The sequence below is a fragment of the Botryllus schlosseri genome, chromosome 1 (assembly GCF_051294905.1).
Source record: "Botryllus schlosseri isolate E-star chromosome 1, Bs_hap1, whole genome shotgun sequence".
Lineage (NCBI taxonomy): Eukaryota > Metazoa > Chordata > Ascidiacea > Stolidobranchia > Styelidae > Botryllus > Botryllus schlosseri.
Window position 1 is genome coordinate 11,921,079 of NC_137236.1, and position 134,826 is coordinate 12,055,904.

General features: G+C 40.1%; 2 protein-coding genes across 2 annotated transcripts; one reads left to right on the top strand and one right to left on the bottom strand.

Annotated features, from left to right (window-relative positions):
* Positions 1 to 30,523: 30,523 nt before the first annotated feature.
* On the top strand, positions 30,524 to 31,634 carry LOC145438751 (uncharacterized). Its single transcript, XM_080316107.1, has 2 exons — positions 30,524 to 31,035; positions 31,377 to 31,634. The coding sequence occupies exons 1-2, from the start codon at positions 30,739 to 30,741 to the stop codon at positions 31,632 to 31,634; spliced, it is 555 nt and encodes a 184-aa protein (XP_080172233.1). The 5' UTR covers positions 30,524 to 30,738.
* Positions 31,635 to 56,306: 24,672 nt separating this feature from the next.
* On the bottom strand, positions 56,307 to 121,254 carry LOC145441975 (uncharacterized). Its single transcript, XM_080319939.1, has 12 exons — positions 120,939 to 121,254; positions 120,650 to 120,757; positions 108,598 to 109,992; positions 88,016 to 88,329; positions 86,448 to 86,552; positions 82,734 to 82,835; positions 81,407 to 81,556; positions 66,549 to 66,626; positions 66,201 to 66,368; positions 65,739 to 65,934; positions 62,104 to 62,155; positions 56,307 to 57,456 (listed from the first exon to the last, which is right to left on the bottom strand). Exons 1-12 carry the CDS (start codon positions 121,009 to 121,011, stop codon positions 57,411 to 57,413), a joined length of 2,787 nt encoding a protein of 928 aa, XP_080176065.1. The 5' UTR covers positions 121,012 to 121,254; the 3' UTR covers positions 56,307 to 57,410.
* Positions 121,255 to 134,826: the final 13,572 nt, after the last annotated feature.

Sequence of the window (134,826 nt, forward strand, 5' to 3'; positions counted from 1 at the left end):
ATCGGTCAATGTAATCGGGAATTGCATATATATTGGTATCTATTTTTATCCTTTCTCTGCTCACGTAATCAGATTGACCGGTTGAGCCTAGTGAGTTGTGTTTGAAAAGGTAGGACCACTCAATATTAATTAAACATCTTCGGGCGTATACCCGTTGGCGGGAACGAAACAGCACTTTGTCAGGCTTCTCAAAACACTTAGGTCTTGAGCTCCCATAGGGTGATAAACCGATCACCCGTCCTGTTGTTCGCTTCTGCCACGAAATCAGGATCACCGTTTAGTGAGCCAGCGTGGAGCGCGAAAATTTTCGATAATTCAAAATAAAATATGTCAATGAGATCGGGAATTGCGTACATGCTAACTTGTCCTCTCTGCTCACGTAATCAGATTTACCGGTAGAGCTGAGTGAGGTGTCTTGGAAACTGTATAGGACCCGTAAATAATAATTAAATATATTCTGACAGGCGGACCCGTTGGTTCGACTTCGTTACATGATGTTATTTCGTGACCTCCAGTCTGCTATATCAAAAAATATAGAATCGCCCAAACGTACTAACCTATAACATACACACGATTTCAAATTGGTAGTTCTTCACCGGCATATAATTCTTCCCTGCGGTATGGTAGCCTATTTGTCTCGTGAGGTTCAGATTGTCATTTAGGCGCCTATGGTCAATTATACCTATATGTATTTTGTATATACATAACGAAGTTTATGGTCAGCGTAAGGGCAGTCCTTTTCGGCCAAGGTTTTCTCGCTGTCGATCGTTCTGGCACACTTCTTGGAGTCGCATGTTACATGACCTAAAACTTCATATGTCTTCGTGCGTCGTGGCGCGGTAATGGCCAACGACGATATGCCCACTTCTATAAATCTTGCGTATTTTATCTTGGTGGAAGAGTACCCAATAAGTAAGGTACTTGGAAACTTGAAATCGGGCGCAGGGCGACAATTGTTTGAAAAAGTTGCATAAAACTTCATAAAATACTCTATAATGTATGCTAATTCACTAAATAATTTTTGGCCCCCTTCGAGCTCGCTCCCCCCTATTGGGGGGCTCGAGGTGCGGCAGTTTCGGTCTTATCAATACCTATATCTATACCAATATCTGTAGGTACTGCTCGCTCAACTGGAAAGTTAGGGCACATTGCATTGAAACAGCAGTGACGTAACCTTAGCAGTCTACTCGCAACTTTCTTGCAATCCTAATTGAAAACTCCAACCAAGCAAGAGTATTTTATAAATTTTCTTTTTCATAAATCGATTTTTCAATATTCTTGTGGGGGCCGCAAAAAGGCTTGCTGGGGGCCGCATGCGGCCCTCAGGGCCGCGGTTGGGAATCACTGGCCTATATAGTAATTCACAAAGTTTTCTATTGCTACTGAAGTGTGGAAAACGGTTTAGCATGGCTGAATTATCTAGTTATAACGCGGCACGCATAGAACACCGATGTAAATAGGCTAACTATTTAAGGTGGTGACTGTGTACTAAGGCCTTAAGGCCTTGCGGGTTGCGGCCCCTCGTCATCATCCTAGTCCGTACCGGATTTTCACTGGTGTGACGAATAAATGATTGATTGATTATTTTGTGTTGTGATTGTCAGGTTTCCATAGCAATGTAATTGAAATTGTAATTGAGCAAAATGTTCATCAAATTACAATTACAATTACACAAAATAGAACTGCTTCAATTACAATTACAATTAAACTACATGAAAAATGTAATTTTTACATTCAGCTCAATTACAAATTACAATTGATCCAACTTTGCTCCGTATCATAGCAAGGGCCCCACAGGGGCCTGGTTGCCCATCCAACAAGTCGCTTCTGAAGAAATTCGGTGTGCTAAACATGCGGAAACTAGAAATCGCCAAGTTTATGAATCAGTTACACTGCGGTCGTTGTCCCAAATATTTCAATAACTTTTTTTAGCTCGGTATCTAAAGCGCACAAGTAGCCTACAACACACACGCGTCCACGTCGTCCAACTATCATATGACGACCGAAAATGTGCCGGACCTGATGTGTGGAACAGTATACCACTGGCCAGCCGACAGTCGACGAGCATGTCCACATTCAAGTCGAAATACAACCATTTACTACTAAATGCATACTAGTCTATCCTCAAGATTACCGGACCACGACTGACCTATCGATCTCGCCTTCCATGACATGCCACCCCATTTCTTGTTGCTTGCTTTTTCTATACTATCTTCTTTACTTTTCATTCAGTGTGCATGCCTCCTCTTTACATCGCCTGGGCCAAGGTGGTTGTCTGATTCCATAGACTACTCCAAGTCGCTTCGACAACTTCCTATCTTTTCATTGTATCGCATTTTTGTGGTGTATTGAACTGGTAAAAATTGCTAATAAACCAATGATGATGATGATGATGATGCAAAATAAATCAATGAAATTATGTTTAAGACAATAATAAATTATGTTGATCTCACAAAAGAATGTGAAAGAGGCAAGATGAGTACAATATTCCCTATGCTGAAACTCATTTAAAGGTAACATGCTACTGCCAGAATTGTGTGTTCTGAAGTTTGACCAGAGGCAGAATCAACATAGCTATAAGCCGATCGTTGCTCACATATTCAAAATTACATCCTATTCTAAGAATCAGCGCAACCTTCATTCATCCCCTATTTTGACGAATTGATTCTGTATGGCCAGTTTATAAAATCTCAGTAAGGTTTCTAACGCCTGTGAGTGGATGTATCATAAAAATGTGCCGACCTATGTGTTGGTTTGAATCTACCATAAGATTAGTCCGACCATGGTTTCTCTGAAAAACACTGTCGGAGAGCGTTAGGATGCTTTAATGTAGGGGTGTGCAACAATCAGGTGCGGGACTATGACAGAAAAGACTTGTGAGGCCAACCCCTACGCGCCAGGATATATTATGTTTTGGGCAGCATATCGATAGGCGAAGTACGGTGCCAAAAAATTGCCGGCGATGAAATCAAAATGACCGTCGCTGGTTGGCTAATACCTTCGATATTGATACGTCCATTCGTCAAAATGGTTGGTACGGAATAGTCAATAGTCTGAGTAGAAAGTCAGTACAAATGCGACCCGTGCCCAAATAACACACTTTAATTTGAAATCGCGTGAGTCAGACATGCTTCATAGAGCTGCATTGCGTACGACTGCTGTCTGCGCATTCTCTATATCGTATATACAATACGATTTATATAACGTATAGCCTACATGCCCGTAAAATGTAGCCTAGTTATTTTAAAAATGCATACGATTGGATGTGTGAGGCTTGGGTCGCGAGATGCCACTAAAACTCGGATTCGGGTCTCAGTCAAAATGGTTTAAGAACGACGGATTCATATAATCGTATAAAAGCCTGCGTTTGACTTATAAGTACGGCCCGCGAATCAATTCAGATGTTGAATGCGACCCGCCAGCTGAAAAGTTTGCTGAAAAGTGCGCTGTACACCGGTAGGTAACTTGACGCTACAACTCTGAGTGAGTGTTCCAGATTTGCATTAGTGAGGGGTGTTCTGTGTTTGTTGTTGATGAAGTTGATGTCCGAAAGGCTGATTCACAACGTTAAGTTGAATCAAACACGCTTGCAACCTTTATAGCTGCTGCGCATGCGCATACACCACTGTACTTTTCCGTGTCAACAAGGCACTAATACTTTGCTGAAGCCTGATGGGCTTTGAGGTGGAGGTCATTTTGCAACGTTACAATTTCAATCTCACACTGTTCAGCATCCAAATATGACAGATTCCATGATACCGGACAGCAGCAACGATTACAGAAAATTGGAAACATGGCACTAAACTGCGTTGAGTATAAGAGAAACAAACTGTGTCAAAAGATGCAATACGTAATGGACATAGAGATATTGAAAATTTGCTAGTACTTCACGGCTATATGCTACCGAATATAGTTTAGGGTTGCCATACGTCCGGAGTTTCTCGGACATGTCCGGAATTTCACTGTTCAAACTAGCGTCCGGGAGGAATTTCTAAAATATGCCAAATGTCCGGAATTTTGAAGACTTGACGTAGGCTCATAATTTTTTCGTAAATTAACATGAAAACATTATGTTTGGGAATATTTCTGCTGGTGTATGATATTTTTCTTCGCGCTGCGCGCGATTTACCATCACATTTATTGATTTTAATATGGGGATTACCACCCTCGCAAAAAGTGCAATAAAATATAAACAAAAACAACCTTTATTTACTGGAATAAGCCTAATTGTAATCGCAATTATAGGAGAACGGTATATTCCTAGAGATCTTTATGGCCGTTTAAATGGTTAATTCAATCATAGTCGTTTACAGCACTGTACAGTGCTGTAAACGACTATGATTCAATGATATATAGTGGTTCCAAACTTGGCGGTCGTTTGATTTTATTCTGGGGTTCGCGAATATGTTGAAATGCGAAATAGCCCGCGAGTAAGTCTGGGCGAAGGTGGTGACTTCTTTTAGTAATCAGCTCGTCAAATTTTGATCCGGGCCACGGAACATTTTCAAATTAGAGATTGAGTCGCGACCATAAAATGTTGGAAACCACTGGATGTGGGGTGCGCACCGGCGTAAGGCTGGTAAACAATCTTATCGGTGGGACAGGAACATGACTTAACGATGTATGTACAATGACGCTCCCTGTATTTTCGAACTCATCATCCTCCACCAGCTCTACCGCTAATTCTGGTCATGTGGGCGGATAGTATAGTAACTATTGTAACTATATAGTAATATATGGAACAACCAATTTTATTGACAGAATTCATTCAAAAAGTTTTTCGACCAAATGCATATAGAAACCATATTCATATAGCCCCCCCCCCTTGAAAGTTGCATCGATTACCCTATGGAGGGCTCAAAATCATTGTTTATTTGGGTGGGAAGGGGCTGAAAAAGGGGGTTTCGGTCCCGGTTGCCCAACACACAGTCACATGCATACTCCTGAACCGGATCGTAACCACCTCTGGTATATGAGCAAAGCTTTACTAGTGTGACGTCATAACTAATTTTGAAATCCTCTAGTGGGCGCTAAAGAATGTCCGGAATTTGTGTCACAGAAATATGGTAACCCTAATATAGTTATGTTGTTTACTACTTTGGCATTGTCCTGGACGTCGAGCTACCATGAAGTAACTCCCGTCGCTCGTTGGTCAAAACCGTGGACATTGATATGCCCGGTCGCCGAAATAGTCGGCATTGTTCCGTTCTTGCAATTTGAGAAGACAGTAGTACAAATGCAAAATAAATGTGACCCGCTGATGAAATTAACGCACTTCAATTTGAAATCACACGCGCCTGATATGCTTCATAGGCCTGGAGCTGAATTGCGCACCACTGTTATCTGGGCTTTCTCTATATCGTAGTCTATGTGCTCGTAAAATCGCAGCATATTAATCATAAAAATGCATTCTATTATGTGTCGCGAGATGCCACTACAGCTACACTCAGACTTGCGTCGAGGCTCAAGAACCACTGGCCTATACGTCATGTCACTCGCCCAGCCGATCATATCAGACTCGTTTACTAGGATTGTCTTCTAACTCTTCATTAGATTAAAACTAATTCACAGGTAATATAAAAGCACGGTAACGACTAATTGCCTACAGAGAACAATAAGATTAAAAGGTAAAGGTTTACAGCAAAAACCTGAAACTTGAATAAAGAACTAAACATACCCGTCAGTATTCGTGAATCCACGGATGGTTAATGATTTCATCGATTGTAAGCCGCGATTTTTCGTCTTTGCATAACATTCCTGTTATAAGATCCATGTATGCATCGGACATATCGTACCCACGACGATGGCGAAGATCGCATCCCATAATGTCTTCCGGACTTTCGAACGGGTCCGTACCTTCCACGATGATGTACAACAACACTCCTAGGCCCCATAGATCAGTGCTCTTCAACCGGGGTGGTCGTACACCCTAGGGTGTACCAGAATTTGCAAAGGGTGTACCACTCGGATGGGGTGTACAGGGGTGTACCAGATCCTAATTACAATGAGCCGATGGCTAGCTATCTCAAAGGCAGGTCTATTCGTCAGTACAGGTTGACGCACAGGTTAATGAGCAATATGGTGCGATGTTTATCTCAAGTGTAAAACTGAGCACCGCTAGATTGTGATGTCATAAGCAAATATTTCTCCTATTCATTTAGCCGTCTGCAATTCACCAATGGTTCCGTTCGGTGTTGGAAAGGATGTAGTTAACATGGGTTCAGCTAGCTAGAGATTTCTCTTTTAGTGATTCTTGGGGAAACCGCCGCGACAGCTCAGACTTCTTGAATCGGTGCGTCCTTCTCGACGTTAATAAATAGTGCAATGCACATTAGGGCTGTTCAAAAATAACTTTTTTCTTCGGATTCCAGCCATTCACTGATTAAATTGTCAGGTTACCCTAAAAAACGCTGCACACCAAATTTGGTTCGATTCTAACAAGTATAGGACTCCGCAGATCCAATTAAAATTTTTAATTTATTATGGAAAATTAAAAAAAAAATTCCCAATTTTCCTGCCAACCCCATGAAATTGTTGAGCTGTCTTCAAAGACGTTGCAAAACAAATTTGAGTCAATTCCGACCAGTAGAAGCGGAGTTATGAGAGTTTTTCGTTGATAAATCGCGGATTATCCACCAATCAAGGATAATCCGAGAAATTTCAACGAAAAACTCCAATAACTCCGCTTCTACTGGTCGGAATTGACTCAAATTTGTTTTGCAACGTCTTTTAAGACATCTCAACAATTTCATGGGGTTGGCAGAAAAATTTGGAAATTTTTTTTTTAAATTTTCCATAATAAATTAAATTTTTTAATTGGATCTGCGGAGGCCTTTACTGGTTGGAATCGAGTGAAATTTGGTGAGCAAGGTTTTCTACTGCAACCTGACGATTTAAGAGGTGATCGGCTTGAATCGGGAAAAAAAAGTTATTTTTGAACAGCCCTAATGCACGTAAATGAACTGACGTAGCCAGCCAGGGTCGAGGCAGCTTCCTTGTTGAGATCGAAATCCTATTGTTTTAAAACGCCGATTTTATGTCCAATATTTCGCCATACATTTGCAATTTAGTATTTTGTTATTAGTGGTGCAAATTAGCGACAAACGACAGTGTATAGCGACATGCGATCTGAGGTTACTGACATCTCTTGCAGCCCGTGTGCTACTGTCGACTTTGTGTGGGGCAGGCTTGATACGCAGTAGGCTGGTGTGCCTGCTATCTTCGCTGGTCTGAATTACCGCTTCTGCAGCTGGTAGCTTTACCTACTCTCTCATCGTTCGTAATGTCATGCTGTTTTGGGGCTGACACGAAATAAATTTTAATTTGCGTGGCGGGCGTCCTAACTGGCTGCAAATAGACTCTGAATCCCGTACTTGATTTGAGCTATTAATAAAACATAGAGATCAGAATAGGTGTGTCAAGGGTCGAGATATCAAAATATGGGAAATATCTGAATCATCTGAAGTTGCCAGAATTGCAGATCAGACTCGGAAATTTTGATTCGTGAAAATAATCCGTCGTCGCGGAGGTGGTGTACCTATCAGAGATGAGCGGATTTGAAATTTCTATGTCCTAATCCAATCCAAATCCGAACCTTCAAATCCAAATCCAAATCCAAATCCAGACCTTTTTCATATTCAAGTCCATGTCCAATCCTAATCCGATTCCAACTGGTAATTCAGAAAAAATACTAATTTATGCAATGGAGGGATTCGAAAATTTTCTTTCACAACCAACGATTCACTTGATTCAATATAACTTAGTAACCATGAGTACATTAATAACTGATCTGAATAAAGTTTGTCGCCATTCGCCACACGACATTTCAATCTCCCAGAAAATAGGTAATTCCAATCCAAATCCTAATCCGTTCTGAAAAAAATGTCTAATCCAAATCCGACAAAATTTCATCAATCCTGTTTTTTCAAAACCTAATCCTAATCCATGCTCATCTCTGGTACCTATTCGTTCGCGAAATGGAGTGATTGACAGCCGCTAATGCCTGGCCAGGGCATTGGCGAATAGTGAATACGTAGAGTATTACCCGGAGATCTCGAACTCGCGAATTAACAGCGCAGCGGAACTCGCTGAAATTTTATAATAGCGTTTGAATGTGGACGTTTTATAACGTCAGTTCTCCAACACGAGTAATATTGTGTGATCCAGGTATTGTCATGCTTTAGGCGTGTACTTAACTATATTGGTAAATTTGAAAGAGATTACAGAGGTTACCGTGTTCACGTGGTTGTTTGCCCCAATTTAAATAAACATGGACATGCGTAAGTTCTTCACGAAGCCCAGCGTAAGTGAAAGTGATAATTCTATTGAATCACGCAAGCCAGGCAATGTTGGTGAAACATATACTGAGACAAATGCAGAACAGTGTCCTGAAAGTATCATCAGCAACTTGCAGCAGCAGAGATCTGATTCAACGAAAACCATTCGAAAGAAAATGTCCGGTGCCGCCAAGAAACGCAAATGGAATGATGATTACATCCGGTATGGATTTTATCGCACAAAAGAAGAAATGCTGAACCCTTATCCGCCAGCACGCTGTTTGTTTTGTCCTGTCGTCCTTAGTAATAGTAACCTGGCAGAGATGAGCGGATTTGAAATTTCTATGTCCTAATCCAATCCAAATCCGAACCTTCAAATCCAAATCCTAATCCATACCTTTTTCATATTCAAGTCCATGTCCAATCCTAATCCGATTCTAACTGATAATTCAGAAAAAATACTAATTTATGCAATGGAGGGATTCGAAAATTTTCTTTCACAACCAACGATTCACTTGATTCAATATAACTTAGTAACCATGAGTACATTAATAACTGATCTGAATAAAGTTTGTCGCCATTCGCCACACGACATTTCAATCTCCCAGAAAATAGGTAAATCCAATCCAAATCCTAATCCGTTCTGAAAAAAATGTCTAATCCAAATCCGACAAAATTTCACAAATCCTGTTTTTTCAAAACCTAATCCTAATCCATGCTCATCTCTGTAACCTGGCTCCGCGGCATCTAAACAAACATTTAAAAACACAACATCCTAGTCACCAAAACAAATCAAATGCATTTTTTGAGGAATCTCTGCGTCATCAACAGAAGCAAGTTTCTTGCTTTGAAAACGAAGTAAAAGGAGTGAAAAAATAATTAGCGATCGTTTCCCTAAAAATGACTCATGTTCTACTGAAGAAAAAGCGGCCATACACAGAGTTGGAATCCGTAGTTCTTCCTTGTCTTGAAATCGCAGCTGACCATTTGCATGGAGGTGAAAAAGCTCTCAGGAAAGTAAGAGCCGTTCCATTATCAGACACTACAGTTAAACGGAGAAGCGATGATATTTCTCAGGATTTGCTGAAACAACTAGTTGTAAAGCTTAAGGATGCCACTGCCTATCAGAGATGAGCGGATTTGAAATTTCTATGTCCTAATCCAATCCAAATCCGAACCTTCAAATCCAAAACCTAATCCATAACTTTTTCATATTCAAGTCCATGTCCAATCCTAATCCGATTCCAACTGGAAATTCAGAAAAAATACTAATTTATGCAATGGAGGGATTCGAAAAATATCTTTCACAACCAACGATTCACTTGATTCAAGATAACTTAGTAACCATAAGTACATTAATAACTGATCGGAATATAGTTTGTCGCCATTCGCCACACGACATTTCAATCTCCCAGAAAATAGGTAAATCCAATCCTAATCCGTTCCGAAAAAAATGTCTAATCCAAATCCAGTCCAAATCCGACAAAATTTCACAAATCCTGTTTTTTCAAAACCTAATCCTAATCCATGCTCATCTCTGCTGCCTATGGCATACAGCTTGATGAAACGACAGATATTTCAGATGAAGCGCAATTGATTGTATATTGTAGGTTCGCTGATGCAGAAGCAGAAACTATTGTCGAACATTTTTTGTGCTGTGTAAAAGTTGGAGTTCGTACCACAGCTCAAGCCATCTTTGGTACGTTGAATAAATTCGTTGTGGAACATACTCTCGATTGGAAAAAGTGTAGATCAGTCACTACTGACGGAGCAGCAGCCATGCAAGGTCGTACAAATGGAGTTGTTCAGAAAATTAAACAAGTCGCACCGGATTGTGTGTCAAATCACTGCATGATACATCGAGAGGCACTTGTAGTAAAGAAATTAAACCAAGAAAAAAAGGTGGAATGTCCTCTGGAGATTGTTTTTCATGATGTTGTCAAAATTGTAAATTTTATTCGTTCACATTCCAAGACACATAGAATGTTTTCAGATCTTTGCAAAGACATGGGAAAAGAAGTAATAAGGTTGTTATACCATACCGAGGTACGCTGGTTGTCCAGAGGAAAGGTCTTAAAGCGAGTATTTCAACTGCGGAAAGAGGTGCATTTTTTCCTGGTTCAAAAAGGGCATGTATTGGCTGCTAAATTTGAAGATATCTTTTGGGTTGCAAATCTGTCCTATTTAACTGCAATTTTAGAGACCACCAATCAGTTGAATTTATCAATGCAAGGCAGAGGATTTGATGTATTTGAGGTTGCCAGCAAAGTTAAAGCTTTTAAATGTAAGTTGAAGTTATGGCAGAACAATGTTTCAAAATGTGATTATTCAGATTTTGAATGTTTGAACAATTTCATCAAGAACAGGAATTGGGAAACCGATAACCCAAGCCTTGAATTAAAAGTAAAGTCCACCGTACATCAGCATCTCGATGTGCTGCAGCAGAATTTTGAAGCTTATTTTCCAGAGGACGAATATTTGGATCTTGACTCTCTATTGTGGATCGTGCAACCTTTCACAAATGAAAGGTTGGATTTGGGCAACTTGACCGGGGAAGTTATTGAACTACGATCAGATTTGGTTCAAAAGGCAAAGTTCAAACAGCTCAAAAGCTACACTGATTTCTGGGTATCACTTCTTAAAATTCCTGAGTATCAAAATCTGAGTCAAAAAGCGATTACGATTCTTGTTCGCATGCCTACGACATATCTTTGCGAGCAAGGATTTTCGGCACTAGTTCAAATTAAATCGAAAAAAAGAAATTGCATCAAGGATGTCGATATGCTTATGAGAGGAGCACTCGAAAAAAGGCTACTGCCTAACTTCGCGCAGCTGGCGTACGAAATACAGCAGCAACGGTCGCATTGAATGTCTGGCATTATTTTGTAATTTTGTATTTGAATGCACATTGGTCCATAAATTCGTTCGTTATATAATCATTTTCGTCAATTACAAACGCCACAAGATTGCGAGTAGTCTTTTAATGAGATCCTTTCGACTAGCTAGGCAATTTCGATAAAAAAAACATGTACAACAAATGTATTTAAAAGTGACATAACAGACATGTGTCGTTACGCTTTATCGATATATTAGATAATACGGTAATCTCGAGTCCTAATTAGTATTTAGCAGCTCCTATAGCTTGCTAATCCTTATGATAATTAGGCCCTTTACCGACTTGGGTGTTTTATATGAACAGGGGTGTACGAGTTTGGAGAAAACGTTAAAAGGGTGTACCACGTCAAAAAAGGTTGAAGAGCACTGCCATAGATCGAGGCGAGGTCCATGGTAGGAATGTTCCGTATACCATTCTGGAGGGTAATACATCAGTGTCCCGGAGTAATGATGTTCCCGGGGTGTCTGAAATAGGGAATAACAATTGATTAATATACGATTCAATGTCAGAAGTGTCTATGGAAGTTAACAATTGAAGCCCGCGATAAAATACCAACGCTGGCGCGAGGTGTCTTCACGAAATATGGACATGATAACAAATTTATTCCTGGATTTTGAAATATCAAATTAGCTTTTGTTTGGCTTGATGATAAATCGTCGGCCACGTACCTGCAACCTCATACCGCACCCAAAATCAATCAGCTTTGACGCAAAAGTGCGCGGATCCAGAAGTACATTTTCCGGCTTGATATCACGATGGACTACCCCGGATTCGTGACAGTGTGAAACTGCTAGAGCGACCTGATGGAAGACGCTTCGTGCGGTATCCTCTGAGAATTCGCCGCAGTCGCACTGCGACTGCCGAATATCGACAGCGCGGTTCGGTCTTTCCATCACGAGCACGAATTCGTCTTTTTCATCAAACCATTCAATCATACCGATGATTCCTGCAAAATTAGATGATAAGAATGGATCTGTAAGCAGTTACTTCAAGTTATTACTAGGACCTCTAGGCATAATCGAGAACCTTTAGTCATTCGATTTGAGTCGCGAGTATTAAGAAGAATAGTGTGACATTACCATGGAGTTGGTCAGTAAGCCGAACGAAGAACCGTTATTCTATCAAGTACTGAAGTAGGTTATTATTACTACAACTAAACTCGAGCGGTACTTATTCACTTGTTCTTCTACTTCACAGTTTTGAGTTTTTTTCGGTTAAACTAGGCCGAGAAAACCTAGCTTTTCTCACTACGTGTAAATCGGTTCTTTTATTTCTATTTTAGTCATAAATTACTTCAACTTGAGTACCAACTACGCATGCACATGCATGATCATTGATCACCTTCCTACAAGACGGTGATAAAGTTATTAGTAGCGCAATCTCGTTTATGTTGGTATCAAAAGATTCGGCACGAATCCAAGCGATAAAAATGTAGTAACGTACTTTCAATACGCAGTCTAGAGATCATCATAATTTACATATTGTTCCATATCGATCTCAGCTCAAGCGGCAAGTCATGAGAATCCTGGCTAATCATCAGATGGAACGTGATCAAATCCAAATCCGTAAGATTTTCGTTATCTGCTTCCACTTGAAGTAGGTTTGACGTGTCTCGGAAATCGATTGGTCTATGATCGTAATCGAGTAAAATGTACAACCGTACTTCTAGTAGAAGGGCTTCGCATAGACACATTGAAATACACCCGAGAATTTTCGGCTGACACTCGTCATAAGTTATCATCAGCATCTAGTAGAGAATTGGAAAGAACATGGTATATCAACAATCAACTTTTATTACTACACGAGTATGGCTACTCCTGTATACTCTGCTGAATAGGTAGGCTTACAATCAAGGATATCCTCGCTATCACACGTATAACTGCAGCATATCGACCGTAATAAACATCAATAACTAACCTGGATGTTTCGACACAGACGCTTTGTGAAGAAGCTCGAATTCTATCGGTACCGTGCAGCCTGAAAATTGAACCCATTGAGGTACGTTGAACTTGGGTATAAATTTTAAGGCAACGGCCTTGCCGTCTGATTTCCGAGTCGCTGCAGAAATAAATGAGACGTTAGATTGATCAAATCATGTGTGAGATATTTCATTGTAAGATGTAAATTGTGAGATGCCGCAGTATTTATTGTGGGGATTCCTAGACGTACGGAACTTTGAACAATTGAATAAAAATTCATATTGTGATATATATCAATAGATTCGGCTGGATATCGTCAGGGTAATCGTCAGTAAGTAGCTGACTCTGGCAAGAGTATTGAAAGGAAAATCTTATGCATAAAAATTTGAGTCATTTAGGCGAATATTTTAAATTATTTACAAAGTCAAATATTTCAAAATAACCGTACGCCAACACAAATGAATAATGCTCTGAAAGATAACCTAATTTCGTTAAATCGAATGTTGGAAAAGATAACTCACCAGCGTGGACCGTGCCGCCCCCACCCGACCCAATTTCTTCTCTCTCGTCGTACAATGCCGTCCAAGGTACGCGTTCCAACATGACATCAGGTGGTATGACGGCAGGATTCAGCTCTACATGCGGCGTACGTAGTAGGCGCCTGGTGCGACGTACCACCTTTTTCTCCCTCTTCCGAACTGCCGGCGAATTTTCGCTATTCGAATCCTCAGAACTGCTGCTCATGATCAGCATTTTTCGGGGTCTGTTCACGTCGCGCGAATTACTGAGATCTGACGACAATTTCCTTTTCATGACGCAAGTTTGTATAGTCAGTAAAACGATCTAATGGTGATTATGTCTGCAAACCACATAAATTTTGTTTCGATTAGCATATACGGCATATTCCTAATATTTAATAATCAGCGGTGCAATTACCTTCATGCGCTCTAGACCAGTGGTTCTCAACCTTTTTGAGCTCGCGGACCGGTAAAAATTTCAAAAAATAGTCGGCGGACCGGTGGATCTTCAAAAATTGAATAAACCCGAATTGCAATTGCGATAAAAGCATGCAACCATTTTTGGCAATGCTACTAGAGAGTGACATTTGAGGGATTAATTTGTGTTCATCACGGCATTCATGAAATTCTGTGGTAGTGTGCCGAAGGCCTCGGATTAACCGAGTACACCAGGGGATCCCAACCCTTTTATGGTCGCAACCTCAAGACACCTAATACCGTTTTGAAAATGTCCCGCGACCTCACCTCTCAATTTGGCGTGCTGACTACAAAAAATGGTGACCACTCCCCCCGCCCAAACCTACTCCTGGTCTATACGGAAAGCTGACGACCATGTGCGTGTCAATCTCGTTCTCCGTCCCAGACTATATACCAATACATCGTTGTTTTGGAACTATTTCTATCTATATCGAATCAAAGAAGTCGAATACTGCTACGTGAAATTCTGCGTCGCGCGAAATGCAGACAACAATCTATAAGTTGCTCGGCCACGCTCAAGGTTTGTTCTATTAACTCTGGTTCTGCAACTTTTACTAAAACTTCACGAAACGGTCGCTTCGCAATCTTTTGTATGACTCACGGCGCCTTACCAAATTAACGCAAACACCCATAAACGGTGGTCTTGGTCGCCAAAGGGCGATCAATTTAATTTCTGGGAAAGAATTCTTCAGACCCCTCTTACCGCATTCGGTAATTTCAATACTACCCTTTCGCGAAGTCTTTCAGGGAGTACATTTTGTCAATAATACAGTAATTAATTTGTTGAAGCGTGTAGTTATTTCGTAAACCCAGGTAATGATTGTGGCTAATCGAATAATATTGGAGTCGCTAACACGTACCAGACTGAAATAAAGAAAAAATCATTTTGCAATTCGCATTTTAACACTGGGAGAATTATTTCCCCCCGCGGATCGCATTTACACCGTGCGCGGCTTAGATAAGGACTATTCCGTGACGACTATTTCAGTGCCTGAACAGATCAATACCGACGGTTCCGGCCAACATGCCGCCAGTGATATTTTCCAGCGCACTTCTCGTGAAGTCGTTTGTTGGCAAAACCGCTCTATGTCGTAGTGTGTCGTGGCGCGGAAACGTTCAGCGCGGAAATGCCGATAATGCAGTCACTCTTTACGCGTTCCTATAGATTAAAGTATTTCAACGGCCTTAAGCGATGCTCGCATAATTGCGAATGCAGGAAGATTCTTAAGATTTCAATTCTGTAAATCTATGCGTATTTTGTTCCTGGGTGGGAATACGCACAATAAAATTGAGAAATGCGTAGTGAAACTAACGCGCGCAAGGCGAAACTCAAATTTAAAATTGAATAATTTAGCACTAAAATATTCTACTTTATCTTGATTAATGATATTATTTCGGCTCCCCTTGAGTTTGATTTAACAATAATTTGCCTGAATTTTTTTAAATTCAAAAATTTAGTTTTTTTTTTCCGGATGGTTTGAATTTTTCGGAACATTTCTCGCAGACCCCAAACGAACCTCGGGACCCAGTTTGAGAACCACTATGTTAACACATAGCACTATCGGTCACTTGTAAGGAAAACTACCATCCCATTGATTTCTAGCCTCACGACATTTGAATTTTAATAGAGGTGACCAGATGCCAACCTTACGTTAGAGTGAGTGGCGTTTTAGTATGACCCTTCGACTGAGCCGATACCTTGTTTGCCAAGTTCGCATTTTTCAGAGGTCGGTTTTTTCTATGTTGCAAAATGAACTAGAATATTCAGAAATGAACTGCCGATAGCACCCGGTTTAATGGCATTCTTGCAATGGTCATTGGTATTCAAATCCTGTCCCCGAGACTACGTAGAGTAGGTAAACGGACCCGTTGGGGTCGTGACCCCTAGGTGGGGAGCCCCGGGAATACCCAAGCTTGAATATTTTTCTTCGATTCGATAATGTCGAGAGAAGAAGCGTTTCGGAGTCGGGACAAACACATTTGCTCATTTCCCACTACAACCAAACGTACTACGAAATGCGTAGTACGAATAAAATGGGGATGTTTTTATTCAGTTTTAAATGTGATGTGTTGATCCTTTTATCCATTGATAAGCCGCCTTCTACTTATTTTATTTTGCAATTAAGTATAAAATTACAAAATGTCTGGCGGACCAGCAGAATAGTCGTCGCGGACCGGCACCGGTCCGCGGACCGGCGGTTGAGAACCACTGCTCTAGACTAAAGCCAGTCTGACGATCGATTGGCTGATATAATCGAGTCCATATCACACTTTGAAAGAACTATCGGTATCAGCCATTTGCGCAAAGGAAAAAGATCGTCAATTTTTCTGACTCTCAGAATGGTAGTAAGCAGTCGAATAACTATAATATGTGACCCCTAGGCTAGGGATATTGATCCATTTCATATAGCTCACGGGTGTCCAGATGAACTTTTTCGTATTTATATCAGGTCCGAGCATGGAAATGGCTGTAATGCTATTTAAATAGACTCTCTGGAGCTTTGGAAATTCATTATTATCTGGACATTATGTTTAATATCAGCTGATCACATCGAGGAAGGTGCTGGATAATGGTTCTATCAGAATCGGTTCAAATATCCTAAATCGGTCAGGCAACGACCATGTGCGAACTATAAATCCAACAACCTGCCCGTCCTCTATACCAATATTATTATATTAACGCCGAACATCAATATATTTAAGCCGGGACTCCAACCATATAGCAGTTGGTGCCACAATTCGAGCAGGAGCCTGCAGATTGCGAATTGTGATACATAATTCTAGTTGCTGAGGTATAGTTTAGGAAGTCCTCAAATAACTGTGATTTGAAGTCTCAGCTCATCTTTTGAACCGCGATCGAAACCTCATGGTGACCAGATAAAGGACGTTTGGCCTATTAGATATCGACGTCAAACCTCCAAGTTCAGGGAGAGTTCGGCTCGGAAAAGTTGATGCCAATAACGTTTGGCTTTGCGTGGCGCATGACACGCTGATGTGACGATATATATATTCTCGATTTTACAACATCCTCATGTCGACAATCTAGTCTATCCTGTCCGACGTTGAACACGATTTGAGAATTGCAACCAGGTGGCGAGTGGTTGGATAATGAAAATGATTAATACCATTCTCGTTTAAGTCTCAATCATAAAATCCCTACATGCGCGATGTTGACAGTAATTCGCATAGTTTCAGGTTGTTGTCAATCGGAAGTTGAGCAGATTTTCAACCTCAATCTTATTCAATTGAATCACCATTGCATCAATAGCCGTATAATATTATTTCAATGATCAGATGTCCAACTATTCGGACTATACGCGATTCGACTCCATGTTTTTGTCAGTGCGAGTCAACTTGGTAACAGCTTCACGAACCTCACGAACGCATATATGGACAATATTCAAGCGTATTTCATAATAATTCAACTCAGTTCATCGCTCCTCACTATGCGTAGTATTCTCAGACTGTTCGTCAGCACCAAAGTAACTGTGGGTTACTGCACACTCTACAGAAGAAATCTGATTTCTTCAGCGACAACTCCACTCGAATCCTTTAGTTTAATAAATTTCTCCAACATTATCAAACGGTAATTACAATGGGACACGGCAGTCCCTATATGTTTATCTGAGGATGGTATTTTAATCATCGCTCAACAAGCCCCATGCTGATTTATAGTAGACAGTTTGCGATATTGATGCGGATTATTGCGGTACTGTTATCAAAGTATAAACATTACAGGACGTCTGCTCCGGTGTGTCTGTGAGTCTTATCAGATTTCGTTGATGTCTGAGCGCGGTCACTATTCAGAGGCGCATAAGACAGATACGACGGATTACTTTAAAATTTCATCTCCATTGTCTGATTCAGACATCAGACTCAATTCATTTCAATTCTTATCGCTCCTGTCTCGTTGTGGGCCAGGACAATGCATATGGTACCTCGCATCAGTAAGTCATAAGCTTGCCATTAAATTCAAAGGCGTTAAGTTGATATTATAAGTAGTTTCAAATAAATACTGAATTCGCTACTGGCCGAGTTGGACATCTAGAAAATTTCCAGCTATCCAAATTGGGATTAGAATTAAAATGATGTGAACTCAGTTTTTCTCTAGATTATATTAGAACTAGAATTGCTGAATTTATAATATCTTTAAAATTGAATTCCATTCCGAATTACAAAGGAATACAAGAAAAAGCTCAATTCATTCAAATCAGAGTTCATTGTCACAGGCACGAGAAAGGAAAATGCTTGTACAGCAAGCTTGGCTCAATTTGCAAGATTCAGTCGTATTTTCAGTAAAACCAGAAACTTGATGAGAATTAAGAATTGAACATAAAAACATTTTAAAACTTATATTAGAATTAGATTATCGGCGTTCTGCTCGAATTTGTTTAATTATACCACTACAATGATCTAGGTTTTCGAGTTTGGATATTGTTATGACCGGTTGTCAATCATTATACGTGGGCACCGATTTGAAAGTGCCTCGCGCTATTTCTCTCATGACTGCATGTCGTTCCGAAAGCATATAGGAAGGATTCGCTGTCACGAGGCACATCTTGTAAAATCTCACCTCCGGCCCTATGAATTTCGAACCCGTACCAGATAATATTGTCCTGGGTCCCACACTGTGAATATTTCACCACTAACAGCGCCCAAGTATACGTGAAACTTTTTCTGGAGATTTCAGCTTTAATACCGTGGTGTACATGCGACGATGTAGCTATGTGATTTCCCCATGGCCCCAAAACAAGCATATTTGTAGCATTCCATGAAACCAAACTTCATCCCGCTGACCAAAGCATAACGCCATTTATGTACACTGTACGTGTACACATACCTAGTGACGACTCAGGCCACATTATACCACAATGCCGAAGTATATATATGCTGAGTTTTTAAACGTCACCAAATGTACAAAGTTGAACAATCAAATGCTATATTAATCCCGTGAATTCAATATTTTTTTTCTCTTTCCCAACAATTTAGCCGACCACTGCGCTAGCTCGCCACGCACAAACATATTAAATGAAGATAGATCCGCTGCGCCTGCTAGATTTTATACATCAGACAACAATGTATATGAATTTCATTGATTGGTTGAATATGCATAATCTGCTGACTACCTACAAGTAGTGTATTTCCTTCTCGATATTATGTGATTGCGGGTCAAGCTCACAGCAGAGAGTCACTAAATACTTACAAATGGAAAGCTGAATATTTCGAACAAACTTGTGACAAAGTAAAAGTTTTGAGATTAGCAAGGTGCATGCAGTTTAAGGTTGATTTGTATGCTGCCAACACCATGCAGGCTGGCCCGAAGTTGAAATGCAAAGAATTACAACCAAAGATGTTATAATGACGTGAAAATGGTAATATATGAAAAAGGTTCACAGTGCAGAACCTACCAAGGTTCGTTTGTTAACGTGAACCTCTGAATTTCTGAGGTTCGCACACAGAACGCGAACGTTAGCCTCACTTCACATCATTCCTTATACGTAGAGCACTGCTGATCCATTGTCAGGTTAAACTCCACTCACGACGCGATCGATTAGGTCAGTGGTTCTCAACCTTTTTGATCCCGCGGCACCCTTTGAAAATGAAAAATAGTTCGCGGCACACGAGCACAGTGGTTCGCAACATTTTTGACTTACGGCAGCTTTAAACTACCAGAATGCTCAGTGGAACCCACAGTAGCAATGATAAAGTGATCTCTGACGAAACAATTCAGCCTTTTCGGAGCACTGAAATAGATTTTGCTTTTCTTCAAAGAAGAAATTACGGTATATTCTGTACCAGACATATCACAAATCAGTCTATGAATGTTATCATTAGACATGAGAATCGTTTTCAATTCTAATTAGCCGCGGTCACAAAAACTGTTTTACAGTTTTAGTGCAAGCCGGAAGAATAACTTCGCTTCGCTGTGAAATATTGAATTTTTAGCTATTACCTCTGCTACAACATAACTTACCCGCTGCAATCTCGGTGAAACCTCGGGCTGCGCTGAGAGAGGGTTTTCATCCGACTCGGATGAGACACAGTGGCACGTACGGAGTCACAATGTACAATTGTACAAGTCGAAAAGGGGACGGGAAACGGCAGCTTTTGTCCCACGACTATGTCAACCTACGTCTAAAAGCAACGAAAATAATTTCGATTATGTAGTAACTGCAAGTTTATGCTGAAGTAACCAAATATTCCGGCGGCGTCATGTCGTTTGTCGTCTGCCGTGAAAAATGGTATTCATATAAACTCGGGCTGAAGTGTATCTGATGTAGATTTACGGTACTTGCGGCAGGTCCTGTTATTGTAACCCCAAACACACAGTGGGTGCGGGAGAATTGATATAATGATATTATTTGATCTAATTTACATCTCAATTCTTAAATTCGTCGCATGTGACATAACGTTACGCTCCGAGCCTACGGCAGTGCCGGCTGAGAACCCCTAATCTACGCGCACCATAAAGTTTCAACGAGATAGCAGTTCTGTTGAAGCGGAGGTAATAGCTAAAAATTCAAAAACTTACACGGAAACAGAGAATGTTGTTCTTCCGGCTTGCACTAGAACTGTAAAAAAATGTTTGTGACCACAGCTGTGGAAGAGTTGAAAACGATTCCCATGTCGAATGATACGATTTGCAGACTTATTTGTGATATGTCCGCCGATATAGAAGATACAGTAATTTCTACTCTGGAGCAGAGCAAATTCTACTTCAGTGCTCCGACAAGGCAGAAGTACTACATCAGAGACCACCCGGTATTGTTTGTAATTCGAATTTGTAAACGTGACCATCACTTCGAAAGGAGTTCATTTCTCGCTGGTGATTAGGAAGACGAGCTAGGGCCCAAAAGGGGCCTGGCTGCCCATCCAACAAGTCGCTGCTGAAGAGATACGGCGTGCTAAACCTAGAAGATATGCGGAAACTAGAAATCGCCAAGTTTATGTATCAGTTCCACTGCGGTCGTTGCCCCGAGTATTTCAATGACTTCCTTACCTCGGAATCAAAAGCGCACAAGTCCAACACACGCGCGATCACGTCGTCCAAATATCATATGATCGACCGAAAAGATCATCGCTCTATCAAATATGCCGGACCTGATGTGTGGAACAGTATCCCGCCGGCCATCCGACAGTCAACGAGGATGTCCACATTCAAGTCGAAATACAAGCAATTACTACTAAATAAATACAGTCCATCCTCAAGATTACCGGACCACGACTGACCTATCGATCTCGCTTCCCATGACATGCCGCCCTATTTCTTGTCGCTTTCATCTTCTATACTATCTTCTTTACTTTCATTCAGTGTGCATGCCTCCTCTATACATCGCCCAGGCCTAGGCCAAGGTGGGTGTCAGATTCCATAGACTACTCCTGTCGCTTCGACATCTTCCTGTCTTTTCATTGTATCGCATTTTTTGTGGTGTATTGAACTGATAAAAATTGCTAATAAACCAATGATGATGATGAAAAGACCATGAAGATTAGAAAACTGCATTGCCACACAGGTGCCGCCATGTCGGCTCTTCTCTGCGATCAATAACGATGTTGCGTAAAACTGACTTCAGCCTTTAAAGATCGCGATGTCATGACAGTAATTTTGATTTGTCATATGTAAACTCTTCACGTCGAGTCTGATTTAGAATATTGGTCGTTTGCTACGTACTAGAATTATTTTGCACATAATTTCAAAATTTAGAAGAAATCTCTCGCGGCACACTTGGGAGAAGTAAATGGCACACTAGTGCGCCGCGGCACACCGGTTGAGAACCACTGGATTAGGTGATTGCCAAACGTAACCGATGCACTTACATTGGCGATTCTATTTGTGACGGCAATTTTACGAAATCCATTTCCTGCACCTTTACCCTCTACACCTGATCTGGTGGCGAACCGCCACGCAAATAAAATATACAGTCACAGCATAGGAGATGGAAAACAGATTCGAAGGGTGTATATCACATTTTGATACTGCAAGAGTGAATGGATCGGTTACGCAGTTCGAAGAAAATGGATTACGTACAGGATCAATTACAATATTAGGCCATTTGATCTAACGATGCTAATATAAGACGAGGAGATTCCTAATTGAATGATTTGCATGAGCTATCGAACGTTCACGATAGTATATAACCATAACCCCGCACGCCACGCTTTCCAATATTATCCATACCTAGCTCCGTGCAGCATTTTACAGACAAATTACATAATGTGATTGTTATTGTTTGTGGTAGGCACCTATTCATGGTGCTTCGACTATACTATGGTCATTTACAGCATGCCGACGTTTCTCATGATTTGCCAACTTACCACACGACACACCTTCGTTCTGGCACCACATAATTTTGCTAAGATAAACCTTTAACACCTGAGTAGATATTCTGTGGTCGACCTCTTTCGGACTCTAGTTCGCGACCTATTGGCGTATGCAACTGTGGGGAATGAGACAATAATTAAACCAGTGCGTTATCTATATATTCATTCAATCGGGTAATTGCTATAGTCCAGGGGTTCTCAAAGGGTGAGCCACAGGAGCATTTGAGGTGGGCCACAAAGCTATTTAGAAAATTTTAGCATTAATTGAAGTTTAGTTATATTTGTTCTGTTAATCGCTAAAAATATATTCATATTATCTAATTATACGTAAGCTACGTAAAGCTTTTCCTCCGACTCCGATGAGACGCAGTGGCACGCATGGAGTCAGCATGCACGAGCCGAAACGGGAAGGAGAAACGACGGCTTTTTCCACTGGCTATGAAAACCCACAGCCATCAGAAACCAAAACAATTCCGTGTATATGACAACTGAAGTAACCAAGTCATCCGGCGGGGTCATATGCCGTATGCAGTTGACAGGGGTGTGCAATAAACTCGGAATGAAGTGTAATTGATGCATAGATTTACTGTACTTAGGCAAGTCGTATCATTGCAAGACAAAAACAGCCACAATTGCAAATTATTATCAACTTATGGCGGAGGTACACTGCACCACCGCAACGAATCGCAATTGATTGAGGATCCAGCGGAGCGCATTAATCTTTGTAGTCGGTTTAAAATGTCCGCCCTGGAAATCGTTGTACATAATGTAAGAGTCACATGAATTGATTGTATCATTGGATTGAATATCCTGACATCGCAACTTCAGTTGGTTTGGTACAAGACATATACAATAGTGTGCATCGTACAGCATGCATATTACTTCTCTGTAGTACCCCATTCACCAATGAATTGTTTGAAGCTGACCCAGACTGATTATATCATTCCCCACAAAAGTGGAACTAAAATCCCAATCACACAGTGGATGCGTGGATTTGGTCATTGTGTTTCGCGTCGCGAATGAAGCAGCGGATGATCATAATAATATACACAGGAGTTTCAGCCTATGGACTACCAGGGCCGTGACTGTTGCACCCAAACCCCCCATTGCGCGAGCTCGAAGGGGCCCAAGATTATTTTGTTGGTCGTTTGTTAAAAAATATTTATTCGACTTGAAAATTTTTGTCGCGCTTGGTGCGATTTCATGGGCCGAAAGGTCTCCATTTAAATATCATCAGTAAATTGAAAGAAAAATGCGCATATTTAAGACAAATAGGCATATCGGCGCCGTCGATTATCACGCATTGAACAGGATTATTACTCTATACAAGAGGTGGGCCACAGCACATTTTCAAACCGGAAAATGGGCCACGGCCAAGAAATGGCCGAGAACCCCTGCTATAGTCACTATATCGGTGGTTCTTAAACGGGGTTCCAGGGAATACCAGTAGTTTTCTAAATTCACCTGTCTTAGGGATTCCCTGGAGACCACACACACCAACTCATAGCTGCGAATCGTGATGACACACTCGTCTCGGCCATCGTCGGTTTCAGGCAATTAGTGTATTTCATTGAAACGTGACTTCTGTGATGGCACGTCGCGTGCAGTGGCGTACGCGGGGAGATTGGGGCTCGAAGTCCATTCTTCTAAAATGCCGCGAGAACGCGTGTTTAGCATCTTTGGCAAATGGAATGGAAGATTCTTCGTGACTCACCTGAAATAGCTTCGCGATCCAGTGATTGGCTGCGAGCGACCGGTTGGGAAGCACTGTAGGCTACTATACACCGTCAGTTTGCGAATTCGATAGGCAGTGCTTTTCAACCTTTTGGAGTTCCATTCGAACTTTCTTTTTTGTAAAATATATTTCATTCGCTCAGACTAATCGAAAATTGTTAGACGAAGACACTTTTGGTTCAGATGTGCATCAAATTGGCTATGCTATGTAGCTTAAGCTATCACGTGTCTCATTAAAAAAGGCAATTGTTTCGTTCGTTTTGATTTCAACTATTTCACTACAACCCTTCTCGGTCAAACAATATTGTCGTCTACTAGTGCTTGGATGGCCAGGTCTTAAAATCTGTTCTGCGCTTCTATCCAAAATACTGCGCCTTTTTCGCGAGTGAAAAATGCTTGCTGGCAGAAACCGTTTTTGAGAACTGACACAAAGGTCACGCGCGGAGGCTCCAGTTTGTCGACAGGGTGAAAAACTTACATGTTTGTATTGAGGCTTTTGCCTTATGTCATGGAGCATACGGTGCAAAACGATCAAGGAGAGTATAGTAGGCTTACCATACGTCCTCTTTTAAGAGGATTTGTCCTCTTTTTTGACTTTTTTGAACGTGTCCTCGAAGGACACCCTTTTGTCCTCTTTTTTGAGATTTTGTCCTCTTTTTTGAAAATTTAGGCAGATTTAGAGCAAATTGAGAGTGATGTGCCGCATATTAGCACAGAAGTGAAGCTCCGGCGGGTATTTCGGAGTGAAAAACGGTGATTTTAGCTCTGAGCGAAAATATGACCTTTTTTTTTTTTTTTAGTCAACCGATCACAAAGTGGGAAAAATTAACTGGTATTTGAGAATTTTACTCCGGTTTTGCAAGTTGCAAATTTCTAAAAAAGTGTCCTCTTTTTTGATTTCCAAAATATGGTAAGCCTAGAGTATAGGCACATTCGAGCTGGCTACCTTGTGATACGTTCCTCCGACATTTGTCTAGAGCAGAGGTCTCAAACACGCGGCCCGCAAGAGTATTTTGTGCGGCCCCCGACGGCATTTTGGAATTTCAAGTATTCAACAATATATTTCAGTGCCACATATCTTTTTAGATATAAGAACTTGAAGTTCACCCTAAAACTGCTTTGAAAACATTGAAATCTCAGCAAACTACACTATCACATCACTTGTAAAAGCTACCATGCGGTAGAAGATCAGCTATTACATCACATTTCTAGTTTATGATGATAAAACATGATCCGTTGAGGATTCGTGACTGGAAATTGTGAATTGATTTTGTGCGATCTTTCGTAAAATTAATCGATTTCGGATTGACTGGGTGAATAAATGAAAATTACTCGAGATGAGTCGAATCAAACGTTAAAATCGGAAACGGACTTGCGACTTGAACTGTGACTTGGCAATTCTACGGATGCAACAATCTATGCAACTGTCATGGGGAATAGTAATCTATCAAAAGGCCGTAGATTGCGTTGCGTAGGGTGTATATAGCTATCTAATCAGGACAGTGTGGCAACCATCGGCAATATGTTACCCCCGCGACGCATAGTTGGTTACATACTGGGTGTTGTCCGATCTCTTTATGCTTGTTATCATTGGTGGCGAGTAAGGTAGTAGTACGCTCCACAGATGTAACACCAATGAATTCATCGGCGATTGGACATTTCTATTCCATGAGTTCTTAATCAGGGTCCGCAGACCCCTTCGGGGTACGGAGCACCACCTCATGGGGTACGAGATGCATTGTGGGATTAGGCCTATATGCTGTGGAATATTTTCTTGACCGATTTATACATCTGGAAAATGGTCTTCGCGCTAGGCTTCTAATGAAATTGCGCTGAAAATTCGTATGTGCTACGATAAATGTCATTGGAAGCACGAGGGGTACGATCGCTAAGGTTAAGAAACATTGCTATTACTCTGGCTCAATAATGATTATATTCAAGTTGCTATTGATATGTTCCAATAATAATCGAAGGCAAAATATGACGCTGATTTAATTTGACTTCGGCAATGACAAAGTAACGATAGCCTACTTATCACGACTATATCATAGCCCGGATTAGGCTACACCGCTCAAATGCTCTGCTATCAGATCAATCTTCAGTATAGATTTTAGAATATTCTACATATATTTGTGGCACGTCAAAGGTCCACTAGCTGCAATATTATAACCCGAAAGTTTGACGATGTCATGATCATGATTCGTCTTCTCGCATGATGTCTATAACTCAATATTTGAACAAATAATGCCCGGCATAAAAACAATTTTATTCAAATATTTGAAAATATGATTTTTTCCGTGTCAAGGGTGAATAACACAATACTAAATTAAATTTTCATGAAGTCTGTGGAATGCCTGTCTCCAAGCTCCCGTCAAACAAGGCATACTTGAAAATTCTGCGTTGAATATCCCTATTATTGGTGGTGCGGCCCGCGGCGTCATCAAAACTAAGAAATTGGCCAGTGAGCACATTTGAGTTTGAGACCTCTGGTCTAGAGAGCACATGAGAAGAGCAAGTAAATTCACGATACTGTGTGTTCTGCTCTTTACCTCAATCTAACTTGAGAATTCATAACAGTTTAATAGGCCTGACGGTAAAGCAGCTTTTAGACTACCACCAAAATCTGAATTTTCGTGGCATCTCGCGACCCCAGCCTCAAACATGAAAATGAATTCATTTTTAATATTGCAGTTGTATATTTGCTACGATTTTACGGACATGTATGACGTTGCGCACACCACAACTCTACCGAACAAAGCTCTACAAAACATGTATGACGCACGCGATTTCAAATGAGAGCGAATTAAATTCCTCTGCGTGTCGCAGTTGTACTATACTGTCTACCCGGATTGCAAGAACGGGACTATTCCGTGCCTACAACGGAGCATATCCATATTAAAAGGCTTGGCCATCCAGCATCGGTCATTCTTAGACCAAGGTTTTGTCTCCGCTTATGTTTTTGGCACCGCATGTTATCAGCGGTTTGTTGGCCAAAACTTTACGTCTTCATGTGCCCCGACGCAGAATGGGGTTGGCCTCGAAAACTCGCGCATTGCACACCCCTACACTAGTTCACCCCAACGGTCATAAACCATGTTTTACAGAAAACAACAGTTGGACAAATCTTATCATGAATTCTCATGATAAATCCATATTTTCTGCGTGTCTCGCTTATTGGCTACAGTACCCGGCACAGTATCCTTGGATATTTAAAAACTATCGCAGAATTTTTTCCAAATTTTGACAATTTCGTCGCATCTACAAAAGCTACACAGAACTTAAATTTCCTATGAGGTTAATTTGAATTATTCCACGTCAGAAAAATTAACAATTATTCACGATTTTGATTCGCACTTGATCCAGATTTTCATTCGTACCACCTTAGTCATTCGCACCACCTTAGTCATTCGCAGTGCAATTTTTTCATTCGCACAAGTGCGAACCGTCACACAGGTTGAACGGCACTGCTATAGAGCACGCTTTCACTGCACTGCCATTGCCGGATTATGAGCCAACAATCACCGAGGCAAATTAATCTGTGCTTTACTGGGATGTTGTTTTTCTGCGCCGAATTTCACAGTCCTTGCCGATTTCGAGGGATTTTGATGTTGCAGAACTATTAATACTCCGATTTCTGGAATCAGTGAGACGGTAGCATTCCATTAATACCATTTAATATAAATTCCGAATTTTATGATGAATTACACTGTCATAGGTGAGGCTTGCTTCCTATTTGTTTACTCCATGCCCACCTCTCCTTTACGCAATATGTAAGAAAAATATCCAAATTCACTTTATATTGGGTGTACAAATGTTATTGATTCACGAACAATAGAAAATGCCAATCATTATCGGAGATCTCCGCAATTGTCAGTTACTCATCCTGACGACGGATGAGGCCCTGCTTCACTTACATCCCCCAAACGCACATCACTGGAGCATTCAACGATCTAAGTGTCTGCCAAAGAATATACCACGCAGCTTTCGAAACGCACTGTCAGATTATGACCTTAGCAGTACAGAGACGGTTCTTCGATTTAGTTTTATAGTGCCAATATTCCGGTAGAATTAATATACTGGAAAATTGTCGTGCCTCGTATTGTCGAGACGAGTAAATCCGCGGGAATATCGAATGATACTGTTCACTAATCTTGATCTATTTCCTATATGGCCGCATAATATATCACGAAACGTGACAACTGTTTCGAAGCCATGCAACAGGTTCCAATAGGCGCAGAGTATCAAACAATTTCGTAAGATCGACCAGATCGCAGATCGCCAAAATATGACGTTCCTACGTGTGTGTAAAAGGAACATGGTATTAATTCGCACAGAGACACGATTTCTAACTTACATCTTCAATGATCTTTTCCGAATTGCCGCCACAATTCCCAATTTGGCTTTTTGAATATGTTTGAATAACTTTATTGTGCTGATAACTCTTGATAAGAAGCACCCAGAAAAAGTCTTTGAGTTATCATAAAGGTGTTATTGCAATGGATGTTGTGATGAAAGCACCTTAATTGAATATGCTCCTCTGGATCAGACGATTGATACCTTGGACTAAGGGCCAATAATTTCGTTTTATTTTTGAATATGTTTGAATCCCTTTATTGTGCCGATTACTATTGAGAAGAAGCACCAAAGAGTCTTTGAGTTATCATAAATGTGTTATTGCAATGGATGTTGTGATGATATCACCTTAATTGAATTTGTGTCGCTGGATGAGACCATTGATATACCTTCGCTTAATTGGCCACTAATCCAGAGAAAATATATATCAGATATCACAGTAGACAGACCCTTATCTCCTAATTACAAGTTGTTGCAACAGCCAACAAAATGCATCGAACATTGTATGCAAGTGAGAGAAATTTCAATAATCCAATCAAATTGACCCGCGATAAGGTGAATTTAAAACCCATTACATTTGTATTTGTGTCATTTGATTTTACATACTACTTGACGAAGGCAGCAGTGCAGTATGAAACGCCAAAGATGTCCAGATATTCTTGAGCAAGTAGTGCGGGATTCCGAGGTAGGTCGTTATAAGATTTATCGGATTTGTCTTGACGAATACCTCAGATATAAGCTCCACTATATCGCCGTAGTATAATTTGAAGAAATGAATTTCAGGACATTGCCGCATTGTGAACCTATCCCCCAAAGTAATGGAATAATATCTATATTATCTGAGCCTATCGCCACATTGCGAAAGTTTATTTCGGGCCCAAAATTACGGAGCAAAGATCGTTGCCGATGCGCATGTGAGCAAACTATCCCTAAGGGCATGTCACCCGAATTTGCACAGCAGAAAGTTATACGAATTCGAATTTAGAAATAGCACTGACATTGGAAATTTTAGTAAGGTCATTAACAATATAGTAGCATTTGAATAGGAAACTTGAAGTAGATGTAATGTTCGCGTGAGTTTTCTTTATTTAAGCGTGGGAAAGACCACAGATTCTCCGAACAATATAAATATGTACTGAATTAACCCGAATTTAAATATAAAATGTCCTTACCATGGGGCATCAGTTATATAGGCTGTCTGGTGCATATTCATAACATAGTCCATAATTTTACAGCAACGCAGCGGCTTTCATCAAAGAAACCGATTCTCCGACTCACAACACCCGACCACAGGTCGCTGGAGCGATGAAGATGCCGCGAAGTTTGTCAATGAACTTTACTCAGAAATTTTCACAAGCCCTTTGCCGACACCACCTCGCAAGAAGAGACATGTGGAAAACACCGAGCCACTGTCTAGTCGGCAAAATACAGCAACAAATTTCCGGTAAACAGTACAGAACTTTGTGTTTTCGATTTCTCTGGAACTCTCCGTAAAAACTAGTTTGTTTTCGTGTCACGCTGATTGACTTTGTGCAATGAAATTTTTGTACTATGTTTTGAATGATGCTGTTCAGAGCATGAATCTTTATTTTTATATTCCAGATACTTCCATTCGGCAGGAGATCACATTCCCAGAAACTGCGATCCCGAGCGTGAAGTTGGAATGTCTGTCCCCGTACAAGCGCAATATTTGCAGAATGAACGTCATTTCATCGCCCCCAACCGATTCCTACTCCAGGATCAAAACCATGATGTATCCTGTGCCGCGGCAGACGTCGAAATTGCGTACAATGTTTTTGAATCGCACCACGACGGCATCAGACGTATTTTACATCCGGAAATCGGCCCCCAATCCCCCGAAAATTTGCGAATCCTCCTCGACAGGATTGGTTGGAACTCCTATTGTTTCTCGGATCTTCGACGAAAGGCGCTGGAGAGTATGAATTCCGGGACTAAGTAAGTTTGAATTGTTTGAACGTTTTGAAGGACAACGCAAGAAAAATCTTGTAAGATATATTTGATTAACATTGACTTGCACAACGCTATAGACAAATGCATATGATTGGTGCGATCTAACAGTTTTCATTTCAACAAATTGTGTACATATGGAGCTTTGATACTGTCGGGGTGTCTGTCACAATTTTTAGTGAACTAATCTTGTAGCCACGATTCGTTACATTATACTCAATATCTGACTGTAATCACTCATATTTTTGTGTCTATACTTCTACTATCCTGTGCATATGTCTCTTCCATTATCGATAACTCACGTTTTTTGTTGTAGACGAGGAACGAAAAGAAGATACAAACGTCGTATTTCTGTGGAGTTGGACGAGAACAACATTCTCAACATCATTTTGGGGTCTGCAGCTGCGATGGCGGCAGTGAATCCTCTGTCTCGTCATCCTGGAAGTTACGATGTTGCCATCTTTCTCGCGTTCAAAATGGCGAATTGCGCGGCACTACATAATAGCGAAATATATCACAATATTTCCATGATATTCCCCTATTATACCAGAGCGCACAAAAAGACCTTCCAGGTGAGTGCAACGCTGAACTTACAGTCGATTCAAACTACGATAGGTTCTATTTGAACGATTGGTCCTCCTCATATCCAGTAGTTTTATTATAGTATAGCAAACAGCAGTTTTTGTATGCCGTTCTGTTTCGAAGAATAGATAAACTGTCGAAACGATAAGACCATACCTAGAGTCACAAATTGTGACGATGTGGATTTATTTGATGCAAGATCATTTAACTTAGCGACTTACATGATACGTGCTATGTCAATACGAATCCGTATTAATTTAGAACGTATTCGCCCTCGTCGAACACTGGTTATCGTCATGTTTCAATATGTTCGAACTCTTTCCTTTTACAGAATAGCATACGACATCGCCTGGCAACCGCGGCCGATCCCGGAAAGGTAAATGTCGTACTGTACCGAAAGCTGGCGACGTTAGATGGGTGTGACGCGCAGTGGTCAATAATTGACAGAAATGCGTACGATGAATTAATGCGAGAATTTATCGTTGCAATCAGTTCTAACGAAGCATTTGAGCAGCTGAAGAGAGCAATCCACGATAACAGTAAGTGTTCTAAGGAAATGGAATTGGAAGCGTCTTGCACCCTAGCCTAGACTATGCTTTGTGGCCGTATGGCACAACCCCCGGTTTAAACGCCACGCTAAGGTGTATATTAACTTTAGGTAGGGAAATGTTAGGTATGAGTATTTCAAATGTTTCGTCTCGTGATATTTATTTTAAGTTTAATTTTCAGATAGAGTTCGGAGAATATTTGAATACGATCCGCAACTGCGACTGATGGGACGGAGACTGTTCACGGACTTGGGCCAACACAGCCGATGTCAGCGAGATTCCTCACGCCACATGACTCATTTATATGGGAGTGGGAGTGAACTTCACGCTACGCCATCACATCCGGTGGCAATTCAGAACCCATCTATATCACATAGTTATTAAGGCGCTATGTCAATTGAAGAGGTGGCGGCGCGAGTAAAAGCGATGATGCCACATTTACCAGTAATAGACTACGGCGCATTGAATGGGAAGACACATGTTATGGGGGTAGCATTAAATGTGGATTAGATTTATTCGACCACGTTTTCAATTTACAAAGAAATTGCTATCCATCTATATTGATGTTTATTATTTATGAACAACAATAAACTTTTATTATGGACTTGACGTTATAGATCGGATCTATGTACTCCAATATACACGACGCTATAATGACGCTCTGCCATATTCTTCCTTAATTGGTAGATGTAGATTGAGTCCATTTACTAATTCATTTGGTTTGTTTGTTGTATTCATGGTGTTCGTCGACTTATATGGTCATTTACACCACGCTGCCTACTTGTAGCACGGCACACTCAGGCTTTTATAAGACACCGCTTACACGGATGAGATGACGAGTAGGAGCCTAGATAAACCTCCAACAGTTAGGTAGAAATTCTGGAGGAATTCTCATTTGGTCGCATCCTCAACGCAGAGATTAGAGGTGAGGTTTGGAATCAGTCGTTAGCGTTCCTTTAGAAAGGCCGAGCTTGCTTCACGCAAGCACCAATGAAAAATTAGTATATTCAGGATGAAATATATTGGCTAGGTATGGGTGGCCGAGAATGAGTCCGACACAGGAAAAACTTAGCAGATTTCGTGAAGATGATATCTGTAGGTTAGTGACAAACAGCAACAAAATGACTTTTCTTGAAATCAACATCATCCTATTTATGTAGGAATTGGGTTTACTTTTATTATTTCAAAATGAATTTCGCAACTGCATTTCTTGACATACGTGGCCATGTCTTGAAATTCCACGCATTCGATTTGATATTAACGAGTACCACAAAGATAGGTGGTGGCGAATGTAATAATAACGCGTAACGCTTCTGACGAATCATTTGGCTATGATCGCAACAACAAATATGGCATTAAATTGACACACAATTTTTTAATGAACATATTACGTCAAGCCTGGTCATTTCTATCTAGCACGGGAGCGGTCAAACCGTGGCGCGCGAGGTAATTCTCAAAACTAGTAACAATAAAAAAGTAGATTATGAACGTAATTTATTGTGAATTTGCAAGACCTGCTTGCAAGGGTTCTTGATGACTAACATATCAGTTCCAACGCATTGGCGTCGCCAGCGGTCGCCCACATTTTTCGCTGATCTTCGGATATGGCCAAAAATTAAATTATTTCGTAACAATGTTTTTGACCTGATCTATCTGTTAGAACTGCGCGTGGTTTATTGTCAGTAGATTCTTGCTATTAGTATTGGTAACCCTTCCCGAAAATTAAAAATACGACCAATTAGAAGATTTGGGTCCGACTATATAATCGCAATTGTGGGAGAATGTGTCGTTCAACATAAGACTTCGCGTCTGCACTCGCAGAAACAAAGTCGGCGATGAAAGCATTGAACAATTTTATATAGGCCTACGCATCTTTTATATTTATATGTCCAAGCGCCGAATAATCCTGTCCTTGCCAAATGTGCCCAGCGGTATACAGAGGTCACCAGCAATATATGCAAGTGACATTATTATTGACCGAATTCAATTAACTTGGTGCGGTTACGTCAATGAGGCACACTGACTTGTCATGACACATTTATCATCGATTTTATGCGTAGTGACAGAAGTCTTGTTTTCACCGGTACCCAATCCAGCTCACTCCTGTGGGACGACTAAAAAAGGTCATCACCATCATATGGCCCGCACAATGGTTCGTAAACCTCATGTGGCCTTTCGGCCGAAAAGATTGGCCGCGCCTGATCTAGCAGTTCATCTTAAAGTTATTGCGGAAAATGGTTATGAATATCACAGGAGAAAATGGATCTTTGTAAACATTTCGAAGTCACCGTGATTACTAATCCAACTCTCTATTTTTTCCACAATCCCAAACAAAATGTATCTAAACAGCAAAATATTTGTATCGGTCGGCTATTGGTAATATAGCAATTAAAATGCGTCTGCACGGTAGCATAATTCATCTCTGACAGCCATTCTGTTGATGGGAGTTCTGGAGTTATACTATAGTAAGAAAGCGAAACTGCCTCGTGATTTTCCTAATTTATAAAAATACAATTTTGGTTATTAACTACTTTTTAAATTAGGAGGCTTCGCGGACCCCTGAGGGTCCGCGAACCCCCGGTTGAGAGCCACTGCACAAGAAGAAACTGTTGATCACGCACGTTGGGGATGTCTATCCCGCCATTTTGTTTCACAACGCGAGTCGGGAAACGTCAGCGATCAACCAGCATGTGTTAATTTTGCGCCGGCGGAATCGAACGCAGTTAGCCAAATCAAGACACGCGACACTAGCTTAAAGCACGGAGTCTAAGACCTGCTCTATCCGAACACTAAAGTCAAATGCCATTAGGCGAGCGGCTGATCCAGCTCAAGCCCAACGCTCAGATAACACGATGGGATCCTGAAAATTCAATTCTGTATTTTGAGTCATCGAGATTTTCTTGAATGATCATGGATAGGTGACTTTTTGTCAGAGGTGGTTGATGTATACAGCGTTGCTACTGAAGTAGTGGAAGTTTTGCTACAATGATTTATTCAGGTTCAAATATAAGTAGCGAAAATATAAATCTGTAAAGTACTTTTAAAAAGTTCGAAAAGTAGATTTGGTTGTTGGCTCGCAGTTAGTTGGAAATAGTCACTTTTGAAATTGCAGGGTGAAGCTTTGTGACTACGACAAAGTGACCATTGAACAATGAATATGTGGGTGCCATTTTCAAAGACATTCAAAACCCAGGGATATCCCTGACAAAAACTAAGTTGTGATGTTGTTGTTTAGTGAGTGGTAGGGAAACACAATCACCCTAGGAAGTAGGCAAACCTGCTCGAGTACTCAGAATAACTAGAATTACTTCTCTAAAAAATATCTCTGCTTGATATTTATTTATCTTTGATGTTATTGATGTATTAATATGATGGAAAAGCGACATCTCAAGTTGGAATGAAGGTTGTGTCACTTGCAACTATGTGAATATACGCCCCGTTGGTCGTCACAATGCTAGAGCACAGTGATTACGTATAATCGCGAGTCGCCAATGTGTGAATTGGATTTGCGAAACGCGCATGACGCGCGAAATTTAACTTGTGAACCGTGTGTACGTGAGCCCGCGTTTATATGGCAGTGGTCCGCTAGCCTAATCAGAAAAAATCCCAGACGCGAACCAGAAATGCGTTTCTAAAACTATTCAACACGTTAACGCTAGTCGTCACTTATAAAAATACCTAATGTATCATATATCGTTGCTAGTTCCTCAAATAAGTATTGCTGAGGAAGCTTTTGTTTACAGCACAACTGTGTATTAGAGGTCTTCAAAAATGACCTTTTTTCTCAAATCGTACTGGCTACGTGATAAAATTGTTAGGTTACCTAATTTATGCCTGCACACCAAATTTGGTTCAATTCCGACCAGTAGCCGCATTGCTACAGGAGAAACAGTTTCTATTTATTATATAAAAATAAATAATATAATATATAAAATTTGAAAATTTTCTGTTCACCAAATTTGGTTCAATTCCGACCAGTGGAAGCGGAGTTATTGCCGTCGAAAAATTTGGAATATGAATAAAATAGTATTTACGGTGACCAATTCTTTAATTATCTATTATAGTGGTGCCCACCGTAAATACTATTTTATTCATAATCCAAATTTTTCGACTGCAATAACTCCGCTGCCACTGGTTGGAATAGAACCAAATTTGGTGAACATCGTAGATCACGTAAAGCTCATAAAAAAATGACTGACAGAAAATCGAACTATTTCATGAAAACCAAACAACCCAGTAAGCAAACTGGGATTAGCTCACCCTTGAGAAATCACGGATGAACCTTATACTAAAAAATGAAGAGAAAATTATCAATTTCAGATTAGCAAATGAAGGATAGCTATTCGGCGAAGCAAAGAAAAAACGAAATTTACTGAAAATTAAAAATGGAAAAACAGAAACCCACAAATGCAGATTGTGTCAGATGGAAAATGACACAATCCAACATGTATTTGGGCGATGTAGATTTACACAAGACATCCTGAAAAAACAAGCAATAAAACTCGACATCAGACTCAGAGATCCGGAGCTCATATTGCAACATCAAGGCACAACGAGTGAAGCAGCCATAGCCCTGATTTCGATCTTCAAAAAAGTCATCCTGAAATACAAAAGGAACCTGGACATTGAAAACGAAAAACCCGAAAACGACAAAGAGGAAAAAAGAAACTTGACCCGAAATATCCTGCGGAAGTTGGCGACACGAATATGAAAATCGCCAACCTGGAGACATATCGACACCCTGAAAAACATCGAAGAAAAAGCGGAAGAACACCTAATCTAAAAGGGAAAACAGACACCGAAAACACAAACCTGAAGAATCGAATGGAGGATGAGAATGAACGATGCTGGACGATGACGACGAAGGATCCAAAGGAAAGAAATTGAATTTACACCCTTTTTTTGTTTATGCAAATTTTACTCGACTTTATTGTACTGAAATTTTGATATAAGAAATAAATATATAGGTGACCAAGGTCACCACGATAAAAAAAAAACTGTATGGTGTATGTAATGCGATGGTGGCTTGACATCGGATTTCCCAGAGCGAGAGGGATATTCATGTTAACTCGCTGGTAAATGCCCCGGTCAAAGAGGCATTTTCAGGAAAACAAATTAGATTAGAATTAGAATTTGAGCATAGGAACATGTCACATATTAGATTAGGATTAGAATTAGAGCATAAAAACATTTCATAAATTATATTAAACTTACATTACTGGCATTTTGTTCTAATTTAGTGAAATTAGACAATTAGAATTTTCTAGTTGTCCAAGTCTGCCGTCAAACATGGTTGTAAACCGCGCGGTTCGTCAGATATCGAAAAATGGAAAATGCATATAAAATTTACAAATGGGCGTGGTCAGTGAGTGGTCATCAAGGTCAAGTGCATGATCAAGACTCAATCGGACCCCTACCGTCCGGTTTATGGCATAAAACAACGCAATATGGTTCCTTTTGTCATATCCAAGCATTTGCAGGCAGAGCAAACCAGTTTATGACTCATATGCCGCCTGAATTTGCTCTTGAACTTGACCTAGATCTTGAAAATCACTGAAGCGTGACCAAAATCAACAAATCTCCCTCAGAAAACTATCCAGAACACGTTTTGATGTTTGAAACGGTGACAATTTATGCAGAATACCGTACATGTCGACTTCTGATGTTCTGGCAGATTTTCCGACAATATTTCCCACTCGGAAAATATCTGGAAATTTTAGGTGATAACCATTTTTTCATTGTGTTTTATTTTTATTTTTATTTTTGCAAACCAAAATTTTTGAGTAAGGTACCAAATGCATCGGAAAAGTCTCAGCTTTTCCAAAAACGTAGTCCCCGATGTCTATGGCGTGTCAACATGGAAAAATCGGTGTCGGAGACATGCCATATCATATATCAGTGGTCGGGAACCTATGGCTCGCGAGCCATGTATGGTTCTTTTGGGCATAAGATATGGCTCTTTGCGTAATTCCTATTTTTGTGCTTTATGTATCGATATTGCAGCAACTTGTTTTCAAATCTTCAGCACGACCAGTATCATTATTCTTGTGGCAGTATGAACAATAAACATGTCTTTGAGAGTTTAATACAGTGGCGTATTCGGGGTTAGGGGTTCGGACCCCCTTTTCAAAAGTCCTCAAATTTAAGTTGCTGTCGCGCCGGCGTCCAATATCCGCCACGAAATCTTGGATTGCACGTTATGTTGATTGATCAAAGAGAGTAGGAGACGTTGTGGAACCTGTATCAGAAAGCAGTTTTCAAATTAACATTGTCTTCCTGATCTACTGCGAGAAATAAACTACCGTGGAAGTGACATTCACAATTACAAATTCAAATTATAAACAGCGCCATAAGTATCAATGATCTTGATTGATAACCTAGCTTTGTAGTCGCTGTTCAAATGTAAGCGTGTGGCGCAACGTTATGTTACCGCCGAAAACTTTTACAATTGAGAAGTCTAATCGGAATCAGTGCAACAATTACATTCGATTAATATCAGTAATTATAAATTCTATGGTATGTACGATGAATTGCGCTGTCACAGGTAAGACACCGCCCTGTCGTGCCTCACCTATGCCATACCTCACCTTTCACGCTTTATTTTCAAACAATATATGGACAAGTTACATGATTTTGGTGGTAAAAATGTTCCAATTCTAGTAGACAGGTGATGCACAGCATCCCCTGCCTCCCCTCACCCCATCACTGACACATCAGACACATCAGTGGGTACTGATGCAGAGTGATCATGTTCGGCTTCGACTACGAATGGGTCCTTGCATTTAAGATTAGCATCCAGACGAACATACGATCCCGTATGACCGAAGAAAGACTCAAATTTTGTATGAAGCTTAACCACGACAATTGTCAGCCAGACTATACAAAGTCATCAGGAGTGCCATGCAACACCAAAAGTCGCATTGACTGTAAAACCGTATGGTCTACGTCTGTATGAAATTTGAATGATTATTGTCTTAAGCTTCGAAAAATATCATTTGCTCCTCAGTGCAATACAATTAGAAATAGCCTAGATAACTTGCAAAAGATCTATATAACTCAAGTGTTGCATACTCATTATTTAAATAAAATAAACAGTATGATTAGGACGAGAAAATAAGGTGCACGAATCCCATGTAGTGATTTCTAATTTGCGCTACCATGACGTCACGATTTTTAAATGCGACGTAATAGTTCATTGACATGTATAGCTCTTTGGGAGTTCAAATGAAAAATATAGGGTTAATATGGCTCTTCGGACAAAAAAGGTTCCCGACCACTGCCATATATGATACACCCACCTCATGTTCTGTGGTCGGGAACCTTTTTCGTCCGCAGAGTCATATTGACCCTACATTTCCCATTTCAACTCATAAAGAGCCATACATGTCAACCAGCTATTACGTCACAATTGAAAAATCGTGACGTCATGGTCGCGCAAATTCGAAATCACTACATGAAATACGTCGTTTGCACCTATATTTCCTCTGTAAAAACTGGTACTAACCATGCTGATTGTCTTATTTGAGTAATGAGTATGCGAGAATTGAGTAACATAGATATTTTGCAAGTTCTATATTTTCAAGTGTATTGCACTTAGGGCACGGGCGGGCAACATACGGCCCGCGGGCTTGATCCAGCCCGCGATGGGATTTTGTCCGACCCGCGGACTGTTTCCCGTCTTGCATGATAATTTGGCCCGCGGCCCCAGTCTGCCGAGATTCCCCGCTATTTGCTTAAACGTCACATATTAGTGACTACATATTATTATATACGTGTGTACGCAGTCTGGGAGAGTAGAGCTTAAGCGTAAGTTCGTCGAAGCGAGGAGACTTGCATTATCGGCATTTACCATTTACTCAACCCTAATGAATTGGTATCTTGGTAAATTTTGGTACCGGCTTATCGAACGCATCGAAATCTTAATTAAGAATTGCACCATAGTGTTACAATGAAACATTCGAGGATGATTTTGGGGGATTCCAGCGCCACGAGCAAAATAAAATTTATATTTTCGCAATCAGTACCGCGGTAGCTCTCGATTGATACCTGTTTTATTAAATTTCGCGCTCGGCAAGCCTCTCATTATAGGACACTATGATTGCACCGTGTGTTAATTGATGAGACAGAAGTAGACATGGCCGCGCCTGTATGACAATGACAATGCTTTCTCAAATCCACATTGGCTTCGTCATTATCGGCGAGAAATGGCTTTGAAGTGACATTGCTTTCGTTAAAATACATTCATTAAATACGATTTATTCCGTGTATATGTGGATAAATAGGCTAATAATGTATCGATTCAGCAATCCGGCCCGCCAAGTACCTAATTTTCCTATATCCGGCCCGCCGACTCGAGAAGTTGTAGAAATTGTAGAAATTTCAATAAATTGCAGCTCCATTATGGTGGCGTTCTGAAGGAAATGGCCGCGGCCAAAAATTTTTGTTCGTTTTTACCTCGAATTTGAGACCATATCATTTTTAGAGCGCAGTGCCCCTTTAATGGGGCAATATCAGTAGCAAGTATATAGAAACCCGTTTGACACTCTGCTCAATATCAGCATAGCAATGCTCAGACGCCCAATACATTGCCCGGTCTGGCCTAGATCGTTAAGGCGTAAGCTTATACTCCCTTGCAAGTCGTCGTCGAAATAGTTGGCAAAGCGGCGGAAGATATTGATGTTATGCGATTATTATATTATTTGATTGCCCCAGTTGATACACTTGGCGACGTTTCAAACGTCAATATGTACTTCAGCATTGTGGCATTAAGTGGCACGAGTCGTCCCTAGGTATCGTGTACATTATTATAGGCTATCACTTCACTGCAATGTAGGGTTGGAATTAGCAATATGACGTCACGTGACGTCATGAAGTTCACGTTCGCGTTCACACAGAACCTTTCAGAAAGGTTCGCGTTCGCACGAACCTGAACCTTTCAGAGGTTCACACAATCCCTAGTATCCATATCAAACGAGAAACTTGAAATCTTCGATGGATCTCAGATTCGAATACGGACTAATGATTAGAATTTCATATTAAAAAAGGTGCTCACTGCATGGAATCCCTTCTAGGATGCAGTGTTGGCATCAAGTCAATACCTTCGAGTCACGAGTCATCTCGAGTCATTGCATATTTTCACTCGAGTCAAGTCAAGTCACCCGTTTTTTGGAGGTGACTCGGGTCAAGTCGAGTCAAGTCAAGTCAAGTCACGAGTCAAGTCACAATTAAAGTCAAATTGAATTTCGAAGTATGAGTGATGATTCAAAGTCATTACATTTTGCTACTCGCACAAGTGACACCGGCGTATCTTGAACAATCCCAACATACACAAGATACATTGATTTAATCAACACTGTTTCACTTATTGACTTGAAATTGACTCGTAAATGTTGCTCCGCGTCACGAGTCAATGCAGATTTCTGAAGCTCCGAGTCAAGTTAAGTCAAGTCATTTTTGCAAAGTCACTCGAGTCAAGTCAAGTCATACGAAAAAGTTGACTCGAGTCCGACTCGAGTCCGACTCGAGTCAAGTCATGACTCGAGTCACCTCAACACTGCTAGGATGTAGTAAATAAAACTTTTTGGAAAACCACAAAGCACCCAACTACAAACAGTCCGCCAAAGGATTGGTATCTCGATATGTAAACTTTGGAGCAAACATGAGCATTAAATCTAACTTCCTGTTCAGTCATCTTGGTATATTTTCTGATAATATGCTTCATTATAGGGAAAAGAAACGGGAAAGGTTCCACCAATACGTCAAAGCAACGAAAGAAATATATCAGTGCAGATGCAGCGAACATATTATGGGAGATTATTGCTGGAACTTTCCGAACGAAAGTGCTTACCACCGAAAATAGTACAAGAAACAATTTTGCTTTAAGATAAGTTATTATTATTATATTGCAACTGATTATTTTGAATTTAAAATAGGTTGTTGACATAAAACTGATACAATTATTGCAATGTTATTTGAGTATTTAGGAATATACTTATATACAGGATTGAAGTTCATTTATGTACTTGTACATGAAATCCGTGAAAGTCCCCAATTATCATAAATCTAATGCCCCGAATTATAATTCTGTTGTTGTATTTTGTTTTAAAACAGTCTGGAGCGTGCCAAAATACCAATTAGATTGAATTTCTGAATTTTACAGTACGACTACGCCGATTTTTTATTTATTCCATACAGCGAAAATATGAGATTATAGTCAAAATAGCCCCATGGATAATCTCCAAAATTAGAGCCAATTTGAAATAACCAAGGTCATATTCGGAATAATCGCCTCGCAGAACCACCAAAACCATTATTACTTTATCTGCCTAAAAATATGTGTTGATCAGTGTTATCAAAGGAAAGATCGTTACGTATTTTAGTCATTGGTGTTTTCACGGCATATACACCGACTCATGATATACATACACACGATCTGTGCATATGCATACCATAGTGCATGATGTGCATATGCTGCTGAACTAGGAAGGTATATCATGGCATTGTAAGGCTTTCTAGGTCTTGCACCAGCCCCCTCACCAACCATGCTATAGCAGTAATGCTGAGCGCCAAGCGCGATACCAGCGTTACTGATCAGATCTCTGGTTCGTACCGGCCGGGTATTGAACCCACGAACCCACGATCAACAATCAGGACGCTTCACCACTGCGCTATCTTGTCGGCTAACTGCATTTGATAAAGCGGATACATAATTGGAACCACTACGGAAACGACATATCTATATTTCTGTAACATTAATTGCTCCTGCGTGATAAAAACTGTTACGGGCATTGGCGCTTCTCTCTTTATCTCTGCCGCGCGGCGCTTCCCGGCCCTAATATAAAGTGCGTTTTATAAATCAGATAAATGAAACCATAATGCGTGAGCATCTTCAAATATAATCGATTCAGCTAACATAAATTAGTTGCCTGTGTCATAACAAATATCACGCGATTGGTGCTTCTCTCGTTATCTTTGCCCCTTTCGTATCGTCTGGCGCTTCCCGAACGGGCCCTGACGTCTAATATTTAATTGCATACAATGGAGCAGTCTTATCAATTCATCCGGCTCGTTACGTAAACAGACTTGAATCCACAGGATGTCTAGTCATCAGAAAGCGCTTGCATTTCTGGTATCTACGGGTAATAAGGTGACTACTATACTATATAAACCACCACTGGGATTACTCGCATCAGTTCTCATAATTCTTGGTTATATTCTTCGTAGAGAGAAATAGGGTATTAGGAACTAATAGACTTGCATGTAGAATGTAGATATAGAGAGTGAGTGAATACATGTTATTCAGGCGTACCAATTCTACATTCAGATATCAATTTATTGAGAACCCCATTTAATCATTTATTGCAAGATCGCGGATTTAATAAATATAATTTTTCTCATTTCAGTTTTATGAAATATATAATATTAGTCTCTCGGAAATAAAGAAAATATTATGAACGCGCAGAAAGAAACTCAAGTTTGCCCGGCGATATTTTGGCAAAAGTAAGAATGTATTTTGATTTTTGTAAATGAACTCGAACGTACTTCTCTTCATCATCATCAATGGAACATGAGGGTTTCGAATAGTTCACTTTTTTATAAGTACTATTTTATTGCAGCGGGCCCATGCGGTTTGAGAACAGCGACTCGGAACGAGCTCTGGCTGAGTTGCTGAACAATTGGAGTCCGTTCGAAAAGACAGTTACTACGACGAAGACTAAAACATCACGTCCAAAATGTCGTGACCCGTATCTTGGGGCAATGAGAAAAAGAATCCAACAGGTACATGTTTTCGTGTTCGACGCGTGAAGATTGACTCTGCTATAATTTTATACATCCATATTTAACTATATACATTCAGTGAAATTTTTCAGTTATTTACTTCACTGATTTACTATACTTAGCCTACAGGATTGTTCCTTTGTCCTATTTTCTGCTAATACTGCCCCTTCCCGACGTACTTGTTCAGGTACGGCTTTTACATGGCACATGATTCATATTTACGCAACCAGTATGCTTCGCTACGTGACCTATATCGCATGAAATCTGATGACGCTAATTCCTATGCATTCTTTCTTTTTTTGAGAAAAGGGGCAATGTTCAGCAAAGATATTTACTTACCCGACCGACCGGACGAAGCAGGGATCAAGCAGTTCGGCCAACGAAATACCAAATCTCGTTACGACAAAAAACTGGGGGCGATACCGATCGACTTCAACGATGATGACGAGTGTTCTTGAGATATGGAGAGGATATTTGATTTCTTTGAATCCATCAAAAGCAACTGGCATTGAATAGCATTTTTCGTGATTAACACTGTTTCCAATTTCGTATTTCTAAGTATTCTATCGAATAAAGCGATGAAGATAACGCTTTGTTATGTAATTTATAATATTCAAATTGCGATAGGCATTGTTTCATGGAATGCTAGACTGTCGTAGCTCGTAAGTAACCATATCAGGGCTGCTTAAACTATTTTCCTTTGCGACAGTATTTTAGAAGATAAATTTCGACTAGACATCACCATGGGCATGGGCAGTATATATATATGGTAATGTGGATGATATTCATCCGAAAAAAGTCCTAGAGCGAATTTTACAATGAGGTATGAACACATTGTCAGTCGATATGACGTCACATTAGTGGAGTGGAACGTAGGTTTTGAATGAGGCCATATCTAATGCGGGCTTTAGTTATTAATTGGGTCTGCAACAGATTTCTTCACGGGCCGGATGCAATCGTGTGCATGGTGGACGTCCCTGACTTCCCTGTTATACTGTTAGGTAGGAGCTGTTATCTGGTTGTGTGTTGGAACCAGGTCCGAAACATTATTTTTTCAGTCACCATCCTCCAAAAAATGCACTCATCTTGGGCCCACCATAGAGTAATCGATGCAAGTTCTTGCGGGCTTACTATAAGCATCTGCTTGTTAAAATTTGTGAATGATTTCTGTCAATGTTATTCGTTCTTCTATACTCCAGTAGGTTGCACATCCGGTGGTTTGCAAACTTTTATGGCTACGAGCTCATTTCCAATTTGAAAATGTTCCGTGGTCCAGCTCAAAAAATTATAGGCAGATTACAAAAAAATCAGCTTGCCCAGACTTACTTACAGCCGATTTTGGAAGCTTATGACGTCCGGGTCCAGCATCTTCGCGATCCTCAGAATAAAGTCAAACGGTACCCAGGTTTAGAACAAATGTCTTTAACTAAACCAAAGCGTCCAAACGGCTTTAACCAATTCTAGCAACATGGCGTTATCTTATAATTGCGATTACAACTAGATTTATTTCAGTAAATGATGGTTATTTTTATTTATTTTTGATGGTATTTTTTTGCGAGAGCGGTGCACAGTCCCCATATTAACATCAATATAGGATGTATTAAATCGCACGCAGCGCGAAGAAAAATTTCAAATAGCATAAATCTGATTAAAAATAATATTATTTACGTTGATCTACGAATTATCTTTTAGCCTACTTCAAGATTTCTAAATGGCAACCCTAAACTAGCTATTAGCAACACAAGATATGATAGTTATATAATATAATTGAAGAAGCCTGATGCGATGGATGTGCCTGATTCCGACGTAAAGAAGTCATAAATTCATGCTATACAGAACAATACGTTGTATCATTGAATACAGTAACGTCAATAACGACTATCCTCAACAGTTTTTAAAGAGGACTATTTGCGGGAGACATGTGTTGCTGAGTGGTTAAGCTATTCAGAAGATTCAGAAGAATTAAAAATGTTCCTTGAATTTATCATAATAGTTAGTATACTTATGGTAATAAAATGGCTTTTTATCCGAAGGGAATCGTGTTTTCCGGAACAGTTGTATCATTGAATACAGTAACGTCAATAACGACTATCCTCAACAGTTTTTAAAGAGGACTATTTGCGGGAGACATGTGTTGCTGAGTGGTTAAGCTATTTAGAAGATTCAGAAGAATTAAAAATGTTCCTTGAATTTATCATAATAGTTAGTATACTTATGGTAATAAAATGGCTTTTTATCCGAAGGGAATCGTGTTTTCCGGAACATGAGTTTCATTTTTATTTTATATCTTGGAAACTATGTTTTTACCACTGCACCATAATCACAAAACGTAAATTGTAAGTTTTTTTTGTGACATTTTTTAATCGAATTCACAGTTTAAACCTCACCATCGATACATCTACAATATAGTGAAGTATATATCGTCTGGTTAACAATTCCGCCAATATCCTTAACCAGTACAGCAAGCTAGACCTTCAATAACGACGTTGAAATTGGAATTATTAGAACACGATTTTTGTAAGCCTCCATGTCATGACGGTCACAGCGAATAACATTTAATCCCACAAGCCAACAGAAGTAGTGATGTCGAAAGTGCTGACAACGTTTCTATTTACCTGATTGATCACCGATTATATCAATGGCTTAGCTAAGCCTAGCTAGCCGTGACCCCCTTTGGGAAAGCGATAGATGACGTGGAAAGCCCTGCTGGTCCGTAATATAGGTGTGATGTTATGGACTCACTCTGGTTTTAAATTGAGTGCGTAAATTCTATCAACATTGTCCTACAAGCAAATGAAGCGTTTTTGTCGAAAAAATGCGACTTGACACACCGTACAGCAGTGGTTTCCAACCGTTTTCCTCCCATACCATTACGAGGTGTTATGCAGTGATCGCGTACCACCTACATAAGTTACGCACACTGAAGATGGTCAAAAATGTTGCCATCAAGTTGAGCTGCCGAAGGCATCGAAGCAGAAAATAAACTGTCCATTTTAAGACGCTGTATGTGATTTCTGTGGTGGATCCATTTGGAATTCTTGTGGTCAAATATATAATAAAATGGAATTTGGATAGGCAAGAATCCCAACACTTTACGACCAGATCCCTTCCCCGTAGGCTGTCATTGGTGGGATTGCATCTACCCACGACGACGACCTTACCACGACAACGGCTTCAAAAAACTCAAAATCAACCCCATGTGAACTAATAACTCCCTTCGGTCGAAAAACATAGAATCTACTCGCATACCACCTGGAATACCTTTGGGGTTGGGAACCAGTGCCATACAGTTATAGTGTCATTCGATGTTATTTAGCTAGATTCCTTTCATCAGCATAAATAAATCATCTTGTCTTCTAGTGCAGTGCTCTTCTTCGTCGTGGTAGACCCTTTTCACACTTACTCGAAAGTCGCACACCCCTGAGCACACTATATACCGATTCCGTAGCAAGCCTAATCCAGGGGTGTTCAACGTACTTCACGGTCGCAATTCGATTACATGCCGCATTCCAGTAGAGGGTCGTCATGGCCCACCTGGACGACGAATGCTCATGTTAAATTAGCTACCGTGAACATTGGACTGCAAAGAGCCCGTGTGGTGTTCTGTGCCATCATTGTTTTCTTGCGACTTATCTTGCGTACAAAAGTTTCTCAATGTAGAAGAAGAACACCTCCGCAAATTTACTATGCAATAAAATCGCGAGTATTACTGTTAGGAAAAGTTATCGGGATTCGTTTTCTAGACGCGCGGGGCGCGAATATTATTAAACCTCGCATTATTTGTATTGAGTTTTTCCGCACCCTCGATGTACCTAATTGTTGCCCTGGTTTTCTTTTCTTCCGTTCTTGTCATGTGGTAGTTGCCCCTCGAAAACGCGCGTGTGTATAGTAGTTGTGCGCTTTTGATTCTGAAGTGAAGTAGTCATTGAAAATCGTGGGACCGCCACCACAATGAAACTGACTGATTGGCAATTTCTAGCATCCTCTTGTCTTCTATGTTTAGAAAACCAAATCTTCTGAGTAGCGATTCATCAGTTGCACATCTAGTCCACTCGGTACCTTGGCAATGATACCGAGAATCCGATGCTGTAGTCCAGTGGTTCTCAATCGCGGGTCCGCGAAGCAATTTCATGGGGTCCGCGAGACCTCTAAATTTTTAAAATGATTTTTAACCTTTTTTGTAATTTTTTAATTTAGGGAAAGCATGAAGCAGTTTTCCTTCCACAACTGATAAAACCTAATTACTCACATCATCAGAATAATCGTATGACACGAAATATCCTACTGTGCAAATTCCTTTCAATTGCCATATTGCTGATAACCTACTTATAAAAACATATTGCTCTTTCGAGACGTTTTGTTGAGGTTTGTATAAAAAATAAAAATAGTGACAAAGTAACATCAATCATGGTGACTTCTTAGTCGGTGTCATCAAATTAGTTAAGTCGTTTGAAATAAAAACTCCTAAAGTATTTTTACTAGTTTTCCCAATGAAGGAATTGAAACCTCGCCATGAAGTCCATTTTATCCTGCACTTGTTCATATCAAATCGAAGACGCGGATTTTCAAGACCACGTAGGCCTACTTTGAGAAATACAGCTGCAAAGTTGGCGTTGAAATAATAAAAGTCCACCTAATTTCAAAATAAATAGTATGATGTCATTATCAAGAAAAGTCATTTTGTTGCTGTTTATCACAAACCTAGAAAGGCTGCATCTGGACACTTTGAAACTGTATGCTATATGAAATACAGCAATATACCCAATCTAGTGGTTAAGGATTGTAGTTTTCGGACTTCCTACTACCATGTTCTGACTTCACGAAAATTGCCGATATTTTTTCACCTCCAATTGCCGATACGGATAATTCTTTCAAAGTGTGATATCAACTCGATATTATCGGCGAATTGATAATCGGCCAGGCTCTAATCACAACAAATATTTCGCGATTGGAGCTTCTCTCTTTATCTTTGCCGCTTTCGTATCGTCTGGCGCTTGCTGGGCGGGCACTGATGTCTAATATTTAATTGCATACGCTGAAGGACTCTTATCAATCCATCCGGTCCGTTTCACAACCAGACTTGAATCCACAGGATGTCTATTGTCCATTCATCAGAAAGCCAACTTTATCAAAGCCATGCATTTCTGTTATCTACGGGTAACGGAGCACTATACTATATAAACCACCTTATACATTGCGCCACCTCGCATTAATTCTTGTCATTCTTGGTTACACTTCGTGGAGAGTGATAGGATATCGGCAATTAGGGTAGGCTATTTGTCGTATTAGTTCTGGTAATTCTTGGTTATACTTCGTAAAGAGAGGAAGGGTATTATATTAGGAATTAATAGACTGGCATGTAGATATACAGAATAAGTGAACACATGTATTTCATGCGTACGAATCCCACATTCTGTTATCAATTTATTGAGAACCTTATTTAAATATTTATTGCAAGAACGCGGATTCAAAAAGTATTATTCTGTTCATTTCAGTTATATGAAATATATAATAGGCTATTATTCGCTCTGAAATAAAGAAAAGACTATGGACGCGTAGAAAGAAACTCAAGTCAGCCCGGCGATATTTTGGCAAAAGTAAGAATGTATTTTGATTTTCGTAAATGAACTAAAAGGTACTGTTCTTTATCATCATCATGTTCCAAGCATCATCAATAGAATATGAGGATTTCGAATAGTGCAATTGTTTTATAAGTACTATTTTATTGCAGCGGGCCGATGCGGTTTGAGAACAGCGATTCGGAGCGAGCCCTGGCTGAGCTGCTGAACAATTGGAGTTCGTTCGAAAAGTCAGTAACTACGACGAAGACTAAAACATCACGTCCAAAATGTCGTGACCCGTACCTTGGGGCAATGAGAAAAAGAATCCAACAGGTACATATTTTCGTGTTCGACGCGTAAACAACGACTCCGCTACAATTTTATACCTCCATGTATAGCGATATACATTCAGTGAAATTGTAGTTATTCACTTCACTGATTTACTATACTTAGCATACAGGACTGTTCCTTTGTCCTATTTTATGCTAACGTATGTGGTTCACATTTGCTCATACTGTCTCTTCCCGATGTGCTTGTTGAATGCGGCCTTGAAATCGCACATGATTCGAATTTACCGAACCAGAGGTATGCTTTGCTACGTGACGCTAATTCCGATGCATTCTTTCCTTTTTAGCGAAAAGGAGCAAAGTACACCTAAGATATTTACTTATCCGACCGACCGGACGAGGCAGTGTTCAAGCAGTTCGGCCAACGAAATACCAAATCTCGTTTCGACGAAAAACTAGGAGCGATACCGATTGACTTCAACGACGATGACGAGTCTTCTTGAAATATGGAGATGATATATGGTCCTTAAAAAGCCACTTGCATTACATTACATTTGTCTTGCTGAACACTGTTTCCAATTTCATATTTCTAAGTATTTTATTGAATAAAGCGATGAAGATAACGCGACTGCTATATGAATTTTATGATATGCAAATTGCAAGAAATGCAAGATTGTCACAGGTGACTAGATCAGGGATGCTCAAACTATTTTCTTTTGCGACCCTATTTTAGAAAATAAATTATTTCGTAGCTGCGGACTTGCAGCATGGTCTCGGTCTAGGCTTTTATATGACACTGCTTACACGGATGATTTGGCGAGCAGGGGCCTAGATAAACCCCCAACACCTAGGTAGGAACTCCGAAGTCGATCTCAATCACAATCCATTGGTGTTGCAGTTGTGGATTATACCACTACGCTATCTCGTCACTCAAATCTTAATAGAATTATATTCTAATGATTCAAGACGGGAAACGGGAAAAATATAATTAAATAGGAATTCTGCAGAAGCGTCTGATTCTAGATTGATTGCAGTGCAAAAATATCTGATAATATTGGTGGTCGGTATTTTAACTGCCAGCCACGCCATTTTGCGGTGCGCGGAGAAATAAGAAAACTGTACAACATACGAGACTGTACTCAAACATGGCCACGCCGAAAACAAATAGCCTACATTTCTGCGCATTTTCCTCGCGGAATAAATCAAAAAGCACCAGATAGGATAATCCAATAGACTTCGAATATCCAAGAATGGAGTCCTTGAACAAAATATTAAAGCCACAAATTTTACCTGTTATATGATACACCTCCTTCAAAAGTGCTGATTAGCCCTATGATGTGATTACGGAGATAGTTGTCGACAAGAACATGGATAAGGTTCAAATGTGACATATGAAAACCCTAATGATTGTTTGTTTAAAGAACCCTTGAGATACTACTCAACAACTTCGATTTATCAATGGAAAGGACGTGACGTATTTTTGTCCTTGATGTTTTACGGCATATACATCGACTCATGATATACATACACACTATCTGTGCATATGCATACCATGAGTACATGACGTGCGTATGCCGCTCGACTAGAAAGTTATGTCATGACCTTGTAAGGCTTTCTAGGCCTTGTACCAACCCTCAATGCTATCACGGTAATGCTAAGCACGAGTAAAATACCACTCCCCAAACGCTCTAGGTCTGCAAATTTGACCCAAGGCATTGCAGAAAAACTCACTTTAGGCGACTTTAATAAAATAAATTGCCTGAAAAGGTGACCCAGTGTAAATAAAATTGTCGGCAGTCTCGCATGGGCGTCCGTGAAATGGGAAATTACATGAAATTTGAACGACTGACCCTCATCAGTAGCGAACGTCAGTGATAGGGTGAATCAAATTCGAGATGTAAGAACTATTTTGTGTCTATGACGTAAATATAACAAAAACAACCAACTAGTAGACGGGCAAGATACGGTAATAACGATACAAAACAAACGTTAACGAGTACATATTCGGTTATAAATATCCAAGAACACGCCACACAACAATAAGGGAATATTACAAGGGTGTAGAGGCGTTCCTTCTGGCGACAGAGAATCGGTTTTCGCAGCTTTATGATCGTAGATTCCAGGACCTTCAAATGAAAAAGAAAACGGCCACGAGCAACTATAGAAAATTGACTGTCATTGTGATGATCAGCACATTCTGGATGGGATAAGAGATGCTGTCCAATAGCCGAATTATAAGCAGTAACTTGATCATAATCACGCAGTGTGTCAACAGACAGCGATGATACAGTTGGAGAAACATTACTTATTCTAATTTGCCGTGGGATATGCTATGCTGGCGAATTCTTTGCTGCAAGCACTGAGACGTGCGACCCACATACAGATTGTCACATCGGCACGTGTATTCATATGTAATGTTTCTTTGATTTGTCGCAGGTAGCACATCCTTTTGCATTGCAGGCATCAGAGATTTCATCATGAAGATTATCTGCGGTTCTTCTTGTGAAAAAAAATGCCTCACTGACGATTTAATTTGCTTTTCAAACCTGTTGGACACTTTCCCAATCCAAGAAGATGCAAGTAAACGGGACATTTTCTATAGGTCCAAACGGTTTAACTTTTCTGAAATCTTTGAGTTTACGATCCATGGTCATTTTAATGATATAATCAGGATAACCATGTGACTGAAAGATTGACCAATGTTCTCCAATTCAGAATCAAGTTTGACTCTACTACAAATAATCAGAGCCATGTGCACCAGAGTTCTTACCAAATTAACTTTACGTATAACTGGACAGAAAGAATCCCGCGAAATATATTGCCCACTGAATGTAGGCTTACGGTAAACTTATGTAACAAAGTTAGCACCCGTCTTTTCAACAACAACATCAAGGAATGCTAATGAATTATTAACCTCTTTTTCCATGGTGAATTTCAGTGACGGGTGAAGACCATTCAATTTGCTCAGAAACAAATCACGATGGGATTCATTCTCAAATATGGCGAAGCTGTCATCAACATATCTCTGATACATTAATGGTCGATCAATATCATCGAATAACCGTTTCTCGTAATACCCCACAAAATGTTGGCCAGAATGGGACCAAGAGGTGATCCCATCGCAACACCATCGGTCTGTTTATATATGGTGTTCGACATCACAAGTAAGCAAGCGCATTAATTTAACGAAAGAAGACCTTGAGGATGGTGGAGATGGAAGGACACCACCATAGAGTTCATTAGCACAAATCTCAACAGTCTCTTGAGCTGGCACGTTCGTGAATAAACTAGATATATCAAACGAACACTTAGAGATTCCGGACACATCGAGATCAACATTACGAATGGTATCAGCAAATGTGAACGAGTCACGAATGCAGTTACCACCATAAAACAAACTCACCGGCTCAAGATATCTCGCAATCCACTTCGCGACTTTATGATACGCTGATCCAACCATCGATAGTATCGGACATAAGGGTAAATTCGATTTATGAGTCTTCGAAAGACCATACATCCGTGGTCGACTGGAGCCAGTGGGTCTGAACTCTGATGTCGTCGTATACAGCAGAAAAGATTTTTCCCGCCTTCTCGAGGGTCAATAGTAGACGCTGAAACCATAGTGTCCTATATGGTGTCGACACAAGCAAATCTCACGGCTCAGTGAAATTGTATCACGTCACAATTTCCATTTGGCTACAGGCAATTTGACGGTCATTTTTGACCGGCTTGCCGAGCAGAAAATTTGGTAAAACGGGTATCAATCGAAAGCTGACTCTGCACTGATTACGAAAATATAAATTTTATTCCGCTCGTGGCCCTGGAACTCCCACAATCAGCCTCGAATTTTTCATTTTTCAAAAAGTATGCTCACACTCAAATGCGTTTGGATCGTCACTCAAATTTAAGTCTGCTCATCATCAGACTGAATTAAGTGCAGGCGGTGTTGCAGCACGTTTTACAACGCTATCTGACCATCAAACCAATGTATCATTTGACTTGATTGTTAAGTTCAACGGCCGCATTGACGGAATGAATGCTTTTTTCCCCAAGATGAAAATGTTTTCATGTCCTATTGTAGTTAATGTGGCGACTGATCATGGTAATTTACAACTTGAGTTGCTAGACATGCAGTCAGATATAAAGACATGACAAATTGTTTGTGCGTCTCACGAAAGTTTTTCTTTTAGTCTGCTACGCTTGAGCCACTACAATATCGTTTGATTATATAACAAACCGGAGGTCACGAATTAACAACATACACTAAAGTAATAATAACAAGATACCAGAGGTTATAATTATTAATTACGTGCCCCCAGCTCTACATGTAGGTAATTATGTGGCGAGATAGCGCAGTGGTATAATCCACGGCTCCTCCTCGCCGCCTCATCCGCGTAAACGGTGTCTTACAATAAGCCTAGAAGTGGGCCTTGCTACAAGTCGGCAGATACAGAATCAAAAATGCAGAAAATCGGCCTGGTGAAACTGACCGTTGTGGTCAACAAACACCAAGATTACCTCAAACAAACAAACTCTACAGGTTAATCTGACCATCGGGGGTTGAGAGAGGATTAAAAATCAATAGTAATATAATGCAATTTTCGACGAAATGCAGTCTTCAACTTGCGATTACCACCCTATAGGGCACGAATTGCTGTTTTTGTCTTGATTCCATAGCTACAACCCATGCTAACATATATAATAGGGTTACCATATTTTTGTTAAGCAAATTCCGGACACTCTTTAGCGCCCACTAGCGGAGTTAAAAATTACACATTGAGGGACAATATGACGTCACACTCGCAAAGCATTGACATACGACAGTATACAGGAATGGAGTGGAACATAGGTCATGAATTGGGCCCTCTGTAATGTGAGCTCTGGTGATTGCTACTTGCTATGGTATGCAATAGAATTCTCCACTGGCCGGACGAAATCGTCTGGCGGGCCGTGTTTGGCCTGTCGGGATTGTGTTTGACATCCCTGCTATACTGTTAGGTCGATGCGGCTATCTGATTCTGTGTTTTTATTTTAATCAGGTCCGAAACTAAAAACTTTTCGCCCCGTTCCGCCGAAAAAAAAGCACTGATCTCTAACCCACCATAGCGTAATCGATGTGACTTCTTGAGCAATTACTATATGCATTTGGCTGTGAAATTTTATGAATGAATTCTTCAATAATATTGATTCTTCCATTAGGCTACTATAGAATGCACCAGCAGGTTGCGCATCCGGTGATTTCCAGCCTTTTATAGTCGCGACCTCATTTCAAACTTAAAATTGTTCTGTGGCCCAGCTAAAAACTTGATAAGCTGATTACTAAAAAAATACAACTTGCCCAAACTTACTCCCGGCGTAGGACGGTGATTACGTCCAACATCATCGCGATCCCCAGATAAAGGTAAACGACCCCAAGATTTGGAACCACTATCTGTGACTAAAGCATCCAATCGGCCTTGACCAACTCTAGTACTATACCGTTTGCTTATAATTGCGATTACCATTGGACTTATTTCAGTAAATGATGGTAATTTATATTTATTTTTATTGCATTTTTTGGTGAATGTGGTGCCTGGTGCCATACTAATATCAATTGACGTTGCATTACCTCGCGCGCAGCGCGAAGAAGAATTTCGAATATCATAAACATGCTTGGAAAAAATATTGTTTATGTTGATTTACGCAAAACTTTTAAGCCTACTTCAACCCTTCAAAATTCCGGACATTTAGGCATATTTTAGAAATTCCTCCCGGACGCAGATTTTTTAGTGAAATTCCGGACATGTCCGGGAAATTCCGGACGTATGGCAACCCTAATATATAAGCCCATGGCCATGGCGGCAGGTCCCAATGTTGAGTAAAGAATTGTGAAATAACGATTGGCGCTCTTTCAAGTAGAGTCATATGAGAATAAGACGAAGTGAACATAAAATTCTACCTTCAACTTAATACAGATATTGTACTGCAAGCTGCCGTTACGAGAAACGGCAAAAACGGCTCGGTTTTGATAAATATATATATATCACCAGCTGTTGATTTTTACTGCTTCGTTGTGGAAATCGCTGTTTTATTTGACGAGTACAAAATTTCAAATATTTCTCCGGTGTACGTACGTGCTAGATAGGCCTACTGCTCGCCAAGCAGCTACGGTCAAATTGCGTTTAACTTAGCATAAGCATATAACCAACATCAACCATAAGTTACTATTTGAAACTAGGCAGAGCGGATACAAATTATACTGCTGCGAGGTAGTGGCGTGTGGAACGTGTTGATAACCTGATATACAGCACGGCAGGTGTTCTAACAATGACACTAATGTACGACGTACGTATATCGAATATCTATTTAGTGTGGATACTTCTTACGCAATGACACACAAAGCTAATATGCTGTTTCTGACGTAATAATGAGCTCTAGCGTTTGAAAAACAGACGTTTGTGCTGTCACGAGCCTGGTATAATATATCCCTTCCTTGTTCACGAATATTCAGTTTATGTCATAGTCCTTACAAAAATAAAAAGTAATCGTTCTTTCACAGAGAAATCGATTAGATATGGGAAGTAGTCGATTACGATTACGATTACTTCGGAATTTTTTCGAATGTAATCGATTGCGGTTACGATTACTTGAAAATGATGTAATCGTCGTAATCGATTACGATTACTAATCGCGATTACCCCATGTCTGCCACCGACTGCCTTGGTACCATACCGTGTCTTGAGAAGCAAGCTGATGTTACGCTCATTCTGGCACTATATGTAAATAGATCGCATGAATATTTCACTGTCGTTTAAATTTGAGGTCCTTTCTGATTTGATGTATATTTGGGCTAGACCGCCTGAAAGTTTAGTTTCACTTGCTCCGTTTTTTCCGGCTATTGATTTTGTTGAAGTCACCAACACTCAGTTTTGCTACAGTGCCTTGGATACGGATCGATTCTGGTATCTCATACCCTAATAATTTCAAGGATCTTGTTCATAAATGCAACTTTTTAGTGCAACCTTTGAGAAAAATAAATGCAACTTTCCACGGATTTGACTGCAAGAAAAAACTTGCGCTAGTTATCACATAGCGATATAAGAGTATGTTGTAGTAATGATATGTATTTCCAGTTTATTTCAATGTATGGCGCTCGCCAATCTGCCCCTATCAATGCTAAAGTAAGCGATATTGAATCTGTAGAGCTCTATGTGCATGTGCATTGTGCATGCTTTTGAAATAGCTGGATGGTAAAGATGCAGAGGTAGGCAAGTTACCTTTGAATTTTCGTTGTAAGTCACATACCTGTTTTCATGCGGCCCCATACATACTCTGAAGTTGGAAATGAAGTTCCAACATCCAAAACGGTTTGGAACCACTGATTTCGTTTCTGACCATCGTTTATTGGTAGTGAGATAGTGTGTACTTGTCATCACTCATCAGTATAGTGTTTAGTGATAAACTTTGTAGATCTCTGTATTGATTGCTGAGTCATACACATGAGCTACACTGCTATTATTTATATCCACATTCTAATTATACATGATGTGATATATATCATGATTGAATGGTTTAAACATATTAAAATATCCGTGGCTTGTCCATGTTGTGTTGTATGTGGGGTTATTGGTGCTTAACTGCTAAGGTCTTGTGCACCAGACCACGTCGAAAATAATATATCCACAAAAACTAGATTGATCGGGTCGCTAATACGAATTCAATAACAGTCAGAATTGTATATGAACTGGATAATAGGGCCCGTACTGTCATGTCGACATGGTTCCGTCTAGCCGCACTCTTCAATTATTGTCTCTGAGAAGCATATACTTGGCACGCAATCATAAAGTGTTCGACTGTTTCGTCGGCCATGCACGTGTGGGTCAGGCCATCTTCGTGACACTTTATGCGATAAAGATGAGAGTTCAGGCGACAATGTCCCGATTTCAACCTCAATATAATCGAGGACTGTCTTCGTGAAAAATTCAGCTAAGCAGGAATTTCTGTGATGGGTGCGTGTATTTTGTGATATGCCGACCCGTTATATGACGAGTTGAAGTCTTCAATCCATTTATCGCGGCATATGGGTGCTATGAGCGTTTTCACTTCTGGAACAGACAGTTCGACCTGTTCTCCAATGTCAGCTGCGTGATCTGTGGAAGCAGCCGCTCTTGCTAGTTCGTCAGCCGTTTCATTTTGTCCAACTCCCATGTGGTCACGGATCCACATCAAATTTGTCTCCACTCCTTTCCTTTCGAGATCTGCGCATAACAGAATAATATCATATATATCAGTTTGTTGTTAGTAGAGCCGGTGGTAATGGTTGTAAGGGCACTTTGACTGTCCGATAGGATGGCGAGTTTTCGAGACCCTAGATTTTCTTTTGCCCAGGTTAAGCCACGCAGAATGGAAACTAACTCGGATGAGAATACTGATGAATATTTACTGAGAGATTCGCTGTGACAAAACGGAATTTCTTCGACTACGAAGGCTGCACCACATCGGTGAATAGTTTTTGACCCACCGTTATATATTTTTACATGGTTCGAGTACGTTTCTGTGATATGACGATTACACTTTGACTTGGCAATTGTGGATAGGTCAGACTTTACATTTCTTGATTTTAGGTGCAAACTATTCGACAACATATTTCCTGCCATGGCGGTAGAGGAACTACTTCATGGTTATGTAGTTTAATTTGCATGAGATTCGCATTTCTAGTTTTCATATTAAAGGTTGTAAATAACGTCGAGTCCGGGAAAATTTCGTGCCAAGAATCATCAATTACTGTTGCGCACGGCAACGACGCTATAACACAGTGGTCGGGAACCTTTTTCGCCCAAAGAGCCATATTGACCCTATATTTTCCATTCTAACTCCCAAAGAGCCATACAATCAATCAACTACTATGTCATCATTGAAAAATCGTGACGTCATGGTAGCCCAAATTCGAAATCTCTGCATGGGATTCGTTGTTTGCACCGTATTTTCTCTGTAAAAACTCGTACTAATCATACTGGTTGCCTTACTTGAGTAATGAGTATGCGAAACTTCAGTTATACAGATCTTTTGCAAGTTATCTTTTTAATTGTATAGCACTGAGAGGCATATGATATTTTTCGAAGCTTGAGTCAGATAACATTTAGAGTTCCGAAAGACGTAGACAACAGTAAAAGTATGAATCTACTTGTTACACGCTTTTTACAGTTAATACGTCTTTTGGTGTTGCTTGGTATTCCTGATGGCTTTGTAGTCTGGTTGCGGTTAAGCTTCATACAAAATTTGAGACTTTCGTCAGTTATACGAGATTGTAGGTTCGTCTTGATGCTATGCGAGAACCCATGATGCCATATGTAGCTGGAGCCCAGGGTTGTAACCAAGTCACATGGTTCCGAGTCACGAGTCAATCTTACTTTCGTGGTTTTGACTCGAGTCGAGTCGAGTCATTTTCAATTCATCACCGAGTCGAGTCCGAGTCCAAGTCACCGTTTTAAGGGTCAAGTCCGAGTCATAGTGTTATGACTCGAGTCCGAGTCCAAGTCACAGTATTGAAGTCATGTTCAACGTATGTTTTCAATCCTGCTTGGGTGATATCGAAGTCCCTGCTTGCCAAACATGCTTAATTTGTCCCTATCATAGTCTTGGCACATGCTTATTTAGGCAGTTTACGGACAGTTCCTGGCCTCATTTACCGATGCTACAGATAGACGAGACAGGCCGCCAATATGATAACTTCACTAATCTTAGAACTTTAAATCAAATATCTGTCTTGTCAGTCAGATATATCACAAATACAAGCATTCAGTTTTTATTACGAGCACATCGACGACCGCTCACAAATAGCTTATAGAGAATTAACGAATTCACGTCTACGTACTATCTGATAGAGAATCAACGAATTCACGTCTACATACTATCTGATGGGAACCAACGAATTCACGTCTACATACTATCTGATAGAGAACCAACGAATTCACGTCTAGATACAAGCTGGTAGAGAATCAACATATAAACGTTTATGTAGAGGTACAGATTTGCTTTCACATTATCAGGTGGTTGACCAGAAAAAGGTCAACTTTCCTGCTCAGCTCCCGAAATAGTCGCCAGAGCGTTACTTTAGTGCTGATTTACTGTTATCTTAGTCGAATTTGCCCTACATTTACCAAAAATTCTCAAAAATGAGGACAAAATCTCAAAAAGGAGGCTACTTCTTAAAATTGTTAGATTAACGAAAAGAACTTAAATTTGGCTCAATTCCAACCAGTAGAAAGCAATGCTAAGAGAAAATATTTTGAATTAATGACAAATAGAGACTTTCGAATTTTACCGGCTACCTCATGATATTGTTAAATTGTGTAAAAACATGGTTCATAGCAAATTTGGCTCAACTCCAACTAGAAGAAGCGAAGTTATTAGAGTGGAATATTTTGGATATGAAAAAATAGTCGACTTACTACTAGTACGTAATTATATTATATGAAATCATTTCTCACTAAAAATACTCTATTTATTTTCAAATCCAAAATTTCCTCCACTCATACCATTGATTCTACTTTTTAAAATTACGCCAGATTCAGTGTTCTTTTTATGCAACGTAACAATTCTATCAAGTAGCCAAGCCACCCAGTAGAATAAAAAAGAAGTTATTTTTGATCAGCCCTATTCTACAAACATCACACAACATTAGCCATTCAATATTACTTACGTGCACAATGCACATACCTAACAAAACGTCAAATGGACGGAGGGTATTGTGTGTTTTCACAGACAGCAGATCAAATCAATGAGTTACACTTCAAAAATACTAACGTGGAAAGGAGATCCTCAGATATGTTAAAGCGGCATGGCCTTAGAATAATCCTCATCCACTGGATACAAGTTCCACTGGTGCATTAGATGCAGGAATTGAAAAGCAATTTTGAACCACACTGAAGAGCATTAGATACTCATGCATTCTAGTCGCCCAAAAATGCAAAGAATCATCGCCTTCAAATCTACACATGAGCTTATCAGTCTCTTGCAAGTAGGCTACTTGACCATGTGAGTCATTTCATTGGCTCTAATTTAACTTTGCTTCGATTGTTTGCTTGTATAATAGAAAAGTCTTCAGTACTTTGATGGCGGAGGATCTATTACCTCTTCATCACAGGATGATTTTGTACAATGCATTGCTACTATGTACCATTGTCTTTTGTTTTTACGGCGGCATATCTGATATCAGACGAGTGCAACGAAAGCAGTGGTGACAAATCGCGATGTCGACAGAATTCGTCACATGCGTTGATCTAACCATTGTGATTCGCAAATTTCTTCACCTTCAAGTCATATAAAATAAGCCGAGTCAACGACTTGAGTCGAGTCATGCGTAATGACTCGAGTACAAGTCGAGTCAATCCAAATATTGACTCGAGTCGAGTCGAGTCATTTTCCCATTTCAAGAAAATGACTCGAGTCAAGTCGAGTCACAAAAAAAATCGTGACTCGAGTCGAGTCATGACTCGAGTCATTACAACCCTGCTGGAGCCAAACATAGTCACTACAGCAGTATACATTCCCGCACTGTAAAATGTGTGATGAGTCGGTGAGGTGGGGTCAGGGTAGGCAAGTGAAGCAGTGCCTCACCTGTCTACTAGATTTTGAACATTTTTACTGCCAAAATCACGCAAATTGCCTATTTATTGCTCGACATTAAAGCGTGAAAGGAGAAGTAAGGCATAGGTGAGGCACGGCCGGGCGATGCCTTACCCGTGACAGCGCAATTGATCGTAAATATCAAAGAATTTATAATAACTGATATTAATCGAATGTAATTGTGGCACCGATTCCGATACGACTTCCCAGTTTCAAAGGTATTCGGCGGTAACAAAACGTTGCGCCACACGCCCACATTTTAACAGCGATTTCAAAGCTACGTTATCAATCAAGAACGTGGATAGCTATGGCGTTGTTAGTAATTTTAGTTGTTTTGTGAATGTCACTTCCATACGGCAGTTCATTTCTCGCCGTAGATCAGGAAGACAATGTGCATTTGAAAGCTTGATTGTGATACAGGCGCCGCCGCGTCTGCTTTTCTTCTTGAACAATCGACGTATCGTGCAATTAAAGATTTCGTGGCGGGTACATCGAATTCTGGAGTAATATTGGTCACCGACGCGATAACAACTTGAATTTGAGGATTTTAAAAAGGGGGGGTTCGAGCCCCTGACCCTAAATACGCCACTGTATTAACCTCTCAGCGAATACTGGCGCGAGAATAATTATACTAGTTGTGCTGAAGATTTAATGACAGAAGTTGCTGCAATATTGATAAATTAGGCACAAAAATAAAAAAGTCGCAAAGAGCCATATCTTATGCCCAAAAGAGCCATATATGGCTCGCGAGCCATAGGTTCCCGACCACTGCTATTACAGTTCGATAATTGTAACACGCTTTCAGATGCCTTATTGGTGTGGCAGGTTCGGCGCAGGAATGTGATATATATCATGATTGAATGGTAATATGTGAAAATCATTTCACCGTCAGCGTGGCATTTACTTTTTGAAGTAAATTTGCAGTACTATTGGAGTCTGAGTCGGGGTTATGTGAGGATAATAGTCTGAGTCGGAGCCGGAGTCTGAGTCGGTACGTTTAAAGACTCTGGAGTCGGAGTCGGTGTTGAAGTCGCTCTATTGAAAATGTCTGGAGTTGGAGTCGGAGTTGGAGTCTGTGCTAAAATTCACAGACTCCACAGCCCAGGTTAAGACATCACTCTATTATCTTAATTCATACACAGATCTCATCACAATATCTATATCCTGTTGTTCGAAACTGTCCGTGCATATGTGCATGAGATTGGATCGATCATGAAATGGCAGGATAAATCTCAAATTTTTTTTTAGAAGGGTCAGATTTCGCGACATCTACTCACCTCTCATGAAATTCGTAGTCGAGTCGCTGCCAGGCATCTGTTTCACGATACACTGGAATGAGAAATAATTCATGAAGCAAAAAATAGTCGTTAGTAAAAGATGTATGCTTATGTATGTGATCAGTTGCTGAAAATATTGCGTAATATCTGAAACAGTCATCGGGCTCGAAGCGAGTTGAAAGAAGCAAAAATATGAAGGAATTGTGTCTTACGACACACGGCGGTTTAGTTACGGTAAGTAGGCGTACGGAACCTGCGCTTATCCAATATTCTAAAATCCAAATCCTGTTCTGTATTATAGATTCAAATTCAAGTCCTAATCGGAATCCAGATTTGATTCTGTATCACGTCCCTATCCACGCCAAATCCGGGAATGTCTGAAAGTTAATCTGAAAATCGCATGAAAACGGAAAATGACGACAATAGTTAAGTTCAAGTCCGTATCCCGATCCACATTCGGATGAATCATAAATCCATGTCCGATCCAAATCTTTTTTCTCCAAAACCGAATGCTAATCCATGATTACCGTGTCTAAACCGCCATCGTTCGTAAGACATAGTGTCTTAATAATATGGAATAAAATAATCTAAAATTCCTTATCTGCCACGATCACGTCGAGAAAGTGCAACTGTGGATAAATGCGTGACATAAATTTCGCAAAGTTTTTAGAAGCGATGAAACGTGACCTCAATATCATACACTAGTCAACACATATTTTTAGGCAGACAAAGTAAGAGTGGTTTGGGGGGGGGGGTTCTGAAGGGCACTGATTCCGAATATACCCCTAGTTTTTTCAAATTGGCTTTATTTTTGGAGATAATCCATGGGGCTATTTTGACTAAAATCTCATATTTTCGCTCTATGGGCTCGATAAAAAAAAATCGGCTCACCCATATAATAGAGTTCTGAAATTAAATCGACTTGTTATTTTGACACGCTGAAGAGTGTTTTAAATCGAAATATATCAACATAATTATATTTCGGGGTATCTGATTTATCATAATTGAAGATTTCCACGTATATCATGTACATAAATAAACTTCAATCATGTACATAAGTATTTACTTAAATAATCAAGTAACTTTGCATTAATTGAATCAGTTCTATGTCAACCACCTATTTTGAATTTGGAATAATCAGTTGAAATATATTATTAATAACATTTTTAGTGCAGTTTTTCGAAAGGTTCCAGCAATAGTCTTCCATAATATATGTTCGTCGCATTAGCACTGATATCTTTCTTTTGTTGTTATGATGTGTTAGACGTGTTAGTGGAACCTTTTCCCTTTCTATTCCCTCTAATCAACAATATTATCAGAAAATATACCAAGATGACTGAACAGGAAGTGAGATTTAATGCTCATGTTTGCTCCATGGTTTCCATATGCAGATATAAATTCTTGGACCAACTGTTTGTAGTTGGGTGCTTTGTGATCTTCCAAAAAGTTTTATTTACTACATCCTAGAAGGGATTCCATGCCGTGAGCTCCTTTCTTAATAAGAAATTTTAATCATTATTCCGTATTCGAATCTTAGATCCTTCAAAGATAACAGATTTAAGCTTCTCGTTTGATATGGATACTAGGTATACCCACTTTGTTGGCTTTACGGAAAATTATCCATTTACAAGTGAAAAGAGATGAGACGCATGTAAGTATTTTAGTTAGGCTTTCCAGGGACAATCTTGATAGCTCTATACTCCTCTTTCATCTTGGTAGAATGACCAATTGGTACAGGAGAAAATATGTTTCCATTGTGCAGAAGTACAATTTTTAGGCTTGTTAACAGCTTTTTCACCAAACAAAGTTCTTGCGTCAGGTCATGTTGTTAATATTGATGGAATAACTGAGAACGACATGCGTGATCATCATAGTCAATTATCTACTTATGCTCAGTATAAAAGTAGAAAAATCTAAGATTTAATTCCTACCAGGTGAAATATTCAAGGGTAAATACATTGATTTTAAGCTTTTATAGGGGTATAAATATTTTCTTTTCTAGAGCCAATCCGGCAAAACTAATGTGATATTCGTAATCTGCAACTTTGAAATCTCCAGAAACGACTCCTAGATGTTCTGCCAAATGTTTTATTCCATTTAGTTGACCAGTGATATAGATATATAGAGTGGAGTGTTACAGCTCGTGGTCTGTTACGCTCTAGGTTCTGTTCGATGAGGATTGCTGTTGCCAAATTTTGTCACACTCACAGCTTTTATTTCATAAAAAGTCACCTTTAAAGCGAAGTGCCGTTTTGATGTGTTATGGTAACTGATTGGGGAGTAAAATGAGATATTAAATACAATATGATGCACTCGAAGTTAAAATGCATATTTCGTATATCTAATACAATTAGTCACGAGACAGAAATTAGAATAACTTCAATACTTTGGAAAATCATTCTTAAATTATTCAGATAAGAACTTTAGTATTGACAAATCGGTTTTAATCAACTAAATTGACATTCGATTAATATTTGTACCGTTTCAACGTTCTGCAGTATACTTTAAGAGAGCGAATATTGAATTGATCGGTTCGTACAAAACGATGACGAATGTTGCCGATTATAATTCAAGTATTTTTGAAGAATACACATAGCGCATCAATGTCAATTACTGTAATACACAATCTCCTGACGTCACTAACCGATCATAAGGTTATACGTATCACTTCCAATAAAATAAGTAGGATGCTGTATGACAGGAAACCACTGTTGATTCAGAGAGGTGGTCAGTAACTAACTAACTACTTCTAATAATTTTTTTCGCATAGGCATTTTCTCGCATATAGAGAGTGGATCACAAGCTTCTTCGACTCATCGCTCCCTTATCAAGCTCGATATATCTTTGCCACATCTCTCAAAGGTATAGGTATTGTCAGCAGCGAAGAACTTCTGCTTTTATGTAGTAATGAAGTTAATTATTATTAGCTACTCGTTTCGCTTACTCAAGTAGTTTTGTTTGCATAATACTTCTACTTCAACAGTTTTTAATGCTGAAATATACTGATTCCTGCATACCTAATATTTTCAAGATAAAGTAGTTTTGCTCCGAAATTGATCGAATTCACAAAAGAGTTTAAAATCAGAAACTGTGAGAAATCATGCCGATATTTTGTACAATAACTAGTAGTATTAAGTATAGGATATCGAATCTAACTAAAATTCACATATGTCGTGCGTTAACAGGTAGCGATTGCCACAACTATTCTAGTTTGGTTAGGAACGCGTTAGTCATGTTATGTGACATGACCATTTAAAGCAAAATGATCGCGTTTTACAAAAATTTTATCGATATGATGAATATGTGATGTTTCTGTCATTCAATATAAGTTCAATATTCGATTTCGATGCCAATGATGTCTTTCTCAAAAACCAGATACAAATTCCATTCAAACCACATGTGACCGACGGAATCTAAAATAACTCTGACATACTCAGCGACATACACAAACCAAGTAATAGGATAGAAGATTGTGTGTTCTCAACTTGATGTATCATGCCGAACTTGATTTTGGTTCGTTTCCGCAGTTTATGTGAAAGTAAACTAAGGAATTATCTAATAAGATGACAACAACCGGTCTTTATTACGTTATTTGTTATTTCGCGAAGATATGATGTAACGAAACAATGACTTACATCCTAGAACTTCCAACTCAGTCTCGAGATCATTAGCAATTATCTGGGCTTTCTTCAATTCGTCTCCTCTCAACATATCATTTTGAACCAGGTATATCAATGATACTTTCTTCAGATTGGAGTTGTTGACCAGAGACGAAATCTCATCGAGTGAAGCACGACATCCACCGAAGAATATGCATCTGATATAATCGATCTGCGTTGGGAGATTACTATTAATACTATTTGTATTATAATGATGCTTACAACTATTGTTAGCGATTTCGCCATGGGATGTGATTTGTTACAAGGTACTTCAGATAACCTTGAATCGAAAACTGGGCAAATTCGATGGATATCTCGGGCATTGAAAATGTGTTAATTCAAGTGAAGGGGACTGAACAGTAAAATTAAATGATAGAGCTGCGATGATGGGAGAATAACGATCGAAACATGCAAATAAGACCGGATGATAAAAATTACCTTTTTTTCGTGACATGTGTGAATGATCTTTCTCGAGTCATTTTCTCGCCCAACAAAGAACATCACATGGACATTGCGAAAAATGGCAATTGCTCTACCGTGTTTCAAAATTCTGTTGTATTCGACGGCGGATATCTGGCCATTCACAGCAATATCCAGCACTTCCACCTCAAACGAGAAAGACAGACGTGGATCAGTTTTTATATCAGATACGACGATTCGCCGATAAATTATTTCCCGGACATTAATCGTCATTAGCCGCCGATAATCGACTTCGATTCCCAATGAAATGATAGAAAAGTATGAATTAATTTATGAACATTTCTAAAATCGAATGAAGAATCTTACCTGATAGTTTTCCGAAGATGTTTCAATCAACGACCAATCAATATTATCTTCTGTGCAATCAAGCAATATCTTGCTTATCTGAACACAATATTGTTTTCATGGGTAGATATAGCGGTAATAATTCATCATATATTTACAGAACAATAGCGATTCTTAAGAATTTTCAATTCTACATAATGCACACACTACGTTGATTTTAGTCACATTCCTTAGTATTACTTCTCGTTAACATCTACCTATGAATATGCTATGTATTGTACACACGTATTATATAGTCAGAGCTGGGCAAAGTAGCCTTCGTCGGCACTCAGCAGAATTAAAAGTACTCCGTCAATATCTACTCAAGTAGATGTAGAAGTAGCGAAATATAAGTAAGTAAAAATCAAGTCTTCTAGGCCTAGTTTTGCCTAAAAAAATGAATGCTCTCAGATAGAAGTGGAAGCAGTCTAAAATCTAAACCACTTGAGTAAGTAGTGCGAGTAGGAAAAATATAATTGAAGTACTAACACAAGTAGAAGTATTTCGTCATTAACCACCTTTGAAAATAGATCGTAAGTAACGCTGGCTATGTAACGATGTCACTTATGTTGACGCCAGGGATAAGTCTTACCCGGACAGTGAGAAATATTGGAAACTGCCTGAAAACTGGGCATGATGAATCATATTTTAAATTTCACCTACTGGCTTTCCCAAACCCCGATATGGAGCTGGCATTGTTGATTTTCACGTCTGATTACGACAATGCTTTAGCGTACACTACGAGATGCTCAGTAAAGATCTACTTCTACTTGTTAAAAGTACTTATTTATTATGATAATTTCACTCATAAAGTTGATGAAAAATTATATACGATTCAGTTTCTACCATAGGTGGTCAAAGTAGTCAAGAAAGCTACTCAAGTAGAAGTAGAAGTAGCGACGCAAAAATCTACTCAAGTACAAGTAGAAGTACTTCTTACATAAGTAGCCTAAAACTACTTGAAGTAGAAGTAGAATTTGCTGACTTCAAGTCTACTCAAGTAAGTGAGTAGTTTGAAAACGGTCATAATAAGTTTGCATGGACTTTCAAAAACTGCAAATTGAGCTTTGCGGAAATTGCAGAGAGCTTCATGCACAATGCATATTGATGCGTCTCAGAAGGTTTAAATTTCCGATAACATGAACATTCGACTGCATCATGAGATGCAAATGATAGTTTTGCTATGGAAATGAGATACTAATCTTGTTTACTCGAACATCCCGTTTTAGAAAATGTCATGGCATGTTCCCCCACGCAAATTACGGCCTTCAGTTCAGTCGAAGAGCAATACGGAGAAGTTGTATGGATACGATGTTAGCACTTTGCGCGATTCGTATACGATGATAAAAAATATGCCGTAACGTAAACACGCCATTGGGCTCGAAAGTCACGCGCTGGGGCCAAACAACTATCTTAGATGGCCGCTCCCTATGTTAATTTGCGATTTTGGTCTGTTTCCAAATCGTATTTTCTGTCTCAGTGAGGTTGTTTGAAGTAGGCTACTGTTCTGGGTTTTATGTTATCTTCGATGACTTATTAGCTAGTTTCAGGACTTTTAGATACTAACTAGGTAGGTTGATGTTGTTTTACAGCCGCGCAACATACCAGGGTATAACGTGCCAATTTGTTTTAATGGATGAGAAAACAATTCGAGTAGTCTTTCCATCGACTTCTGAATTGCCAGAAGACGACAGGAAAGTGACTGAAATTAATAAAGCTAGTGGGAATGATAAATATAATTAACATTTGTACTATGTTGACTTGTTTGTTTGGTGGTATCAAATGTCATACCGGTATCTTGTGTGCCCCAAGACAGCGTAATCGAGTCAGCTTCAATGGCAAATGATTTAAGATAAGCCACAATTATTAGATTTTTATTAAAGTGTTTATATAGTGAAAGTGGCCTAAGAATAGATGCATCAACTGCAGGCATCGGTTAGCTATTAAGATATCTGTGCCATTTATCGAAAAAGATAATCAATAATTTCGGTCAGCCAAATATAAGGTTAACCATGCCAATCAGAAGGAAGTTATTGATTGTTTCAAGGATAGTGCTGAGAATACTGCTATTGCCGGACAAGGACAAGAGTACCGTACTTTCGACTTGGTTTTTGTGATGATGCAGCGATTTACAATTTGGTATCATTCTGGCTGGAATGTATATATTCTTTTAATGGGATACCAGGTCTTGCTGTTACTCATGACACTAATTCGTATAATTTAGTACTGGCACTGTTGCCAATGTTTTTTCTAAATTTTGTTCAAGTTTCTATACATCAGCGTTGTTCAAAAATAATTTTTTTCCAAATTTCACTGGCTTCTGAACAAAATTGTTAGGTTGGCTTGAAAAAAGGTTGCACACTAGATTTGGCTCAATTCCAACATGCAGAAGTGAAGCTATCAGATTTTTTTTCAAATGAATTTATTGAAAAAATAAAATTGTTTTATTAAATTTTACTGGCTATGCCATGAAATTGTTGCGTTTTCAAAAAAATGTATAGCAAATTTGGCTGGTTGAGCCAAATTTAAAATTTTCTACCTTCAGTAGCTTTTGCATTGCTCTGTACAAAATTTACACAAATTTCTTGAACAAAAATCAGAGGATAGTAATTCATAACCATTTTATTCTCTTTATAGATACTTTTGGAAGTTTAACAAATCAATGCAAACATTGATGCTAGCCTCACTAATCTGTACCTGATTGCTGTGCTAGTAAAGTTCCACTGTGCGCAATACGTAAACCATATTCGGGGCATCTCTGATCCCGGCATCTTGTATGATGCAATTGGTAACTCTGCCACAAACTGCTCTCCAGAAGACACCATCTCCTGTATTGCAAGAACGAGAAGCACACGCACGCTATTTACCCCTTGAACCGTGAGAAAATGCAGCTCAACTGTCTATGGAATGACGTCACCGTAGGGGGGTGGAGCGATCACTTCAAGACGCTACCGACCTTAAAAGTCGGGACCACATATACTTCCTGAACTTGGTAGAAATCCACCCAAAACGCTGTGAAGGTACTGACATTGTTGTCGACATACGGCACATCAACGCCACCAGTAGGTCATTTGTGTGAGACCAGCCTCGTAACCATACGGACCCAACAACACTTGTATCCCTTACCATCCATCCCAGTGCCAGGGTCAGTGCACCCTAATTTACACAGACGCCGTTCAGGATCTTGGCTTGTCAATGGAAGATACTGACGTTGACGCGATGCAGCAACACAATAGATTGCCATGGAGTACTCACATTTACACTGCCTGCTGTTATTCTCGTTTACGTCAATTTCGATATACCTGCTGCTGCTACCACCAACACAGTCCTCCTAATTGTATTACTCATGCCTGCCCATTTTCAAGCCAACTCTGTGTGTTTAAGTGAGTCGTCAGATTAAGACTACCTCCACAGTAGCAGTGTATTGTATAGCTTGAGGTGGGGTTACCATATTTCAGCAACCCAAATTCGGGACACTCTTTAGCGCCCACTAGCGGATTTCAAATTAGATTATGACGTCACACTAACAACGCTTTGCTCATAGACCCGAGGTTGTCACGGTCCGGTTCAGGAGTATGTGGCTGTGTGTTGTGTAACCGGGACCGAAAGCACATGTTTTAGCCCCCTCCCGCCCAAATAAACAATGATTTTGAACCCACACTATGGGGTAATCGATACAACTTCTGGGCGACTCCGCCTCCAATTTGAAAATGTTCCGTAGCCCAGATCAGAATTTTACAATATTAAGCTGCCGAAGGCAGCATAGCGAGAAAACTTATAGCTACGCCCGTAAGGGCGTAGTACAGAGTTTCCGCAATGGATCCACCACAGTTCTTGTTCAGATTTAAGACATGATATATTATATACATTTAAGATATATATATATTGGTAGGAACTTAGTGAACAAGACATTCTGGTGTTTTAGCCAAAGGATCTTCATCCGTAAGCTGTCATAGGCGGGCTTGACCCTACCGACAAGAATTCAAAGCATGGGTGTTTTGGGTAGATATTATGTAACATAAAATCTGGGAGTATATAGGATAAAGAGTTCTTATGGGAAGATAAAGTATAAATAAATGTTAAGTGATAATAAGGAAATAAGATTAACAAAATAATTCATAGTATAAGCAGAGGGTAATATAGTAGCATGAATATGACTCAGTCCAAAGCAACTCTACCATAGCATCTCACGTCGTCAGGGGTGGTAAAGATATAGGTAGGGCGTATTAGCCTCTCCTTTTCTGTAGCAAATACCGGTAATGCTTACGGCAGAGGGATTATAACAATTTTGAGTGAGTTTAAATAAATGAACTTGTATGGGGGGTGAATTTCTACGAAAATGGTTGATTTCAAATCGTATTTTAACATACTTCTAATTCGAAATCAGACAAAAGCAATACATTTTTGAAAAGAACTAGTTTCATACTCTAGGATTCTGCAATAAAAAAAATTTGGAAAATGTTGTTAGTTCAGCAGTACCTTACGGCCTTAAAAAGCGGGACGTTTGGCTGACTGGTCGGGACGCCGGGACAAGACGTTAAAAAGCGGGACTATCCCGCCTAAAACGGGACGTATGGTAAGCCTAGCTTAAGTCAAAACTGCATCCGTTTATGGCAAGTTGGCAACATTAATCAGGAATACCTAATCTGTGACCAATACCTTCATTCTATTTGTTTCATTCTCGGTACAAAGGAAATACATTCTCAAGTTGTGAATTTGTCAAATTTATTGGCCAGTTATTGCACTCTTAGAGCACTCTTAGAATTTTGTAAAATCAAGCGAGAGTATGCAAGATTAAGAAAGTATTGTTGTGGAAATATTATTATATCAGAATTAGGTAGTTCTTCTATTCAGAATCTTAGGGTATCATCGGGTCCAAAACGAATAAATGGCATAAGTTTTGAGTATGCAATGCACAAGCTGCCCTGCACTTGTCCAAGTACTTGTGATGCTGGGCAAGTACTATAGTATCACCGACTCATTTCAAAATGAAGACTTTCTTCTAAACGCTCAAGTCTATTAATGATCTTGATTTGGTAGAATAGGGATACTTGATATCTATCAATACACACATCACAAAAGTGCCGCAAACATGGCCTAAAAGTACTTTAAAAAATATAACACTCTAGCAAGTATGCAATATTACATAGTACTCTGAAAAGGTGGAAATACTATCTTCTTTACTTTCATTCAGTGTGCATGCCTCCTCTTTACATCGCCTGGGCCAAGATGGGTGTCTGATTCCATAGACTACTCCAAGTCGCTTCGACATCTTCCTGTCTTTTCATTGTATCGGATTTTGTGGTGTATTGAACTGATAAAATTGCTAATAAACCAATAATGATGATGGTGATGATGATCGTCTGTTTGCACCACAACATGAATGCTTTAAAATTCAAAGGTCTCTTTGCTTTCTGATAACCTTTTTCTGATGAGTTCCTGTCACCCATTAGCTCACCATCTTTCTTCTCTTGCTTGCTTCCATACGTCCTCGTCAGTGGTGCTGATTTTCGAGCCTCATCGGCTTTACTTTGCCATCTGGGCTTGATTACATAACGCTGCTCATGTAGTTAGGCAAGCAGTGGGGAGTCCAGATAAGCCTCCGACCCACTTGCGTCAAGTGGGATTCGAACTCGATTCCAACGCTTCCCCAATTTTTCAGGTAATTTTGCAGTTACCAACCTCTACGTCATAAACTTCCTTTCTACTCATGGCTGAACTGAATATTTCCCAATTCTCTGCCATCACCACCATACATTGCTGATATTGGAAGGTCGTTGTCTAAATCATTTTGACTTCTTCTGACCAGATTAGGATTAATTTTGAAGAACTCGCAAATCGTAAAAGTAGCTTAACCAAATTCATCTGAAATCAAATTTTACACGGTACGGTAATGTTACAATATTACTAATCTCCGATGTTGACTGATCACTGTCTCCGTGTCGATAAGTATACACTTGAAGCATAATAATGCTGCAGCCAAACGATGAATAGTAAAATAGTTAGTAGGTCCAGTTGAAGGTACTAAACCATGGAATTACTTGTTTGGATATCTTAAACTACTCTACTTCATCATGTTAATTGAATACTACATATTGTCATCTATCTGCACGAAAAAATAAATCAATCGTGTTTTAGCCACTTTCGTAACACAAACACATAATGTGACAGCAAAGACCAGCGCAGTAGCAGAAATTGCGACATACGAATGCATTACTGTCGCAGGGAAGATGATACCACAAACGCGCTTAGCCCCAGACGGTGGTTGCTATGATGAAAAGTCCCGTGACTTTCGAGCCAATATAGTGTAATTGTATTTTACGAAAATAGACGGCGATGCTACACTTGCTTTCCAACTTAAACATATATTGTCCAGACAAAAGAACTGAAACTAACTAGAACTCAAAGTAATGATAGTGCGAATTGAACGAAAAATAGCAATAGGCCTACTACATCAGAATGACGGAAAATGTATTTTATGTCTTTTGTCGAGACATTTTCAATGGTGGTCTGATAAAACAGATCGAACGCTCAAAAAGTCAGAGCCCGCTCCTCCAGATTAAAACGCGCCATGGGCTTCTATAGGTTACGATATGATGGGTAAATGCTAGATTGCAAAACGGTGGTTTTAAATGTTATGATGGGCCATGTTTACTGTGATGAAATATGTCATATGGGCGACAATGCGGTGCAATGCAACCTAAATAATATTCACTTTCGTGAAAACATATTTGTAACTCTATATTTACTTGATGTGAAGCGCGACGGAAATTCTGGGTTTGACTTAAATTTTCTTAAAATGGAAAGTTAGAACTCCGTGAAAAAAGCCCTAGAATTCCCCAGTTTCTCTTTCTAATTAGGGGTGACACTACTTCTACTTGACAAACTGAAAACAGCGAAAAGTAAGTAATTAGATCACAAAATATTTTGAAGTAGAAGTAGAAGTAGCGAAGATTTTATCTACTGAAGTAAGTACCAGAAATAGAGGAAAACTACCTGATTACTTCGAAAAAGTAGAAGTACTTCGTTACTGACCACATTTGGTTTCTACTTTTGAAGATGCAAATTGTCACAAGTAGTCTTGTCGAGAAAATGCTCAAGTAGAAACATAAACCCTTGCGTAAGTGCTAAAACTTTATTGAGTAGTCCAAAAAAGTAAAAGTACTTTATTGCTCACCAAATCTGGAAACAAGGTATTTCTACTTTGTCAGATTAGCCAAGTGGGTTTTGCTTACGTACACTGCTTAAGTCGGCGGTCCCCAACCTTTTTGCAACGTAGAGCTACTTCTTGAAGCAACGGGCTATCAATAACTTCCGCCGTTTACCCGAACCAGACTGAATTTCCACTTTGATATGCACAGCACCGGACAGGAATCCCATTGCGAGAAGACTTTTAAGACAGTCTTGTAAATTTAAAACATCTCAAATAAACTAGCTAGCCCCTAGCATTTTTAAAGAAATCATGAATTACTTCGCACCATGTTTGTATAGATTATGCAACAACAGTCAACTCAAATTTTTAAATAAATCATGTCACACTTTACACTGGACATCATGTTATCTGTTTCTAAATCAATCTGTGGGAAGCCTGGCCTTGCATAATATCGCTATAACCAGTGCGCTATACTCTGATATTTAACTTAATACTGCAATCGTGACTGATTCTTTCAGATGTGCATCTGTCAGGCATGTTCTGCGTTTGTTTTTGATGAAGTTCGTGTCCGTAAAGGCTGAATCACGACGATAAGTTGAACCAAAAATGCTTGCAACTTGCAACCTTTATAACTGCTGCACACACTCCACAGTATCTTTCCATGTTAACAAGGCATCAAAGTTTGGTGCATCCTGGTGGGCTTTGAGGGGGAGGTCATCATGCATTGTCACAATTTCAATCAGCAACTGTTCAGCATCCAGGCTCAATAGATTTCATTATGACGGACAGCAGCAACGATTACAGTAAGTTGGTACTAAACTGCGTTAAGTGTAAGAAAATCAAGCTGTCTCAAAAGATAGATACGTAATGGGCATACATAAATCAAAATCTGCTAGGGCTTCACGGCTATCTGCCACCGACTAGTAAAGTTGTTCATTCCTTTGGCATTGTCCTGGACGTTGTGCTACCATAACGAACCCCACGCCATCTCAAGAAGACCGTGGATGGCATTTCGTCATGTCGCCAGTACTGGTAGTGCGCCGCATCCTCAGTCTTCGATATCTTGTGACAAGATTACATTTTGGCATATTACTAATTGAATTAGAGGATATTTGATGTCATCAATTAAGGCGTTTATATATATATTTATATATTAGGGTTGTTCAGAATTGATCGACTTTCAAAATGTCGTGGTTTTCAGTCCGATTCCCATGCCTTATACCATAAAAACATATTCTAAGTACTTTTTTTTCGTAATTCATCTCTTGCATCCATGTGCACATTGAGCTGGAAGAATATCGGTTAAAAATAGGGGATTCCCCTAAAATTTGAGTGTCGCTATTCGGACTAGGCTAGTAAAACGTCATATATAAGCTGGTTTTATGTAGCTATTGCGGTTGGAGTGCTACATAACCTCACTATAGAAAGTATTGTCATTTCAGGACACCATTTTCATGTCCCACACTGCCTTAGAACTCCTCAAAACTGCCTAAGACTGATAGTCATTTTGTTCGATCACCTATCCTACACTCCTCAACCCTACCCGAGATTGTTCATCAATGGCCGGGATCACTACGTGCAAGAATACAACTGTAAATGTATCATTCACTCACAGCCACATTATAAACATCACATTGTTCAAAGGAAACGAAACAAAAAGGCAAAGAAACAGATCAACTTGGCACATTGCATTGCAGTGGGATGCAAAGCTCACTAGAAGTCGTTTCGGACGGAAATTTGAGGCCTTGGCAATGCTGGCATAGTCTGCGTATTTCAACGCATTTGAGAAAGGCAAACTTCTTGGCAATCGAACTCTGGAGAGTGCTACAGAAAAAGCACAGACTGATCTGTCATTTGAACTGCTGGAACTTTATAATTTAACAAATAATGTCAGAGCTCTTGTGTTTGACACAACACCCTCAAACAATGGAAAAAATAAAGGTGCGGTTCTGTTACATGAAGAATTGATAAACAGGAAAGTTTTCTACTTTTTACTTCTGCTTGTTGCCATCATATTTATGAACTAGTCATCCGGTGAGGTCTGGAAGTGAAGTGTGTTTGGATCTGCGACCACAGGCCCTGAAAACACAGATTTTAATGCCTTCCAAGAAGTGGAAAGATATTGATCAATTAAGAAGCTCTAAAACACTTCAGTTCGATGAATGCAGCTGGTTGGCGATCAAATCTGATGAAGCTAAGCAAGAAATAATTCCACTGATGAAGCCATATAATGGAAAGCAGAAAGAAGTCTTGATAATAAATGACTACAGAGAATGTGCAACAGGCACCTTGGCGATTGTAGCTGCCCAATATATTGATAATCGTTTTCGCAAGCCTGGTGCTACTAATAGCACTGGATGGATGAGTCAAGTGCTGTACTGTCAAAAATGTTCATGTGGAGAGAGCAAATGGGCTATTCTGAAGAGTTCTTTAGAAAGTTGCCCTGTTTTATGTCCCAGCTTGGTTGAAAACTGGTAATGCATGTGACGCACAGTATATTGATCACAAATTCCTTCATGGCATGACAGACTTTTCATTGTGCGATTTCACAGTTGCTGATGTGGCATATAAAAAGATGCGAGAACATCATTGGCATCTCACCGAGGAAACGGTGGTATCAACAATGTTCTCGGCTAAACCAAAGATTCCTGACAAACTGAAGGAAGCGATGGCTGCTAAATTGCTGCAAATGCCAATCCTTGAACAATTTCGCAGAGGTAGGCTATACTTCTGAGTCTAATCTCTGACTCTGTCTCTGAGTCAATGAGTATGGTTGCTTTAATTGAACCGGAATCATGGTTTCCATTCAATGCTATACATGTCGAACATGATTGGTTTAGTCTTCCAGTTTCGGAATGGCATACTGATTCGCATCTCGTGACTGCTCAAGAATTTGTGAGTAGTGTTGAAATAGTTAACGGCGCAGCAGAGCGTTTGGTGAAATTGAATACCGAGTTTGATGCTTTCAAAACAGATGACAAAGAACAGCGAGCGAGCCTCTTACAAGCCTTGGAAGATAACGGGAAGAGATATGCCGGTTTCTCTAAAGCAACCATTTCATCCGGACCTGATTTAAGTAGTATTTGCCAAGTTGATCTGTTTCTTTGCCTTTTTGTTTCGTTTCCTTTGAATAATGTGATGTTTATAATGTGGCTGTGAGTGAATGATACATTTACAGTTGTATTCTTGCACGTGGTGATCCCGGCAATTGATGAACAATCTCGGGTAGGGTTGAGGAGTGTAGGATAGGTGATCCAACAAAATGACTATCAGTCTTAGGCAGTTTTGAGGAGTTCTAAGGCAGTGTGGGACATGAAAATGGTGTCCTGAACTGACAATACTTTCTATAGTGAGGTTATGTAGCACTCCAACCGCAATAGCTACATAAACCAGCTTATATATGACGTTTTACTAGCCTAGTCCGAAAAGCGACATTGAAATTTTAGGGGAATCCCCTAATTTTAGCCGATATTCTTCCAGCTCAATGTGCACACGGATGCAAGGGATGAATTACGAAAAAAAGTACCTAGAATATGTTTTTATGGTATAAGGCAATGGGAATCGGACTGAAAACCACGACATTTTGAAAGTCGATCAATTCTGAACAACCCTAATATATATATACATGTGTTGTCATTTGTAGGTCACATGCTAGTGTGATTTAAACAAGAATAGCTAATTCAATCTATACATATAAAACCTCACTCGAAAGTGCTGCTATTCGAAATATGTTTTGAACAGGCTCGCTGGTTACTCATCTGGTCATCGTGGGCTACCTGGGGCCCTCTGGCACCGCGTTGGTGATGAAGGAAGGGCAATTATTTTTCTCCGCGGGCCAAATGAGTAACAGAAAATATGTTGACGGGTCGAGTCAAAATGTTTAGCCATATTCTCCAGCGTAATAATTTTATTTCTAAATTGAACGCAGTGAATTACAATGTTAATAAATGTTGCTGAGTGGATGCGTTAATGTGCATGACGGTTATTAACAAAAAACAATAACATATTTATTTTCCGTCATAATTCGAAACAATATTTAACATCATACATTTTGATTTCCTTTTAATCCACGTTATTATACAAGATTTTCAAATGTATTTGGGATACTACAAATCTTATTGTCTTGATCGTTGCCTTCCGAACAGTTGCGGATTGAGATCGACATATATGATATGCATATATATATCGGTTTCGTCCAACAATGACGCAGTAATTTTGATCAAAGTTATCTTGCCGTCGAGATTTTTGGCAACACACTTCGCTGAGTCGCATGTCAGCCGAAACGTAATTGTTAACGTCTTGGTGTATCGTGACGCGTTAACGGCCGACGCCGAAATGCTGATCTCTATAAATTAGGCACTCATTCGGGGAGAGGGGTACTAATATAAATATCAAGACATCTGGTCACGATTAGGGCTGGGCACAATGATTCCAGTACTCGAATCTGAATCGAGTATTAATTTTGATGATTCGAGTCGAGTAGTAAAAGACGATTTTTTCGAGTACTGAAATTATACGCTCCTCGAAATTGAAAGTTAATTTACTAACGAGAGTTATAGTTTCGGTAATATTTTCCAATGAGGAAGCATTAAAACCTTGATTGGCGGCATCTCAGCATACGAGACATAGTACAAAGCTAGGAACGTTACTGGAAATAACACATTTCCGAAGTCATGATCATCCCACCACATTGTCAAGAAGTGCAATGAAATCGGGATGGTCGAAAAAATACCAAAGTATCTTCAATGTGACGGATAAGAGGCATTATGTTCTTCGTGGTGGCATAAGAGGTACATATTTTAACTTTGACATAGTACATTCGGTTGTGACGTCCTAATGAGTGATACTCGAATACTCGACTCGACTCGGAGCATTTTACGTGATTCAGAATCGAATCACCCAGGTACTCGATTTTGCCCCGCCCTGGTCACGATAAATCGCGCGCAGCGCGAAGTAAATTTGAATAAAGAATTTATAAACATCTGAAAAAACACACTATAATTTATGTTAATTTACGAAATAATTTTGGGCCCCTTCGAGCTCGGGCCCTACCAATTAGGGGGTCTGGGCACGGTAGTTACGGCCTTGTGTTTAGTGCTCGATACCGTCTTTGAATTTCAGCTTTTGGCATTATTTTTTGACATGCCCGTTCATCTTTTATGTATGATGATGTGTCATAGTAAAAACGAGCACTGATTGAATTGTTTTACGAAATCGGTATTTCGAAACGTAGCCTATCACGAAACAATTCGAAGCACAGACCGTGTAATGTATAATATGACAATGGCAATAAAGAAGGTTTGAACTAGGGATGGTGTGAACCTCTGAAAGGTTCAAGTTCGTGTGAAGGCGAACCTTTTTGAAACGTTCTGTGTAAGCGCGAACGTGAAACTCATGACGTTACGTAATATCATACTGCTAATTCTAACCCTATATCTCCGTGAATTTATATATTATTGTACGCACACGATATGTTGCTAGAACTCGGTCCACATTATGCTACAATGCTGAAGGACATACTGACTTTTTAATTGTCGCCAAATGTATCAACTGGAGCAATCAAATGTTATAACAATCCCATAATATCAATATCTGTCGTCGCTTGCCAACAATTTTGACGGGGACTTGCAAGGGAATATAAGCTTACGCCTTAACGGTCTAGGCCAGACCGGAAAATTTATCGGGCGTTTGAGTATTGATACATTGATATTGAGCAGAGTGTAAAACGGGTTTCTATACTTGCTACCGATATTATCCCATTACCAAGTTATACAGGAGTAGCCAACACCCCGATCACATGGATTTTGTTTTTATGATACAATAAACATATCAAAGCAAGATGGACTCCATACAGTTGCTAGATTTTCCACATTAGACATCGATGTATTCTTTATGTGAATTTCATTGATTGGTTGAATAAGCATCATTTGATGACTATACCTACATGTAGCGTATTTCGCTATTGATGTTGTGTGATTACGGGTCAAGCTCACAGCAGAGTCCCTAAACATTCACCAACGGAAGACAGGATATTTCGAGCAAACTTTGTAACAAACCAAGTAAATTTTTTGAGATTGTCAAGGTGCATGCTCGTTTTGTGTTTTTTTCAAGCTGCCAGCGCCATGCATAGAGTGGCCCGCAGTTGGAATGCAAAGAAATTCAACCAAAGATTGTATAATGAAGTGGAAGATTGGAATACTCGAAAAAGGTTCGTTTGTGAACTTGAACTTCCAAATTACTGAGGTTCAAACACAGAACGCGAACGTGAACCTAACGTTCACACCATCCCTAGTTTGAACTATAGATAACTAATCTCCGTTGGTTAGTTACCTACATTTGAACTAAACTATATGGAAAGAGTCACTTCTTGTTACTTTAATTGTTATGGCATACTTCGCTAAATTAGCCTTATTTTGAATCTGAATTACGCATGCGAACCCGCGAGGGACGCGGCATATTAATAAACACTGAAACAGGCTCCAAAGTAAACCAATTTCCGTTCCGGTTCAGTTTATACAGCCTATGGTTTTATTCCACGAAGCAATATTCAAAAGTAAGATTTATGTTTTGAATTCAAACCAAACGGGCACGTGGGCCATCAGAATAGCTCCGCGGGTCGCATTTGGCCCGCGGAACGCACTTTGCCCAGGTCTGGCATAGATGGCAAAGCTTTAAGATTGCTTCCACTTCTACTGTAAATATTTCATGCAAAATTACTTACTTTTCGCGCATAGGATTTTGGAAAGTTAAAAGTAGTTTTGTGATACGTTTGTATAACTCTAATGTACGAAATCGTCATGAGCTATCAAATCTGTTGAATCTATTCTACAAAATTGAGCCTACTTGTGACATCGGTTAATCGTTTTGCGTCAGTCGCAGTTACGAATCTTCCATTTTCAAAAGCAGCCATCACCGATAAAGTGCCAAATATTTGCGAAACACCGACTAAAATACCTTTAAAACCTTATTATTCTTGAGTACTATTCGTGCCTTCTACTTGTTATTGCGTAGAATTTTGAACCAATACTTCTACTTCTACTTGATTAGCAAGCTGTCAACTTGGACAAATTCTGCGTACACTCGAGACTCGATTCGGTATATTCTAGACGGAAGTTGAGCAAACATTGAGAATACAAGTTTTTAATTGAAACATGAGCCTTACTGCATTGCACATCCTCTCTCAACTAAAAATGTCCAATTCGATATCTTACACTTTAGTATAGTATTCGATGGTACTACTAAAATGGAATTGATAAATTTGTGATTCCGAAACAGCACATCTACTCTACTCTACATAAATTAATGGATGCCATGCAGCTCTCAATTAAGTAATAAGCCACATGTACTTGTACACTCCACACCCATAATTATTCGTGATTAAGGTGCGCACGAGAAGACGTTATGTTAGTCATTTCTTTTGCATATTTAGACATTGATTACTTGATTACGTATTGGAAAATAAGGGACGGTTGAAGGCAGAAGAAAATCGAGTAGTTGAGTCAGTCAGCGACGAATCAGTGTTCAAGTTTTCACACACTTGAAATATACAATGTTTTTTCGAATTCTCCACTTGTTGGTGACGATTACTCCTGACGAGTGTCAGCCGAAAATATTCGGTTTCATTTCAATATGAATATACTATTCAATTGTATACTTGAAACTATATGAATATGCGAAGATAACTAACCTTTTTCAGTTTACACTCCGATATCTTCCGCAAATCATCCTGTTTGGCCAACAGTTCTCTTTGTTCATTGTAATTTATTGCATCGAAAAGTATGACAAAAAATCTCAGTTGTGATACGGTATTAATCCAGCTGAATGATAGAGTGGAATCCTGTGAAAATAAATGTTATCCGTTACGTCAGAATTTGTTACATTACAACAAACTCTCACAGATACGATAAAGCATGAGAGATTAATGCCACAACTCATACTGCAGACAAGGCGATGAGATCGCGTTATCAAAACATAGCTTACGAAATGAGTCGCCTGAAATAGCGCTCGTGAACCACACAACCGTTACATGAATTACATTGACCGAGACTTTCGTGGAAATATATTACTGCCTTCATATATATTATGCGCGAAGCATGACGAAATTATATACTCTCCGCAAAACGGGCCTTAAATTTGTTTGTCTTGGTCTCTTTCTCTCACTCTCTCATCGGAAGAGTATGATACGTCTACTTGGCAAACTGTAAATAGTGAAAAGTAAATTAGTAGGTCACAAAATATGACAAATTACAATTAGAAATGGAGAGGCGGAAAATTGGATTTACTTGAGTAAGTACCGCAAGTACAGGAGAATTATTTAGTACTTCGGAAAGTGGAAGTACTTCGCCATTAATCTCGTCTGGATTTAAATTAATAGTTAATTCGCTTGAACTCTTAATCATTGTTTCATTGTATTGCAATCGCGTAGTTATTTGAATCGAAGGTAATTAAAGGTTGTTTTAAGTATATTTTAATTGGGTAAAATTGATTATTCGATCTAAAATCGCAACCCTCTGACTGGTATGAAACGTTGGAGAAAGTGTCAAGTACCACTTACTTCCACGATAGTGCTTTGCATGAATGCCTTCATTCCAACAACAGAATTTAGCGGAGAAGGATTTCAGAATATTTCAAAAAGATTGCTTGTCTGTTAAAAAATGCGATGGGAAAACCCTCTGTCATTCGATTTCTAATCGATGTAATCTAAAATCCGAATGGACTTGAGCATCAAAGTACAGTGCCGTCAAAAATGAATAAATTCAGCAGGCAAAAAAACTTTAGTTATGAAATTAACACAAGCTGTTAGCTTACGATTCCTACAAAAGCATCGCGTCTTCATAACGCTCCTTTTTACGTCATAAGCTATAGCCTAGCTATACTACACCGCAAAGTCATCGCTCTACGTGCCTAGTGTTGTTTACAGCCTCGTACATAGTAAAGTCAGTAAAATGAGCGAAACTTTATTCAAATAGTTAGTATGGACTCGTTATCAAATTTGAGCAATTTCGATCTACAACCTTGATGTTGAAGCGCCCTTCAACCTCGTCACCACTTATCTTTATGACATCTTCTTCGTTCTTCAATGCAACATACGCTCCTCCTACAGTCAGCTTGACAGCCTGAATATTGTTCAGATGTGAAACTTGCGATCGTGCAGTGTATCGAACATCATCCATACAAATATCGTGACGTCATATCACAGATACAGTGATGACCGTAGTATCACAGATTATCATGTGCACCCTTTTTCTTGATAATTCAATGAAGCACTTGCCTATATAACTTATTATCTGGTAAAAGTGTGGATGTGGATTTTTATATGGTATCCAAAAGTAATATGGCTAAATTCGTGAAAATTTGCATATTTTGGGCTTATGGCGTAGACCAGGGGCGGGCAACATACGGTACGCGACGGGATTTTGTGCGGCCCGCCGACAGTTTACGGTCTTACGTGATGATGTGACCCGCGTCGCCGTCTACAGGGAATTAGGCGCAAACATTTTCGATCATGAACATTAGCAAGACAAAGCGACGTTCCAATACAACTGATGTTCATCGCATTGACGTGACCAGGGGCGAATGGGGCCATGCCATTCCCAAAATTTTCGAAAATAGTCGTGATATCTGTAAATAGTCGATTATTTTCGGGTAGATGGATTCAAACTAAAAAAAAAAATATCGCGAACTTCGCGCGATTCAGTGTCTCTACGTACGTGTCTTGATTATAAGAATACAGTATCATAGATACACTATAATAGCCCGAGGCCGTTGGGTTGCAGGAGTTTATTTTTCAACAAAGTAATTATTAAGAATGCCCGCCCGACGTGAATAATCTGCGATAAGCTCATGAATCGGTTGCCCAATCCAGATATAGTTCGAAATTACAGGAATGTGTGCGTCTCTGAATTGTATGTACAAAGGGTAGAGCCGGGCAGGATGGACGGATCTGTGGCTCTTTCCCACGGAGGGAGTTCCTCTGAAATAAATAAAAAATTCAGGAATCCGGCCCGCCTTATGTTCATGTTCCCCTATCCGACCCGCCGGATGGAGAAGTTGCCCGCCCCTGGCGTAGACTGTAAAGCAAAAACTGGACGTGATGGAAGGAAACCAACGTCATTTCTGGAATCAGCACGCCGAAATTAGCCTAAATCAAGTGCAAAATCAAAGTCAACAAATTTTTCGTTCAAAATTGTGGCCCGCAGTGTAATCCAACATTTAAATCAGACGTCTCAAACTCAAATGTGCTCGCGGGCCAATTTCCTAGTGTTCGATGACACCGCGGGCCGCAGCATCAATAGTGGAGGCATTCAATGTATTTGGAAGGCTTTATTTGACGGGAACTTGTGTACAGGCATCCCACACACATCATGCGATGTAATATCGTAATATTCACGCATGTCATTAACATAAACACTTTTTTAATATTTGAATCAAATTGTTGTTGTACTTGGCATAACTTGGCGAAATAATGAGATACAGACACAACGCAAGGGGACAAATGCATCATGACACCGTAAAAACTATCGCATGATAATGTAGCACAGGGGTTCTCAGCCAATTTTTGGCTGTGGCCCATTTTCCTGTTTGAAAATGTTCTGTGGCCCACCTCTTTTCAAGTCATAGTGCATTTCAATGTGTGGTAGGCTAATCGCCGCCGATTGGGCTATTTCTTTAAAATATACGCATTTTTCTTTTATTACTGTTCAGTGTTCATGTTTAAATGTCGATCTGAGTGAACATGAAATCGCGCGAAGCGCGACGAAAAATTTCAAGGTAAATAAATCTCCAACAGACAACAAAAGAAATAATTATTAGCAACTTGGAGCTCTCCTAATTGTGGGTTAGGGGTGCGAAAGTTACGGCCCTGCAATATCGTATAACTGTTGCGTACATCTTCAGTTCCACTCAATTCGCGAAACCCAGTGATCCAATCCCCGCATTCACTGTGTGATTGGGGGATCAATTCCACTCTGGCGGGGAACACTATACCCATTCTGGGTCCGCTTCAAACAATTATTTGATGAATGGGATTCTACAGAGAAGTGGAGAATTTTTTTTTAATGCTAGTAGTACAATGTAGGCCTACCTAGTATATGTCTTGTACCTTTTGAAGTTGCGATGTAATAACATTAAATCCAATGATACCAGCAATTCTTGTGACTCTTACATTATGTGCAATGATTTCAAGGCCGGACATTTTTAGATCGACTCCGAAGATTAATGTGCTGTGCCAACTCCTCAATCCATTATGACCCAGACGGAATACTTGGATATTTCAGCATTAACTTTCAGTTATTATATATAATCGAAATTATTTTCGTTGCTGTTGGCCGGAGGTTGTCATAGTTGGGGGTACAAAAGTCGCCGTATCCCCACCCATTTCAACTTGTACATTCGTGACTCCATACATACCACTAAGTCCCATCAGAGTCGGATGAGAAGCTTTATGTAGCATACGCATAATTCGATAACATCAATATATTTTTTGAATATATGAATAAAAGAAAAATGCAACTAAACTTTCACAAATTCTACAATTTCCCAAATAGCTCTGTGGCCCACCCAAATTACTCCTGTGGCCCACTAGTGGGCCATGGCCCACCCTTTGAGAACCCCTGATGTAGCAACTTGCGAACGTTTGACGTGCCACAATTATAGGGAGAATGCTTTAGAATTTACCAAGGTTTGATGTGATATCAGAGCATATGAGAAGTGCAGCCCAATCCAGGCTCTGGCATACTCCCGATAAGTAGGTTATTGATCATAACATTGCCAGAGTCAAATTAAATCAGCGTTAGATTTACCTTCGAATATCGGAATAAATAAATAACGACATGAATACAAAATTAATTCATCATAGTACAGTAATAAAATGTCCAATCGCCTGATAATCAATCGTTGTTACAGCTGTCTAGCCAACCGCTTTGTTACTCGCCACTTTCAATCGGCGACAGCCACCTTTAATTGACGATAATAACATGGTTAGAGAGACCCAAGATGTAGCTAACAATATATATATCAGGGTGGCAAGCATGCGCCTGCTACGACCTTTTGAAATAGGCTATTACTATTCCTCACGACAGTTTGATTACGTTTGTTGCATCCATGACTTTACGAACCCACGGCGTTCCAAGTCACAAGTGCTTCTCTGATTTTAACGTTTGAACCGACCCCACTGGAGTCCTTTTGATTTTATCACTTAGTCAATTCGAGTTCGAGTAATTCTACTAAAGATCGCGCACCAGTCAAAATCGCACTTTTAGTCACGAATCATTCACAGGTCATTATATAACGTCATCAAATGTAATGTGACGTAGCAGCAGATCTTCCACCGCATGGTAGTGATGCGATATTAAAGTTTGACGAGCAGTTTGAGGGTTTCGAAGAAGCTTTGGAGTGAATTTTATGTTCCCAAATATAAAACGACCTGTGACAGTTAACTATTGTCGAATATTTGCGTCGCGTGTTTGAGACCTCTGATTTAAATTATCTGATTCGACTTCATGGCTCGAAATACTGACACAGTCCAGACATCAAAATATCAAATAAATTTCTAAAGAATTTACATCTTTTGAATGAGACCGATGCCGTGTGGTACAATGCGTTCTCGGTAGGCATGACGTCACTGCCCATGAAACATTTTAACGTCACAATGCTCTGCATCCCACTTGACATTACGGTCTGGCGCTTCTGCTTGTTAGTACACAACTAAATCGTAGAATGAAACTCACTTTCCAATCCAATTTTTCAGGCAGCGATTCAATCAGACCATGTCTGAAAACGGAACAAAGTGCTTTTGCTGAGAAATTGTTGTCACGCAAATCCACGAACTTCGCCTGGAAGGATGGACATCATTCAGGAAATATTGACGACAACTAAGTATGAAAGTCAGCATGGAGGGAAATTATCGGCATCGCGATACAGAATCATTGAGCCGTAAGCTATTAAGGTTACTGTCGAAGGATCTTCAATACGGCGTATGTTACAAAATGATATTCGTTGCTCTTGTTAATAATAATCTCGCCAGTGAATAAAAAAAAATGTCCAAGATTTCCAAAATTTTCATATATTTCACGTATCGATGTGATACGAATTCGCGAAACTCACATTCGTTATGAGCTTGTAAGTACATGAACATGAGTCATTTTCAGATATACATATTTGTGGCGAGCCCTATGGTCGACATGTGGGCCATTATCGCATATACTGGAGAAGTCCTGTTCGCGATTCATATATGTGAATCTCGTCAAGAAACGTATCTTTTATCGTAATCGTCGACAATTCACACTCTTCGAGGTGATTTTTGGTTTCGCGCATTCGATATCGCTTCTGCATCTGACAAATTCACAGATATCAAAATAGAGATCCTTCCATGTTATAACGCAAGAATGAAGAACTTACAAACGAGGCTTATTGTGGCCCTGGCGAGATTGCTATCGAATGACAATAATTGTTGTCCGAAGTACGAATAGTGTCGAAATTGGATTGACGCTAAATTTGTATTTTAAAATAGGAGCTGATGTCTATATGCCAATCAAGTATTTGGAGTAGCTATACTTGTAGTTCTATCATTCGGCCGTAAGTTTCGGTTCTCGATATTGATGAAAATACTCGTGACATAGGCTACTGCTCATATAATATGTATCAACAGGTTGCTACTTTGTCATTTCCAACGAACACAATTGTAAAATTTCTATCCTTCCTACAACTGGCCTAAGCTATTTCAAATTATGACATCAATGTGAATGCTACGAGCACTGCAGCGCGGGGAAAAGTTGCAAATCTTGCACATCTGAAATGGGGTGATGTTATAATGATGTCATTCAATGATCTCGTGTTAACTCTGCGGGTGACATTACAATTCTACCTCATATACACGTACAAATGTTTTATGAGAATTAGAGACAACCAGTCACACTCACGACCGATCAAAAGGAATCATCGCTTCTCCCTAGGCCCCACCGTATCTTTAATTGCACCTGGCCTATGTACGTATCAACGTACCACTGACTACGGCAGTTCATAATACACTAAATTCGAATAGTTCGATATAAAATCACATCTACTTGATTGGCGGGTCCTTTCAAACCCGAATTTGGTCGGGGATAAAAGGTTTGAAGACCAATGGTCCATAATGCTACATCTAAATTTTCTGCTGTGATGGTTTGATAGTTTATCAAATAGTAGGATTTTGACGGATTCGTATTGAAACACGCATTGGGTAAGAACTGTATAATTCAAGAATAATGCATTAAATAGTATACCTAAGAAAACAATCATTTAATACAGAGTGACTCACTGGAATTGGATCCTTGAAACACCTGAAAATGATGCGCAAAAGCTCATCGTTGATCCGGCATTCGGACAAACTCAAAGTATTGATGGTTTTATTCATTGCTGCAAGCGATCCAATAATATGAGCTTCATCGCGACTCAATGAGATGCCGGAGACATCAACGACAGAATGTTGTTTGAAAAGAGTGTCGTCATCTGCTTCGTAGATCGCTGTATATAGTTCCACGCGAATGTGATTATCGCATCTTTCAGTGTTCTCCTGGAGTTGCGAAAGAAACGATTGAGCGAGCACTTGTTGCTTCTTTGTTTGATCCGAGACTGTCAAGCAATAAGCAATATCGCTGTAGTCGTGGCGTTTCTTTCCTCGCCGTTTACGTACCGATTGGAAAATTTACTACAATGTAGAGACAGGGTTCAAATTGAGCGATTGATCTCTGGGATCGACCTCACATGGGTATTTTATACCCTACATTGCCCACCATGACACATAGTGATCAACGATGTGCTTGGTGATAACTCGCGGAAGAGGTCACGTTCAGTTATAGATAACGAACTTACATCAAGATGCGAAAACGTCACTGCGTGGTGTGAGAAGTTACTCTAGCGAATATTAAGGTGAAATGGCCACGGCCGATTTTGCAGCTTCGTTCCGATTCGCTGAGGCTGGATTCTGAAGTGTTTCGCGGCTGCGACTGTAGGAGTTCTGGCAATCCAAAATTATCATCTAGTGTGCGGACTTTACTGGATCTGGTCATGGGCGAAAGCTATTGTGGCTTTGATTGCGATAATATAAATTAAAATATAATTAGGGCTTCGGAAACTGACCAAAAACCAACCTCAACTTTAGAATCCGTGTGGTTCAGAACAATCGGATGACCGTAAAACAGTGACCACAACAATGACCCATTTACGGCTATCCTATTGTTCGTAAAATGCAGATATTTCGGACTTGTCGGGCGAATTCATGGCGGTTCCAGTGCATGATCGTATTTTAATTTATATTTTCGAAATCGGTGGACTGTAGCTTTCGATCAAGACCAGATCAGGTAATAGTGCGCTCTGGACAATAGTTTTTAGATCGCCAGAAATCCTATAGTCGCTGTCGCGAATAAATCCAGAATCCAGCCTCAGCGAAGCGAACAAAGCAGAAAAGTCGGTCGTCGTTATTCGATGTTTACATTCGACAGATCTTATACTCTCTTCGCAAACTGATATAGCCTAGTCATGAATTAGCTGGCGAGCCGAGCACATACTTTATTATAACCGTCTTTGAGAGAAATCTGCGGTCGCATTATTTCCAAAAATATAAATTAAGTAGCACACCTGAATATGAATTGAGAATCGGGACATTCTCGGTCAACATACCTCCAAATCCAAGTCGGAATCGTGCTATGTAGATTGCTCGGGTCTAGAGTCGGAGTCGAAATCGTAATATTCAATTTGAGATAGTCGGGGTGCAGTGATTGGATTGAGGGAATTGTAAATGAGAGTATGCGAATTGTAAATGAAAGTATAGAAGTTGTGGAATTGATTGGGGAAAATTCCGGAATCTGTGTCACGGAATATTTCCCGGGCTCGCAATCGGATTGTAATATCCAGGGTTGTAACCAAGTTACAAGGCTCAGAGTCACAGGTTAATCTCACTTTTATGGTTTTGACTCGAACGCGCAGCGGAAAAATTTTTTTCAACAACCTTCGGCTTCGCGCCACCCTTCTGATGCTCTCACGTCTCCTAGTTCGAGAACCACTGCACTGAAATGTTATATATGCAATAGTACAAAGCATATTTTCCTGGTCGCTGCCGTCCGAGCGGTGTGCAGGTCAAATAGCCTTTACGTTGAACGAAGCTTGCAATTTTTCTGAACTTCGCCCTCCCTTGACTGAGTGCTTCGTGCTTATGTCATAGGACCGACTTAAATTAAAATCGTTAATCTCGGCGAAATTATCGGTAAAAAACCGAAAGGATGGGTTCACCCCTGACTCCATTATGCGAATATTCAGTGCTCTAAATTCTAAACCTAAACCTTCTTTGAATTTCCATTTTCGTTTTTTTTCCAACATGCCCGTTAATCCGGTATGGGTGATAGCTATGATGAGTCATATAGTAATCGCGAGCACTGATTGACTTGTTTTACGAATTACGGATTTGGAAACATATCACGTCACAAATTGAAGCACATACCGTATGAAGCGTAATGTGACAATGTCAACAAGGAAGGTTTGAGCTAAACTATATGGAAAGAGTGATTTCTTTTGACTTCAATTGCTACTCATACTTTACCACGTTGCCTTTATTTTGAATCTGGATCACGCTGCCAGGTAAGTAGACAGCGTGATTGAGGCATATTAATGAACAGGCTTCAAGGTAAACGAATCTCCTGTTGATTTGATACAGCTGTTTAGTCATTCAAAAAGCAAGTTTTATGTTTTGAATTACAAGCAACCTTTCACGGGCCGCAAAGAATAGCTTCGCGGGCCGCACTTTGCCCAGGTCTGCTATGGTTGGAACAACTGGCATCGAGGGGCCCTACGAGAATATAAAACTTTTGATTTCAAATTTAAAACATAGTGCTCAAACGGGTAAAGTTTCCGATGATTTTGCACTCATGAATATGTTACTGGTTTAACTGTCCAGAACTAGAAGGTATCCTTGTTTTATGTGTGAATGGGTTATGAGAAATCATTGAATTGAACGTAAGTGGCCGATGAGGGAGTTAGTCTTACACCAAGCTTTAAAATGTTTCGAAGCCTGCTCTTATCGACAGATATATTGTTGTATTTCCATCAATATATATCAAACTGGATGTCATGGAAAAATTTTTGAAGGCTCTGATCCAAGAGAGTGCACGTTCTAAATACATTCACGAAAAGTTTCCTCACTTGATTCTATATAATTTAGCAGTGTTTCTCAACCTTTTTGTAGACACGCCCCCGTTTATGATAGTGAAAAATTTCGCGGATATTTATCGTCACGTCACAAAATCCAACCGGGATGCTAGCAACTCCAACGGATTTGTTGATGGCATGGAAGGTTATAACTGTTGGGGAGAGAATTAAAAATATAAAATTATGTTTATATATAGAGAAAAACGCGTGGATTGTAGATAAATCGCGCAAAGCGCGAAATGTGTTTTCAGTTGACCGCTTCTTCGCCCCATCCCCTTCCGAGCTTTCACGCCCTCCTCCAAGGGATGCGCGCCCCCCAGGTTGGGAACCACTATAATAGAGGGTGTATTTGTTAAACCTCAAATCAGAGCACTCACCAAAACCCCCTATTTTTATTAGGAAGGCGAATTTGGAAAAAAATACATGACTATCTTTGATTGAAGGTGAATCTAAATTTCTTTGAAATGCTAAGGATCCTGATTATTTGGAGGGCTTAGTTTAGGATAATAGAACCTCGAATCCGATAAGGTAAGTTGGGAGCTTTGTAAGATGTGATTCGTATCGTATACGGACCTAAACGGGCTTATGCACCCTCAATACAGCCGTTTTTGAATAAGTTTTTTTTTCGATTTTGGCGAAAAATTGTGACGTGATGAGTGAATTCTGGCGGCAAATTAGGAATCAGCATCTTCAGAAGCGATAAATTCAATTATTCGCTCTAAATAGCAAAAGAAAAGTTGAAAAATGTCGACTAGTGTTATATTTATTGCCCACCATAGTGGAACAAAAACTCCAATAACGCAAACTAAGTTTGTGAATGCGGGGAGTAGATCATTGTGATTCGCGACGAGCGTGGAACCGTGTACGGCCATGATAGTTACAATAGAGTTATACGTGCTACCAGAATCGAAACTGCCGCACCCCAAACCCCTCAATGGAGAGAGCTCTAAGGGGGATCAAAATTATTTCGTCAGACGTTTTTGGAGGAGATTTGTTCAACATCAAAATTTTCTTCGCGCTTTGTGCGATTAGAGGTCTTCACATTTTAATATGAACTGCAATAAAACATGCGCATAATATAGAGAAATTGGCCTATTGGCACCAGCGATTACCATGCATTAAGCAAGACTATGACCCTGTCTAGGCTGATAGGTGGGCCACAAAACATTTTTAAACCTGAAAATGGGGCACGGCCAAGAGAAGGTTGAGAACCCACCATGCTCTAATTATTATGTATGAATCATTCAAACATGATATATATCCCACCCTGTATAATTAGGATGGCGATATATATAATAGCAGTGTTGCTCTTCTGTGTGACTCATCAACCAATACAGAGATCTAAAAAATTTACCACTAAGCACTAAGGATGGTGTGAACATCTGAAAGGTTCAGGTTCGTGTGAGCGCGAACCTTTGCGAAAAGTTCTGTGTGAATGCGAACGCGATCATCGTGACGTCATATTGCTAAATCCAACCCTACATTCAGTGAAGGGACCACCTATATTGTTGCACACTTGCACACGATACCTAGCGACGACTCGGGCCACATAACGATACAATGCTGAAGTAGGGGATATGGGGTACCGATGGATCAAAAATTGCAAAATGATCTTTGGCCCTCAAATCACCAGCCGAGAATAGCAGATCTTTTGCTGTCTCAATACTTCGATATAAGCTCTACCTATCGCGGACATTTACATGAATATACGCCTTTCAAAAATATTTATAAACGGTTAAAATTTGTTGCTCGAACGTGTCATCGGTCCCCACGCGGTGGGTCCAAAGACACACGACCATGGGACCTATGAGACATACGCTCAAAAACTCAAATTTGCTAACTTGTTTTGTTGTGTACTATAAGCTAACCTACCGCAATCCAATGAAAAATGTTTCGTCGCGACGTTCAAGAATAAAATAGATTATATCGACTCAAATGTTGGCATAAAATCATGTTTTGATTTACGCCAAAACTTCCAAAATTAATGCCACATACTTATTACCCGTAAATCGACATTTTGACTTTCAAATACCTCGTAATAGCAATAAAACACCACAGGTAACTATGATTTACAGCCTATATATATGTAGGCGAGTTTCTGTTGTTAAGTGATTAGTTGGTCCATCTATTTTGCTTGATTTGGCTATGGTGCCAAAGGTTCCCCACCCCATAAATATTGTAATTGAATTGAAAATAGTCCACTCGAGGATGTTATTGATTTAAAAAATATGTTCCATTATATACCCTGATAGAAGCCCTATACTTCACAACAAAAATTATGGCAGGTTTTTAGTCTCAAAAGTGATATAGAAAAATGAAAATGTCGATCCAAATTTACTTTGAACCCCCTAAAACGTAAATCATTTGTCACAGACGCCATAACTCACGCAGGTCGATTTTATTTGCATGTGAGGAAAGATTCCGCCAGGATGTAATTGTAGACAAATTCACGGAGTGTAATCATGGAATTATCATGGACAATTTTTCAAGTATTTTCGGTCCCAGTGATCCATCGGTACCACATCTCCCCTACATACTGACGTTTTAAACGTCGCCAAATGTATCAACTGGGGCACTCAAATGATATAATAATTAATCAAATAAAATCAATATTTTCCGTCGCTTTGCCAACAATTTCGACGGACTTCCAAGGGAATATAAGCTGACGCCTTATCAGTCCGGGCCAGACCGGACAATGTATCGGCGTCTGAGTATTGCTACTGGTTTGCTAAAATATCACCTTATTAACAATTTATATAGTAGTAGCCAACACCTCAATCGCACGGATTTGGTTTTTATCATACAATAAACATATGAAATTAAGATTGACCCCGTTCGCCTGTTATATTTTTTACATCAGAATACGGCATCAGATTCATTGGTTGATTGAATAAGCACCATTCGCTGACTACCTATATGTAGTGTATTTCGTTCTTGATGTTGTGTGATTGCGGGTCCAGCTCACAGCAGAGAGTCACTAAATATTCGAGCAAACTTTTGTGACAAAGCAAGTAAAATTTTCGAGATTGTCAGGGTGCATGCTCGTTTAGTGTTGAGTTTTTTTTTATGCTGCCAGCGCCATGCATATATGGTGACCCGCAGTTATTTATTATTATTATTGATGAAAAGATGAGTGACGCTTTTCGCCTGTAAGGCCAGGTGCGTCACGGACTAGAATGAGCGATTTACCAAAATATGGGCAATAACCGATTTACAAGTAAGTACCACAAGATATAACAAATTCTGCAACATGGGATAACATTTCGGGGATGATCAGTAGATTTTCGAGTGTTGCAGTGATTTTCAGCTCGCGCGCCCTGTCGATTAAAAAGTTCCGATGAAAATCATATCGATTGCAGTGCAGCAAAAAATGCTCGACTGTTTCAGGTACTGTACAGTGGTCGCATAGGTCGGTGTCACTACATCCAATTTTATATAAATGCGCTTTCAGGCGGCAGTGGCCTGAACGAAGCCGAAATATTATTCGTTCGTAAAGCCTATGTCGATGCATCGATGGAAAGTGGCCATCAGTCAATGATCTATGAAAATTTCGATAGTGACCTCCTTGCTCATTTCGTTGATATTCGGCGTTCCAGGTCGCTCTACAGTATTGACGTACTTTGGATTTCGCCTCAGCGAGGCTAATATCGTCTGGAAGCGTCTGAGAACGGTTATTTTCGATATCGGTCCTGGCAGCTTGCCAAGCCAATTTATCAGCTAACTCATTACCACCGATATCAGCATGCCCCGGTACCCAGGCCATGACAACAATGGCGCCTTTCTGAACCACTCGATTCAGCAAGCGACCACATTCAAATATAACATTCTGCGTTTGCGGTGCCTGCAGGTTGGTCATAGCGGATAGCACGCTCAGACTGTCCGATAGAATCAGATATGTTTGTTGGTATGAGCCATTCTGGCAGATTCATTTTAGAGCGTGGAGAATGGCTTGTGCTTCTATGGAGAAGATTGAGTGGAACACGACTGGGAAAAGTTTATCATCAGCGACGGGATGGTAAAGGCAAAACCAGCTCCCTCTGCTGATTTGGAGCCGTCAGTGTATATTTCAGTGGCATCCCTATATCGTTCGAATATGAAGTCCAGGACTATGGGTTTATGTGACAGAGGTGCGATATCTTTTTTAATGATTTTTGCAAGTTCTAAATCAATATTAGGTGATTGAATCATCCATGGAGGCAAATTTGGAAGACTTTTTCTTTTCAAGACAAGGTGACCCGCAGTTAAAATGCAATGAATCCCAAACAAAGATGTTATAATGAAGTGGAAATTGTAATGAAAAAGAACACAGCGCAGAACCTACCAAGGTTCGTTTGTGAACGTGGACATCTAAATATATGAGGTTCATTCACAGAACGTAAACGTGAATCCCACGTTCACACCTTCCCTATTAAACACTATACTGATGACAAATACACAATACCTCGCTACCAACAAACGATGGTCAGCAACGAAATCTAGGGAGCAGTCAAATAACATATGTATACAACAGTGGTTCCCAACCTTTTTGGATGCTGGAGCCGCATTTCAAACATCAGAGTGTGTATAGGTCAGCATGAAAACACGTACAGACTTATAACGAAAATTTAAAGGTAGCTTGCCTACCTCTGGATCTTACCATACAGATAATTCAAAAGCATGCACAATGTATTGGACATAGCCTTCTATTGATATATATCGGTTATTTTAGCACTGATAGGATCAGATTAGCGAGTGCTATATATTGAAATAAACTGAAAAGAAATATCATTACTACAACATGCTGTTATATCGTTATGTGATAGCTCTTCAGTCTTCATACATTTCAACACGTAATGCCCAAGTTTGCGTGGTACGCCAAGTAATATTGGACTTATTGTACATACTTGACTATGAACCGTTATTTTGATATTAGCAAAATTTTGTCGAAGTTTACTCTTCACAGAGACGATATATAAAGGTCTATATGACCATGAGATCTCGAGATATATCCTTGTTTGACGGGTATTCATCCCTGCGTTTGACGATAGTCTGCAAGAATTCTCTTAGCCGGTTTTCAGAAGCGGCCTTGGACGGCTTCCAATATACCTAATATCCCTCCTTTTAACATTCATATACAGAAATTGACTGCAACTATTCCCAGAATAAACAGCAACAGTCGTATATTATATTTTGTGGCATATTTAGATTTCAATCACAGCCGCAAGAACGCTACCACGGTTGGGAATCACTGGTTTACATGCACTTAGTCAAGTATTCGTGAACTAGGGCTATTGCACCATTTTCTTAAACATTTGTTCGACCCATGTGGCTTAGCTACTTACTAGAAATATTTTTGATTTGGTTAAGTGGGAAGTAGTGTTTGGTTATATTTCCATTAAAGTTGTAAGTGATAACAAAACCAGACAATGTATTTACTGTTTCATAATATCATGGTATAATTCCAAAAATTGAACCAATTTGTGACTGCATCTGTAATTTTGTGTTAATCGCGATTTGTTTGAAATTTTTCCACCAATCAATTGAATTGGAATTCGCAATAAATGTGCAGTTTATCAATATAGTTACTAATGACTGTGGTTGTTGGTATATACAAACTATATTTTATTTATCATTAGCAATTTTAAGAGGACTTTGAAAGCACTCTTTTTCATATTATATAAGTTGGAGTCGGGATCGTAGTCGAGAGCATTTTCACGATTCCGATCCCGACTCCAGTCGGTAATTTTTCACGACTCAGACTCCAAGGTGTGCTAAAAGAGACTCCGACTCCATCAAGATAAAATGAGCGAAACTCGTACTCGTACTCCGACCCTACTCCACAGTCCTGATTGCCCGGCAGTAGAACAACAAAATCCGGTGACTGAAGAACATTATACAACTAAAGAATGTCCCAATTACCTGAAACACTAATTTGATTGACACTGATATTCAACTCGATTTTGTAGTTGCATCAAGACGCAGCTTATTATTTACGACAATCTGATACAGATTGTGATTTCTTATTATACAATGCAAAATTAATCCAATAGCTTCTGTGGATTGCTGATAATAGTCAGAAGGAATCTTAGTGGCAAGGTGGCTACCAGAGAGCGCTGTGGCGCGTTCCACAGCTGCAACGCCAATGATTTGCGAGTACTAGTCCGAGGGAGGTCGACTCCAGAATTCCAGCCAAAGTATTGAATGTTTATCCAGACTCTTTGTCGCCATCTGATCCATGTTAGCGGTGTTCAGAACTTAAGTCGGTCGGGCAAAGTGTTGACGAATCAGGAATCATACTAAACAAGCTCAGTATAGTAGAAACACCTTGAATACCAAAGCAAGTACTATACAACAAGGTGTCGAATATGGTCAGCTCTTAACCAAGACGTTGTAATGAGTAAGGTCATGACTAGGCGCGGCTGGAGTCGTTTTCCTCAGTGTAGACAATTGCGTGACTAGACTTGGCCCCTGCATCAGTTTCTTATGTATTCGGCCTTTCTCGATTCATTGTGCATGCCCCAACCAAGTCATATGACTCACTCTCAACTCTCAAGTATCTCATATATTCTCTCTGGTCGTTTCTCGCATCAATTCGGTAGTGGGATACGGCCGACATTAAGCCTTTTCACATGCAGCAATTTGGTATCACGACACATCCGAACGCGTCATGAGATTTCCAGTTGATCGGTTATGTGCGACCGATTCGAGAGAATACTGAGTCCTTCGTCGTGGCAGGAGATTTTGTCATGTGTTTTGGCGTGAGCCTAGTGACTCGTCTTTGGAGCAGGATATTTCGTGCTTTGTCGTGTGATGTAGGGAAGATCGCTGGCCGAGAAATGTTAACAACTATGATATATTTCAATTGATCGGCTAATTTCAAAGTTTGACGCGATATATGCTTACTTTGCAGGGCCAATCTGGTTTTAATATACTCCAATGATCCTATACGTTTATATAGAAGTAAATTAAAATATTTGTAGGTCCGACACGATGTCCAACTATCACTTTGAAATTGCCTTATCATTACGCGTAAATTACGATTACCAGCAGCGCGTATTTTCAAATATATAGTTTAGCAAAGCCCTGAACTAACTGTTACCGAGGACCAATTCAGTTTTAATACACTCAAACGATCATATAATTTGAGATAAAAAATAAATTAGGACATTTATAGGTCCGACACAATATCCTACTATCATTTTGATATTGCCGTATCAATACGCTAAATTGCGATTACCAGCAGCGCGTATATGTAAAATTTTCAAAATTAATTTAGTGTCACCCATTACCGTTTCCCGATGAATACTCTAGAGCAGGGGCGGGCAACACACTGCCCGCGAAGGGATTTTGTCCGGCCCGTGGACAGTTATCCGTCTTATATGGCTTAATACTACTGCTTGCTTAATACGTCAAATTTTAGCGACTGTACGTTATTACATTGCTCTTCAACCTTTTTCGACGTGGTGCACCCTATTAACGTTTGCTCAAAACTCGTACACCCCTCTTCATATAAAACACCCAAGTCGGTAATGGGCCTAATTATCATAAGGATTAGCAAGCTATAGGAACTGCCAAATACTAATTAGGACTGCATCAGCGAACCTACGATATACAATCAATTGCGATTCATCTGAAATATCTGTCGTTTCATCAAGCTCTATGGCTAAACAAACATTTAAAAGCACAACATCCTAGTCACCAAAACAAATCAAATGCATTTTTTTGAAGAAAATCTGAGTTATCAACAAAAGCAAGTTTCTTGCTTTGAAAACGAAGTAAAAGGTGTGAAAAAAGAATTAGTGGTCGTTTGCCTAAAAATGGCTCATGTTCTACTGAAGAAAAAGCGGCCATACACAGGGTTGGAGTCTGTAGTGCTTACTTGTCTTGAAATCGCAGCTAACTATTTGCATGTTGGTGAAAAAGCTCTCAGGAAAGTAAGAGCCGTCTCATTATCAGACACTACAGTTAAACGGAGAAGCGATGATATTTCGCAGGATTTGCTGGAACAACTAGTTATAAAGCTCAAGAATGCCACTGCCTATGGCAAGGCTCGGCAACCTACGGCCCGCCACGCGATATCGTCCGGCCCGCGACGAAATAATTAGTTACCACAAGAATACGGCCCGCCGTTTCGTAATGAGATCCAATCTGCAGTGCAGCACTGCAGCACTGCTTGGTAAGAATGCGGCATTGCTACGATGTAAGTATCCTACGTCGTATTGGTCTATTGTTACGCCATAAAACTGATGCGAAGGCTGTTGATTAGTAGCCTATCTCGTACTAAAAGTAGGAGATGGAGAATGTATGTAGAGTGGACTAGACCAGTGCTTATTAAGTGTGTGTATCGCGCAACCATAGGTATACCATACTTTTTAAGGGGTTGCCACTCTGATAGGGTGCGACATAAAAGGTGCGGTTCCTCTGCTTCAAAAACGCTTGGAACATCTCAGACGCAATGACAAAATCTCAAACACATCGGACACATTGGGGAAAGCTGGTTTTGTCTCACGAACTTGATCACCGACAGTTAGCCTACCCCATATATTACTAGAAGCAGAGAATCAATATGGCGATGTCCAGTATATATGCCACGTTCGCACATTAAGTCGAGCCGCTATCCTTGCACGAGTGTATGAACTGAGAAACGAAATAGCAACTTTCCTTGAAAATACAAACATCGTCGACTCATAATCTTGTCACCGAAAATGGCTATCTAATCGAACAAATCGAATTTGCAACTTCATGAGGAAATAACTGAATACATGAGATGTTGTGGCGCATTCGAAACAAAACTGCGACCCTGGAAATGTCAACAGTAAAAAGAAAATTATGCTCACTTTCCTATACTGGTGGAGAGTAAACTCTAGTACCAAGTACCAGCTATATACCTTTGTAACTGTGATGCGAATTTTAATTACTGAATTTCCACCCGCTTCTCTGACATTCGTTCTGTACAAAATAAATTCTGACTACTCAGTACTCGGTTTAATGTGAGCGCCAATACCGTTGCCTGAAAATTTCAAATGGGCCCTTTTGTAATGCGATGCAGTTGAATTGAAAGACAAATTTCATACAAACAGCATATCGCTGCATAACTTTGACAAAGAGTACGTTCTTGAAACGGGTCTTTATCCCAGCTTGACCAACAATGCAAAAGAAATGGCATCGACTTTTGATAGCATGTACGCATGTGAAAAATAGTTTAAAACAATGGAATTCACTAAGAGCAAGCTAAGATCACGTATTCTAATGCCCATTTAGAATTGGTTTGATTGTTGCTTCATCTGACTTGTTATTAGAAGTTGAAATTCTTTCACAAAGCATGCTGCGCCAAGTGTCACATTTATGCTGCGTTGTTGAAGTGTAAATACATGTGTTTTGCCCTTTTTGTGATTTGTATGATTGAGATTGCAGCAATGTAGGGTACTAAACCGACATGAGCGTTAAATATAGTATCAAGAAAAATTCCGGCCCGCCAAAAAGTTGTGCACTCGGAATTTGGCCCGCGACTAGCAAAAGGTTGCCGACCCCTGGCCTATGGCATAGAGCAGTGGTTCTTAACCTTGCCTCCAGCGCCCCCAAGGGGCGATTTGGATTTTGAAGGGGACGGAACGCTCAGGGGACGATACGGGTGGCGCTGGGCTCAGGGAGTCGGTATGTGAGGGTTGAAGCATAATAGCATCGCAGTATGTGGTGTAGTATAGTAAGACATATCATTAATGGTTTTTCAGAGCAAATTGAGATTCCACAAAACATGTCAAATCTCTGAATTTTTCGGCGATGTTTGCTACATATGTTCTCTCAAAATTTACACATCAATTTTTGACGATCTCTACAAGTATTTCCTTATTTCTCGCGCTGCGCGCGAATTATCGTTGCAAAATTTTGAATTATTGGTACCCATCCCCCACGAAAAAATACGCAATATTTATCGAAAATAGAAATGAGCATTTAGGCGTCGGCCATTACCACGCCATAATGGACGAAGACATGTGAAGTTTCGGCCAATATGGGACTCCGAGAGGTGTGCCAAAACATCGTCAGCGACAAAACATTTGCGGGAAAGAATTGCCCTCATGTTGACGGTAAATTTCGATATAAATATGTCTAATTGTCCATAGGTGTTTAAATGACTCGTGCCGGATTATCATGCCGTGACAATCTGAACCCCACAGGACAAATAATATCCATCACAGAAAAATTATTTGCCATTGAAGTAATACCAATTTCGAATCGTGTGCTTATATTTTAGTTTAGTACGTTTATGCGATTTCAATATCTTTTGACTATATAGCCAGCGGATAGGAGGTCACAAAATAACAACATGCAACGAAGTAATTGTACCAACGGACCCGTCCGAATATGTTTAATTATTAATTACGTGCCCAACATTTTTCAACACAACAGATCATTCAACGCTACCGGTGAATCTTATTACGTCGGCTGAAAGGATAAAAAATCATAGCGGTAATTACAAATATTCTTGACCGATTTACTCATCCATTATAAAAAAAAACTTTCGCGTCTATTTGACGACCATGCCACATAAAACTTTGCTCAATATCGAAATCACGTGACGCGGGTGGCTTGGGGGAAAGCCCCACATAGGTTTGCTTTATCGCCCTATCGGGGCCCAGGAGGCAGACGAAGTGCTGCTACGACGCGTCCTCTTAACCATTGTTTTTATTACAGTCTTTAAAATATGGGGTGAAGGAGGCGCTGGAGAAAAAAAAGGTCAAAAACTACTGATTTTTGTGCATTGCGGTATTTATTAACGTCGGGTAGGAAGTACCGATTCAAGAAGTCTGAGCTATCGCGGCGGCTTCCTCAACAATCACTAAAAGACAAATCGCTAGCTGAATACATGTTAACGGCATCCATTCCAACACTAAACGGAACCATTGGCCATTTCCGACGGTTAAATGAATAGGAGAAATATTCGATTATGACATCACAATCTAGCGGTGCACAATATTACACTTCAGATAAACACCTATACTGACACATAAATCTGCCTTTGTGATAGCCAGCCATCGGCTCATTGTATAATTCGGATCTGGTACACCCCATCCAAGTGGTACAGCCTTTGCAAATTCTGGTACACCCTGGAGCAGGGGTTCTCAACTTCTCTTGTATAACGGGCCGCATTTTAACAGCAGAAGACGCTGCAGGCCGCAGAACAATATTAACATGTATTTGTGGCAGTGTTGGATGACTCGAGAACTTTTCCATATGACTTGACTTGACTCGAGTCACTTTGTAAAAATGACTTGACTTGACTTGACTCGGCGCTTCAGAAATGTCGATTGACTCGTGACTCGGAGCAAAATTTACGAGTCAATTTCAAGTCATCAATAATTAAATGATGTCGACTAATCACTGTATCATTAGTGTATTCGGATAAGTCGCGATACGCCAGTGACACTCGTGAGAGCAACCAGATTTTCCCTTATTGTACGCAAATAAATTGGACGCAAACGAAATGAGCACAGCTACGTTGCTGTGGTAGTAGTAGGTTAATCGAATAGTTATGTTCCTTAGATGGCGCAGTGTTTACATTGCGCAATGCTCACCTTTACCGACCTTCTTGCATCATTTAAATCGAATGAATATAGTTTATGCGTTTATATTCTCACGGTTGTGTAGATAGCTAGTGTATTCTACCATATCAATCCGTTTAAATGTTTCGAGGCTTCGCAATTGGTCCTCTATTTTTTGCTGATAATAACAGACCGTAGCAGGTAACTATACAGTTACTCGCGTACTGTATTTGTAGTTCTACGTGTCCGTGTGCGACGAAACGCCTTTGGGCATGTATATTTAACTTTATATTCTTTATTTGATTCAAGATAAAGGCTAATTAATCCGTCTTTCACACAGCTTTCAATATTGTTATGACTTTGAATCATCACTCATGCTTCGAAAATTAAATTTGACTTGAATTGTGACTTGACTCGTGACTTGACTTGACTTGACTCGACTTGACTCGAGTCGCCTCCCAAAATCGAGTGACTTGATTTGACTCGAGTCACCTTCGAAAATCGATTGACTTGACTCGAGTCAAAATCTGCAATGACTCGAGATGACTCGTGACTCGAAGGTAGTGACGTGATCCCAGCACTGATTTGTGGGCGAATGTTGAATTTAGGCTACTGTAGCCTATTTACCAGTCGTATACGGGCATTTAGTACGTTTTTATGCATTATGATGGACAGCGTTTGTAGGTTTGCAGCTGCTGCTTGTTGTGAGACGATGTATCTTCTAGCGGCAAAAGTAAATCCCTTCATTGAACGTGCATTGCATTCGTTGCTATGTCGGTATTTGCAACTTCAAACCATTCCACCAGAGAACCGAACTCTCTGTTTCAATGCGTGAGCGAGCAAGTATAAATGTACGGTAACTTTTGCGTTACGGAGGCCATTAGCACATTGAGCTGTGAGAGATATGAGATGAAGTCTGGTGTTCCGGGCTATTTCCGAGCAAACTAATCAACTATTCTCCTTTCCTCCAATGCCTGGGCACTGCAGCAATAGCTACAGAAGTCAGCTCTGCCTAGTTGATATTTTTCGCTGGTCCCATCCCCACGTTTGCCCAGCCAGCATTTCCTCTACATACGTGTGCACTCTGATAAATTTCAACCAGATAATTAGTTATGCAATGTCGGTGGACTCGACCAAGGCTGATTTAAAGTAGTCTACGCGCCAACTGTTTTAGACACACCCCTCTTTTTGATAGGGAAAATTTCTGTACCCCTTATCGTCATATCACAAGATGCAACCAGAATGCTAGCAATACCAACGGCTAGTTTGGTGGCATGAAAGGTTATGGCTGTTGATGAGAGATTTCTCAAATATGAAATTATTTTCTCTTGACCGCAGCTTCGCGCCCTTTTCAGATGCCTTCAGGCCCCACGGGGCCGCGCCCCCAGTTTAAGAACAACTGCTTTCAATAATGAGTAATGAAACGTAATAGAGACGGTGCAATAGAAGAGCCAAGTATCTAAATCAATTTGTAACAATACTGTGTCAATAGTAATTGCGTTTATAATGAAAGATGTCGCGGGCCGCAAAATAAACGTTTGCGGGCCGCGGGTTGAGAACCCCTGCCCTAGGGTGTACGAAAACCCCGGTTGAAGAGCACTGTGTTATTATATACGTGAATGCGCAGCGTGCGATAGTGTAACTTACGCGTAAGTTCGTCGAAGCGAGAAGACATGCATTATCTGTGGCGAGATAGCGTAGTGGTATTATCCACTGCTACAACACTAATGGGTTGTGGGTTCGAGTCCGACCGAGGTCGAGTGCAGAATTCCTACCTAAGTGTTGGAGGTTTATCTAGGCTCCTCCTCGCCATCTCATCCGCGTAGGCGGTGTCTTACAAAAAGCGTAGTACTGGGCCGTGCTACAAGTCGGTAGGTACGGAATAAAAAAAGTAATATAGGCCTGGTGTGAATGACCATAGTAGTCGACAAATACCACAAACAACAACAACTTGCATCATTGGTATTTACGCTGCACTCAACCCTAATGTGATTTGTGGTAATCATGGTGTTTGTCGACTACAATGGTCATTTACACCAGGCTTATATTTCTTATCTTTGATTCCGTGACCGCCCACTTGTAACACGGCACACCTCTATAGGCTTTTGTAAGACACCGCTTACGTCAGGGTTCGCCAACTCAAAACGGGTCGCGGACCACTTTTCAAATTTCGTAGAGGACCCGGGCATGCATTCAATAGCGAGATTAATCAGGCCATACAGTTGAACAACGACGCTACTCGTCACCTACTCAACCTTAATGAGTTGATATCTTGGTAAATTTGGGGTATCGGGCTTATCGAACGCCTAAGGATTGGATTGCACCGTGTGTTGGTCGATCAGTAGAAGCAGACACGGCGGCGCCTGTATGATAATGCTATTCTCAAATCCACATTGTCTTCGTCATTATCGGCGAGAAATGGCTTTGAAGTTACATTGCGGTCGTTGAAATACATTCATTAAATACGAATAATTCATTGTATATGTGGATAAATGGGTGAATAATGTATCGATTCAGCAATCCGGCCCGCCAAGTATTTAATTTTCCTAATCCGGCCCGCCGGCTGGAGAAGTTGCCCGCCCCTGCTCTAGAGTCTATCTAGACCAGGGGTTCTCAGCCCTTTCTTGGCCGTGGCCCATTTTCCGGTTTAAAATTGTGCTGTGGCCCACCTGATATCTTACAGTCATAATCCTGTTTAATGCGTGGTCATGGACAGCGCCGATATGCCTATTTCTCTAAAATATGTGCATTTTTCTCTAACTGATGATAGTTAAATCTCGATCTCCCGGGATATGAAATCGCGCAACGCGCGAAAAAAAATTTCAAGTTGAATAAATATCCTCCAATAAACGACCAACGAAATAATCTTGCGCCCCTTCGAGCTCCCCCAATTGGGGGTGTGGGTGCGGCAGTTATGGCCCTGGTAGATCATATGCTAAAACTCTTTAAGTAGATTATTTTCGTCCGTTGCTCCATTCTCTTCGCGAGACACAACGATGAGATCCCCGCACTGTGCGATTAGGACTTGAGTGATTCTATTGTGGGGAATACTACAATCATTCTGGGCCAGCATCGAACAATTCATTGGTGAATGGGGTACTATACAGAGAAGTGGAGAAAGATTTTTCAATATGCATGATGTAGGCTACTTTGTATGTCTTGTACCAAAACAACTGAAGTTGCGATGTCAGAATATTCAATCCAATGATACAATCAATTCCTGTGACTCTTTCATTATGTACAATGATTTCCAGGCCGGACATTTTAAACCGACTTCCATGATTAATGCGCTCCGTTAAATCCTCAATCCATTAAGATTCGTTGCGGTGGTGCAGTATACCTCCGCCAGAAGTTGCTAATAATTTGCAATCATGGCTATTTTTAGCTTGCAATAATACGGCCTGCCGAAGTACAGTAAATCTGTACATCAATTGCACTTCATTGCGATTTCATTGCATACCCCTTTCAACGGCAAACGACATATGACCCTGCTGGAATACTTGGTTACTTCAGCATTATCTTCCAGTTAGGCCTATTATATGCTTGAATTTTTTTTAGTTGCTGTTAGCTGTAGGTTGTCATAGCCAGTAGAAAAAGCCACCGTTTCTCCTTAACGTTTTCGATTTGTACACTGACTTCATACGTGCCACTACGTCTAATCAGAGTCGGATGAAAAGCTTTATGTAGCCTACGTATAATTAGATAATACGAATGTAGTTTTAGCGAATAACATAAGAAATATAACTGAACTTACATTAATTCTGAAATTTTCTAAATAGCTCTGTGGCCCACCTCAAAATGCTCTGTGGCCCACCAGTGGGCCATGGCCCACCCTTTGAGAACCCCTGATCTAGACCATTGGTTCTTAACCTTTTTCTTGTTGTTACCCCCAAGACGGAAATGATGGGATGCAATTACCCCTTTTCAAAAAGGAACAAGGTACAGCTTGCACTCAAATAAATGTAAAACAGCACCAATATGACGTGATAATGTACACTGAAATGCCTGTTAAAAATATCAAGTCAATGGGAAGGCTGATGCTGTATTCGTGTTATCCAGTGGTCAAATCTAGACAAAGGTGAGGTGAATAAACATAATCTCTCATGCATAATTGTCAATCGCAAACTTATTTCGTTTTGATAGATACCATTGTAAGAAATCCTACTGCATTGCAATATGTTGAAGGAAATTCAATCAGAAAGTCCAATGCCATGATGACAAAGATTGGTTATTCATTTGGAAAACGAAATAAAAGGTTCCAAATATCTTCCCATCGTTTCTGCGAGGGCAATTTGATGATTTCAGACTTAATTTTACTGACTAGACCACATCACCACTACACTTTTCAATGATAACAACTATATATTTCTAGTATATTCTTACTGCCGCTTGTTGTCTTTCAAATTGTCAGTATGCGCAACAATATGATCCGCACTACTGCAAATTAAATTGGACTTACCTAGCACTATACTAAACTACAATCGGCCCTGTTATTCATAATCACTAATGGTCACTATATCACAGCAAGCATGGTGTGTTAAGTGAAACAAGATATCTGCAAGCTCACAAAAATATATGTTAGCCTACATTCCTATTGTGCAGCGTAATAGGTGTATAAAAAAAACTTCATTTTGAATTACCCCCCAAATATTTGTAAATTACCCCTTTGGGGGTAATTACCCCCAGGTTAAGAACCACTGAGCTAGACAATTCTAGGCCCGGCACGATGTTGAAATATGAATTTGAAGTTAACCGATCATTAGATGACGTGGATTGTCGGCTGAACATGAGCGGTAATCGCAATCATAATAAATCCTGTGTCCTGATCCCGATTTATCGCTCATGTTTAGTCGACAATCCTAGTGGTCGGTTCACTTCAAATTCAAAATGGTACATACGCACTGCTGGTAATCGCAATTTACGCGTAATGATACGGCAATGTCAAAGTGATAGTTGGACATCGTGTCTAACCTAACAAGATTTTCATTTACTTTTATCTCACAGTAGGCTATATAGAATCAGGTGAGTATATTAAAACCAGAGTGGTCATAGGGAAACTGTTCTGGGTGACGTTAAATTAACTTTGAAAATGGTACATATGCGCGGCTGGTAATCGCAATATACGCGTATTGATAGGCCAATTTCAAAGTGATAGTTGGACATCGTGTCGGACCTAGAAAGATTTAAATTTACTTTTATCTCACAGTATGGAATCAGATGAGTGTATTAAAATCAGAGTGTTCCTCGGGAAACAGTCCTGGATGATATTAGCTGAAATTTGAAAAAAGGTGTTGACGCGCTAGTCCTCAGCGCAATTCATACTTGACTTTTCCGAGGTGAATGTGGTTTCTATTGACTTGAAGCGATAGACTGCTAATTTTATTAGATATAGCTTACTAGTAGAGAAACACTTATACTAGTACTTCTATTCTAGATTTCTCACATTTTCCATTGTTATGTTCATAATGGATCAATTTTTACTTCCGTTTATATGAAAATCGTGCTACGACGATAGCAGTTTTCAATGCTTCATGTGTGAAAACCCAGATTGCAAATCACTCGGCAGATCTCGGGACTTTTACTACTGAAACGTGAGAGAAGATTCGCTTTATTTGAATTTGTCGTGTTAAAGTCGAAACTCATGTGAATAGGCTTGTTGTTGCATACCAATTGAAGTTTCCGGCACATACACTTACAAATAGAGTGTGGAAGCCCAAGTTCTTCCAGTCACAGTCCAGTCACACTGTGCAGGTGGCAACTGCGACGATATGTAATCCACCATTTCATTATTATAATCCGTTGTCGCCGTATTACACACGTATAATGTGGCTTCATCAAGTCAAGTTACTAAGTTGACATGAATATACGAAGTATTCATGTCGAAGTATTGAAACGCAAATGAATTATTGGGGGCTGCGTCTTTTTTCAACCCGTTGCCACTTGCCAGCGAATTTAAAATCTACGCCATGCAGCTTATTAATTTTTTGATTCAACAACCGCCGGTTGGAAGCATGGACCAATTCTCATTCCTGGCTCTCGTAAAAAATCACGCTGCAGTCTAGATGGCCTCTTCAGCTCTTAATAAGGGGTTGGGTAGTCGACGTCACTAGCGTTCGAACCTGGCTTTGAAGTAGTGGAATATCCAATAGTGTAAATCGGAGTTAAATGTATGATGTCTTACCTCTATAAAGACTATTTGGTGCTTTTGAGAAGACAACGCCTGCCACGAATCTTCGCGCGACGCGCCATCGTTCTTCATGGAGATGTTCTTCATCGAAGCGACAGAATTCGTTGAACTCCATTTCCGATATAAAGATAGCTGCCAGATATTCTTGAATGCTTTGATGGCAAAAGAAGAATGTGAAATCACCTTGGATCAAATGTCTACTCAGTAGATTGTTCCCCGGAACTTTCGTCATTAAATCTTGGACTTCCTCTGCGGAAACTCTAAATCGTTCCAATTCAGTCTCTTTGAACACGACCCGTCCTTCTTTCATGCCTTGAAATGCCAACGCCTTCAGTTTGTGGACGATCGAAAAAATTTGCTCCCGATTTCGAATGTTTTCGACGCTTCGTAGAGCTAATATGATTCGGTTGTAAAGTTCAGTTACCGTTTTGGGAGGAGGCTTGCTCGGATCCCTCCCCATCACGACTGCCGTTAGAATCAGGAAAACGGGTACTGAGACTAAATTAAGCAATCGCGGTGACATAGTTTCAATTTTTTGCCAGAGATTCTCTCCTTCATCTTTGAGTAAAAAGGCGAACAGTCTATGCGCGTCTTCCACAGTAAGACCATTCAGCGTAATGATGGTTTCGGGTCGCGCCATCGCTGGTAACTCCGAAACCTTGAATTCACGTGAAGCTACGTAGATCTTTACGTTACGGAGAATGTTACGGGATAGAATGTTGTACATGACTGTCCAGGGGCTTGCTTTTTCAAACTTTTTTATTTTACTAGGAGTTTTCATATAATCCCAGCTAGCTTGATCAAGCCCGTCGAAAATTAGAACTGCCTCGAATTGATGCCCATCTAGCCATTTGAATGCCTGATCCTCTTCAAATTCATTTTCGTAGACTCCACCGAATAAAAATTTTGACGGTTTAATTTTGCTTCCCACTTCAATGTCCTTCAATTCAATAAAATGTACCATTTTTTTACCGTAATAGGACGGATCATCATTCTGCTTAATTGTTGGTAATATACCGAGAGTTTGTCTAGCTATTCTGCGTGTAAGTGTGGATTTTCCAGACCCAGCAGATGCCACAATCCCGGTTACACCAACTGCTTTTGATGAAAATAATTTTTTCTTCTTCCAAATCGATGCCACTACGTCCTCAATTTCGATGTTTTTCGCTTGAATTCTGTCTTGCCGCAGAAATCCAACTTCCTTTGTCAGCTGAGTATGGACATATCGACCTTTGTAATAATCGTTTACATCAACTTGTCGCATCTGCGGGTAAACTTCAAAGTCAGGTTGCTGAAGGTCTTCATGTCTGAAGTCATCCAAGATGTCAATGTTCGCGACATCCATAGTATTTTCGTTGCAAATTTGTATGAGGTTTCTGTCATTGATATCTGAAAAATGAGATGTCGAGAGGATATATATGTATTATATATAAAAATTTAATATCTACAAGTCATACAAGTTCATGATTATTCACGTCCCGTACGGTAATTTACCTGCGAAATAACGCGAGTAATAAAATTAGTTGAGACTTTGGTATAGAATTTCTATAGGTGAAATTTATAACCCTACATAAATGGAAGTGATCATCCCCGCGTAAAGAAAACCAAGTTTTTTGACAGGTGTTCATAGTTTTTACCCACTGACAAGAAACCGGCGTCCCAATTTGTTTTAACCTAGGCTTACCATACGTCCTCTTTTAAGAGGATTTGTCCTCTTTTTTGACTTTTTTGAAAGTGTCCTCGGAGGACGCCGTTTTGTCCTCTTTTTTGAGATTTTGTCCTCTTTTTTGAAAATTTAGGTCAGAGTTAGAGCAAATTGCGAGTGATATGCCGAAAATTAGCACAGAAGTGACGGTCCGGCGGATCTTTCGGTGTGAAAAACGGTGAATTTAGCTCTGAGTGAGAAGATGACCTTTTTTTTTTTTAGTCATCCACCTGGCAATGTGGAGGAAAAAACGGTATTTTGAGGTCTGAGCGGAAGTGATGACCTTTTTTTTAACAGCTCACAATGTGGGAAAAATTCACCGGTTTTTGAGAATTCTACTCCGGTTTTGCATCTTGCAAATTTCTGAAAAAGTGTCCTCTTTTTACATTTTCAAAATATGGTAAGCCTATTTTAACCTAGGCAATAGGTTTTATCGGTCTTCAAGGTTTAACATAGTTGTCATCGCACATCTTTTGTGGCGTAATTTCCGACAAGTTATGCATTGGTGGATGTGCTGAGAGACAGCGCTCACGCCACCTATAATTCAATATCCATGTTGACGTATCTCATTGTGTGTGATTCCACGTCCCATATCATCATAGGTGGTCAAAGTAGTCAAGAAAGCTACTCAAGTAGAAGTAGAAGTAGCTACGAAAAAATCTACTCAAGTACGAGTAGAAGTACTTCTTCCATAAGCAACCTAAAACTACTTGAAGTAGAAGTAGAGTTGACTGACTTTAAATCTACTCAAGTAAGTAAGTAGCTGTTAAAGCGATCGTAATTCGTTCACATGGATTGTCAAAAGTTGCAAATTAAAGCTATGCGAAAGGTGCCGAGCTTGATTCATATTGATGCATACCAGGAGGTATCCAAATTTCGACAGCATAAGTATTCGTCCGCATCATGGGATGAAAATGATAGTATTGATATGGAAAGGCCATACTAATCCCATGTTTACTCGAACAACACGTTTTAGAAAACATCATGGTATGGCGCTCTACCCCATATTGTAAGGCCTGTAGTTTAGTCGAAGAGCAATATGGAGAAGTTGTTTTGAATACGGCGTAAACACTTTGTGTGATTAGTAAACGTTAATTAAAAATATGATGGACCGTACAAATGCCATATTGTGCAGCTTTATTTCCGGAAATTGAAGGCATTACTACACTTTGCTTTTATACTTCAACATGTATGTTATCAAGACATAAGAACTGATATTAATTAGAACTCAAAGTATATGATACTGGGAATTGAAAGTGAAATATAAATACTACTTCTAAAAGCGGAACATGTATTTCATGTCTATAGACTGGAAAGTTTCGAAGGTTGGTATGCTAAATCAACTCTAATATACATTTTAATAATATATTCATATTAAAACCCGAAGCTTTTCGAGCTGACACTTTTCAAGGGCAATCGTCAGCAAATGGAGAATTCCAAAAACATGCATCTAGCTACATTGCATACAACCAATTATGACGTCATAGAAACAAACAACATGAAATACAGGCAAACCGCGAGCGCAGCTAGTGGACAATTTTTAGATTCACTAAAAATTCCTTCTGCTGACACAAGCGCAGTCGGTGGATTTTAATATAAGTCGATTCCAGTGCAGACAGATGGAAATTAGTGCGGCCTCTACCTGATATCGAAAATCTTTCATCGCGATAGTTTTTAGCGCAAGTTGCATTCTCAGCCAAATGCTTGCCGATGGCAGAGTTCATAGCCATGGCCTGATTACGTTCTAGTATTCGGAGATCAGTTACGGCTGCGTCTTCGCGAGAGTCCAATATGCGTGATCTAATAACGATGGGGACATGTTGTTTGATGCGTTCCTGCAAGCGCTGAGTTGTTCTTCCCACGTACCGACAATCACAGTGGCACTTGAAATCATAGACTATATTGCTTTGGTAAAAAGCAGGAAGGACATCTTTGCGCGTTGCAGGAAGCAATTGTTTGGTGGTAAACACAACATTAGTTTTTACGTTATCGGAACAGCGATTTACAGCAGAAATCAATTACCTAAATTATATTCACCGATACTTAGATGAAATCATACTGGCGTATCCACTGCGCGCGAAGCGCGACGAACATTTTTGGCTTTACTCAACTTTTATGAAAATTAAATGTTGATACTCCGTGAAAACAGCCCCGAAATTCCTCAGGCTATCTTCCTGATTGTAGGATTAAACTCCTTCTACTTGACAAACTGAAAATAGCGAAAAGTAAGTAAGTAGATAACAAAATATTACGAAGTAGAAGTAGTTAAAATCAGATCTACTCGAGTAAGCACCAGAAGTAGAGGAAAACTACTTGAGTACTTCGAAAAAGTAGAAGTACTTCGTTACTGACCACCTCTGCATATCATTGACATTTCCATGAAAATGGCGTATAATCAAGTCCGTTACATGAGATTTCCGAGTCAGCAAAATTGGATTCTGACTTCAGAAGACAAAGAGCTATTACGGATTCTGCCGCCAACTCTTATCAAGCCGTTACAGTCCACAAATGGATCTAGTTTGTACAAAGGACCAGTGACGTGCGGTACAATGAGGCAGGTGAGGCTACTTGGTATGTTAGAGCTACTTGCATAGGTTGCATTGTCGTTTTTTGTGTCCTTTATGCTGTGTTAGACTGCAATACCTAGAACCCCTAATTAGGTATGTGATAGCTATATTCAACATAGCCTGCGTTGTCGTTGTTTGTGGTCAGTGGTGACCAGAGTTGGATCAATTACAATATTTAATTCAATTACAATTACAATTACTTCCTTGCATGTTTCAATTACATTACAATTACAATTACTCAATGCTAAAAATATGAAATTACAAATACAATTACAATTACTGATAAACATGTAATTAATTACAATTATAATTACAATTACAATTACTTTTAAACATGTAATTGATTCAGAAAAGAGGTGTTCTTTGACAACCGTAGCGACGTAATTAGCAACAATCTCAAGCTATTCATGTTTCATTCCTGATATGTAGAATACCCTTTAATTATAAGAAACTCGAACGTATTCGAACTATTCCTAATCATGAGTACTGAAAACTACAAGCACGGAAAAATATTTCAAGATTAGTATCGCGTTTCCTTATCAATACTATCATTTTCATCCCATGATGCGGACGAATGCTTATGCTATCGAAAATTGGATACCTGCGCGTATGCATCAATATGAATCAAACCTGTCACCTATCACATAGCTCAATTTGCACCTTTTTATAATCCATCCAATCAGAATCGTTTTCACAGTCAGTCAATTCTACTTCTACTTCAAGTAGATTTAGGTTGCTTATGAGAGAAGTACTTCTACTTGTACTTGAGTAGATTTTTTGTCGCTACTTCTACGTCTACTTGAGTAGCTTTCTTTACTACTTTGTCCACCTCTGATAGTGGTAACGGCTGTTTATGGTGTTCTACGAACTACAAAGGTCATTTACACCTGTCGATATCTTTTATCAACACATCTGCCGTTCTGTAGCACAGTCCCTTGTAGATCGGTAACACACCGCTTACGCATATCAGATGTTCATGGATTTGAAGCAGGCTATTCAATCGACAGTATGCACTGTGTATCATAAAAGTTTTTACCGTAGTGACTTCATCATATTACTATGCAGTCGTAGGCGGGTGCGGCAATAAATTGGATTAACGAATGGTTCGTTGTTTAGCGATAAATTCAGATAAATTTACTTCAAAGCTAAATCGCGATGATATCACATAAAATGTTAAATTACTAGCTATGCCTGGTTCTATGATGTCAATAATGAATACATCGTAAAATTTACATGGACGGATATGTAAATTTACATTTTATCAGTGTGGCATCAATTTGAAGCTTACGGTACTGATTACAAAGGTATACATTTTTATTCTACTCATGACCCTGGAACCCCAAAAAAGTCAGCTACGCATTTTGTATTGTGACGGATGGAGTTTGAAATTGCGAGGTCTATAATACCGATGCCATCGCTTAGCAGCAAGTGTTTCCCTTTAACACGAGGAACCTGTCTCTGAAATCTAGCATCCAAGTCTTAACAGTTGGGCGCCCGACTGTCCAATGTCCATACGGTGTGGCAATGATGCCGTGTATTCTCATTACAGTCTGAAAATGAGCAACATCGACGTCGATTTCCGTTGCTATAGACCAGGGGTCGGCAACCTTTTGCTAGTCACGGGCCAAATACCGAGTGCACAACTTTTTGGCGGGCCGTAATTTTTCTTGATACTATATTTAGCGCTCACGTCGGTTTAGTACCCTACATTGCTGCAATCTCAATCATACAAATCACAAAAAGGGCAAAACACATGTATTTACACTTCAACAACGCAGCATAAATGTGACACTTGGCGCAGCATGCTTTGTGAAAGATTTTCAACTTCTAATAACAAGTCAGATGAAGCAACAATCAAACCACATTCCAAATGGGCATTAGAATACGTGATCTTAGCTTGCTCTTCGTGAATTCCACTGTTGAAATATATTTTTCACATGCGTACGTGCTATCAAAAGTCGATACCATTTCTTTTGCATTGTTGGTCAAGCTGGGATAAAGACCCGTTTCAAGAACGTACTCTTTGTCAAAGACATACAGCGATATGCTCTTTGTATGAAATTTGTCCTTAAATTCAACTGCATCGCATTTCAAAAGGGCCCCTTTGAAATTTTCAGGCAACGGTATTGGCGCTCACATTAAACCGAGTACTGAGCAGTCAGAATATATTTTATACAGAACGAATGTCGGAAAAGCGGGTGGAAATTCAGTAATTAAATTTCGTATCACAGTTACAAAGGTATAGTGCTGGTACTAGGTTTACTCTCCGCCAGTATAGGAAAGTGAGCATAATTTTCTTTTTACTGTTGACATTCTCAGAGTCGCAGTTTTGTTTCGAATACGCCTCAACATCTCATGTGTTCACATATTTCTTTCTGAAGTCAATTTGTTAGATATGACGTTAAATGTACTACGAAAGCAAGATTAGATACCCATTGTCGATGACAAGATTATGAGTCGGCGATGTTTGTATTTTTAAGGAAAGTTGCTATTTCGTTTCTCAGTTCATACACTCGTGCAAGGATAGCTGCTCGACCTAATGTGCGAACATGGCAGATATACAGGACATCGCCATATTGATTCTCTGCTTCTAGTAATATATGGGGTAGGCTAACTGTCGGTGATTAAGTTCGTGAGACAAAATCAGCTTTCCCCACTGTGTCCAAAACACTATTCACGTTTGTTGTCTTGGTGTACAATGTCTTCTGGTGAATTAAACTGCAGATGACTAACCTACGGTAGGGTTACCATATGTCAGCAACCCAAATTCCGGTCACTCTTTAGCGCCCACTGGTGGATTTCAAAATGAGTAGTGACGTCACACTAGCAAAGCTTTGCTCATAGAGTCATTCACAAAGCAAGCTGCGTCAATTGTCACATATATTCTGTGTTGTTGAAGTGTAAAAATACATGTGTCTTCTGATTGGTATGATTGAGATTGCAGCAATGTAGGATAATATATATCAGGGGTCACCTACACGCGGCCCGCAAGGTCATATTTTGCGGCCCGCGACTTGATTTCAAATTTCGGAAAAAAGCTTAGAAAACCATTTTGAAATGCTGAAATTGACTACAGTTTCAACATATTACTGTTGTTGTTGTTTCAAAATACGGCTATTCTTCTGTGCCCATCATCACTATTCCTCACTAGCTTTGGCTTTGGCAATGTCAACATTCCATCGAGGGAGAATAACCAACTGATATGAATGTGCTGGGCCTATTGCCTTGACGTGCAATGGCCAAAACACTGCCAAGACCGAAACGTTTGGAAAACGGTATAGGGCAGTGGTTCTGAAACTGCTGGGCGCGCCCCTCTTGTGGGGGTGTGAAAGCATCTGAAGGGGGTGCGGAGCTGCGGTCAACTGAAATTTTTTTTCGCGCTCTGCGCGATTTACATTAATGTCATATTTTCTGTATAGTCCGGAATTCATATAATAGAATTCTCTCATCAATTAACAATCATAACCTTCCTCGCCATTAAACTATCCGTTACGATTGCTAGCATATGGTTGCATATTTTGTGATATGACGGTCAGGGGGAGCGAAATTTCTCAGTATCATAAAGGGGGCGTGTATAAAAAAAGTTTGAGAACCACTGGCTTAGGGATTCCCCGCAAGGTCAAGCTTAACGTGGAGATGGTCTTACAGATATTAACGTATCTCGCTAGCCCCAATAGCGATTCCTTAGTCGCTGAAAAGCGTTTCCAGGTATCGTGCACAGCTCAGAGCTCAAAATAAAATGAGCTTGATGATAATGATTTTTGTTGTATTTGTATTCCTTTAATAAAATATTACTTCTTTTGTGGTCACTATGCCCCGCATTGTTTATGTTAGGTAGCACGGCGTTGTACTGACGTTGGGTTTTTAAACGTTGTTGCGTAGTTTATATCGATATTGAATAGAATACATGCGGCCCACGGCCGCTACGAAATTTGAAAAGTGGCCCGCCACCTATTTTGAGTTGGCGACCCCTGATATATATCGAAGTGAGCGTAAAATATAGTACTAAGAAAAATTCCGGCCCGCCAAAATGTTGTACACCCGAAATTTGGCCCGCGACTAGCAAAAGGTTGCCGACCCCTGTCATAGACCAGAGATGGTTACGATCATTGATGGGCACAGTCCGGTTCAGGAGCCGGAGCAGGATTTCATTGCTTTTGTACCTGGCCGGAATGGATCCGGATTTTGAATTTGCAGTGACGGTCGGATTTTAGCCGGATTCTGTTGCTGCAATATGATTAATTAGCATTATTCTGGCTGGATTTTTCGGATTCCGAACTGGTCCTTCCACCAGCCGGATTTTTTCGGACTGTGAATTTTCATTTGCCAGCCGGATCCGGATAGATTCGGATCCCGAAATTTAGGAATCCACCCATCTCTGGTCACGATCCGGTTCAGGAGTATGTGGCTGTGTGTTGTGTAACCATGACCGAAAGCACATGTTTTCAGCCCCCTCCCACCCAAATAAACAATAATTTTGAGCCCACACTATAGGGTAATCTATTCAACTTGCCGGTGCGCACCAGGGAGCTTTATAAAAAACCCACATCCAGTGATTTCCCACCTTTTATGGTCGCGACTCTACCTGAAAGTGCTCCGTGGTCCAGATCAATATTTGACGAGCTGATTACTAAAAGAAGTCAACACCTTTGCCCAGACTTACTCACGGGCTATTTTGGAAGCTGATTACGTTCAACATATTTGCAAGCCCCAGAATAAAGGCAAACGACCCCCCGTTTGGAACCACTATCTTTGAATAGAGCATTTGAACGGCCTTAACGATCTCTAGGAATATACCGCTCTCATATAATTGCGATTACAATTAGGCTTATTCCAGTAAATGAAGGTTGTTTTTATATATATTTTATTGCAGTTTTTGCGAGGGTGGTAGTCTTCATAATAAAATCAATAAATGTGACAGTAAATCGCGCGCAGCGCGAAGAAAAATGGCATGCATCAGCATAAATATTCCCGAAAAAATATTATTTTTGTGCTGATTTACGAAAAAGTTATGAGCCTACGTCAAGTCTTCAAAATTCCGGACATTTGACATATTTTTGAAATTCCTCCCGGACGCTAGTTGGAACAGTGAAATTCCGGACATGGCCGGGAAATTCCGGACGTATGGCAACCCTAACCTACGGAGGCTAGTTATCTAAAATGAAACGGAAAGTTTGAGATTTTGTCATTGCGTCTGAGATGTTCCAAGCGTTTTTGAAGCAGAGGAACCGCACCTTTAATGTCGCACCCTATCAGAGTGGCAACCCCTTAAAAAGATTGGTATGCCTATGGTTGCGCGATACATCCGCTCGATAAGCACTAGTCTAGTCTACTCTACATACATTCTCCATCTCCTACTTTTAGTACGAGATAGGCTACTAATCAACAGCCTTCACACTGCATATGCAGTGTCGTACGAAAAGCCCAGATGAAGCAAGTAAAGTCGAGCTTATGAAAATCGGCTGCAACTGACTATGACGAGGACGCGTGCGATAGGAAGTGAAAGACGCGGATGAGAGTGTGACTGAACGTAGTCCGAAAAATAATCGTTCCTCAAGCAAAGACCAAGCAAAAGACAATATTCGTGATCGGGCGCAAATGACCTTATCGGCGATAAGCGCCAAAAATTGTTCAATAAATACAAATACAAATACAACAGCCTTCGCATCAGTTTTATGGCGTAACAATAGACTAATACGGCGTAGGATACTTATCGTAGCAATGCCGCATTCTTACCAAGCAGTGCTGCGGGCCGTAGGTTGCCGACCCTTGCTATAGACCCCACTGAAAACTCAGAATCAATCAGTTAATCATCAGGAAATCCCGGTTTATATGCGAGATCAAGTGGACATCGTAATCTGACATGTTTTATGTATCAGTTTCAGGGTTATAATGACTCGAGTCATGAGTTGACTTGTGTCCGACTCGTGTGACTCGAGTCACGATTTTCTGTTGACTCGACTTGACTCGGGTCATTTTCTCAAAATACGGAAATGACTCGACTCGACTCGAGTCAATTTGTGTCTTGACTCAACTTGGACTCGAGTCATTGTGCATGACTCGAACCAAGTCATATCACTCGAGACTCAGACGGCAAAGGCCGACATTTCATTGTAGTTTCGAAAAATAGTCAAGTAACCGCACTATTGGGATATCGCCTGTTGGTACTGGTACTTGAAAATGCGACCAGAAACTGCTCACAGTGAGGAAAATTAGTATATTATGAAGGCGAACCATTCCATATCACCAAACAGAGTTATAAAAATTGGGTTTAACAAGAGTTTAACTGGAAACTGAGCAGTCAACACAATGACGTGGACTCGAACTCGAGTCATAATACCATGACTCGGATTCGACCCTCTGCTCACTGACATGGACTCGAACTTGACTCAGCGGTGAATTGAAAATGACTCGACTTGACTCGAGTCAAAACTATAAAAGTTAGATTGATTTGTGACTTGGAGCCTTGTGACTTGGTTACAACCCTGATCTGGTTACCTAGAATGACTTGCGGAAAATGCGCGACAAATCTTTGTACACCAACGTCACCAAGTCCTACCCATAGAAGTCGAGGAAAGATTGGTAATGTTTGGTCGTTCCGTAACCGAATCACTTATCTGTAGCATCTGCACTAAATCCACCATCAATAACGCCACGTTTAGTCAGAATCGAAGATAGAAATGCGACGTGACACAGCCATCGACGGGGGAACAGTACCAACGTCATAGTGCTTGAACGGCATATCACGGAATTATTAAAACATGTAAATTTCAGCGAACTTCGCATGATTGGACAACCGAGACTGTTAAAACTACTCTATCTGCAAAGCTGCCTTCGCCTGTGTTATGTGTTGGGATTTCTGGTGATAGAAACTCGAACGATATATTTGTGAGATATCGATGATTGCTAGTAATACGGGTGGTAGACTATTCGGCGCTTCTCCGATAAACCCGCAAGATCAAAATTTATACACGGAAAAATACATTCGCTTTCGTGTTGGGATTGGGATGAAATAGGAGCTGTGGGTGCTGGATATTAGTGTTGGAAGTGGGTTAGGGTTGGGGTAATGATGAAGGCATCCCAATATTCGGGTTTTGGGGTGGGAGATATTACGGTTGTGGGGGAGGGATATTAGAGTTGTGAGTGGGACATATTAGGGTGTAGTGGCGGGATATTAGGGTTGTGAGTGGGAGATATTAGGGTTGCGGGATAGGGATATTAGGGTTGTGAGTGGGAGATATTAGGGTTGGAGGATGACGGATGTCAGGTTTGGGGAATAAAATATATTAGGGTTGTGGGTTCCGGACGCTAGTTCGAGGATTTTAGCACGCCTAACCCTAATATACGTCATTCACACAACCCTAATATCTGTCATCTCGTAACCCTAATATATCACAATCCTAATATATATCACCAACAACCCTAATGTTGGGATACCCTAAACCCAACCCCGACCATAAACCTAACCCACTTCAATCCTAATATTCCGTACCCAACACGAAAAAAGAATTGATTTTTCCGTTTACAAATGCTGATGTGTTTGATCTCGGGGGTATATCGAAGAGCGCCGGAGGCCTGCATCACATCTTTATAATTCTTATAATCGCCAAAGGGCATTGCGAATTTGATATTGATGTGGAATGTTTGGGCAGATATTACCTTGGCTTTGTGACGGGGCATATGAATCTGCAATATTGGTCATGGAACGACCATGACCGGTGTATTTATATAATGAGCTTCACTATTATACCGCATATTGCAGGATTACACTCACTTTTTTTTGCAGGACTCTTCACATTAATCTGATGTCCTGCCACAACGTTGACCGTGCTGTTTATGATCTGCAGATTGACGTGTCCACCTTCTGCCAGCGTTGTAGATCCTGAGACACAAGAAAATATAGTAACGGTCCGCGATATTGCGATGTATATTATTAAAGAGATAATGGATTGTTAAACCAGAATAGGTCAATGTAAACGTCTCAGCGTAACATTTTAAAACGGGTTTATATTGATAACATTGATAAAATGAATATGAATCAAAATATAGGAGTATTTACTCACCGCTTGTCCCGGGTGATAATGATGAAGGCACATCAGTGACACCAGAAGCTTGTGTTTGCCTCTTTTCCGACATAACTACGATTACGTGATATTAAATTGTACCTGTATGATACAATACTGAAAAAACGTAGCTCTTGGTTGCAAAAAAGGTTGGTGACCTCTGCTGTACGGTGTAAGTATAGGGCGATGGCGATTTGGCACTGGATATCCCTGCGCAAGATGGATATTCTTGTTAACTCGCTGCAAAATGCCTCGGACAAAGATGCATTTTTAGGAAAACAATAAATTTGATTAGAATTAAAATTAGAGCATTTCACATTTCACAAAATAGATTAGAATTAACCCTTTGCATCCGGCGGACCAGTCCGCGATTGTTTAATACGGAGGAGTCGTTATTTATTCTAAGATAGCGCGACCTGCATTAATTTCTAAACGGTAACAATCGATTAATATGGATAGTTATTATGAATACGCATACATAAGACCATGTACAACCTATTATATCAATGTATATCCTGCTTGAAATGCAGATTGAACACGCAAAAACGTTTCCCGCAAAATTGAATTTGTAATCATGTTCGCGTGAATGAACGCCTGGATTATAAACCATTGTATCTTCCGTTCTAGACGTCATATAACCAATTACAGTTATCTTCTATGACTTGTTGTTGTTCATACTATTCAATGAAAGTCCTTATATCGAAGATTAGCACGTAGAGATGTTTCAAATCGACGTGAAAGAAAGCGATACCTTTTTACGTGAAAATCATGGCTGCGTAAGTTCATCCGACTCGTTGCGGCTTCAAACAGATGTACAATTGCTTCAGGCAATTGCAAATTGTACATATGGTTGGCCATTATCCTGGCATATTCATCAATATCCCTATCTTGGGGTTTAGTATTGTATGAAGAAAGCCGACACCAGCCCTAATGCTACACAAATAGGCTATTTTGGTACCACAGCCTGTAATAACAACATCAGCTATTATCGGTTATATATCGGTTTAGATGGCACACGAAGTTACTGAAATTGGCTTCTATGACTACTGTTGATCATACATGGAACATTAGCCGTGTAGAATACAGTTCAAATTGATTTGAAATAAAGCAATAATGTATCACATGAAATGACTTCTCGAGCGTATATGGGCACTGGGCAGTGTCGAATAAGCCAATATATGTATACTTACGAATCCGTTATGCAGTTGCAAGTTACATATAACAAGCCACTGGGGTTGATACCACTTCAATAGCATGGAGATATATAAAATAGTTACTATGTAATGTAGAATTGGAAGTGAATTGCCTTCCGAGAGATTGCGGGATTACGTAATCGATTATTACTCATCGGCAGCGGCCGCGTGATTCGGCTTATCATGTCTACCTTTCCAAGATCGTAGCGCTGGGCTATAAAGTGCTATAGTAGCGTGTAATGTCTCGTTGGAACGTAGAGATTCATGCGAAACGCAATCAGGTGGTCATATACTAAGAGAGGGCCTAAGTATGACGTCAGGAGATATAGAAGAACAAAATTGTATTTTATTTTCAAGAAATCGAGAATATTTTCTCGCACACCGCTATTCCCTCTGGCGTCTGAGCCGTAAGAGTATCTCAGACCGCTAGGCGGCTACTTCAGGTTTACGGCAATATATTGGGCGTCGATTTAAACCATATGGATGACATTTTATCGTCTTTTTTGTGGATGCAGTAAAATTTTGGTCAGTAGGCCGGCCGATTAGAAAGGGTTAAAGCATAGAAACATTTCACAAATTAGATTACTGGCAATTCGCCCAAATTTAGTGAAATTAGACAACGAGAATTTGCTAGTTGTCCAAGTCTGATTGAAACCTCGACGAAACAATATTTTCATATGAATTGTGTTCCGGGTTATGATTGAGTATCAGTCATTTCTCGAAACGGGACGAATTATTCCCAATTACAGTACATCGTCAGAAACATAATTCAACATACTCCAAAATCTATAATGCGATATTCCTACAACGAGGGCATTTAGTATTTAAAGTATTGTAAGTGACCATAAATTCAGCAAGAAACGTTAATTGTTCGATCAGATTGCTCGGGATAAAACTTGAATTTATAAGTAGGTTGACTAAAATTCATGTGGCCCGTTACTGTGTAACATGGGGTTTGTCGTTCACCATTCCTAAACTATGATTCGGTTTATGGTTTAATAATGCATGCAGTGAGACACGACGAAAATTGAATTTGCTTCCGCAAGAATCTGTTAGAACGCAGTCATTTTGCAATGGACGATTCCCGCAACGTTACTTGACGCATGCGGCAAATGTGCATTTGACCGATCAGGTAATTTGATGAATATACTTCACTCATAAGCTGCTTTCGTGTGTCAATACTTTAGGACCAGATTTCATGAAGCAAAATTTTGTACTGCTCGTCTACAAACCATCGCCAATACAATGTTCATCTTATCGATACTAATATCATCATTAGTTTTTCTCAGCTGATATGATTAATCTTGGAGCCACAAGCTCCTTAGCGACAAAGCTGATAGGCCTACCGTAGTAAATGTGACTTGATTTACAGTAGTCATAAACTATTTCTTTTCCATCACATACACGTACTGAGTGAAAAAAAACCTTTACGACAAGCAGACATGGGGTAATCGCGATTAGTAATCGTAATCGATTACGACGATTACAGCATTTTGAAGTAATCGTAATCGCATTCAATTACATTCGAAAAAAATCCGAAGTAATCGTAATCGTAATCGACTACTTCCCATATATAATAGATTTTTTTGTGAAATAACGATTACTTTTTGTTTGCACAAGGACTATGACATAAACTGAACATTCGTGAACAAGGAAGAGATGTTACACGACACCAGGTTATTGATAGCGCAACCGTCTGTTTTCAAACGCCACTGACTCATTATTACGTCAGAAGTATTACTTCCGCTCGTCATTGCGTAAGAAGTATCCACACATATTAAACAGACATTCGGTGGACATTGTAGTGTGATTGTAAGAACACCTCCCGTGGTGTATATCAGGTTATCAATGCACTACAGAAGCCGCTACCTTGCAGCAGGATATTGATAACCACTCCGTCTATAGTTTCAAATAGTAATTTATGTATTGATGTTTGGTTCTGCTTAGTTAAAAGCAGTTTACCATTGCTGCTTGGCCAGCAGGAGGCCTACGTACACACGACGAAGATTCGGAATTTTGTACTCGTCGAATAAAACATTGCAGTTTCCACAACGAAGTATTACAAATAAACAGCTGCTGATATATATCATAACCGAGCCGTGTTTAGCCGTTTCCCCTAACAGTAGGCTTACCATATTTTGGAAAAGTAAAAAGAGGACACTTTTCAGAAATTTGCAAGATGCAAAATCGGAGTAAAATTCTCGAAAACCGGTGAATTTTCCCCACTTTGTGATCAGTTGACTAAAAAAAAAGGTTATCTTTTCGCTCAGTGCTAAAATCATCGTTTTTCACTCCGAAATACCCGCCGGAGCTTTACTTTTGCGCTAATTTGCGGCATATCACTTGCAATTTGCTCTAAATCTTTACTAAATTTTCAAAAAAGAGGACAGCTCAGAAAAGAGGACAAAAGGGCGTCCTCCGAGGACACTTTCAAAAAAGTCAAAAAAGAGGACAAATCCTCTTAAAAGAGGACGTATGGTGAGTGTTATGTTCGTGCATTTTACGTTGGTATCGTTTGTTTCTTATTTGTCTAGGATTAGTAATTACCGCCAATCATTATTTCCTCGTGTGTCTTGCTTCGTATTTATACCGTGTGTTCTGTTGTCTCGTCGTCTTTCATTAAACTGCACTCTGGATCGTGTCGCTGCCTTATAGTTATTCTGCTGATAATATATACAGATTTCGTATTGCAACCTCGTCGTATTGAGTTATTGTTCAAACAAGATCAAGAACATAACAATTGGTGTCAGAAGTCGGATTCATAGTTATTTCTGCGACGAATATATATCATGGAAGCAAGTATATTGAAGCTTCTGGAGAAGCAGCAGGAAATGATGGCGGAACAACGCGCACAGCGTAAAGAAGAGCTGGAGCAGCAAAATGCTCGGCACAGAGACGATTTGAAACAACAAGCGAAGCAGCAAGAGATTATGGCGCAACAACAAGCGAAGCAGCAAGAGATGATGGTGCAACAACAAGCAAAGCATGACGAAGCAATGGCAAAAGTCATGACAGAGATGGCGCAATTGACGCAGAGGTTGAGTCCCGGTGCGTCAACATCTGAAGCTACCGCTCCCAAGTTTGATTCATTTGTAAAATCAAAGGAGAAATGGGACCAATATCTTCAGCGATTCAACCATCACCTAGCAATTTACGGCATTTCCAATATGGAGAAGAAAAGAGCGTGTCTACTCTCATGGGTCGGACCTGAAACCTACTCGCTTCTACGTAATTTGTTTGGTGCTGCTGATGTCAGTGCGCAAACCTTCGACGCGTTGACTGAGAAGTTGTCTTCACACTTCACAGACTCAATTCATGTGCAAGCAGCCAGGTACGAATTTTACAATTGCAAAATGCAGCCGGGACAATCGTACGCCGATTGGATCGCTACTCTACGCGGAATCTCCAAGGATTGCAACTTCACATGCTCAAGAGATGGCTGTGATCAAAGCTACGTTGATGAGCTAATGCGCGATCTCATCATTAAAGAAACGCCGCACGCGGATGTGAGACGGCATTGTCTAACACAAACCAATCCATCCCTTGACGATGTTCTCAAAGTAGCTGCAACATACGTGAGAACGCTGGAAACCGATAGGGTTATCCAAGGCTAGAGTAGCGGTAAAGACACTTCCGTCGTCAACAAAATGACAGGAAGTTATCAGAAGGGGAGAAAACCTTCAAAATCCATCCAAGGCAACTTCCCGGAAAGACTGAAATCCTGCAGCCGCTGTTTCATCGATCACCAGAGAAAAGACTGTCAATATCGACATGCAGTATGTCAGAAATGTGGTCTTAAAGGTCATATTAAGCCTGTGTGCATGTCTACCAAACCTAGTATCACGCAACAGGTCACATCCGTCAATTTCTGCTCAGTGCCACTCCTCTCCTTCGACATCGATCAACTATATCGACGCGTAGGAAACCAGGTCTGGATCAACTCCAGCATCAACGGCATTCCGTTGCCGACACAGTGGGACACTGGTGCACCCTCCGTCATGGTGGGATTGACTGGTTACAAAACTTTGGGCTCTCCGAAACTCTCAGCATACCATTGCTCCTTCGTAGCGTATGGCGACAAACCACTGAAAGTGAAAGGTATTTGCACTGTAACCGTGCAGGTGGGCTCGGAAGTTCGAGTTGGCTTAAAATTGGTAGTTCTCGACGAACACCGTGGGCAAAACATTTTTGGTCTCGATTGGAGCGATGCTTTCTCCATGACCGCTAAGGGAACGTCTGCTTTGGATGCAATTTTCTCGCAGATGGTCAAATCGCAATCATGTAATACTATTGACATTTCTGATTCGAACGACAAATTGGTATCTTTTCAGTCCAAATTTCCCTCCGTTTTCTCTAATGTATTAGGACGATGCACCAAGACAAAGGTGACAATTCACTTGAAACCTAATGCCAAGCCCGTGTTCAACAAGCCACGTCCTTTGCCTTTCGCTAGGCAAATCGCTGTTCAAACCGAATTGGATAGATTAGTCAATCAAGGTATTCTCGAACGAATCAATAGGCCTTTTGCAGGACTTCGATCACGTGACTAGATACGCATAGCAACAACAAATTGGTTAGCAAGCTACTTTCTCGCGCACCTGCTTCAGTGCTAAATTTCGCATAGTGTACTGTTGATTTCTGGTTGTAAACGTTTCGGAAATTTGTTGTAGAAGTCATCAGAGATTCACCTATGCTAGATGTCAATCATGTACAAAGCATTTCGAATGATATCGTCAGAATTACGCAGAAATCCATCGGTAACGTAGTCGTATTACGGTACTCAACTCTGATCATATGTACTTAAATTTATGCATTTGAAGTAAAGCGATTGGCTTATATTCTGGTAAGAGTATTTGTTAGTTCAAGCAGTACTATTTGTCTGTTGTGGAGCCTGATTTTGGATGGAAGATATGACTGAAGCAGCCGGGACCCGCAAGGATCAGGATATACTGTCTGCTGGTTTGGGTGCTGGCGTGCTGCTATAAAACAAATGTCGCTGAACACATCGGAAGTATCTTTTGGGAGAACCTGCCGTCAAGACTAAGCAAATCAGTGCACTTTATTGTTGCCTTATACAATCCCAATTTTATTACAACTACTTCGCAACTGCGATTGAAGTGGATTTGGCAAATCACACTCGATTTTGATAAATAGTTGATGTCACATATGTGCGATATTTAGCGAACTAAGGGAAGTAACTATCATATAACTCTTAGAGCAGCTCAAACGCAGTGACAAGATCGGTCATCCTATACCCAGACGTGGTCAACGTGGTCATTGTTGGGAACCGAGTAGAAGTAATGCCTTAATTTATACTCCAGTACAAGTAGCACTAATTACTTCCAGGACATGTCCAAAGTACTTCAAGTGGAAGTAGAAATGAATTTCTGAAAAGCGGTCAAGAAATTCGTTACATGAAGTAGATTTGGTTGAGGGTCACTTAGTTTTAGAAATTGATGCCATGTGACAACTGTAAACATTGCATGTTGCATCTTCTTGATCAACGCAAAAGGGTGATGACACCACAAATAAGTGCAATTTTCAAAAATTAATTTAGTTACCGTGGTACTGGGGCTATTTTGCCCAGTTGTTATGACAACCTCACGCTTGAAGGGGATGCAATCATGCGCCAAAGCTACTTTCTAGTTGACAAAATCCCAAACCTGACAAAAAAGTACTACCTAAAAAGTGTCAAGTAGAAGTGGAAGTAGCCTAAACTCATAATGACGCTAGTACTCAGGTAAAATAGTACTTCGTTGCTGACCCCCTCTGTGTATTGGCTCATCCAACTCAGAAACATCCTCTAAAGACGACTAACATTGTTTCTTTCGCATTGACTCCGTAATATTCTGAACTTATGATATTCTTTGATTCATTGAATTTACAAATAAACTTGTAAAGAAGATCGATTTATTAATTTTTGTGCATTCGATACCCAGAGCATAAGAAATAGTTGAAGAAAAATGGATGTTAACCTTATCAAGTTCAATAACTGCCGAGACTGTTATGCCTATGTATTTTCCTCTACCTCCATAGCCACTTGTCTAGACATATTCATAGCATCCACGGAAGAGCGCTTGTCTTGCTGTACACAAATGAAATATCATTTTCAAAGCAGACATCAACATCGGGAAAGAAGTTCAGGACAGTTAGTCAGTGGTCAGATCATCTGCTGACATTTTCTGTTGGCATGAAACCACGCTGCCTTCCACCGCATGACCAAATTTTATGTGGTGATAATAATTGGCTCCAGGTTGAATTCTTGACGAGGGCATCATCAATTTCTTAGTTGCCTATGTTCGGCTCTCTTGGGATAATCCATCAGATCATTATTCCGTATGCATGTGGTATAGCCATATGTCTTGAAACTCAAGATATTTGCACTGTGCCATAGAGTGAAGTAATCCAATCCAGGCAATCAATCAAGTAATCCAGGCCCCGGGACAGTTTGTTTCACCCTCAATTGGAGCTGATGATCATTTTCCTTCGGGTAGTGGCACTTGGCAGCATGACAGAATGATCAATAACTTGTAATATAGGTGTAGAGGTCTAAACATTTTGAATTGTTTAACTGAGAAGTCATACAATAGCTTAGGATATTTAATATATATATGGTATGTAGCACATTGCATGAATTCATAACACATCAACGTACTGGCACTGGCAGTCATTGTCTCTTAGGCTTAAAAATAGCAGTATCCTATATTGCAATCGATATCAATCATCAAAATGCTGCAATGATTACCAACTACCGCTACAATACAACTATAGTATACTATCCACACCTAACTTAATGCTGCAATAAATATCACGCAGTCAATGTCCTGCAATGTCGAATTTTGTGTCATAAAATCATAGTTGACTACCAAATAACGGCTACAATGTCGATCATTTTGACGCAAGGAGTTTACATAGTTCATGAATCAAAGACATCCAACATATTTGAATCCTTGCGCATCTCCATGACACTTGCGAACGTTTACAGCCCGAAAACAATAATATACTGTATCCGAAATACGGCTACGTTAACGACGGATTTCTGCGTAATTCTCACGATATCATTCTATGTGCTTTGTACAGGATTGACATCTAGCATAGGTAAATCTCTGATGACTTCTACAACAAATTTCCGAAACGTTTACAACCAGAAATCAACAGTACACTATGCGATATTTAGCACTGAAGCAGGTGCTCGAGAAAGTAGCTTGCTAACCAATTTGTTGTTGCTATGCGTATCTAGTCACGTGATCGAAGTCCTGCAAAAGGCCTATTACAGTGATTGGGCAGCACCAAATGTTGCCGTCACTAAATCAAATGGATCAGTACGCATTTGTGGTGACTTCAAAGCATTGAATCAACAGATTCAGATAGATCAACATCCCCTGCCCTCCTTGGATGAAATCCTTCACAAGTTACAGGGTGGTTGTATTTTCACGAAAATTGATCTTGCCGATGCTTATTTTCAGCTAGAATTGAATGATGATGCGAAGAATTTGTGTGTCATCAACACGCAATTCGGTCTATTCCGTTATCGACGCATGTGTTTCGGAGTCGCATCTAGTCCCGCCAATTTCCAACGCTGCATTGATGCCATGATCGCCGGCTTACCCGGTGTTGCTAGTTTTATCGATGACATAATCGTTACTGGCATTGATGAACGCGACCATTTTCGCAACTTATCGCTACTCTTTGAGCGCCTCACCGAGTACGGTTTCACCGTCAACTTCGCAAAATGTGAATTTTTCAAAAGTAGTATCGAGTACCTTGGTCACATAATCGACAAGGACGACAAACGCCCGTCTCACAAATCCGTTGAAGCAATCAAACAGTTGCCTAAACCTCAGGATGTTCACCAGCTACAGGCATTCCTGGGCAAAGTCAATTATTATCGCATGTTTATTCCTAATTTCACGAACAAAGCCGCTGCCTTGTACCGTCTTCTTCAAAAAGACGCGAAATTCATTTGGAATACGAACTGTGACGCAGCTTTTCGCATTCTCAAAAACGACGTAATCGACGCTACGCAGTTAGCTCATTATGATGTAAACAAGCAGCTCATTTTGTCAACGGATGCTTCTCAATTCGGAATCGGCGCTGTCCTCTCAATCGAGCACAATGGCGAAGAGAGACCGATCGCGCACGCATCAAAAACGCTTTCGGATTCGCAAAAATCCTACTCTCAAATAGAGAAGGAAGCTCTGTCAATCATTTACGGAGTCACTAAATTTCGTCAATTCTTGTATGGTAGAAAATTTACGCTCGTGACGGACCACAAACCGCTTTCAGCTATTTTCTCGCCGGACAAGAAAATTCCCGTGATTACAGCGCAACGCTTACAGCGATGGGCACTAACGCTCATGGCTTACCAATACGATATTCGCTATAAACCGACTAATCAGCACGGAAACGCCGACGGTTTATCTCGTCTACCAAAGGGTCCAGACCCTGAGTTTGACGAACTGGAAATTCGTGAAAACGCGGAGATCGTTCACGCTAATAATATTGCATTCGATGGCTTACCGTTAACTCGCAATGAAATTCGCGACGCGACGCTGACGGACAAAACCATGAAAATAGTAAAATTATCTGTCACTCATGGTAATTGGAATCCAAAGACGCACATTGATGATTTTTCTTGGTTTTCGACTCGCAAACATTCGCTCTCTCTGCACGAAGACATAGTCATGCTCAATATTGATGGTTTTCAGCGCGTAGTAATTCCGCAGTCACTTCGCTCGCGAGTCTTATCATTGTTGCACGAAGGACATTGGGGTATCGCGAAAATGAAGCAGATGGCTCGACGTTACATCGCATGGCCTTCCATTAATCGCGACATTGAAAATCTCGTTAAGAGTTGCGACGCTTGCCGTAAGGCAAGGGTCGGCAACCTACGGCCCGCGGGCCGGATCCGGCCCGCCAAGCGAAATCGTCCGGCTCGCGACATAATAATTAGTTATCACAAGAATACGGCCCGCCGTTTCATAATCAGTTTCAATCTGCAGTGCAGCAATGCATGAAAAAAATGCGGCATTGCTACGATATAATAGTAGCCTACATCGTATTAGTCCATTGTTACGCCATAAAACGAAGGTGGTTGAAGTAGGAGATGGAGATAGGCTAGACTGGATCAGTGCTTATCAATCGGGTGTGTCTCGCAACCGAAAGGTGTTCCATACTTTTTTAAAGGGTTTACCACTCTAATGGGGTGTGACAATAAAGTTGTTCTTCCTTTGCTTCAAAAACGCATGGAACACTGCAGACGCAAAGACGGAATCTCAAACTGCTCAATTATAGATAACTAGCCTAGCCTCCGTATGTTACTTAGCCTATCTATAGTTTAATTTTCCAGAAGGCATTGTGAGCCAAGACAAAAAACCTGAATAGTGTTTTGGCCACAATGGTGAAAACTATTAATATGATATTACTTGAAGCAGAGAATCAATATGGCGATGTCATGTAGGCCTATATCTGTCATGTTCGCGCATTAAGTCAAGCAGCTATGCTTACACGAGTGTATGAACTGAGAAATGAAATAGCAACTTTCCTCGAAAACACAAATATCGTCGACCCATAATCTTGTAATCGAAAATGGGTATCTCATCTTGCTTTGCTGGTACATTTAACGTCACACCTGAACAAATTGAATTTGCAACTTCAGGGGGAAAACAACTAAATACATGAGATGTTGAGGCGCATTTAAAACAAATCTGTGACTCTGGAAATGTCAACAGTACAAAGAAAATTATGCTCACTTTCCTATACTGGAGGAGAGAAAACCTAGTACCGACACTACATTTCTAACTGTGATACGAAATTTAACTGCTGAATATTCACCCGCTTTTCCGACATTCCTTCTCTATAAAATGAATTCTGACTATTCAGTACTCTGTTTAATGTGGACGCCAATACCATTGCCTGAAAATTTCAAATAGGCCTTTCTGAAAGGCGATGCAGTTGAATTGAATGCCAAATTTCATACAAAGAGCATATCGCTGCATGACTTTGACAAAGAGTAGGTTCTTAAAATTGGTCTTTATCCCAGCTTGACCAACAATGCAAAAGAAATTGCATCGATTTTTGGAAGCACGTACGCATGTGAACAATAGTTTTGAACAATGAAATTCACGAAGAGCAAGCTAAGATCACGTATTTCGGACGTCCATTTTGAATAGGGTCTGATTTTTGTTTCATCTGACTTGTTACCAGAAGTTGAAAACCTTTCACAAAGCAAGCTGCGTCAATTGTCACATTTATTCTGTGTTGTTGAAGTGTAAATACATATGTCTTCTGATAGGTATGATTGAGATTGCAGCAATGTAGGATAATATACCGAAGTGAGCGTAAAATATAGTACTAAGAAAAATTCCGGCCCGCCAGAAAGTTGTACACCAAAAATTTGGCTCGCGACTAGCAAAAGGTTGCCGACCCCTGCCGTAAGGTAATGAAAGCGCCTGATCGTCAGTATCGCGAATGGCCTAAAACTTCTGAAAGCTTTGAACGAATTCACTTGGATTTCGCAGGTCCAACAAACAATAAAATATTTCTTGTCATCGTCGATGCGCATTCGAAATATCCTTTCGCTAAAGTAATGAATGTCGGTTCTACCACAACCTTGTGTGTGGTCAACGCTTTGCGGGAAGTCTTCTCTATTGAAGGCTTGCCCGTAACAATTGTCACGGATGGCGGGCCGCAATTCACACCGAATGAATTCGATACGTTTTGCTCTAATTTGGCAATCAGCCATATCGTATCACCGTCTTTTCACCCTGCCTCGAACGGGGAAGCGGAGCGTTTCGTCCAGACTTTAAAAGCTGGATTATTAAAAAATTGCGACGGGGAAAAAGATCTCAACTTCGCGCTCCAAACACTTCTCGCTACGTACCGATGTGCACCGCACCCGGGCATAGACTGGTAAACGCCTGCCGAGATTTTACATGGTCGACAGCCGCGCAATTTGTTAAGTTTGTGCTCGCCATTCGATAAATCGAAACCCGTTACGCCTAGACAATCAGTCACTCATTTCGAGATTGGTTCCTCGGTTTACGCTCGCAGTTACCGAAGCGGACCGAAGTGGGTTGTTGGCGTGGTGACGGAAATACTGGGGCGTGTTGTGTACATTGTAAAAACAGATCATGGGTATTGGAGAAGGCATAAGAACCAACTCCAACCACGCTTGATTTCAGCTGGCAATAATACAGCCACACAGGAAGTTGTTCAACCTCGGCAACCACAAGTTGAGCAACCATTGGTCAGGAATAGGGCACAACGTCCTGTAGCTAGTCCTGCTCGAACGTCGGGCAGACGTTATCCGATTAGACTTAGAAAACAAACTGAGTTCTATCGGCCAACGTAAACTACCTTGTATTCTCAACTTACAGGGGAGGACTGTTATGTTCGTGCATTTTACGTTGGTATCGTTTGTTTCTTATTTGTCTAGGATTAGTAATTACCGCCAATCATTATTTCCTCGTGTGTCTTGCTTCGTATTTATACCCTGTGTTCCGTTGTCTCGTCGTCTTTCATTAAACTGCACTCTGGATCGTGTCGCTGCCTTATAGTTATTCTGCTGATAATATACTGATTTCGTATTGCAACCTCGTCGTATTGAGTTATTGTTCAAACAAGATCAAGAACATAACAGTAAGCCTACGTAACTGCAGCTCGCAGTATATGCATTATGCATATCAAACCCAGCTATCTACTGGAGCAGGGGTCACCAACCGTTTTGAAACAAAAAGCTACTTCTTGTGTAGTGTGTACTGATTATTGCGACGACCGACGGGTTACCATGTACTCCCGTCGTTTATCCGTGTTCAGTTGGATTTATTCACTTAAAATAAGACAATCAGAGCACTTGTCCGGGTTTCCGCCCTTACCAAGAACAAAAAACGCTCACTCGCAGTGCGCGCAGCAGCGCCAATCTCCGCGTCGAGACTCGGGAATGTTAACTATAGATTCCCGTTGAGCCGCCGCGTGGGCGAAGACAAGTAATGCACCGAGCGACTGCGTTCGTATGTTCCTTGGGGTCGGCCGACCCATGTTCAACATACCGGGGGCCCCCTATAAGTAGTAGCTATCCTTAACTTAAGTAATCACCCCATGTCTGACGACAAGCACGGTCAGCTGGTAGCATGCGATTTATTTGGCATCTAAGCTAGGAGAGGTTACTTTACTATAATAAAGTTTGGTGGGTCTTCTAATTTGAGAACGATATTAAATAATGACCATGGGAGAGTTGTCAATAGAAGATTCTCATCGGCAAAGAACTGCTACAAAATGCTATGTTATCATATTATCCTGCACCTATGAGCTTGCATTACATGATATACTTTTATGTAACTTTAGTTAGTTAACGAATCTTCCTATGTCTTCGTCGCTATCTTCATAAGAGGATCACAATTTATCCAACCTAGCAGAAACTCTCACCACAGTCAGTGTTAGACTATATAGATTGATAGACTATATCATATCTGTTGTGTACTTCAATAGCACGAAACTCAAAGATTGCGTTTCGTCGTTAAGCTCGACTTCCTGTGCGGCTATCGATTTAACATGCCCATATTTCAGTATATAGAATGACTGAGCTTGCAATTACTTCAGTTCAGTAGTGACTACGGTTAGTACCGATATCAATAATTTTCACTATCCCGATAACGGATATATCCATTTATTTGAGTGGTCATTTATTTTGAATC

Coding starts and splice junctions, on each gene's coding strand:
- LOC145441975 (XM_080319939.1), bottom strand. CDS start 121,011: ATGTCGGAAAAGAGGCAAACACAAGCTTCTGGTGTCACTGATGTGCCT. Junction 86,553..88,015: donor GTTTCAAGGATCCAATTCCA/GTGAGTCACTCT, acceptor CCATCCTTCCAG/GCGAAGTTCGTGGATTTGCG. Junction 62,156..65,738: donor TGAGTTGGAAGTTCTAGGAT/GTAAGTCATTGT, acceptor TTCTCATTCCAG/TGTATCGTGAAACAGATGCC.
- LOC145438751 (XM_080316107.1), top strand. CDS start 30,739: ATGTCTCTTCCATTATCGATAACTCACGTTTTTTGTTGTAGACGAGGA. Junction 31,036..31,376: donor CGCACAAAAAGACCTTCCAG/GTGAGTGCAACG, acceptor TTCCTTTTACAG/AATAGCATACGACATCGCCT.